This window comes from Ostrinia furnacalis, unplaced genomic scaffold (assembly GCF_004193835.3).
Source record: "Ostrinia furnacalis isolate ACB-3 unplaced genomic scaffold, ASM419383v2 OfSCF5472, whole genome shotgun sequence".
In the NCBI taxonomy this organism is placed as follows: Eukaryota; Metazoa; Arthropoda; class Insecta; order Lepidoptera; family Crambidae; genus Ostrinia; species Ostrinia furnacalis.
In genome coordinates, this window is record NW_021135711.1 from 183,022 (window position 1) to 305,886 (window position 122,865).

General features: G+C 40.6%; 5 protein-coding genes across 13 annotated transcripts in view; 3 read left to right on the forward strand and 2 right to left on the reverse strand.

The window, feature by feature from the left end:
• Nucleotides 1-302, forward strand: part of LOC114361233 (myophilin) — a 696-nt gene extending 394 nt beyond the window's left edge. Inside the window, exon 1 of the mRNA XM_028316218.1 lies at nt 1-302. This exon is cut by the window's left edge and continues 394 nt beyond it. Coding sequence (XP_028172019.1) covers nt 1-227 — 227 coding nt within the window. The 3' untranslated portion in view covers nt 228-302.
• An 11,881-nt stretch (nt 303-12,183) lies between these two features.
• On the reverse strand, nt 12,184-16,804 carry LOC114361232 (piggyBac transposable element-derived protein 4-like). The gene is made up of 6 exons (XM_028316217.1): nt 16,733-16,804; nt 16,542-16,655; nt 15,550-15,624; nt 15,359-15,472; nt 14,951-15,054; nt 12,184-14,781 (listed from the first exon to the last, which is right to left on the reverse strand). Exons 2-6 carry the CDS (start codon nt 16,649-16,651, stop codon nt 12,950-12,952), a joined length of 2,235 nt encoding a protein of 744 aa, XP_028172018.1. The 5' UTR covers nt 16,652-16,655; nt 16,733-16,804; the 3' UTR covers nt 12,184-12,949.
• Nucleotides 16,805-19,284: 2,480 nt separating this feature from the next.
• Nucleotides 19,285-76,341, forward strand: Kdm5 (Lysine demethylase 5). Of its 3 annotated transcripts, none has more exons than XM_028316231.1 (34): nt 19,285-19,701; nt 23,054-23,131; nt 31,315-31,453; nt 31,795-31,964; nt 32,463-32,670; nt 34,404-34,561; nt 35,503-35,664; nt 36,738-36,854; nt 37,403-37,514; nt 38,297-38,433; nt 40,238-40,344; nt 41,376-41,528; nt 41,967-42,078; nt 46,421-46,561; nt 47,033-47,086; nt 48,252-48,430; nt 49,991-50,162; nt 50,635-50,833; nt 51,242-51,357; nt 52,085-52,227; nt 52,814-52,890; nt 54,152-54,387; nt 55,990-56,160; nt 56,884-57,101; nt 57,849-57,970; nt 59,045-59,190; nt 62,975-63,124; nt 63,971-64,053; nt 64,697-64,814; nt 65,867-66,053; nt 70,902-70,972; nt 71,320-71,437; nt 73,658-73,777; nt 74,933-76,341. In XM_028316231.1, exons 1-34 carry the CDS (start codon nt 19,495-19,497, stop codon nt 75,070-75,072), a joined length of 4,821 nt encoding a protein of 1,606 aa, XP_028172032.1. In that variant the 5' UTR covers nt 19,285-19,494; the 3' UTR covers nt 75,073-76,341. The 3 variants fall into 3 exon arrangements, with proteins under 3 accessions (XP_028172032.1, XP_028172033.1, XP_028172031.1); XM_028316232.1 differs by lacking the exon at nt 47,033-47,086 and adding an exon at nt 34,717-34,776 and having other exon boundaries at nt 34,404-34,501; nt 46,421-46,615; XM_028316230.1 differs by lacking the exon at nt 47,033-47,086 and having other exon boundaries at nt 46,421-46,615.
• Nucleotides 76,342-80,101: 3,760 nt separating this feature from the next.
• LOC114361225 (facilitated trehalose transporter Tret1-like) lies at nt 80,102-88,037 on the reverse strand. Its single transcript, XM_028316210.1, has 5 exons — nt 88,022-88,037; nt 87,725-87,753; nt 86,817-86,976; nt 85,920-86,062; nt 80,102-83,702 (listed from the first exon to the last, which is right to left on the reverse strand). Exons 1-5 carry the CDS (start codon nt 88,035-88,037, stop codon nt 82,518-82,520), a joined length of 1,533 nt encoding a protein of 510 aa, XP_028172011.1. The 3' UTR covers nt 80,102-82,517.
• Nucleotides 88,038-88,351: 314 nt separating this feature from the next.
• Nucleotides 88,352-112,828, forward strand: Cep89 (Centrosomal protein 89kDa). Of its 7 annotated transcripts, none has more exons than XM_028316236.1 (14): nt 88,352-88,772; nt 88,877-89,123; nt 89,553-89,728; nt 90,606-90,843; nt 91,898-91,977; nt 92,247-92,308; nt 96,604-96,749; nt 97,310-97,408; nt 99,519-99,812; nt 104,974-105,133; nt 107,454-107,621; nt 108,291-108,447; nt 110,787-110,974; nt 112,626-112,828. In XM_028316236.1, exons 1-14 carry the CDS (start codon nt 88,737-88,739, stop codon nt 112,780-112,782), a joined length of 2,208 nt encoding a protein of 735 aa, XP_028172037.1. In that variant the 5' UTR covers nt 88,352-88,736; the 3' UTR covers nt 112,783-112,828. The 7 variants fall into 7 exon arrangements, 5 of the variants coding, with proteins under 5 accessions (XP_028172037.1, XP_028172038.1, XP_028172036.1 ...); XM_028316237.1 differs by lacking the exon at nt 92,247-92,308 and adding an exon at nt 109,152-109,265 and having other exon boundaries at nt 91,898-92,039; nt 108,291-108,333; nt 112,626-112,804; XR_003656579.1 differs by lacking the exons at nt 92,247-92,308; nt 112,626-112,828 and adding an exon at nt 109,152-109,265 and having other exon boundaries at nt 91,898-92,039; nt 107,454-107,616; nt 108,291-108,333; nt 110,787-110,872.
• The last annotated feature ends 10,037 nt before the right edge of the window (nt 112,829-122,865 follow it).

A 122,865-nucleotide genomic window follows, 5' to 3' on the forward strand; every position in this document is an offset into this window, starting at 1 on the left:
TGTGGGAGAAGCAGAACCTTTATTCTGTGCTCATCTGTCTGCAGTCGCTCGGTAGAAAGGCTGGTAACTACGGCAAGCCCTCCATCGGGCCCAAGGAAGCCGAAAAGAACGTGCGCAACTTCTCCGAGGAACAGTTGAAGTCGGGCCAAAACGTAATTTCCCTGCAGTACGGCACCAACAAAGGTCAACAAAGTGGCATTTCGTTTGGGAACAGGCGTCAAATGTGATAATTTGGGGAATATTTTTTATTTTGTATTATTTATAATTATTTTATTACGTAATAAATGTTTTTCAGTTTTGTATAATTATATTTTATTTTTCATTCCTTGGTATTAGTGTTCAGATTGGCAACACCTTGGGCAGCGAGTAATGATGATGATGATGATAAGATAAGACTGTCGCATTTTTATCGGGCTGGAATGTTACCTATTGCAATTTATATCTTTTATTTTAATCTAGCTTAGTAACATGTTCAATTAATGTGTGTCAGTGGGTCTTCATAATATTGAGACTCTATGGGAATTTCAAGTCAAAATTTTGCACTTATTAAAGCTTCCAAGCTTTTCTTAACTAGGTATATTAATCCGAGATGTGATAATTTTAAACAATATTAACCTAGGTTCTTAAATGTCCTAGAATGCTCATGAAATACATGAAAGAAACGGAACAGTTGGGCTTAAAAGAAATTTTGTAATTAAAGTGTTATCGATAGTCCCCAAAGTATAGAACGTAAGCAAAGTTTTCTTGCGTCATGGTTCGAGTATCGATCTAACTCGAAAATACCATCCGTTACCTAGCAAAGGAAACCTCCTCTGATTTTGGTTTGTCACAAATTATGTACGGGACTTATTACTCTGCGATCCTCGTCACGCAACCTATGTAAGGAGGTACCTACTTCAAATTGCATTATCCGATGCTTTACGTAAGATAACATTTAACTGCCGATCAACATGCAGTACAAAGTAAGTACCTACCATATCTTGTTGATACAATCGGTACGAAAAATTACTCTTTTAGTTCTGTTTGTGGTTCTGGTGTCGATTGCAAAATTAATTACCTATAGCTTGGTACCGGTTGGAACTAAGCGTCGCAATGATTACTCGACCAGACGGTTTTTGTTGGCCGATGACGTCATCGCAGTTAAAACAACGCTGGTAAATGTCAGCACCCCAACAACGGAAGGCACGGTCACGCGCCGGTAGTCAACGGAAACACGGACATCCGAACCCTAGCATAACCATAACATAGTCTCACTCACTCACTCTTATTGGTCAAAAAGAAAAGAGATAGAAGTAACACGTGCAAGATCGATATTCAAATCCATAATGCTCCGAGCGTTGACAGTGACCCCCGCTAACTTTGTTTATTCCAACAACGAAATGTTCTTAAACATTTGTACAAACAAACTGTTGCCATATTACATGCTCACTCATAATGGAGGCACCATTTCTTAGAACAGACTAATATAGAATGTGTGGTGTAATTTATTTAAATAATATAATTTAATATGCGCACGATTACACTGAATGATTCAGCAGAGCAGATGCAGAAAGCATTTTATTTTACTTCAGGTACTTAGTTCATGAGAACCAAGTCTAACTATGGAAATAATCATGTTTTTGTTTAAAGTTTTTGTTTACAGAATATTCTCGATTAGTTGAACGAATTATATCGAAAGCTTGAGTCTCGAATCTAGATGCTAGTCTAGAGCTTAAGATATTTTAGAAACGTTGTTATCCTCGCCGAACTGATACTGAGCTTTCCCTCCAATTACTTACATGTAAGCTGCATTAAAGTGCTTCAGCAAACAGTGAAAGTGCATCTTAAAACATGACTCAGTATTCCCACTGGTAATGATTGACATAGTATTGATGATTTGGCAACTTTAACCAGAGACGTGAGGATTTAGAAAGTGCGCGTCCGCTGTTAACGTCAGTTACCATCAAAATAATTGTTGTCGTAAAAGGCAATCCTGTTCGTAATGTCTTTATTTCGACATAGTTTCATTAATAGATTGTAAAAATAGTTTGGTAAATACGGAAAGTGTTCATAATAAGCAGTACTCTAGCTGTATTCCCACGTAACGCGATATCGATCGCTCTTGCAAGGCTTCTGTTGACGGACGCCACGGTACAGCGCCTTCGCCTTGCTTGCCTGCCCGTCTTGACCGGAGCCCGGCCCGTGGGCTCGGTACCGTTACTCAATCGGCTCGGAGATTATCTGCCACTAACGGGATACTATCCGCTTTGAACGCACTCACTCAATCTTTACCACTACCATTTATCCCAGATTACGCACGTACGAGAAAGCTTCACTTAATTCATCATTAGAATATAACGCCTGGAAGCTGCAGCGAGATTAACCGGAGAAAGTGGCCCGCAAATGCACTCTAGATAATAAATCAACTCTGACGTGACCCATTTTACAACATTGCAAAATAAATGAATAGGAACAGCAAAAACGATCTCATGAATTTTAATGGCAGCAAATTAAACAGTAAATTAAATGTTATGTTTCCGCCGAGTCTCCGTTGTGTTGCGTATAAAACAGCTGAGATATTACTACTTCAGTCTGTTCGTAAGACAAAGTTTAACACAGTCTACTTACCGTGGTTGGGTAACTTTGTTCGGCGTTATTTTTAAAACGGCGATTAAAATTTCGAATTATTGTTTATTGTTTTTGTTTGAGCGATTGTTGCTTGACTGGCTATTATTTTCGTCGCCGGTTATAGTCAGTTTCAGACCGATCCTGCGCAGTTCCCTACAGCTGCGAGGTTTCCCGCGCGTCATCAGCAGCGAGGGGCATCAATTGATATGGCCCTGTGCGCCCCGGCGATGATTTATTCGTTAACCTGCACATATTGATACGGCTTGACCTCATTGCTTGACATCAGCTACTGCCAATTGTCTCTGATGCGCCATCGTCATGGTGTAATTAGCCTGAAGTATATTTCAGCTGAATGCGATGGTCAAAGTCCTGATTACGATTTCAGAAGGTTTCTGGTACCTTTGCGTTCACCATCATCATCATTTCAGCCATAGGACGTCCTCTGCTAAACATAGGCATCCCCCAAAGATTTCCCACAAAGGCCGGTTGGTAGCGACGTTTTGGCGGTTTGTGGAAACTTTGCATTGCGATCGCATTTAATTCCTTTTCGGATAGAATAAATCGGAGAAAAGTCGCAATGCCCCTTTTATTTCCCATGAAATCGCAATCTTTTAATCTTCTGTAACTAATATCTTTCAATTGAAACTACTTTTGCTACAAAATACTGATTCAATTGTCGAATCTGATGATAATTTCGTGGTCACGTTTATAATGTTACATTAATAGTACGTTAATTAAAACGACCATAAAGTTTTTGCGGAAATACCAAAACCGTTCCATGTCGTCGATCGTCAGGCTTGTTGTTCACATATCGCGGCGCGGCATCTTGTATCGCTTACGTTAACAATGTAATTATGCAGTTTTTCCCTATGCCATAATTTGTTACAGTCTTACTTTCTCTAGCGAAGGCGATGAGTGACGACTGACGATGCACCAGATCGTATCAGTATTTTACGCCACTTTAAATGACCATACAGACTGTAGAGCATTTATCTTTTTATTATTGTCGAGATCCGTGTGATTTCAACAACTTGTACTATCGCGATCGCTGCAATCATAAATACTTTACTCGTAGATAAAAATAACTATCGGCGTCTCTACTGGTTATCAGAATTCTAAGGACGATAATCATGGGTATTTAAAACGCACGTCCACATAAATATTAAATAATTCTGATTGAAACTGGCTTCTTATAAAGCTACCTATTGAATAAGTGATGTGAAAAGATCATTCAAGCAGAAAATATCTATAAATAACACGGCGATTTGCATTTGAATGGAGCGTAGTCAAAAGAAATCCGCAGGAATTTGCATCGCATGATTACAAGATCCGTTGGAACTGGTAGTGCATTTTGATATTAACTGTATAATGCAATCGCTCGTCGACAGAAAAGAGTCACTTCGGATTAGCGGAGCGAATTTACCGGTCGCGGACCGTTGCGTTGGCCAGAGGAGGCCGAGCCAGCGGTGACCGACTTACAACCAGTTTTGAGTACCGCCGAATGCGATGCCCCAACCTTGGCATTGAGGGAACACGGTGACTAACATCGTACCTTTCTTTATACTCGAACTAAACACGTTACGTCAAACGCACGGTCAAGCCGAACCGTTGCGTGATGGGAATATTTAATCGACCATAATTTCATAATGCGAGACGAACTTGTAGTTACGGCTTTTCAATTATGAATACCGCAACTATTGTACCGCAGAATACTTCAGAATTCCGGTAAATTAGCCAAATGTTATCATACTTGACTTTTGGTAGAGTCCAGAATTGGTAGAGAGAGTTGGTATGGTAGACCTCTATTTTGCGCTTAGGTACCTTTTACCTTTTGTTACATCTTTTTGTAATTTAACGTGCACATGAGATACGTTAGAAGTTGCACAACTTGTCTTTCTTCGAGAAACGCGTGGTTCGTTGGAATGATCGTGCTTCAAACTATTTCTTTCAATTCCGCTTTTCGCATTCAGTGTTGCACTCTACTTGCTGTTTGAGCTAGTTACTTTGAGCGTGACACAGTTATTCTTCTTCTATGTAGATTTAAATTAAAATCCATTTGCTACTTATCATGAGCTTGAAACAATCGAGGAAGAACTCGCAGAGAGTTTGAATTTGTCAGCTAAAATATTAAGTTAGTAAGATTAGAAATTTTAATTCTAAAGTTAAACTTGTTATGTTTGGCTATGCTGCTTGTATTTTTCCATAAGAAAATATACATATTAAAATCCAGGGACGCAAAGCACTCAACTGCTGTTTATAAACTAGTATTGCTGAGTCGTTATATCAGAACCTGTGGAAGGACCGGATCTATTTGAAGCAACTTAATGGCAGGTGTTCATTATGCCTCCCACACCGACGGGTCGTTCAAGTTATGCGTAATCAGTGCGTTCATCGCTCCTAGTCGCAGGCGCAGGTTTGCTCGATGTTATCGCCTTCAGCAAACATCATATTTTAATGATCTACCGCATTCCCCTGAGGCGTGAAAGTGCTGTGAAAATGTCGTTAGAAAATAATTACATCTCTAGCTCTAGTTACTACAGTTGTTGTTACTCATGTCAAAGTTTAGTCGATGTGACCAGTATTCATCATAGCAAGTTATTATTAAGAGCCATTTCACAAAAATATTCCGCGCGAATTTAGGTGAAAGCTGTCAACGCAACGTCAAAAGAGTAAAAAGAACGCTGAAATGGACAAAAAAATCTTGAGCCGTGACCGTATTAAGACTTGATTTAAGTTATTAATTTTAAGGTAGAATGAGGTATTCAAACTTGATAAATTAAATTAAATTTTTAATAGAGTTTAATAAGTCTTTTATATTTCGATTCAATAGGTAGAATATGTAAAATATATATTAAGTACAAAATAAAGACAGTCACATAGTGAAAAAAAAATCTGCCCCCTTACAGCTCCATCATCGGACCCTGGATACAAATAATGAAACACGAATAGGTATAATATGTAAAATATATTAAGTACAAAATAAAGACAGTCACATAGTGAAAAAAAAAATCTGCCCCCTTACAGTTCCATCATCGGACCCTGGATACGAAATATTCGTCAAGACGAATCACACAAGCCTTAACTCCATAGGGTTCTATTGTTTTGTTACGGAGGTGGCAAAAACCACGATCAAAATGTGACGTTAATCTTCAAATTTGCCAAATTATTTTTAGATTTTACTCAATAATGGTAATGAAATTCAAGAATCTATTTCATTAATGAACTACAAGAATATATGTCCGATGATTACTTTATATTTTTAAGCTTATTATATGAGCATAAATAATAGATACAGGACTTTGAAAATGAGTCTGCGGCAATTTTTTCGTAAAATGGTTGTGGGAGATGGGGCACTGTGAATTAAGCAAAAGAGTTTTAGTAAATCCGTTTCATTAATGGTCAACAACAAGGATCGACCTATCTTTCGCAGTTATTAAATAGTCTCTGGGTGTTGCTTAAGATAGTAATTCATGCTTCCAAAATCTTAGAAATTCGCACGAAAATGTAAAATGGCTCTTAATGTCTTCCTGTTATGAACTTGTGTTTTTATTCGACAAACATTTCGATTCTGTGATTGATTTCTTCGACAGGTGGACGTCGATTTCTGATTTAAAAAATGCAATTTAGTCGTACACTTTCATTAGGTAACGTCTGAATCACAACACAAATGTTTCAGCTCTAAAAACAAGTCCTGAATATGACGCCATATTCTTCAACAAATTATCCACATTCTTTCCATTTAATTAGAGGTTTAAATAAAAATAAATGCAGCACGAAACCTGTTTATGTGAGAAAAGTAATTCTTGACCTTGGTTGGTTCACATTATTCACTTGCTCGCTGCATGCGGTACGCAGACAAAATGCTAATTAGACGAGACGATTATAATTACGTTTTGTCTCCTTTTCGTGGAAAAGCGAGCAATGTCATGGAAATTAATATCTGTAAGATTTTTAGGGTTCCGTACCTCAAAAGGAAAAAACGGAACCCTTATAGGATCACTTTGTTGTCCGTCCGTCCGTCTGTCAAGACCCTTTTTCTCAGGAACGCGTGGAGGTATGAAGCTGAAATTTATATCAATTACTCAGGTCTACTGTCGCTTGAAGCTGTAAAAAAATCAAACTTCTAAGCCAACGCAATCAAAAGATACAGCTGTTTATGCCGCAAATTTTCGACACTTGCAAGGGAATCAAAACCTACAGGGTGCTTCCCGTGAACTCAGAATCTTGAAATTTGGTACGAAGCAACGTCTTATANACTTTATTCTGATGAATAAATGTCATTACAAGTTTTTCTCTAAAACTGATAGTTTGGCTAGAAAAAAATATTTTCTATCCACGCAGTACGCCGGCAGCGTTCGGATCGGATATAATGACGTCATCGTCCCCGCGCCGGGCGGTCAGTGAACTTTTTTAGTAATCTGGCCATAACTTCGTCAATTTTTGTCGTAGAACAAAAATTTTTGGACTGTGTATTAAGGATTTCTTAGCCCTATAAATCTGCATTCACAGCTAAAAATCGAAATGATCCTCATTCCGAGGTGAACTTACTATAATGACTGGACTACTAGTCGAGCGCGTAAATAATAATACGACAGGTTGCGACCTGTCTCCATCGCGCGCGGGCGGTGTGAGGCTATTTGACTGTTTCATCCAATGAGGGTTTTCGCGATTGAAAAATCCGCCAGATGGCAATACGTAGACGGGAGGTCCAAATGCTGCATGATTGGTGGATTTTGACATATCTGTCAATGTCATGTCAAAAATAACCAATCATGCAGCATTTGGACCTCGCGTCTACGTATTGCCATCTGGCGGATTTTTCCATCGCGAAAACCCTCATTGCGAGTAAATCACGTCACGGCACGCATTGTCAGATTAATATAAATTAAAATTTATTAAAACGTTACGATTTTGCTGAAAAGTTTGTTCGTTAGTTCTTTTTCAATTGTTTGTTCATTAAAAAATGTCACCAATTAATAAAAAATCGGCCATATGGGAATATTATGAGATTTGTAGTGAAAATAATAAACTGGCCAATTGTTTGCTGTGTAGTAGCTCTGAAACTAAGTTGTAATGATGATGAGTCTAGTAGTACCGATGACGATTCTTCTCCACGTCGTAAGAGAAGAAACTTGAACGAAAATGATAAGTCATTTGAAATACATACACCGACAGTTTCTGGAACTGCTTTGAGGAAGTCGCTAAAGATAATATGCAAAATAGTAATGATGAGGAGAACGTGGAGAAGAATACTGTGGCAAATGAGATGGATTTTTATTTGAAATCATATCGACTAGATCGGAAAGCTGATCCTTACAAGTGGTGGTCAGCTAAAGGTTCGGACAAACCAACGCGTGCAGCGATGGCGATGGCGATGGCGACCACTGCGCGTGCAAAAGTTGTTTCACACTGCCGCGACCGCGATGGCGATCACTGCGCGTGCAGGTTGTCACTGTCACCACAACTGTCACGCATATTGTCAATCACGCTTAGTCGGCAAAATGGAAACTGAATTTGAACTGAATTAAATGATTTGTTTGGAGCTTTTGATGTAATTGAGACAGTGGAAACACTTTTTCACTCAAGTTTATTCAGGCGGCCATATTATAGAATGAGACAGGATTACATGCGGTATAGGTAGTAGGTATTGGTTACTCATAACCAAGCTATATGTCTGGCTTCGTTTGTAGTCCCTAGAGCCCTAACAACACCTTTTAATTAGATTTAAAGAAAGGTTTGATAGGAAGGAAGACTGCACTAAGGCTTTCTTGGCCTCAGTGGGGGAAATGAAACACAACGCGGACGGTTGATTATCTGTGGGTCTAGACAAAGTGCAAATTATAATCGCAAACCAGTGGAAAAGTGGTCGAAAAGCCCCTTTTTTGTATGGAGATTTGACGGATTCGATTTTCGATTCGATCAAAAAGTGCGTTTTGTCTAAGGGGGCTGGTTTATTACTGTTATGCTATTGCTATATACAAGATTTACATAATGTACACAATTCAATGTGTCCAGTCCAATGTGCCGTCGGTGTAGAGTGCCTACAGTGCACGTTCGTTCAGGGTTCATGCATTGAGTTATAATGTACTACGTACTAGAGAAGACATGTCAACTAGAAACTACTATGTCAACGCAATCAAAAGAAACAGCAATTTAAGCTGCATATTTTGAAACTCGCAAGTACTCGCAAGGGAATCAAAACCTAAAGGGTACTTCCAGTCGACCTAGAATCTCGAAATTTGGCATGAAGCAACGTTTTATAGCACACATAAAGGAAAAATTCCGAAAACCTTAAATTTTAACCAACTAATATTATAAATGCGAAAGTAACTCTGTCTGTCTGTCTGTCTGTCTGTCTGTCTGTCTGTTACGCTTTCCCGCTTAAACCTCGCAACCGATTTTGATGAAATTTGGCATAGAGATAGTTTGAGTCCCGGGAAAGAACATAGGATAGTTTTTATCCCGGTTTTTGAAACAGGGACGCGCGCGATAATAAAGTTTTTCTGTGACAGACAAAATTCCACGCGGGCGAAGCCGCGGGCGGAAAGCTAGTTTTTTAATAAATATAAACTTATTAATTTTTTCCTCATGAACGCGTAGAGCTATCAAGTTGAAATTCATATCAAATACTATAAAATAAAGGATTACTTAAACGATAAAGAGATCTTTGTCTTAAATTTATGGTCCTCCATCTTTCCCCATTGTAATGTTATGAATTTCATTTTGCAGTAAAAATACCATAGTTTTATGACTCGATTGTCGTAATGAACGAACTTTGTAAACCTTGCAGGTTTGTACGGAACCCTCGGTGCGCGAGTCCGACTCGCACTTGGCCGGTTTTTCATTGTTTCTGAACCTTGAGATAAGATAGTGTGTGGCTAATAGCAGACGCATTTGTTATCATTGGAGATATTGCTTTGCAGTCATTTAATTGTTTAAGATTGCTAAAATTACTCCCTTTGTGAAAACACAGGTACCTAGTTGCCCTTGACTTAAAATGACCTAAAACTCTGGCTAAATGAAATCTAAACTAAATAGTGTAAGTTTGAAAAGTAGAGTCAAGCGCTTTTCGGCGCGAGGGCGTTTGGTCGACAAGTGCTCGGGCACTTCCCGCTCGCGCGGCATAAAAATACCTAAGCGCAGTCTTTCCCTAAAATAGCTTATCATTATTACCATTACATACTAAACCTTTATCAAGTCTCATTTTTGGAATCTGGATAATATTTTTCCCATCTAGTGGTGTAACTTTTAAGGCTCTCAAATACATATACAGGGTGTCCTGTAATGCAACGTCAAGCCGGAACTGGGTGTTGAGGCAAGTTATGCTGGTTATCAGAAAAATATAAAAAGAAATCTATGTGGTATTTTGTCAAAATAACAGGCATTTAAAAAAAATTCTACTCCCGGTGACGGTCTTTTTACTCGTGTTGCCACAAATCTTCACCTTTTCCAAATTTTTTTTTTTGTTATGTAACCCTGAATAATGTTTCTCTAAATTGTTATCAAAATTACAAAACCAGCTGCTCCAGCTTGGATGAAAAAAATACATTATTCCCAAAAAAAATTTTCAACATAAAAATTTAAACTTGCCTCAACACCCAGTTCCGGCTTGACGTTGCATTACGGGACACCCTGTATATTTTTGGTACTAAGCTTACTTGAAAGAATTTTTTTTTTTCATTTTTGTTACTTTTTGTGATTGAACTTGAATTAAAATTAAAAGAGTAATGTGACATAGTAACATTTATTTACAAAGTTAATTACATTATACACGTTTATTATAAACAAAAATACATTTCCAAAGCATTTAAACAACAAAATACATCCATCTTTATCATTACCCAAAAAGACTACTAACTTAAACCAAAAACACTCTTCACTTAACGTTCCATACCTCGCTTCTACTGCGTCATTTGTTTAAAAACTGATCATAATTTATTAGTTATATGTACGAACTAACTATAAACCACAGTTCAAGTATTAATGAGCAACATTGTGCAAGTTGGTATAAACCCACACATAAATCTGAAACTCGAAATGAGTGCCCTACAAAATCGTCTAAAGGGGTTACATATTTGTTTAAAAATATGATTATTGTAGCAAACACAAGATTAAATGTCCTTTCCGTAAACAGTGATAGTTTTTGACAGTGATAAATAAAATGAAAAATATCACGAGTTAAAAAGTACACAATCTGCCATACACAAAGCCAAATCACGAAAGCTAGGTAAGTATGGATACGCCTCCGCGGAATACCTATTTTATATTATTTGGCAGGAATGTGAATTTCAGAGTATTTTCATTATAGCCTGACCAGGAACATAAAAACCCTCGCCATGTTGCGGAAAACTAATGGTACTAATTTCTTTTAATGGCAACAGTAACTGAAAACTTCATTGACATGTCACCTTGCATGTCAGTCTATTGTTGTCAAAGTGTAAACAAACTTTATTTTAAATGTGTGCAATTGATTTTGTGAATTAAATTGCTAAAATATTTTTATAGTCGTGAAAGAAAAGTGGTTCACAATGTGTTAATGTATTTGTCGAAGAGAAATACTAACGGTTCGGACAATATTTTCATTGAATAATGTTTCCGACAAAGGTTGTCAAATTGACTGACATGTTTATCGTATAGTACAGTCCACTATGAAAATTAGCTGTAGTCTGTTTCAACTACCTATTTTAAAGTTTTTTGTCACTTTCTAAGTTTTGAATTTTATGGAATTGGGAAAGAAGTAGGTACCGAGTTTGAAGCGTTCATGAGCAGACATTGCAGTTGAATATTCAAGTTCTGAATTTGATTATTGATGAATAACAAAATAAATCCTACTAGCTCGATTGATGGTTTCATTTAATTTATTTAAACCAGGTTACCTTTAATAATATTTTTTCGGTAATTTATGAAAATATCAAATTAGCCCGTAATCCTGAATCCTGATACATAAAGTTAGCCTATTAATTTAACACATGTACGACTGTACTCAGTGTTGCACTATCAAATGCAATTGAGGCGCCTCTATGCCAGGGTTTTTATGTTCCTGGTCAGGCTATAATAAACATTTTAAATAAAAAGTGGTATTCCGTGTCATGCTCTGGGGCGGGACCACCTTATCGTAGGTACAGTCGCGGAATGAAAAGGTTCGTCAGTTTTCAAATTGATTCCTTCAACGAATCGCGAGCACATATTACCTTTTGAAACTATGTTATAGAATAATCTCGAGTTAGACAAAATAATCTTTAACTGTTAGTCAGTAAAGTTCAAAATTATTCCGATTAAAGTTGTTTGACATTTATCTTGTCAAGAAGATTTTTATGATTGATAAACTAAAACCTTCTTGTTGGTTCAACCTGCCATTATTATTTCTATTAAATAAAAAAAATACATTTTGTAATATTGCACTGATGGGACAGAAAAATAAGCAAAACCTTCTTCGTTAGCAAACGTCACATTTATTTAAATGTTAGCAGCACTGTTTCTTGCACTGGTATGTTGGCAGGTTTGACTCTTACAGTACCTAGTGCAAGCGAAAACCGACACTAAGGTGACGAACCTTTTCATTCCGCGACTGTACATAGAATAGGTACGAAAGAAATGTATAAAAAATGTATATAATTATAGCCTTAACTTAAAAAAATGTACAATATCTATAGTTTTGTTGTAAACATTAATTCAAAGTGGGCCCGCCGGAGAGCATATTCCCTAGGGCCCACCTAGAAGACACAGGACTACACAGAGCCATCTAGTCCCAAACTAAGCAAAGGTAGTGGTTGCTTAATAGAATGTGTATTTAGAGGTTGAGATGTAGTTTTTTTTATGCATAACAAGGCAGTTATTTGACCACAATCGCACCTGATGTTAAGTGGGATGCAGTCTAGGATGAAATTAAGCAGCCCTACGAGATAATCTCTTGGGATCAGACGGCAGCATTTAGCGCGAGCAGCTACTGCTGCCGTCTACTACTTTATTACTTACCTACGACTTTTACCTACATGCTTTTAATAATTTTGCAATGTTTGCATGTTTGGGTCAAATGTTGCTAAGAATCAGTTTTCTTCAACCGATTTATTTAAGAAGGAAGATAGATAAAATGCATGTATTATTCACATTCACGACGAACGAACGAATTATTCGTTATGCGACAAAAAGTACTTAATAAATTTGGCCAAGTGCGTGTCAAAACACACGTAGTATAGGGCAGAGTAATTTTCCAAAGTAGTTAATCAACGAGAATGAGAAAACCCCAAATACACGTGTTTAAAAAACTGTATATTCGCGGTCGCTTGCCATACAATGTATAATATGAAAATAAACCTAAACTAAACCGAAATTTTTGCATGCCTTATTTCCTAGGCCTACTGTGATATAATTTGGTGCATGTGATGCAGAGGGGCTTGTCGCAGGCCGGACAGTAATATGATTGACGCTTATGGCAAACCACACAAGTCCGTCGGATACGGTTGTTTTTGGCGCAACCAGGAACTATCCCGTACTCCATCGGGAAGTGGTTTAACACCTCCTGGGAAAGCACAGGTGTTCCGAGGTCGGATGAAACAACAGCCGTTTTGATTTCAGGTCCCTTGAAGTGGTTTTCCAGAAGTTGTTTAATCAATTTCTGACGAAAAGACCTGTGCGAGACATTAGCACCCTCTTGTGTATTATTTTTGTGCAGAACATATGCATTTAGTACACTTACATTTAGGAGGCGCCGAAAAAACTTTTTGTACCAAATGCTAGTACGCTTCCTTTCCAAAGGATAGGTACTCAGCATCTGGTCCTTCTTGTCGACGCCTCCCATAAATAAGTTGTAGTCGCAGACTACAGTGGGCTTAGTCTTTTCTTCCACAGTGTGAACGCCGACACCATGGTACGTAGATATCATCGCTACGCGATTGGTATCCCGCCATACCAAGATGTCGATGTCCCCACTCGTGAAAGCAGAGATTTGACCCCTCGCCATGTCCGTTTTTTGCAGGTTTGCCAATTCTTGAGGCACACATTTGCGGTTTGTCCGCAATGTGCCAACACAATCGATCCCTAAAGATTTAAGGACACGGGCAAGTGGTGGACTGTTGTAATAGTTGTCCATCCACAAGGTGTGTCCTTTATTCTCGAGCCCTTTTATTAGCTCAAGAACAAGGGATGGAATTATACCTGATACAGGGTTATCATCATGTCGTTTTTGTTCACCGTGACCCGCGTGCACTTTAAATCTATACAGGTACCCAGTTTGGCTTTCACAAACTTCATAACTTTTAATTCCAGTGGAAGCCACTTTATTTTTAATAAATTGCTTAATGCTTAGCCGTCCCTTCCACTGTGTCAAAGATTCGTCTAAAGCAATGTTTTGCCCTAGACGATAGAGCTCCTGGAATTTATTATTTAAGTGGGTAATTATTGGCTCTATCTTAAATAGTTTTGCCTGGGGACGCGTTAGGCCTGTCAGGTTCTCAGTGTTATTAGCAAAATGTATAAATTTATTTAACAGTAATAGTCTATGGTACTTCATATAATTGGAAAAATATGGTGTTGTTGTGATGCCCTGTTTATTGCTTGACTCAAAATACTCTTTTTGGTCAGTTTTGATGCAAAGACCAGTGGCCAAAATAATCGCAAAGTAGGTGTACAATTCATCAGCTGAAGTGTCCACCCACTTTGCGATTCTGCTGTTCAGCATTAGGTCGTCACGGGCCATGCGACTTTCAGCAACCTGCTGAGCATAAAAATTCGTCTGGACTGCTATCTCCTCCATGAATTCCCGAGTCCATATGGCGGTAAATGCGTCATATGGAGTCGGAAATTCTCGGACGGGCCCAGGTGACTCGCCAGTAAATTTCTCCCTCCGCTCCTTGGGAGGTATGTGTTCTCCTTGAGAGAAGGGCTTCCACTTAAAATCAAATAAACCACGGGGCTCGAGATCGATTTCATTTTCTGTGATCGGGGAGGCGGGTCGAATGACATTTGGTTTGGCTTCTTCCTCTTCGTCTTCGTCTTCACAGGGTTCGTACTTTAACTGATCTACAGCGTACGGGGTGACAGGTCGAATCACATTTGGCACTTCCTCTTCCTCCTCGTCTTCGATGTCAAGCATCTCCCTTTCCAATTTCACCCTAGAACAGACGCCTAATAGGGGCTGATTGTCTTCCACACTGTCGTCACTATCGTCCTCGCTCCCTAAGACAAAAATCTTGGGTTATCTAAACTTTCCATACTTAAACCAAAAACGGAAAATCTGTAAATGTGAAAGTTGTAGTAACATCACGAACGAAAGTTAAACCTAGCCAACACATGCAGAGAGAAATATTTACGGGCACGTATAAATATTGATATTAAAAAATCTTACCATAGTGAAGCCAATCACTTAGATCCTGGTCCGTAAGCGGCTTTGTGGACTCGATCCTCGAACGTTTTTGCTTCGGTGTATTATTCGAAGTCATACTGGTACCACTACAAGACATAAAATAAATCTAAAAGAACATTCTGCTTTTGGTAAAATGATCACGTCATGAAGGTACTTATCTATCTTCTTTATAAATAAAAATGAATTGATGTTCGTTAGTCTGATTAAAACTCGAGAACGGCTGGGCCGATTGAGCTGATTTTGGTTTTAAAATGTTTGTCGTAGTCCAGGGTAGGTCTAAACGGTGAGCAAATACGCGCGCGATATTGTTTTTCTGTGACAGACAAAATTCCACGCGGGCGAAGCCGCGGGCGGAAAGCTAGTTATTTAAATAAAAAAATAGTTACTTACATGGCAGGTGATGGGACCTGAATTATCTCCTTTGTGGACTCAATCCTCGAACGTTTGTGCTTCGGTGTATTATTCGAAGGCGTGCTGGTACCACTACCACCACAAGACATAAATCTAAAAGAACATTCTGCTTTTGGTAAAATAATCACATGAAGGTACTTTTTATTTAAATTAAAAAAATATATACTTACGCGGCAGGTGATGGATCCTGAATTATCTCCTCAGTTTCACCTTCACTGGTGTGATGTGACTCACCACGTTTAAACCTGAAAAAAAAAAATAGTTTTAGAGAAAAACTGAAGGTTATGAAAGGAGGATCGTTAAAACTATATGTTTATTTTTACGCAATGGCTGATGTCGACATCTCTGCTCTACTTTCTTCGTGACTTGAATCAAACCTAAAACCATATTATTATTATACAGGGTGTTTGGCGGAAGGTTAGACAAACTTCGTGGGTGTATGTATAGGTAAGGTCATTTTAAAAATACAAGTTCGCCCATTTAACCCTAAGTGAGCTACCTTTTTTAAATTGATATTTTTGTTTTTATTTATTTTTATTCCCAAAGAAGAACGGTCATCTGTGACCCAGGCCCGACAGAAACGAGACATACCTCAGTTTTTTTGTCATGTCTTAATTAGTTAAATTATATATTTTTTATATTCGAAAAATAACACCAAAAAAGTTTTTGTTCAGGCGTTATACAAAAACTAATATCTATCTATAAATATATAGGTAAGGTCATTTTAAAAATACAAGTTCACCCATTTAACCCTAAGTGAGCTACCTTTTTTTAAATTGATATTTTTGTTTTTATTTATTTTTATTCCCAAAGAAGAACGGTCATCTGTGACCCAGGCCCGACAGAAACGAGACATACCTCAGTTTTTTTGTCATGTCTTAATTAGTTAAATTATATATTTTTTTAAATTTATGTATAACACCAAAAAAGTTTTTGTTCAGGCGTTATACAAAAACTAATATCTATCTATAAATATATATTATAAATGAATTAATGTTCGTTAGTCTGATTAAAACTCGAGAACGGCTGGGCCGATTGAGCTGATTTTGGAAACGGTGAGCAAATACGCGCGCGATATTGTTTTTCTGTGACAGACAAAATTCCACGCGGGCGAAGCCGCGGGCGGAAAGCTAGTTATTTAAATAAAAAAATAGTTACTTACATGGCAGGTGATGGGACCTGAATTATCTCCTTTGTGGACTCAATCCTCGAACGTTTGTGCTTCGGTGTATTATTCGAAGGCGTGCTGGTACCACTACCACCACAAGACATAAATCTAAAAGAACATTCTGCTTTTGGTAAAATAATCACATGAAGGTACTTTTTATTTAAATTAAAAAAATATATACTTACGCGGCAGGTGATGGGTCCTGAATTATCTCCTCAGTTTCACCTTCACTGGTGTGATGTGACTCACCACGTTTAAACCTGAAAAAAAAAGTTTTAGAGAAAAAGTGAAGGTTATGAAAGGAGGATCGTTAAAACTTTGTTTATTTTTACGCAATGGCTGATGTCGACATCTCTGCTCTACTTTCTTTGTGACTTGAATCAAACCTAAAACCATATTATTATTATACAGGGTGTTTGGCGGAAGGTTAGACAAACTTCGTGGGTGTATGTATAGGTAAGGTCATTTTAAGAATACAAGTTCGCCCATTTAACCCTAAGTGAGCTACCTTTTTTTAAATTGATATTTTTGTTTTTATTTATTTTTATTCCCAAAGAAGAACGGTCATCTGTGACCCAGGCCCGACAGAAACGAGACATACCTCAGTTTTTTTGTCATGTCTTAATTAGTTAAATTATATATTTTTTATATTCGAAATTTATGTATAACACCAAAATATTACCCTTTGTTTTTGTTCAGGCGTTATACAAAAACTAATACAAAATGCCTATTTATCACCAAAATTGCTAAATGTATGTACCTAAATGTCTATTACAGCTGCTATGTGACCTGGAGATACAGCCGGATTATACAGTCCGTAACTTCCGTAATTATGATTAATTTTATCTTTACTTAGTGAAATTATATTACAAAGCCCATTTATTTTTAAAATTTAATAATAATGTAAAATAAAATACTGTGTATTAATTTTCACAAAACATTAAGTTTTAAAGGTTAAATTTTAAATATTTCATTACGTGTACTGAATGTTTCGGAACACGTTAAAATGGTTATGTCATTAATGCCAATGTCATCGTTGAAAAAAATATAACAAATAATTTCTTTTTCTTCATACGAGCTTTATTAGAGGCTATTTTATATTCTACAATCTATTTTATAACAAATTATCCTTGCAAAGTACAAAATTTCTTGGTTTTACATTTACATTTAGTAGCATAATATAAAACACTTTCAACGTAAGAAGTTCGTGAACGCATTGGGATCATTATGCTAGCCTGTAGTGTTCAATTTGGATGCGTAATAACGTCACGGGCGTCACGGCGCTGCTGTCAAATGCCACTCGTGCAAATTTTATTCTCTGTGTTGAATAAAGATGGTGTTAATGTTATGTTTGTTTGTTGTGAATTGGGATGATGACTTGGTAATGAAATCGAAATTCTATTTAGTCCGTCAGACAGATAATAAAAAATGGACACGTATTTTTTCATTTGAATAATTACAGTAGGTATTATTGATTATATTGAGATGAAATGACACGTGACGTCACTTTGAGTAAAAAAATATATAGGCGTGACGTAACGCGCCATTTCAACTCAATGTAACACTGCTGTGAATAATTAANCTATGTTAAAGCTTAACTGTAATGTAACAAAGGTTCCAAATGATTTTGCATACAATAACATAACGTACATTCTCAATAAAATTGTCATTGTTTAGCCGGGTCTCCAGTGTGTGTTTGCCCTATACAATCAACATTTAACTCAACATTCAACAAAATTGCCCATAAAAAATGTTGAATGTTGAGATGTTTTTATTGATTTTTTAAAGCCCGGTCTGTGAGCACGTAGAATTTTGTCCAATGACCCCAAGCTACCCATCCTCATCGCTCGCGCGTAATTATGTTGCTGTCGCGCTCTCACACTCACTGCGGGCGCACGTCGCACAGTCGTCGCACAGGACAAAACACGCACTAGAGACCCAGATATTCACTACACATGTTTATTTGCATCAACAATGTTTTTACTTTTCACGCCCGGTGGAAAACACGTTTTGTGTAGACAATTTTCCCGTGCCAGAGAGGACATTCAGGATAATTTCTCAAAACAACGCAATAGACTTTATATGTGGCTTCGATCAAGCACCTTCTAGCAGCGAGAAGGCCGATCTTCATCAAAATCAATCAGCTAACGACGTGTAGGTAAACAAAATCTTCCACCACCATCACCACCATGGGCTTATTTTGGAGGATGACTGCTGCACAGGTAGTATGACCTGCCTCATACAAACCATAGTTAGCTACAATGTCGATCGAAGTCTTTTTAAAATTTACAGCAGAGGAGAAGAGGGGAGAGTAGCACTCCTCCCTCTTCTTCTTTAGTCGGAACAGGGACATAAGGAGGAAAATGAGAAATGTAGTGTCAATATTAATCAGCATTTTTATCTTGGTCGGACTTCTATTTTAACCTGCAGTCCCAAGTTCCCAACAGTAAAACTAAATACAAAGAATGCCTAGTGCTTTATTTCCATAAAATTAGAATAATCTTCAGCTATCAGTCATTAGTGAGCGTATTTTTTTTTTGAGAATTTTGGTATTAGTTGGTAAACATTATTTGATTAATTACAAAAATTTTGTATTATAAATCTACATTGTTGTACATATTTCGTTACCAGTGCATGCATGTCCTTACAAAATATTATATTTACTTACACTATCTTCGTAAATGACAAAATGAGAACCTGAATTATTTTTTTAGTCAGGCAACACTGGTTTCGAAAGTTCAATTTCGCATGGCGGACGTGCAAGTGGGTGCTGTTATTTGTTAGTGATAATTTTCAATAATTTAACTCATTGTGGTTCCTTATGGAAAGAGTAATTCTAATGCTTGTATTTCTTTGTGGTCGTGCATTATTTATTCCTTAACGGTTGATGATGTTATATAGTTGTTTATAGTTTTATTGTGTGAACTGCATACCATTTTTCATAAAAATGGGAAAATGTGACGAAGCTAATGTCGAAGTTAGTATGGGGGACTCAGCGTCCCCCATGAAACCGGATAATTTCACCTTTACGGTGCCCCCTGAGGCTCCTGTCTTCGAGCCTACCCCAGAGGAGTTCCTGGATCCTCTGGCATACATCAGTAAAATAAGGCCAATCGCCGAGAAGTCAGGGATCTGCAAGATAAAACCACCAGCGGTGAGTGACTTTCTTTGTCTTCAAAGCGTGCATCTTACCGTTTTTGCCCCAATTAGCCTATTTCAGTGTAAATTATCGCTTTGCAATGTAATTTTCTAACCTTAGAACGATACGCAGATTTCGTGTGATGCAACCATATTACACCGTGTAGAGCATTTGCGTGTTATCTAAATTTCGGTTTTATGATTTAATCTTAAATAATACGTGTCAAAGCACCATTTGAAGTAAATTGTGTACTGCAATTGCATTTAAATTTTGTTGTATGAGGATGCAATATTGTATTGAAAATCTGGTTGCCATTTTGTGTAGTGTCCTCCTGCCTACGATAGTTTAGATAAAAAAAGAATTGTCGCGACTTTTTTGTCGTAAATAACTGTAATCCCCACAGTGGCAGTAGATTGCTTAGGATTTTTTGTTAAAATTCAAATATTTAACATCAGTGCTGCCTTTGTGTTAAAATCTACTGGGGTTCACAGTGTGCATGCACATATACATACCCATCTGATTTTAGTATGCAAGTCCTACAAAGGTTTTGTTCTGAGAAATGTCTGAACCATTCATTTGAATGTTAAAACCACTATTGCACAGTTCAACAAGGACAATATTGTGCATGATTTCAATTCTTTCAACACTGATGTGCTGTCACTTCTACTTACAAAAATATATTTCAACCATCATAGGTTTTGATTGCCCCATATTTTAATTGAATTAGTCATTAAATCGAACACATTTGCTTAATATTTATTACTAAACTAAAATATTATGAAAATTTAGTAAAACTAGGAGTGGTGCATGAGACAAACACTTACCTCCCTACAAAATTTGTGAAAGGATAGTATAGAATTAACCAAAAAATGGTCCATTTGCTGTGTAAAAGTTGGCATCTACATAAAATGCTTGTTCCCTCATGGGAATTTTAGGTTTTAAATGTTAATTTTGAGGATAAAATGACATGTGATTGTGTCCTTGTTTTATTCTAACCTTTTTTGAAACTCACATTATGTCCCTAATTCAGAATGGTTTTATACCTGTTGCTTTGCAGAAAAGTATTTGTGACTCATTATTTAGGGTTCCACTTTTGAAATCATAATTTTGTAGGTTAGTTATAGTCTACCTGCAGTTTGTACTTTTAATTGATGAATCAATTTTCCTCCTCATCATTAGACCAAATTGTCTTCAAGTTGACTAACTTATAATATGTTTAAATTAATGTTGTTAAATGTTATGAAATAATTTACCAAAATGTAAAATTATTTAACTTCTGCAAGAAACTAATCAGTTCCATTATTTTTAAATTCATTTGTTCGATTTAGTCTTTAAATGATAATTAAGAAATATTATTTAATAAAATGAACAAGGCCTTCTATCTACTTTGTTTACTTTTAAATTCTACCATTGTTGTCAAACAAATGTAGTGTTATTTTGAATCTCACATGTTCTTGATAAGTTATTTTCATTGTATTTCATCATCTCATCATCATCATCTCAGCCATAGGATGTCCACTGCTGAACATAGGCCTCCCCCAATGCTTCATTGTGTTTAATCAACTCAATTACAAATAAACATTCCTCAATAATATATTTTTAGTGATTAAACAAGTTATGTCAATATCAAGGTGTTATTGAACTCTTTATCATCTAAGCGCCTATTATAATTTTCAAGATATTGAATATTGATGTTCATGATTATGAAAAAATATTGGACAAACCACCATTCATCAACATTTGTTGCTTTTTGAAAAGATGATAAAATCAATTTATAACTAATGATTCTATAACAGTCCCTTCTTATCTAGATAATAATTATCTAATTTTATGTTATGCCCTAGAGCTATAAAATGAGAATTCATGATAGTCTTTATTCCAAAACTAGCGACCCCTGCTTTGCACAGTCACAATGTATTATAACTCAAAAACCTTCCTCTTGAATCACTCTGTATTTAAAAAAAATGCACTTAAATCCGTTGCTTAAATGTGTGGTTTTAAAGATTTAAACATACACAGGGAGGGAGGGAGGACAGACAGTGAAGCGACTTTATTATAATAATATGTATGTGATAAATACTGTATGAAATAGTTAACTAACAGAAGTACATAATTTATTACTCATACTAACAAATAAGGTATTTCTGCCCTCTGAATAAAATCACTTGATTCCTACAATACCAATTAAAAGCGAATTATTAAAAAGATATTGAAAAGTATGTAGTTAATTTATGTAAATGTTTTGAAAGAGGATAACCTAATGTAAACAAAGTTGCAATTGCTATCGGATATTTTATTTTCATGAATGAGACAAAAGTAATCTTAAAAGTTTTGTTATTCATTTACTACATAATAGAGTAATATCTCATTAGCAATATTATTCCAAATTAGAGATGCACCGAATGTTCGGTTGAATATTCGTATTCGGTACATTCGGCATATTTTTTTCATGTTCGTATTCGGCCGAATGTTCGGTTCGGTACATTTTGAACCGAATATTCGGCCGAACATTCGTATTCGGTTTAATCTACATTCGGTGCATCTCTATTCCAAATGATTAACATAGTAGCTGCAAATATTTCTTTTTTGTTTCATGCAAAGTTTTTTTATAAGGATACAAGAAACATCTATTAAAATGATAGTTGTGCTATAATAAAAGGCTAACAACAAGTTCACTCGTAATAGACATCAAAATAAGTGTATTTATTATCCTTACTATTATTTTTATAGAGCAATCACACTGTTCGGTCACCAGTGCCATCGTATACATCTGCTTATAAATTCAGCATTCATTAATAATCCTCTCCGTTTATGTGTTGAGGCACACTGGCTATTTCCTCTCGTATCGCATTCAGATTTAAATACATAATAATATTATAAATGCGAAAGTAACTCTGTCTGTCTGTCCGTCTGTCTGTCTTGCTTTCACGCCTAAACCACTGAACCGATTTTGATGAAATTTGGCATAGAGATAGTTTGAGTCCCGGGAAAGGACATAGGATAGTTTTTATCCCGGTTTTTGAAACGGACGCGGGTAAGCGAGACAGACAGACAGAGTTACTTTCGCATTTATAATATTAGTATAGATATTAGGTATTTATACCATTTACCTGTAGTGCTTAAAATATTGGTTTTTCTGAATATTGGTTGTTAATTTGATCTATTATTTTCCTTTACGACTTTTATTCTGTGCAAGTTTAAAGAAAATTGACTTATGGTGCTCTAAAGGACGTATTGCGAAATCTCGAGGGTTAGAAGTAGAAGTAAACACCGTGTATGTAAAGTTTATTGCGAAATCACACACCTATCGCACAAAACGCTGTTGTTATTTAATATTGTCGTTTATATTCATATTTATTTATTGCAGCACTGGCAGCCGCCATTCGCGGTGGACGTAGACCGACTCCGGTTCACGCCTCGTATCCAGCGCCTCAACGAGTTGGAGGTGAGTCCTTTATCTTCATCGTATCAGCCACAGGACGTCCACTGCTGAACATAGGCCTCCCCCAATGACTTCCACATCGCACGGTTGGTAGCGGCCTGCATCCAGCGCCTTCCTGCTACCTTTATCAGGTCGTCGGTTCACCTTGTGGGTGGACGTCCCACGCTGCGTTTTCCGGTACGCGGCCTCCATTCCAGAAACTTGCTGCCCCATCGGCCGCCAGTTCTGCATACTATGTGCCCTGCCCACTGCCACTTTAGCTTGCTAATCCGTCGGGCTATGTCAGCGACTTTAGTTCGTTTACCTTTGGCGAGTCCTTTATCTTCTTATCGTGTCCACAATAAACCTACACAGTGTCAGCCCAAAACTCCGCTACAAGAGTGGCGTTGTCAGCAGCATTAATTAAATCCTGCGTGCAGTTGCTCGGGCACTCAGGGTATGATATCATGTGCTTCATCGTCTAGGAAACAAAACCGCACCTGCACTCCAAGTTAGAGCCATCCAAAAATCCCCACCTGAACAGATTGTCCTTACTACGGCCGAGCTGCGTCCGAAGTCGATTTAACCTTCAAGCGGGCGCGCGGCGTCGAATCGACCGCGCCTAACACATTTTCGTTCATAACTTTTTTTTGAGTTGTTACACATATTTCTCATTTTTAGTAGCCTGTCGCTTGCTCATTGTGAGTGAAATAAAGAGCTTACCTCAGCTCTCCGCGCTTTTCCCACCCCATGGCTTGCTATTGTTTTAGTCGCGGCGCCGGCGTCGAAAGCACGCCACGCGCCTGTCGTCGAAAAGGTTACGCGCGACTCTCTATGCGATATAACATTTCTTCGGCTATCACCCAATATTATTGAATTAAGCTTGCAATACTGTTTTTTCTTATTAAATAAGTCGTAGACTGCTAGTACAAAGTGAAATAACAGAGGCATTACTACGAAAAGATGAAAAAGAGAGTGAATCGGAGCTCAGAGACCAAGCAAACTGAACCAAAATTATAAAATTATGTTTTACCATTATTTTGCCATTTTTATCGTTTGTACCAGGTATATGAATTATTCTGAGGTATTTTAAAAGATTTTTTGTTCCAGAATTGGTTTTTGATCCAAATAATATTTGCGTTATTTTATTGATTAAATAATTGTTTCTTTAACTTAATTCAAATTCCTTATGACTTTAATACAATCATAATATATCTGCGTACAAAATAATAAATGATTATTGGAAAATAAGTGCTTTGTTTCTCTACTAGACCCTATAGGTATTTTCGTTTACGCGCGACCGCTGCCGTTACAAAAGACCGCGCGCCCGCTTGAAGGTTAAGGACTTCCAGGTAAGCCAGGGGAGCTCATGTCCAGGTGAAGGACTCTCAGGCATTCCCTGAGTCTCGTACAAACGTCTCACGTGGCTATGCAAATAAAAATTAAGGCTACTATTGTAGGTACTTTCGTAAATTCTAACTACACACTGGCAATCTTAGATTAATAAAACCTAGATGGATAGTCTTCATACAAACGCTTCGTCAAGAGTGAGGCAAAAATCTTATGTCATTAGTGTCAATTTTGTTGGGGAGTGTAGACAGTGAAGGCGATTTTCCCGAAAGTAGGGAAAATTTTAATACGTTTTTAATTATTTTATAACTAACAAAAACAAAACGCATCATGTACTTACTTATTTATTGAATTCAAAGTACCTACCTAATTACAATAAGATAAATCGACTGAAAAGTCTCGATTTCATAAAAAAGGAAGTGTATTTGTACGGCGAACAATTGGGAAATAAATTTTCTTGTTACTGGTATCATTCCCGTATTTAATTTTTGAAAGCCAAATTCAAGCAAAATACGCGTCGAATCGTAGTACTTACTTATGAAATGTAACACTGGTCACTTTCTTTAGTTTTTCTGATGTATTTTGACACCCTTTCACAGCACAAACCGTCTTAATTAATTAAAAGTCGTCGGACGTGTTTACCAATTTTTCACTTTGACAGTTCATGTGACGTTTACGAGTAAGCCATTCTGGCTTACTAAAATCTGCCTCACCTTTCGTGCACTGACTATCTATCTAGGTTTTATTAATCTAAGCTGGCAATGTTAAAAACTCGTGAATACATTACACACAATGTCACTAGCATACAACTAAGTAAAAAACAATTGGTTGTTTTTATTTTATCGATAAAAAGAAACGTGATAGTGTTGTAGTGGCTTCACATTGTGGCAGAAATCGTCTTTGCCATAAGCCAGTGACTGGCATGCCAGTGGCACAGTAGCTGCTCAGCATAACAGTTTTTAGCAGTGGACTGGCACATTACTAACCTAACCAATGATAAATATACACTAACTTTTGTTGGTGTTAATTGGTGATTAATATCGACAAGTGCACATAACTAGTTATTATGGCGTTAATTTTACGAAATAGGGAAAGAAGATTCATGATCGCCATTTTTACATGCAGTCGGTCGGTACTAAAATGTGAAAAAGATTACGGAAAAATTATAAAGCACAACATTGAAAATTTCTTTCGGTTATTTCCTCCTAAATATGAAAATATATAGCTCAACTCTTAGGTTAAAGTAGAACTCTATAATTTAGCATTCCCAGCAGGACGTTCCTTTTGATCTCATAATCTCATAAGATTTTGATCGCTTCATAGCGATAAGACCGCCTAATTGTACCTTATGTGTTCCTTTTCTTTCTGTTTCTTTTATGTGGTGTACAATAAAGAGTATTTATTATTATTATTATTATAATCATAATCATCATTTCAGCCACAGGTCGTCCATTGCTAAACAATGATTTCCACATCACCCGGTTGGTAGCGGCCTGCATCCAGCTCCTTCCTGCTACCTTTCGATCTCACATGGCAGCAAAAATCCTAGTCCTTTATTCTAAAGAGTGACATTTGTCCTCAAGTTTATTTGGAGATCATTTGTACGTCACAAAATTAGATAAAAACGCAGATGTAAGTGATTTTGTCGAATCGAAATCGATAAAAAATAACTCCTCGTGATCGCTTGACCTCATAATTTGTGCACTACCACTTTTTTCTATTTGTTTTATTTATTACTAGCTTTCCGCCCGCGGCTTCGCGCGCGTGGACTACATTATTTACATATTTTACGGAACCCTATGTTTTTTTCAAAATAAAATTTAGCCTATGTTACTCGTAGATAATGTAGCTTTCGAATGGTGAAAGAATTTTTAAAAACTGTCCAGTAGTTTTTGAGCCTATTCATTACAACCAAACAAACAAACAAAGTTTTCCTCTTTATAATATTAGTGTAGATACAGTCTTGTGTGATGTGAAATAACTAGCATCTTTTACATATTTAGTATTTACATTTGTCTACACATACTTGACCTTTAGTGTACAGACGACAGCAGATCAAACACTGCACCACAGAATAAGTAATAGTACAGGTACAGAAGGATTACTCCGCAAGACGATTTAAATAAATGCGAGTCTTGCTACGACGCGATACAGTGGAATTCAGCTCGCACAGCACTACGTACCTACAATTTTATTCACCTACAAGTTTTGTCTCTTTCTATCGTGTGCCTCTGAACTCTTCTTACGCTGTTAGGGTTGCCGTCTAGTAAAAAAATAATAAATCTACTTATTTGTAATGAGGTACGTATGTAGGTAAGTATGCATTCATTATGGAAAACCTTCATAGTAGGTTAGGTTCCTATACTATCCTAAGAATTATTGATTACCTACATGGCCAACATACCTTTCAGCATCTTTGGGAAGCGAAAAAAAAAGATAAATCCGGTAGATTACTTTTCGAATTTAAACACCCGAACGCCGCACAATATTTCTTTCTCTTTATGTCCACTTTTAAATAATACTTCGATCATAGAATTATAATCATACTACAACGCATGCCAGCGTCCTGACGAGCGCGCGCGTGACACTCGACTGATATAATACCCGCCGGCGGGGCGCTTCGCTGTAGGTAATTATCGGATGTACCGCGCGGAGTGAGCCAGGCCTGACTGCACGTCGCTGTGCTGTGACATCTTATGTATGAAAATTATAAATAACTTGAAAAAATCGATCTGCCTAAGGCGGGAATTAAACCCACGACCTTCCGGGCGATTGCTCTTCCAACTGAGCTACTTAGACACTGGATGAACCCGTCGAAATTTTAAAGTGTTCGTGGGTTGAATTTCCGCCTTAGGCAGTTCGATGTTTTCAAGTTATTTATAATTTTCATATAAGTTTGAGATGCGACTCTTAACGCTAAAAATTAATTAACTGTCTTATGTATGAGGCTGTATAGGCGCTCTTTCTGTAATACATCACTACAAAGGTAAAATATTGAAGTGCTTGTAAAAAAAAATACTTACATGCTATCCTCCAGAACTCAATTCTGCCATCCCTATTTAACCCGGGTCACTATTCGCGTCATGGTGCGTCCACACTGGGCACACGGGCTCGCGCGGCACGCTGGTCATCCTGCTAACCCTGGGCGCTGGTCATCCTGCTCACCCTGCTCTTGAGTGAGTAAGATGTCGAGAGTGCCGCACGAGGCATGCCCCCAATGTGGACGCAAATTACATGTTACGCGCGGCGGGACGCGTTTAGGCGCGAAAGCCCAAACAATAAACAAACTGGCCAGCCGAATCGGACAACACGACAATGCGAAACCAGTCCCATCGAGATCAATGTCATGCAAATGTAACGACCTCGCTCGCTTTGCGACTGCATAGAAACTGCGTCTGCGATCGTTATCACGGCGAAGACGACTAGCAACGGTCGTGTTGAGGATCATTTTAGAGAAGTTAAAAAAAGTATAGTGCGAAACTGAGTCAGTTCTTGAGATGGTGGAGCGGTGCGCGAGGGGTGTATTTTTTTTAGGTCAGATATAAGAGACTTCAGAAGTTCATACCGTGGCGGCTCTGTTACATTACTTGTCCCATTTATTGTCCAGAAGCAGTGGTAGGGTTAAGATTAGGGACGTGTAAAAGTGCTTTTTAAAAGCATACTTGCATAAATAAATGAGCTCTATGAGTTTTATAAACTCTACGACACCGCAGGAACCTACTTTGTTGTAATGCTCTTCATCATCATCATTTCAGTCACAGGACGTCCACTGCTGAACATTAGCCTCCCCCAATGATTTCCATATTGAGTGGCCAAGGACAAGGTTGATCGACGATCTCATAAAGGTAGCAGGAAGGCGCTGGATACGGGCCGCTACCAACTGGTCAATATGGATATGATCTATGCATGTAATACATTTTATTTTGCGAAATTTAGATCCAAAATAAGCAGAATATTACTATAATAATGGATTAGCTAATTTAAATAATAAAAACATGAATATGTCATAAACGTCCTTGACTATGAATATAAATGCTAGGGCCCATAGCATTATAATTTATCCCCTGTGGGATTCGAACCACAGCTGGCGATGTAGCCGATACGCGAACCACCTTGACTTGTAGACGTTATAGAATTCACACTTTTAAAAAGTGTTATATTTGCGAGTTTCTTTTTACAAAAAAGGTAAAATAAAACGCATTTTGTGAAGCTTTTGATGTAAGTACAAACCTAACTGGAAGTCAGATATCGATTGATCTATAAATAAGTTCGCTGCATTCTGCATTATTAATAATATGGTATCGTATCGTAACATACATAACATACATACAATAAAGTTCAAATATATGACCAGCATATCTGTTGAGTAAATCTTTAATGAAGATCACCTTCATTAAAGTAATTAGAAATGTTTTATGATAGCGACTAGCGACTCGCCCCGGTTTCTCATACGTGAATTGATGTCATAAACCTTGAAATGAAACGATTTGCATTTGTTTTTTTTTTCAATTTCTGACCTATTTGTTTTTATTTTGATGTACGTTTTTCTCACTAAGTAGGACATATAAACAAATACAGTTGTGTGTGTTTCTGTCATATTATTACCTAATAATTATTATATTCCAAATCTTTTGTTCATTTTTTTTACAATAGAAAAATAAATTAATTCTCAATGGCACACTCAACTATTTAAATGTTAATNATTCCACTTCTCCTGTCCGCTCATCACTCATCGCAGCTCCGCAAAGCGCGGCGCCGCCGCCGCTGTCAAATTCTATAGAAAAATTTGACTACCCGACACTTAATAATAAGTTCTTAATGCTTACGTAGGTATAGCCTGACCAGGAACATAAAAACCCTCGCCATGTTGCGGAAAACTAATGGTACTAATTTCTTTTAATGGCAACAGTAACTGAAAACTTCATTGACATGTCACCTTGCATGTCAGTCTATTGTTGTCANTTTGTTGACATCTGTCACTTTTGACATTAAGTCGTATCTTGGTGGAGAGTGACAGATGAAATCTGACAGCGACTGACGTTTAGTTAGTCTATGGTTCATCTTTTTTTTTTATCTGACGCCATACGCCATCTTGTGTATGCATTTGAGAATGATAATTCATGAATAGTTTTTGATTTTGAGCGGCTAAATTATATGCTAGATTATAGTTATTTATATTTTTCCCTTAATCAGTAGATTTTTCTTGATTTTTGATATGGCGTACAACCTCTGGGCCGAAATTGGGACAACTCCTTTTTCATTTGCACATTATTCCAACAACTTCAAAATGTTTTATTGGGACTTTAGAATTTGATGAAGTTTTATTAGGTCTAGTTATTTGAATTGTGTTTCAAAACCATGTTTTTGTGATACCATTTTGATGTCTATTAAATTGTAATTAACCTGGTATGAGCTATCTATAAACTATTAAATTGCAAGATGAATAGAAAAATATGTAATATGTAACTAGAATACTGGAAGGAAAAATTGTTATTGAATCTCGTGGTCGTGAATCTATTACGATATTCGCTTTATGTTTGTTACACCCACATGTAGTAAGTCAGGTAAAGTACCCAAGATTAGTGACTAAGAAAAAGAATAGACTCGTCATTTTGTTAACCGCCTCTCTGGTCTAGTGGTAAGACCACCTGCTTCAGACTCAGAGGTCTCGGGTTCGCTTCCCAGTGGGGGCAGATTTTACTGTTCGGTTTGGTTGGTGGTAGGGCTTGTCTAAGTCCGCCTGGCTAGCTACCTCCATCTTATCTAAGTCTGTCGCCATAACAACAATGATAACAGCATTGTTGTGTTCCGGCAGTTAGAGGTAAGATAGTCAGTTCCTCCGTGGTTGAGGATTCCGGGTGAAGCTCGCTTCCACCTTCGGCCTGATCTTCACTTACCATCATGTGAGATACAGGCCAAGAGCTTCCTCGTTGAGGATAAAAAAAGTATCTTTTTCCTTTATCCATGCGGTTTCGCCACGCGTGCGGATCTGGTCCGCATCGGGCATTTCATTATTTTCATTTCAAGTTTTTCCTATTACTCAGGCTATATGCACACATCACAGGAAAAAGGCACTAAATGATGTAGCCATATTGCATCAGGTCATTGTCCTTAGTCATTTATGTGACTCTCCTGAACGCTCGTCTTCGTAAACCTTATCAGTTTTATCTGAGCCTCTTAAATCTACACTAAAACGCGATCAAACTTCGCGTTTTAAAACTAAAACAAATCTGAAATTTTACAGCTTTCAATCTAGTTTGGAGTTTGGATAGAGTTTTAAGAGTAGTTTAGTGAACCTCCATTGTTTTACCACTAGGTTCAGGGTTGTAAAACGATGCTGAAACTAGATTTAAACTGCATAGATTAAATCGACCGCCTCTGGCTTCACTAAATTTTTAGTACATAATAATATTCTAGAAAGTTTTAGCACTTTAAATGCAAAACCCAATAACTGGGGAAAATTGTCGTATTGGAACAATAAAGTGGTAATAGTTAGGTCAAATCGCGCAATAGTGTCATCTGAAAGGTTCTCGTAGAGAACTATTCGATTGCCGACCGGTAGCAGGCCTTTCACTCGGTGGGCCGAAAACCATTTTAAGACTACGCGAAGTCACTGCATGCAATTGGCTTGCTGTGGCCTTCCATAGATGAACTCCCCAGGGAGAGTCTTTGTCGAAAATTCCTGAAGTTTAAGCTTAGACACAGTTGGGTCGAGCTTTTAATCGGTATGGACATGTATGTCGATTCTTCATACAAATTAGAATCTGGCCCAACAGTTAACTAGACTGTAGTGTGTGGTGAGTCTAACGATGATTATGATGACGCTCCTTTACGTTAACCAACATTATTTTTCCCAGGCCATCACCCGGGTCAAGTTAAACTTCCTGGACCAAATCATCAAGTTCTGGGAGCTGCAGGGCTCCGTGCTGAAGATCCCCACTGTCGAGAGGAAGCCCCTCGACCTTTATGCATTGCACAAGATCGTTCGTGAAGCTGGTAAGTTACATTGAAAATAATAGTTTCATTTGACAAAAAACCATGACACATACAAAAAGAAATAGCAAAAAACATGCAAAAAATGCTTATGTGCCCTCTGACAAAATCGCACTCGGCATACACTGAGAGAATCGAGGCACCCAGAGCAGAGACATGTCTTGAAACTTATTTTCAGCTGGCTCCTTTGTTGCCACAGCTCATTCTTACTGCGAAAAGTACAACAAAATGCAAGATTATTCGCTGCTCCAATTGATGCATAGCATATGAAAGGCCCTTTTTACCCAACTGTGCAGAAGGATGGTTATGTTTTCTTTATCTTTATCACTATCATGTCTTCACAGGCGGCTTCGAAGTCTGCTCCGCGGAGCGCAAATGGTCGAAGATCGCGCGTCGCATGGGCCACCCCCAGGGCAAAGGAATCGGCTCCATCCTCAAGAGCCACTACGAACGCATCCTCTATCCTTACGACGTGTTCAAGAGCAGCGGCGTATCTGGCGACAATAAGGAGACTGTAAGTGCCTCTCGCTTCCACTCTAGTACTGACAGTCACCAGGCCAGGGCAAGGCATCGGCTGCATCCTCAAGAGCCACTACGTACGAACGCATCCTCTATCCTTACGACGTATTCAAGAGCAGCGGCGTATCTGGCGACAATAAGGAGACTGTAAGTGCCTCTCGCTTCCACTCTAGTACTGATTCAGTCACCAGGCCAGGGCAAGGCATCGGCTTCTTCTTTCTTTTCAGCACTAGTCAATTATCTTGCCCTGAAATTGATTTAGGGTACAGCGTCAAATACTTCGCGACACCCAAAGTAGCCAAAAAGTTTGCAACATGATTTTTTACATTTGGAATAAGGACGTCTTGTCTACTGTTTGGCCACTTTAAGTGGCTATATTTGAGACATGTATTATTGTTTTGCCACAAAGTTTTGTCCAAAAACAATGCTACCGCGATTCAAAAACCAAACAGCTCCATCTATCGATCACCTCCAACACTGAACCATCTTCCAGAAAATTGAAGTAAAAACGGAGCAGACGCCCGAGAAGGCCAACAGCACGGGCCGCAGCCGCTCCGCCAGCAAGGGCCCGCCGGCCGCCGCCACGCCGCCGCCGGCGCGCCGCTACGAGCCCGCCCAGCCTGAAGGCGCCACGCCGCCTGCGCCGCCTGCCCCCCGCACGCCCGTCAAGCAGGAGCCGCCCGCGCAGGATACTAGGAGGAGTGAGTGTTCTTGATACTTCTTTGACGTTCATTTGTGTAATTTTTGAAGTTGTGTTTGGAATTCTCGTTACTTTTTCTCGCTTTATTTGTGAAAGCTAAATACAAATACAAACACTTTTTTATCTGGAGAATGAAGCTTTCCTGAATATCTTTCTGCCAATACGTCAAAATAAACCTAGCAGTGTGTTTATCGTTACCTGACAATGCGCCTGAGTGACACACGGCTCCAAAATGTCTCTTTTATACCTCAGCTGCACTACTTGGGCGCTTCGAAGAAGCACCGAAATTAGCCGAATAGTGTAGTCAACCACTACGTGTTTAAACTTCAAAACACTTCGGACCCTTTGACTCGGGCGCAATACCGACAACAACGGTTGCTCGAAGCAAAGTGATAAGGGAGAGTCCGCTAATTTGGACCAGTTTTTTTCAATCCCATTTTACACTTAGTTTTCTTTTGTTTTTGCTAATGTCCATGGTATATAATAAAAGATACATTATTCAACTTACTATTTCATAAGTATTAATTAACATGATTGTTGTATATTTAGCACAAATCAACAAAGTACGAGTTCAGAGCTTCGGTCCAATTTAGCCAACCGGTTCGATAATTTGTACCACAGGGTTACTAAATTGGATTTCAATAAATTTCAAGCCTATAAAAAAACTATGGCAAAATATTATACGATACGTTCTTAACAAATTAGGAAACGAAGAGGAACAGTAGTTAATAACATAGACAATCGATATTGTTTTACACGTTATCACGATTTTGAGTACAAGTTTTGTAATTCCAATTATCGTAACGCACACTTGTACCTAATCTACTTTGCCAGTCTTTTGCTTTCATTTATTGTTAGTCAAACATAACTACGCTATTATAACTTCAAAATATGATTTACTAAAAAAAATTTCAAAATCCTTTGGTAAAGTTCCATACAACTTGATGTGGTACAATTTAGCCGACTAGGTGATAGTGCTTTTAAAAAATCGGTAAAAAATATAGCTTATAAATACCGAAAAATGTTTCAAATAATTGTAATCCACACTAATTTACGCTTCTAAATAATATATTAGAAACACCCTGTGATTAAATTTAACAAAATTACAAACTAAACATGTATTGTCAAAAGTTACTTGAAAACAATGAAAAAATACTTTTCAAAATAAAACACACGTGTTTGTTGTCACGGCAAAAACCACATGGCCGATATTAATTGATTTTAGTTGTGTATCGCTGAGTGTTGCAATTACAGACATTCAATAAATACTTTACGAAATATAAGGGTGGTACAATTTACCCGGCGGTACAATATACCGAACTCTCCCCTACTATCTTCTTCGGCTAACTTCGCGAGCTTCGCTGAGGTATTCTTCTTAGTCGGGCACTCTTGTCAGAGTGGTCGTGGTTACGCTGACGAGGTACACGGTGGACTGTTCATCTCCGAGGGTAGCTCTCCTGGCGATGTGCTTCCATTTCTGACGGTTAGAGGCGTCGCGAGTGTACTGGACCACGGTGAAAGAAAGAAAGAAAAACATTTATTTTGGTTCCAACTTATAGAAATAACACACAGTTTGATTATATTATGTAAATGGTAGTTAGGATCAAAAATGGCCTCCGCTCAGCATGTGTCATGCTCTGAGGTAGTAAAACACCGAATATGTCTCAGTAGCCTTTGTGATGGCGGCCATCCGCTGAGGTATAAGGCTCGTTTTAACCCCGATGTATCCCGCAGGTCCCCGCGAGAACAAATGGATGTCAGCGGCGGGGTCTTGCGGCGGGCGCGCGCGTGTGACCCGCTCCACGCGTCTGCGCGAACACCGCATGTCCAACATGACGGTGTCTGTTACGCCCGCGCCTAATGCGCCACATCTGCCTCATCCTGACGACCCGGTAAGTGTACCCCCTACAGGCTTACCCCCTTGCAGGTTACACTTGTGGACAGTCGCTACATCAGAATCCAGACGACCCGGTAAGACATTGGACACTCGTCAGCTCATCAGAGTATCTAGTAGATATCTGCGACGTGTGAGCACCGCATGTCCAACATGACGGTGTCTGTTACGCCCGCGCCTAATGCGCCACATCTGCCCCACCCAGACGACCCGGTAAGTGTAAATAACCACAACATCTTGCAGGTAATACTTCGGTGCACAATCGCCGGCACCTCAGGTTTTTTGCAGGGCAATCGAAAACCGCACTTAGCCTCTTGATTGGGCCATTGTGCGCGACACCTCAGGCTATACTTGTGGATATCTGAGTGCGGGTGCCCGGTAAGTGACAGTCAGTCGCTATATTAGGCTATACTAGTGGAAACTTGAGCACGCGAGCACCGCATGTCCAACATGACGGTGTCTGTCACGCCCGCGTCCAACGCGCCCGACCTGCCCCACCCAGATGACCCGGTAAGTACTCACAAAGTCACCACCACAATACCTTGTAGCCAAACACTTGAGGACATCCATCATCCAGACGACCCAGGAAATCCCCATAACTCCTTTCTGGAAACAATCACCTAACAGTGTCCGCGTGGGACTGGCCGTTTCGAGGTTCGAGCGAGAGCGTGCCACGCTGTGCTATGATTGGACAATAGCCGTACGCGTAAGCCGCGAGATAGCCAAAAGCCGCGCGGCAAAGTTTCCTGCGAATGCCGCGCGTTTGGACACATCTTTAGAGATTATTGCTTTGCTCAAGGCCGCCTGTTTAGTGCAGTCGACGGCATATTAGTTTATTATTTTCTGTTGCTTAATAACACCTATTAAAACTGACTTATGATGCTTGAAGTGTTGCTATCTGTTCGATAAATAACGTCACTCTTCACTTCTCTCCACCAGCTCGCCAAATACATGTGCCACGTTTGCGGGCGCGGCGACATCGAGGAGCAAATGCTGCTGTGCGACGGCTGCGACGACTCCTACCACACCTTCTGCCTCGTGCCGCCGCTGGCCGACGTGCCCAAGGGCGACTGGCGGTGCCCCGTGTGCCTGGCCGAGGAGGTGAGTGTTGCCAGCTCGCGAGCCATGTCCTGCCACGCCTCCACCACACCTTCTGCCTCGTGCCGCCGCTGGCCGACGTGCCCAAGGGCGACTGGCGGTGCCCCGTGTGCCTGGCCGAGGAGGTGAGTAAAAAACTCATTGACTTACTTGACTTAAGGTCCTATGTCCCCTAGATGGGACAGAGGGCGTCCACAACAGTCCTCCATCGCGTTCGGTCTTGAGCTTCGCGCTTGATCTCGCTCCAGGTCTAGCCGATTTTCTTCGCCTCGTCTGCTAAAAAAACTCATTCAATCTTATTTATTTATTTAAAACTCATTTATTTTTATAAATAGGCTTTTAAAAAGCACTCTTACACGTCCCAGTATTAACCCTACCACTGCTTCGGGACAATAAATGGGCCAGTGCTGAGAAGAAGCAGCGCAAGAAACGTAAGAAAGTGTTGTGTAACAATCTATCTGTTTGGGTTGACATAATTACATTTGTATACTCACCGGCCGCGGGGACAGCTAGTGGGTTATGTGGGGCTCCCCCTTCCAAAAAGGCAGGGCCTACCCACTATAAACCTGACGCCAATGAGCTGGGAACGCGCGCACTACGCGTTTGCTTCAAGCATTTGTCCGTGTTCCCTGCCCGGCATTCAGTTAGTACGCAGCTCCAACTAAGGAAGGCGCCGTTACGCCTTCAACCTCAATCGAGCGGCACACAAGATATTATGTGCTGCGCCGTCGCGGCCTCATTAGATGCCACCAAACACCCCCGTATCTATAGCTGAGGCCAACGCCTCGGTCACCAGATAAAGGAATACGAAATTGATTTTTTTATCCACAACGAGGAAGCTCTTGGCCACTCTTGGCCTGTATCTCACCTGATGGTAAGTGATGATCAGGCCGAAGATGGAAGCGAGCTTCACCCGGAATCCTCAACTACGGAGAACTGGCTATCTTACTTCTAATTGACGGAACACAACAATGCTGTTAACATTGTTGTTATGGCGACAGACTTAGGTAAGATGGTGGACTTAGGAAGATATAGATCAATTTGAACACCCTGTATAACCATGTTATCCTTGGCAGGTATCGAAGCCGGCGGAGGCGTTCGGCTTCGAACAAGCGTCGCGGGAATACACGCTGCAGCAGTTCGGAGAAATGGCTGACCAGTTCAAATCTGATTACTTCAACATGCCCGTACACGTGAGTTGAAATGCCACCTCTATTGACTACACTCTTTCCCCACTATTGCAATCTCGAGTCTCAAAAGTTGTTTAGTACATGAGGACTTACAGCTTGTCGTTTCGACTTTGTTGCTACAACCGTAGTCACTGATGATATGCATACTTGATGATCTACCACTACGCTAGCTCAAATACTTTCCCATTGCTGCGAATTCTGGATCTACTGATAGACGACTAATGTTACTATTTCCACTACTCGTTCCTATTGCTGGAAGTCCTGGGTCTACAGTTACACCGCTAGTGTTGACATCCTGCTCACTCAAGAGCAGGGTAAGCAGGATGACCAGCGTGCCGCGCGAGCCCGTGCGCCCAATGTGGACGCACCATAACTTAAACTCAACCAGTAGGCGTAGGATGCGCGCCGCGATAAACTTTTGTCGCGGCATTTTTTATCGTTTAAAGTCATCGATAAGATTTTATCACGGTCTGCATCGTAGCTCGGCAGTAAACGCAGTTTGTCCTAAATAAATAAAAGTAAATAGATGAATAAATGCAAACTTGTCTTAGATGGTGCCCACGTCGACGGTGGAGAAAGAGTTTTGGCGCGTGGTGTCGTCCATCGACGAGGACGTCACTGTCGAGTACGGCGCCGATCTGCACTCCATGGACCATGGATCTGGTAAGTCACATTTTAATGGTTTCTAGGTCTCTTCCAGGCTCTTACAATTTTCAATAATACTGTATTATCTGGAGTTCTCTATCTTCATTCTTGCCATGATTTTACAATGAGATTAATACCGGATTCCGGAAGACGACAAGATCTTCAAAAGTACTAGGAATTTTAAGTTACTAGATGTAGTTCATTCAGTAAAATTGGCCATTGATCTGATTTGCTAGCATTATCATAGAATGCATTAAACGACTTACGCCCGATTCCCATATTCAATCCTTGTCCAAATCCGGATTACAACTGTCAACTTGAATTCAGTTTTAGATTATATTTCCAAAATGTTCGATGCATTTACACTTTAATATTGTTTAAATAGTCTTATAAACAATATAAAAATGTAAAAACATCAAAAACCGCAGTTATTTTGGCCAAAAACATATTAAAATTTGACAGTTGACAATCCAAATCCGTATAATTTGGATTAGGATTGAATATAGAAATCCAGCATTAGTGAGCTGCCACACTGGTGGATTGCAAGCGGTTTCAAAGCGGAGCGGCAACACGATGCGAAAACGTTGCGTATTCGCGACGTGTCCGCCTCGTAATCGCGACGTCTTCGCCGCTGAGACGCGGCGTGTTCGCTGCGCGGATTATAGGCGGTTTCAAAGCGGACTTTGAAACCGCCTGTAATCCGCCAGTGCTTGTGGCAAGGTCTTTCTTGCTTTATAATGTCTAGCCACCTATTCTCACTCATATAAGTGTTATGTATTTAACTTGGTGCTCTCGAACAGGCTTCCCGACCAAGTCGAGCGCTCACCTGTACCCGGGCGAGCAACAGTACGCGGAGTGCAGCTGGAACCTCAACAACCTGCCCGTGCTCGAGGGCTCGGTACTCGGCCACATCAACGCCGACATCTCTGGGATGAAGGTATGTATAGGTCTTGCAACTCACTAAGGCAATTGAGCTTTACTTGTTTGTGTACGTGTACATATCGATAGTGTACTGTCTCTTAAAACTTGAAAAACAAACAGTAGCGAGCCACCACACATGTAAATACTCGCCTTCGTGAATTGCAACAACTATATGTATAGCCTGACCAGGAACATAAAAACCCTCGCCATGTTGCGGAAAACTAATGGTACTAATTTATTTTAATGGCAACAGTAACTGAAAACTTCATTGACATGTCACCTTGCATGTCAATCTATTGCTGTCAAAGTGTAAACAAACTTTATTTTAAATGTGCGCAATGGATTTTGTGAATGAAATTGCTAAAATCTTTTTATAGTCGTGAAAGAAAAGTGGTTCACAATGTGTTAAAGTATTTGTCGAAGAGAAATACCAAGGGTTCGGACAATATTTTCATTGAATAATGTTTCCAACAAAGGTTGTCAAATTGACTGACATGTTTACCGTATAGTACAGTCCACTATGAAAATTAGCTGTGGTTTGTTTCAACTACCTATTTTAAAGTTTTTTGTCACTTTCTAAGTGTTGAATTTTATGGAATTGGGAAAGAAGTACCGAGTTTGAAGCGTTCATGAGCAGACATTGCAGTTGAATATTCAAGTTCTGAATTTGATTATTGATGAATAATAAAATAAATCCTACTAGCTCGATTGATGGTTTCATTTAATTTATTTAAACCAGGTTACCTATAATAATATTTCTTCGTTAATTTATGAAAATATCAAATTAGCCCGTAATCCTGAATCCTGATACATAAAGTTAGCCTATTAATTTAACACAGGTACGACTGTACTCAGTGTTGCACTATCAAATGCAATTGACGCGCCTCTATGCCAGGGTTTTTATGTTCCTGGTCAGGCTATAATTGATATTATCATCATCAGCATCATCATTATTTCAGCCATAGGACATATACTGCTGAATATAGGTCTCCCTCAAGGATTTAAATACCGACCGGTTCTGCGCTACCTGCATCCAGGTTCTTTCAGCGACCTTCACCATACCAACTATCATCCATTATCTTAATACTATCAGCAAGGCACTATCAGTGCACTTGGAGGACTTGATTGGAGGAGCAGGCTCCTCTTATTTACCACAGGTCTACACTCCATAATGCTGGCAAGACCGGATTGGAGTTTTCTTGCTCTATATTTTTTGTTTCGTAGGTAAATGAAATTGTCTATTTGTATGTTTAATATAATATTGCCTGGGTCTATTTTATTACTTGCTAGTTTTGTCAGCAATCGTACAACTGCTGGTTTCACAGGTGTCTTATTGAAATGCCTGGAAATAAAAGCTACCAACAACCACCTTTTCTTGATTATTTGTGTATTATTGTCGGCCGTTTGGTGTAGTGGTTCATAACGGACTACTATGCCGAGAGGTCCCGGGTTCGATTCCCGGCCGGGCAGAAATTGAAATGATGAATTTTAATTTCTGTGACGGGTCTGGGTGTTTTCTATGTATAATATGTATGTATTTACAAAAAAAAAAAAAGTATTTAAGTACCTGTTTATATCCGTTGTCTAGTACCCATAGTACAAGCCTTGCTTAGTTTGGGGCTAGCGACGCAGTGTAAAAATGTCTAAGGATATTTATTTATTTATTTATTTATTTATTATAGCGTGATAACTATCTTAAATATAAAAAATTCAGCAGTGGACGTCCTATGACTGAAATCAGTAAAACTGGCCCCAAATGGCAGTTCACGTTTACTCTCTTTCTCTCTCTATATCGCTTCTACAAACTGTTGTGTTCGTAGGTCCCCTGGTTATACGTGGGCATGTGCTTCGCGACGTTCTGCTGGCACAACGAGGACCACTGGAGCTACTCCATCAACTACTTGCACTGGGGAGAACCGAAGACCTGGTAAGTACTTAGCATTAGTTTATTTTCTCTTGAGTTATTTTTATGCAATAATGTTTTAAAGATACTAGCTGAATATGCTCGTGTCAAGAGTGGGCTCACCACAATAGTCGAGCGACACCGGTTTTCGAACCCGCGTTCCTAAATGCAGTGTGTTTGTTATCGATCGAAGAGGATAGTGGATCGTTTCACCGGCAATCCACTGCCTCCAAGGAACGCTACAGAGTCCGATCAGATGTTGGGAACATAGGAGGGTTCTTTTACAGGGGGAGTCTGGCTTCTGACATGCAATGTCAAAGGGGGAGGAGGGATTAGTGTCAAAGCTCATGAGTCAGTACTAGCAGGCCTGTTCATCTCCGCGAGTTTACATCGAAAACAAAACACGCACGATGGCCCACCTACAGGATACTATTCGACAAAGACTCACATTAACTCACATACGAGCGAACATTGACTCACGCACGCGTATACTTGTGTATGATGGAAGAAAATAAAGAAAATTGTGTACTAAATACTGTGCAGTATTTAACTGCCTAAATAATAATAAAAACACAGAATGTACTTTTTTAAGTTGCCTCAAGACACTGAGAGGTAAATAAGTAGTTAATATTATTCATGACTAGCTTTCCGCCCGCGGCTTCGCCCGCGTGGAATTTTGTCTGTCACAGAAAAACTTTATCGCGCGCGTCCCTGTTTCAAAAACCGGGATAAAAACTATCCTATGTTCTTTCCCGGGACTCAAACTATCTCTATGCCAAATTTCATCAAAATCGGTTGCGAGGTTTAAGCGGGAAAGCGTAACAGACAGACAGACAGACAGACAGAGTTACTTTCGCATTTATAATATTAGTTGGGATAATTCATGCTAAATCATGTATTTCCTCCGCCATTTTCCGCAGTTTGGCACCTCACGTCACATCATTTTACGGAAGTCAGCTTCGGCGCAGTGCCGATCGGATCACACACCCGGATCGCCCCGGGTGCTAATCCATGCTACGCCGTCACTGCTCCTACATTTTCTATTTTTTTCCCAGGTACGGAGTTCCAAGCTCGAAGGCGGAGCAGTTCGAGGCCGCTATGAAGTCGGAGGCGCCCGAGCTGTTCCAGCTGCAGCCGGACCTGCTGCACCAGCTCGTCACCATCATGAACCCCAACGTGCTCATGAAGGCGGGCGTGCCCGTGTTCAGGTATGACGTCACAGCAGCCATGACGTCAGGCCCCGAGCTGTCCCAGCTGCAGCCCGGCATGAAGAAGCTCTTGACCTGCGTCTATCTGATATAAAGTGTTCAGGCCGAAGGTCTTCTTGTCGTGTCGACAACAAACCTACACAGTGTCAACCCAAAACTCTGCTACAAGAGTGGCGTTGTCAGTAGCATTCATTAAATCTTCCTGCGTGCAGTTGTTTGGGCGCCGGGCACGACATCATGTGCTTCATGCATTTGCACTCCCAATTTGAACCATCTGAGAATACCCACCTGAACAGAATTCTATTTTAAAACTTCCAGGTTAGCCAGGGGAACTTATGTCCAGGTTGTAGAAGAGAGCTTTAAATACCCGGAATCCTTAATCAGAACAGGCTATCCTACCTCGTAACTGGTTATTACTTAAACTTTTCTTTTTTTCAGAACGGACCAACACGCGGGCGAATTCGTGATCACGTTCCCGCGCGCGTATCACGCGGGCTTCAATCAAGGATATAACTTCGCGGAGGCCGTCAACTTCACGCCGGCTGACTGGGTAAGTGTAAAGCGCTGGATGCAGGCTGCTACCAACTGGGAGATATGGAAATCATTGGAGGAGGCTTATGTTCAGCAGTGGGCGTCCTGTGGCTGAAATAATGATTAATTGAAATTTTGAAATTGAAAAAATTTATTGTNCAGCAAGTTTTTAGCAGTTACGATATCACTTTCCGAGAAAGCACTCACACATATACGACTGATGCTTTCCTCGTCCATTACATCTATCTTGTTACAAATAAATGCAAGAACCTCGTTGATCACGATATTGCATGTTGAACACTTCACGAGCTTAGACATTATTGACAAGCGAACAGGACACGAACACGATCGCACGCGAGCATTCGGTGCGAACGGCGAACGACGACTGNGAGCATTCGGCGCGAACGGCGAACGACGACTCCGAACATTACCCTTCTTTGCACAGTTGGGTAACATCATCATCGGCATCATCATTTCAGCCACAGGACGTCCACTGCTGAACATAGGCCTCCTGCAATTATTTTCAGATTGGCCGGTTGGTAGCGGCCTGCATCCATCGGCTTCCTGAAAACAATACCCTGAAAACAGTTTATTCTATGTTTGGTAGTTTTCCTTTCAATAAATAGATATTTGTCAAAGCTAATAAACATTAATTTGTATGACCTATAAAAACGTGGTTCTCCCATAGATTTTGTATGGCAATTCTGGGTGTCCACGGAAGACCAGCGTCTTGGCATTATCTATCTACTGAGATGCTACGACACCATGCTGAGTGGTACATACCTTTACCTACGTTTACAGACAGACATCATTTGTCTACATTATGTTATGCGTTGCATAGAAAAACTGTAACTTTTAGGCAACTTGATTAACTTAGTTATAAAATGGTAATTTATTGTTTTTCGAAAAGTAATTGACTTTTGCGCGGCAAGGCGGCTAAATCTAACACTAGAAGTATAAACCTTTTTAAATCTATTACGGAAAAACTCTTGGCTTGCATCTCACCTGATGGAATGTGATGATCAGGCCGGAGGTGGAAGCGAGCTTCACCCGGAATCCTCAAACACAGAAGAACCGGTTATCTTAATCTCCTACTCGGAACACACTAAACTATTGTTGTTATTGCGACATACTTAGGTAAGGTGGTGGTAGCTAACCAGGCGGACTTAGAACAAGAACCCCAACCAAACCGAGCAGAAAAATTGCCCCCACTGGGAATCGAATACGAAACCTCTGGATCTGAGACAGATGATCTTCATTAGACCACAGAGGCGGTTATGTTAAACACTTTGTTCTGATTGAAAAGCTAACATAATTTGGTCCAATGACAGTTTAACTCCCCCCGGGACAAACTTGACCTTCACTGGTTGGGTTATTGCCGGTCAAGCTGTAGATCCTGGCTACACAGGAGTTGCAGCGGTGGGAACGAGAGGTGGGAATAATCACGAACCACCATCACTCTTGAAGCCGGAGGGGCTCGCCCAAGAGCGAGCCGTAGCCTGAGAAGGAGCCACGGACGAATGTCCAATATTAGGACAATAACTCGCGGCTTTTTTTCGGGACTATTCCCACCTCTCGTTCACACCGCTGCAACTCCTGTGTAGCCAGGATCTAACAGCTTGACCGCCATAAAAAACCCAACCAATGAAGGTCAAGTTTGTCCCGGGGAAAAGTTAAACTGTCATTGGACCCGCAACGAAATTAATCAGAAGAACATAGGAGAAGTAACACGCGGCTTCGTTTCAATGGCCCCGGAGGACACCGTCGGGTTTAGTGGGTACCTTCTGGTGGGGAGAGTCCCACATAACCCACTGACTGTCCCCACCGGACAGTGGGTATGCGCAAAGCATTTCCCGACGAAAAAAAAAAGAAGAACCGGTCGTCGTGAAAATCTTTGGCGAAGGATTTTGTCCAGCGGTGGACGTCATTGGGCTGAAACGAATGAACGAACGAATTTGTGTAGTACAAGTAGGTATTTACCTATAGCCCCGATAGCCCAAAGGTGAAGTGGTCGGACTGGCCGACTCGAGATTCGAGGATCGCGGGTTCGAATCCCATCGCCGACTTTTGTGGTGAGCCCACTCGTAACACAAGCTTATTTAGCTTAACACAAGAGGCTAACGGGACTATTAGTAATTTGTGCAATACAAATTGCTAATAACTAATCTTTAAATTAATTTAATGCTGTTGAAACATTGTTAAACAAATAAAATAAAATAAAATAAAATAAAATAAATAAACAAATTATAGTCCCATTAACCCCGTCGGGGGCTAAACTAAATTACCTAGGTACCTATGTGTCCTATCCCAAAATTACCAATTGTAGTTTGGTATTTTTTGTATAGATCTAGTAATTTTTTTCTCAGGCCGGCAATACACGGACCGCTTGAAGCAGTCAAGGTCGACAGCTTCAAGCTGCGACTGCACAGTGAACTGCAGAGTTCTATGGACGCACATACACGAACCGCTCGAGCAATTGCAACTGATTCAGGCGGTCGACAGCACGGTGAATTTTCATCGTGCGGTCAAGCAGTCGCCAGCCATACACTGAGTGCTCGAGCTGTCGTCAGTGCTTCCTCTTCAAAACCCATGGTACTACTGATTTTAAATTGCCCACCGCACGAACTGTTGAACCAACTGCTCGAGCAGTTATCACTGGCAGCTTCAAGCTGTTGACTATTGACTACAAGAGTGGTCCGTGTATGTTGATCACTGACTAACTGCTCGAGCTGTCCGTGTATGGTGGGCCTAACAGTGTTGCCTACTCGTTTGTGTGTGACTCATTGGAAACAAGCCCAGTTAGTTACAAACAATTATTCAATGTCAAAAATAGATTAGCTAATCGTTCTCTATCACTTACAAACTGGATATAGTTAACTAAATATCGATAATAACACAGCTGTTGGAGATAATGTAAGCCTTCCTTCCATTGTTACACGCACGTAAACGACACCTGCATAGCTTGAATCATTGTATGATTCATTTGTTGTCAACAGGATTAATTTTAACAAAAAAATTAAAACCTACTCCAAAAATCCTGCACTAAAAGTAGAAAATAATTACATTATTTATTTATTAGGACAAATGTATACCATGATTGATATTTTCGGAGTCGGTGGCAGCCTGCTCAGTGCCAAGCTCAAGAAATGTTCTAAATTTACCGGCTCATCAATATGAGATGATGATTTCCAGGAGCAAATACTTGAATAACCTAAGAAAAAGTTTGAAAAACGATATACGTGCCTATAAAATTTGAGGGTTGCCCTCGATTTCCTTAGGATCCCATCATCAGATCCTAACTTGGTGACAATGGGACCACCTCAGGAGTGTACCCTATCGAACAAAAAAAGAATTTTGAAAATCGGTCCACAATTGACGGAGTAATCGGTGAACATACATAGAAAAAAAAATACATACAGTCGAACATATTATAACCTCTTGTAGAAAAGTTTTTCACATAATTTCCACCATAATAAAGGTAGCAGGAAAGCGCTGGATGCAAGCCGCTACCAACCGGGCGATGTGGAATTGTGGAAGTCATTTGGGAAGGCCTATGTTCAGCAGTGGACGTCTGGCTGAAATTAATAAATACCAGGATAGTTCGAAAAATTTTGAAGATGCATTTGGCTTCGGCCCATGCTCCTATTTGCCTCTTAGGAGAGAAAAGAATTAAGTAAAAAACAATGGGGAATTATAAAACGAGCNGCAGACGACGCATTAAGAGTTGTTTATTTTAGGACACAAAACTTCTCGAGTGGCAACCATGGTTCAGAAAATGTAGTGTGCACTATTGGACTTCTCCCATGGATTTCGGCAACAACCGATCCTGCGCGGCTCGCATCTAGATGCTTCCCGCGATTTTCACTTGATCGTCGGCCTACCTACACTGCGTTTTCCGGTCCGTGGTCGCGCCACTGGAAAACTTTTTGCCCCAATGGCTATGTGTCCCGCCCGCTATCATTTGAGTTTGACAATAGGGATGTTTCCTGGGTAAAAAGGAAGTTTAAATTAGTCCGTCGGTTGACTTATCAAAAAATATTCGACACTTATTTTTCACTTTTTCAAAATTGAAAGAGAAAACGTGCCAAAGTTCAAAAGAAGAGGCCCGTGATGTCAAGGTGTGCTTAAAAGTATGCCACTTTGTGACGTCACGCGGAACTTCAACGCATCATAACTTCGTAATTACTTGTTTGATTGACATATAAAAATATACGTGAGTCCAATATTTTTCGATAATGTAATTGACGGACTAAAAGTTTTTAGGAAACTATAGCCTATTCCGCGGGCTGTGTCGGTTACTTTGTTTTCCCTACGGATCTTCTATTAATGTGTTTTTATTTATGAAATATATTATCCCCCAGCTAAAAATGGGTCGCGAGTGCATCGCGCACTACTCCACGCTCCGTCGCTACTGCGTGTTCTCCCACGACGAGTTAGTGTGCAAGATGGCGCTGGAAGCCAACGCCCTCAGCGTCACCGTGGCTCTGGCCGCCTACAGGGACATGCGGACCATGCTGCACGACGAGCGGAAGCTGCGGAAGGGACTGCTCGACTGGGTGAGTGTAGGACTTGACTTACTTGAGGGCCTATTGCCCGTTATCACCATCAATCTCTAATTTTTAAGTGACCACAAAATTCCTGTTATTTGTTACCATAGGGGTCACTTAAAAATTAGGGATTGATGGTGAAAACGGGCATATGTCCCCTAGATGGGGCAGAGGGCGTCCACAACAGTCCTCTATTGCGTTCGGCCTTGAGCTTCGCGTTCGATCTTGCCGATTTTCTTCGCCTCGTCTGTGTGCGCTCCAAGTGTGTAGGACGACACACTATAGGGACATACGCACCATGCTGCACGACGAGAGGAAGCTGCGGAAGGGACTACTAGACTGGGTGAGTGTAGGACGAGCGAGTGCTGTGCACTACTCCATGCTCCATCGCTATGCGTCACCGTGGCGCTGGCTGCCTACAGAGACATGCGGACCATGCTGCACGACGAGCGGAAGCTGCGGAAGGGACTGCTCGACTGGGTGAGTGTAGGACTTGACTTACTTAAGGGCCTATTGCCCGTTATCACCATCAATCTAATTTTTAAGTGACCACAAAATTCCTGTTATTTGTTACCATAGGGGAAACTTAAAAATTAGGGATTGATGGTGAAAACGAGCATTAAGGTCCTATGTCCCCTAGATGGGGCAGAGGGCGTCCACAACAGTCCTCCATCGCGTTCGGTCTTGAGCTTCGCGTTTGACCTTGCTCCAAGTCTTGCTGATTTTCTTCGCCTCGTCTGCTACAGTGCGCTCCAAGTGTGTAGGACGAGCGAGTGCTGTGCACTACTCCACACTCCGTCGCTATGCGTCGCCGGGGCGTTGGCTGCCTATGTGAATGCGTAGCAGACTTGATTTGGAAAAAACATGACGTCAGAGCTTATCTCTGCCATACAAATTTGGAGAATCATGTTTGACAGTTTATTTCTGGGCGGGGCTAAGTTTGCACTAAGTGCGCATTGCAAGCACGCAACGATAGCAATGCACGCTGCATAATCGCAGCTTGTGCGATATCGCTGCGAAGCAAGCCGCTGTGCAAATTCGCAAAGCGCACATTGTGATCTCGCCCTGTCGAGAAATTGCTCATGTGAAAGAGCTCTAAACGTCATTGACTGACGATATCAAAGGAGGTCGCTACTATCAATACATTTATTAGTTAAGATTTTTGCCACGTTGGACAACCATAAAATTATGCAATTGACAGGAGGGCGCTACTATCAATACTGGATTATTAGCAGAGTTAATACAAATGAGTAGGTTATCTTCATAGAAACGCACCGAGCGCGGTTTGTAAGTGAGCGCGCCAATACGTATGCGGCGCGCACGCACACACTGACAAAATTCGGCGCAACACCCCGCTAATCCACGTTTCTATGAAGATGACCTACTCATTTGTATTTACTCAGTTATTAGTTCTGATTTTTGCCATTTGACTTTTCAAAATCTTTAAAGCCTGGTCCGTGAGCACGTAGAATTTTGTCCAATGACTCCGAGCTACCCATCCTTATCGCTCGCGCGTAATTATGTTGCTGTCGCGCTCGCACACTCACTGCGGGCGCCCGTCGCACAGTCATTGGACAAAATTCTACGTGCTCACGGACCAGGCTTTAGACTAATCTGCTATTCTAACCATAAAATCCTCTCCCAGGGCGTAACGGAAGCGGAGCGCGAGGCCTTCGAGTTGTTACCAGACGACGAGCGGCAGTGCCACCTGTGCAAGACCACGTGCTTCCTGTCGTGCGTGACGTGCTCGTGCACGCCGCACGTGGCGTGCCTGCGCCACTATCAAGAGCTGTGTGACTGCGCGCCGCATCTGCACAGACTGAGGTAGGCAAAGAAGTGGCACTCAAAAGTGTTTATTTGGACGCGAGTCCTTTATTGGCTAAGAATGAAGAATGTACACTAATTTTGTTTTTTAGCTTTCTGTATTCTCTGTTAAAAATAAAAAATACACGTGAAAGAATTATTTAGATACGTCAATTAGTTTCCAAGATATTGAATTTTAAAAGTGCGGGCGGCGGCCAGCCCGCCATTTTATGCGCGTGACGTCATATTACAGTGACTGGCTCATATTTGTATGGGTGGAATCTTGCAAGCTGAATTAAGACCCACTTCCAGGAAACCGATTAAGCTGAAATTTCGCAAACACATGTGATTTGGATGACCATGCAATATTATGATGACATGGAGCTGATCTGATGATGGAGCTGGAAGGTGGCCATAGGAACTCTATAATAAAACGACTTAAATCCATCGAGTTTGGGCTCGTTCGTTTTGTATTGATGAGTACTTTAATTCTATATAGTAATCAGGGTCCAATGATGGAGCTGAAGGTAATTCGCAATAAAACGACACAATCGCATTAAGTTTGGGTTTGGTTCAATTTTAATTTCTGTGATGGGTCTGGGTGTTAATATGTATTATAAGTTTGTATTTACAAAAAAAAATGTATTTAAGTATGTTTAAATCCGTTTTCTAGTGAGTGGACACTGTGAATGTACGTCACGCGGGGTCACGTGACCGTCGGCGGGACTCAATATTTAAGCGAACTTTGAATGCCTATAAAATCATAACTACTGGGTATTTTTGAATGAAATAAAAACTAATGTATTTGTAAATGTAAAAGCTTAACTGTAACATAGGTTTCAAGTGATTTTGCATACCTAGTAACATTCTCAATTACTTTGTTGTCTAAGCTTCAACCACACCAACACGATCGAACGGCGCGATCAAAACGCGATCAAAGGCCAATGACAGGTCGCGTGAACTGTCATAGGTCGCGCGACCTGTCATTGGCCTGTGATCGCGCCGCTGCGGCAATGGCGATCTTCACGCGTTGGTGTGGTTGAAGCTTTACTTATTTTTATTTTATTGTTAGGAAAACAAACAGCATTCTATACCACATATAGAGTTACCAATTAAACTTCACATTTGCCAAAATAGTTTTCACAAATAGTTTATACATAGGTATCGTTTTCAAAAATTGAGTAAACAGAAACAGAAAAAGAAAATATTTTTTTTAGATTCTATGTTAAATACAGTACTATGACTTGTAAAATCTTTTGTTGCATTTTCGATTCAACATTTGTCAGACTGAAGACTATACAAGAGTGGTAACCCTTTGTTTCTTGGCTAGAGATTATATTTCAGTTACGCGTCTTCCTGTGAAACTGTCACCATTTACTCAATACAAACGTGAGGCGATGTACTAGCTGCAAAATTGGAAGTTGTTTGCGCAGACCATAGTTAGGCATAGATGACTGGTTGAATGAATAACTCTTATTCTGATAATTAAGTTTCAATTATCACTTTTTGTCCTCTTATTCATTTTTAAATGCTATGTACTGTCGTCTATACATCCGCGACCTCAACTTATTATCTCTATAGATACCGCTACACCCTGGACGAGCTGCCAGCCATGCTGGACAAGCTAAAGAAGAAGTCGGAACTGTTCCGGGAGTGGGCTGAAGCAGTTCAAAATGCCCTGGACCCTGACACGCCCAAGACTTGCGACCTGGATGGTCTAAGGGCGCACTTGAAGAAGGCTCACGATCTGAAGGTAGGGATAGTGTAAGGGTACAGTGGATAGCACAACGGATTGTAAATCCGTAAAACGTAAATCGCGTCGAATGAAGCTGCTCACATAATAATGATCGAACTTCACTTGTTAAGTTCGTTTGATCTTCAATGGTGGCAAAATTAACTCGTGTCAAATAAGTTGCCAGCTTAATGCGTTTTTATACGTTGCCACGTGGCGTACACATGTTTTGCGCGTGCGTATCAGGCTACAATAAACCCGAGTACGTCCCAGCCGCCATCTACAAATGTCATACAATGTGTACTTAGTTCTAAGATTATTTCTGAGATTGTCGTTGCATCTTTTTGATCATAGTAAATCTTTATATTAAAATAAATTGCATAGACTTGGTTTGTTCATTCAATTTTGGCATCAAGCTCATTGCCAAATGGAAATCAAACTCAGAATTTGAGTTTCTTGTGAAAGCTAATCTAATAGTTCCACATACTTCCAGATGCACAAAACGGATCTCGTCCGCGCGTTAGAAACGGCGATCGAAGACGCTGAGAAGTGCGCCAGCGTCATACAGCAGCTTGACCTCAACAAGATGCGAACCCGCACCCGCCACCACGACCCGAAGTACCGCCTCACTATTCACGAGCTGACGCTGTTCGCAGCCGAAATTGACGGGCTGGCGTGTGTGTTGCCAGAAGGTAAGTTATTCAATAAAACTGAGTATATTAGTCACTGAAAGCCCTACGAATTAGCAAGCTAAAGTGGCAATGGACAGGGCACATAGTGACGGCCGATAGAGCAGCAAGGTTCAGGAGTGGTCACGTACCGGAAAACGCAGCGTGAGACACCCACAAGGTGGACCTCATAAAGGTAGCAGGAAGGCGCTGGATACAGGTCGCTACCAACCGGGCGATGTGGAAATCATTGGGGGAGGCGGGATAGTTAGCAGATAATCGACGTTTTTAGGTATTCCATTTTCTTTTGTGTTGAGCTTGTATCATTAATTTGTAGGACGTTTAAATTGTTTTGTCAAATGATCTATGTAAATAAAAGGTATACTACTCCTTTAGCTTGTTATAAGTAATTTATGAATCTCTTTTTTATAGGGTCGGCAGTGAAAGAGGTGCTCCGTCAGACGGCGGAGTTTGAAACGCGCGCCGCGGAGCTATTGAATCAGGACTTGGACAAGGTTGATGCTTCCAGCGTTAGGGAGCTGGAAGAGGTTAGTTGTTTACTACATTCTCATGTATTTGTGTCAATTTTTACAAAATTATTCAAGTACTTCAATAACGATGATTTCTTTTCGTGATTATGCTAATGAGTTGACTTTTTTGTTGGCGTCATCACATCTCATTCAAATAGGAAAAATTTGTCAGCGGCACGAATTCAGCAGATTTTATGAGTGTCGGCGCGCAAATCAGTGCGTACACAAGTCACAGACATGCCGCGTGGGTACTAGGTGTCGACATAATCTTTTGAAATAAAGCCAGCAACACCAAGCCTCCAACGGGGTTATTACGAATCTTAGCTAGTTGCGCGTCTGCCAAAAATGTATGGAAATTAGCGCCACCTGTATTTAAACGCGGCGCTGTTATAAGTCGGTGCAGCAATCGCGTTGCTAATGTACAACTAGCAACCGATTGCTAAGATCTATAGTATGCACGTGGGTTGTGTCGGCGGGTTGATGAGTTTGGTGTGTATAGTCTGGTCTGCGAGCATGTAGAATTTTGTCCAATGACGCCAAGCTACCCATCCTTATCGCTCGCGCGTAATTATGTTGCTGTCGCGCTCGCACACTCACTGCGGGCGCGCGTCGCACAGTCGCGACAGCAATATAATTACGCGCGAGCGATAGGGATGGGTAGCTTGGGGTCATTGGACGGGATTCTACGTGCTCACGGACCAGGCTTTAGACTGCATCAAGGTTGCTAATCCTATCTCCTTTTCAGGTGGTAGAACTAGGCTCGCGGCTGTGCATCGTACTGCCGCAACTAGCTCCGCTGCAGGCTCGCTTGCAGCAAGCTCGCTTCCTGCAGGACGTCCAGACACACCGGGAGGACAGCTCGGGACTCACGCCCGAGGTCATCGACAGGTCAGTAACTCGATTTTAGGGCTAAATTGAAGCGCTTTGTAAAAGTGGTAGCGTGGGCAGGCCTCCTACTAGGTTAACCGACGATCTGGTAAAGGTTGCAGGAAGAACCTGGATGCGGGCAGCGCAGGACCGTTCATTGTGGAAAACCTTGGCCTTTGTCCAGCAGTGGACGTCACTTTGCTGAAATGAACGAAAGTGGTACGACTTCGCCGACGCGATAATAGGTTAATTTTAAGCTAATGACAGGACAGGCGCTATCAATGGCAGTCGCCTAATTCACGTATTTTGACAGTCAAGATCTCGCTGACATTCAGAAGTCATCCCATTGAAAAACAGTTCTAAATCCATATTCTCAAAGGTCATTTTCGATAGAACGATTACTCGATAGGATCGCATCTCAGTGTTTTGTTGTCGTTGGAAGTTTTGTTACGTGAATAAGGCTACAGGTCGCGCATCCTATCATTCGCCTGTGATCGCGTCGGCGATGGCGATTTGCACGCGTTGGTTTGGTTGAAGCTTAAATAGTATCATCTATAGCAATTCTTTCGTAATAATTATTCTTTTAACGTGATTGTTTGGTTGACAGGTTGTTAGAGGATGCCTCCCGCGTGTTGCCTCATCACCAAATAGAGACTGAACGCGCTGCGCTATGCAAACTCAAAGGTAAGCCTAGTTATAAATAAAAATAGTTTGTAAATGAGATTTATTGTCTGTTTCTATCTTTTTTTATGGAATGCTGCTTTTGTTGTAACAAGTTGAAACAAGAAAGATGTTCAAACTTACGCAAATATGCCTCAAAATAGATCGCGCGTCTTTCTATAGTCTATCCAATATAGCTTGATTAGAATGACAGCTGCCATCAAAAGTAACGACATAACTTTGTAGTAGCGTTCAATGAGAGCTAAATATTAGCGGACAAGAAATAATTCACGTCTGACCTACAAACAATATTTTCGACGACAGTGCTTCCAATAAAAATGATAATTTCGTGTAAATGCAGCGTTAAATTACACCAATAAGTAGTAATTCGAAATTATAAAAATCAAGCTAGAGTATTAACGACGTCTCTACAAGGTTATCTCGAGTTACAAAAATGTTAGTGTTGGGACATATCGACAAATGTCATATTAAATTAAAACTATTTTTTTAACATATTTAACAAAAAAAATTTCTAACTAATTTTTTAACATATTTAAGTCAAGTTATACGTTTTTCTAAATGTTCACTATTAAAAACCAAAAAACATTTCATTCTTAAACAATCAAACATCGGAAATCAATCACCGGTAATTTTTTGGGTATTCATAGCACCGTTGCTCTAGAAGAGATGCCCACCGCCCTCTAGCGAGAGGAAAAAACCACTGAAGAACACTGATGATAATGACTACGACTTAGGTTGTACACCCTTGACATGAATTTTAAATTTTACTGTCTTTAAATTTAAATCATAATTGTCATTTTTATGAATAAAGATATGAAGAAAAATTAGGTGCATTTTTTTATATCATTTTTTCGAAAACTTATCGATACATCTATGTGAACCGTACGAAACATACCCATCACTAGTCACATTCGTTTGACAGCCGTCATTCTAATCAAGCTATATTGGATAGACTATAGCAACATTTTTTGTGTATTTCAAAACAGGGTGCGTTGTGTGACAATTTAAATACAGGCCAAAAGCTTCCTCGTTGTGTATAAAAAAAAAAATGAAGCGGCATGTTGATGGACTAGTGTCCGTTTTCACCATCAATCCCTAATTTTAAGTGACCCCTATGAAAACAAAATTCCTGTTACGTGTTACCATAGGGGTCACTTAAAAATTAGGGATTGATGGTGACAACAGGCATTAGACACTAAAATGGACAAAAATGTAATCGAAAATCTACGTGAAATATTTGTCTAAATATTTGTCTTTCCTTCAGCCCAAGTAGAAGAGTGGGAGGAGCGCGCGCGTGCCCTCCTAATCGACACGTCAAAAGCTCGCGACAGCTCGGGCTCCGCCCCTGGCGAGGGCGCGGGCTCCGACGGGAATCCGCCCTACACCACGCTTGGGCAGTTGGCAGCATTACTGGCAGCCGCAGAGCGTATTGATGCGGCGCTGCCTTCGCATCACGCGTTGCACTCGGCTGCACAGCATGCAAGGGATTGGCTGGCAAAGGTACCAGATTATACCATCTTTTTTTCAATAATATACTGGTCATCACAAAAATCGGCCCACCTACGTTTTACAGGAAAACTCGTTTCTACTGACACAATCATGGTGCCCCAACAATATTGGTGTTATTTGAAAGCCCAATAAATATCCTTAAAGAAAAACACATTTAATTTCTTAATAAACGATTAACATAAACGCGATGTATAATAAATGTGACTTGAAAAAAGACCTCACTTTGGGCTCACCTCTGGGATCAATTAGACCAATTTTTATGGTTATAAAACCAAATAATGATCTCACGTGTCCTCTTTAACAGATGGATAGGGATTAATCCCAATTTAACAGTTTTATAGCCATAAAAGTTGGCTCAAGAGTAACTACCTGTTTTTTGAAGAAGTGACTCTGGATTCAGGATTCTACAAACACATTTTTGGGCTAAAAACCTTTCCTTTAATGAAATGAAGTTTAGAACTAGGTAAATGGTGCCAATATTGGTGGGAAGTGGGGATGTATACGTTTGAAAGTGCTTGTCGCGGGAGGGTCGATTTTTGTGATGACCAGTGTAGTATTGTTCAGGCCCACATTCGTGTTGTGGGACATTTTTGTGACGGGTCCCGCATTCAGGAAACCACTTTCACAAGTCAATTGAGAACGACCGCGGTATGCGGGAGAACATTTTGCGAACGCTTCCTTTTGTAATAGCTGTAAAGTACGGCCAACGAGAAGCGATACCAAATGTAAACAAACCCAATGTCATGGTCATTTGGAATAGTAAGGGTGGGTTGCACCACCTATCTTTAACGGTAACTATGACGATAACCGGTGTTTTTTGTATGGAATTTGACAGATTTTTGACGTTTGTCAAAGTTAAAGTAAGATGGTGCAACCCAGCCTGAGGGTTTGACTTTGACATATTTTGGCGGGAGAACGAGACATAACGACAAATACACAAGATGGGAAGAGACAGAATAGATTGTCAGTTCGACAGTCGAATCGACCTTTTGTATCGCTGCTAGTTGGCCGTACTTTAGGAGACTGTCTTAATTTTTTTTATGAGTAGAACGGTAGTACCAATCATGATCATGTCTTTTAGCAAGCTTTACATTGGTCGGTATGTTCATGCACGCTGTTATCGATTTCCCCATTATAAATTAATCATAACCAGGCCTGTTCATCTCCGCGAGTTTACATCGAAAACAAAACACGCACGATGGCCCACCTACAGGATACTATTTGACAAGGCCTCACATACGAGCGAACATTAACTCACGCACGCGTATTCTTGTGTATGATGGAAGTAAATAAAGAAAATGTTGTACTAAATACTGTGCAGTATTTTACTGCCTAAATAATTCATGCTAAATCATGTATTTCCTCCGCCATTTTCCCACATCATTTTACCGAAGTCAGCCCTATAGCTTCGGCGCAGTGCCGATCACTGACGTTACTTTGTCAACAAAATGGTGCTTGACTCTTGAGACAGGCTAAATTACACCATATTGTTAATAACATTGAGCATACTGCATTTTTTTAAATACCTTCGCGAAGTAAAACTTCTGTACGTAGTACTTATTATTATTCTGTGTCATTACTTCATAATTCCAGGTGGAAGAGATGCAGTCCAAAGACCTGTACCCATACATGCACAGCGTGGAGGCGCTAGTTCGTCGCGGGCAGCAGATACCACTCGCTTTATTCGAGAAGGACCAGCTGGCTTCCGCGTTGCAGTCTGCGCGGGAGTGGAAGCGAGGCGCGGCAGAGATGTTTCTCAAGAAGGTAACGTATAAAGTCCGGTCGCAGAGCACAGAATTTCGTCCAATGACCCTAAGCTACCCATCCTTATCGCTCGCGCGTAATTATATTGCTGTTGCGACTGTGCGACGGGCGCCCGCAGTGAGTGTGCGAGCGTGACAGCAACATAATTATGCGCGAGCGATAAGGATTGCTAAAAGCTTGGGGTCATTGGACGAAATTTTATCTGCTCGGCGGTATTGGACGAAATTCTACCGGACTTTAGGGTCACTGATAACACTTTTTTTTGGCTTGAGAATCATTCAAAGATTGATCAATGTACGACCTGGATTTTATAGCTAACAAATTATTGAAAAAACAAAAACCCAACTGCGTAAAAATGATCTTAAAAGATAAAAACGAGACAACTTGTGTTTAATTTGATACGCTCGTATTCCTGCAGTGAAAACTAAGTAACCTGATGATGATGATAAATGATTTTATAAGCTTACTAGCTTTCCGCCCGCGGCTTCGCCCGCGTGGAATTTTGTCTGTCACAGAAAAACTTTATCGCGCGCGTCCCTGTTTCAAAAACCGGGATAAAAACTATCCTATGTTCTTTCCCGGGACTCAAACTATCTCTATGCCAAATTTCATCAAAATCGGTTGCGAGGTTTAAGCGGGAAAGCGTAACAGACAGACAGACAGAGTTACTTTCGCATTTATAATATTAGTTGGGATTGGGATAATGTATTTTTATCCCCACAGAACTGGCCGTACTCTCTCCTCGAAGCGTTATCACCGCGCACGGAATCCGCCAGCGGAGCCCGACGCCGGTCCCGCCCGCCAGCCGCCGAGCCTCCGCCCTCCTCGCTCGAGGCCGGGCTGTTCCTGCGCCACTTCAGCGAGGACTCCACGCCCAGCGAGATCGTGGGCGCCTTCAAGCAGGCCGAGAGCAGGGAGCTGGCCGCCATCAAGCTGCTGCGGTGAGTGTCAAGCGCTGGTCTCTTTTGACTCCCCGCAGACTAAAGACTTTTTGTGGACTGATTAACAGTCCGACCAAATGCGCGCACAAATTGGAAGTTGACCCAACTATCGGCCGATTAAATGTCTGTAATTTCTGGGGTGTCCTAAACGCTATACGAAGCGTACGACCTATTGATGCTATACGCCGACTACGTCAATATCTGAAAGAAACAACACATTTCTATAGAAAGCATTGTGACGCGGCCTACGGCGTGACATACACGAGTGTTGACTGTGGGTTTCGTTGACGCTGCGACGACTGAGCGGTGATGCTCCGTGATTCTACATTGAAACACGAAAAACTACATGCCACACGACCGTGTGATACGATGGCATTACGAGCACGTTCTGTCATTTCAACAAATCCGTTGAAATTACAGAACGTGCTCGTAAAGATGAACTACACTGAAATGTCCCACCGACGACATTGACAGAAGGGCGCCACCATCTTCGTTCAACTACATGGTTTCCACCGTGGCAAAAGTCGGATCTAGCGATCCGCTATTGACGGTGGCCCTCCTGCCAGTGTCAAATAAATAACAGTTCAGTGTAGTTCTTACGCTCACGGCCCAAAGAGACGGTAGAGAAACGTGTTGCGATGTTATGGCAACAAAGACAATGCAGCGCAGATTTTTTTGACAGCTATCAATTCAAAGACTGACACCATTCACCAACGTCACAATAACCAAACACCCCTCTGCCCACAGAGCCAAGAACATGCGCAAAGAAGTGCGCGCGGCGCCGACGCTCGGCGTGACGTACTGCGTGTGCCAGAAGCGCCAGTACGGCGTCATGAGCCAGTGCGAGCTGTGCAAGGACTGGTTCCACGGTCAGTGATGATATTTAACATCTTTAGATATGCCTTTCTTCCTCCCCTTCCCTCAACTAAAGCCTGGTCCGTGAGCACGTAGAATTTTGTCCAATGACCCCAAGCTATCCTTATCGCTCGCGCGTAATTATGTTGCTATCGCGCTCGCACACTCACTGCGGGCGCGCGTCGCACAGTCGCGACAGCAATATAATTACGCGCGAGCGATAAGGATGGGTAGCTTGGGGTCATTGGACAAAATTCTACGTGCTCACAGACCAGGCTTTACCCCTCGTAATTCGGATCTTGTTTTTAACGTCAGATGTCAATTTTTAAATTGTTTTTTTATCCGCAACCGTAAGTGATGATCAAGGTGAAGGTGGAAGTGAGCTTCAGCCGGAATCCTCAACCGGAGGAAATGACTTTCTTACCTTTACTATCGGAATTGTTGTTAAATTTCTAACATTGTTGTAATATCCTCGATTATATCCCCCCCCTTGTCTTGTGATATGTCTTACTGATTTATATCAGTCAAACCATGAATTGTATGTATATTTTTGCGTGTATATTTGGAAATAGTTGTTAAGTAACAATGTTGGTAGACCTAATAAATAAATAAATAAAATATAAATAAAATAGACGATAAAATTTAACTTAAAACGTGCTTGCTCAGAATCTTACAGCAGCACACAATAAAGCAGTGAGACTGGCTGTAGTCTCCCTTTCTTTATCATCATCACCATTATCATCACTTCAGCCACAGGACGTCCACTGCTGAACATAGGCCTCCTTCAATGATTTCCATATTGCCCGGTTGGTATAGTCTGTTCGCTGAGCACGTAGAATTTTGTCCAATGACCCCAAGCTACCCATCCTTATCGCTCTCGCGTAATTATATTGCTGTCGCGACTGTGCGACGCGCGCCCGCAGTGAGGTTGATGATGAAGGATGGGTAGCTTGGGGTCATTGGACAAAATTCTACGTGCTCAGAGACCGGACTTTAGCGGCCTGCCTTCGGCCATCCTTTCTTTATAAACCTGTTGAAAAAAAAAAGGATTTCGACGTGTTTCTCATAATCAATATATCTTCCTACAGCGGCCTGCATAGCGGCCAACAAAGAAGAGAGGGCGGAGTCCCCTGACCGAGTAGAGCTGCCCTTCCCGCGGCCCGAGCCCAAGTTCCTGTGCCCTGATTGTACACGCACCAAGCGCCCGCGCCTTGATAGAATATTGGCGTTGTTGGTGAGTACTTTAACTTGCTACTCACTTACTACAATTTGTATTTGGAGCTTTGTTTGGTGTTTGGAGTGGATCAATCTGGAGTGATCACTTTATCACTCCATTTGACACTTCATTCCTTTTGACACTTCAATATTTACTTCCCCCATATTACCGTGATATTTTTTTTATCAATATTGTGTGTGCAATGTACCGATACATGTTTCTAGAACTTACTTTTGCGGGCATTACGAATAAGAAAGAGACCCAAAGTACTAAATAATGATACTACTATTTTCTAATTATTTAACAGTTCGCATCTACTCAGATTCAGGAATTCGCAAATTTTTTTTTTACTGTGACCGTCATAGTTTCTTCTTGCGACGCCCTTTTAATGTATTTATCGTGAAACGTCCCTTCCTACCTCTGCTCTGTCAAGGCACAACAGTGACAAAATCGATACTCTAGCTATAAAAGTTAGGCTTACGTTATACCATAAAAGCTGATTTTTATATAAAATATTAGGGAAATAATTAGAAGTACTTTCCACATCATCCAACAGTTTTGACAGTTCCAACTCGTGGCCAGACAGTTTCTTTAGGATAGCTGCCAAAGCCACGATGACCCAAACTTCATAATCCACCAACATTCTAACCTATATTAGGAACATACGCTGACAAACTTTCAGCTTTTATAGAATGACGTAGGTCTGGCGTTCACCAGATCTTAGTTTATAATGTTTGAGTAATACCAGGCCTGTTCATCTCCGTGAGTTTACATCGAAAACAAAACACGCACCTACAGGATACTATTCGACAAGGCCTCACATACGAGCGAACATTGATTCACGCACGCGCGTATTCTTGTGTATGATGGAAGAAAATAAAGAAAATGGTGTACTAAATACTGTGCAGTATTTAACTGCCTAAATAATAATAAAAACACAGAATGTACTTTTTTAAGTTGCTTCTGAGAGGTAAATAAGTAGTTAATATTATTCATGATAATTCATGCTAAATCATGTATAGCCTGACCAGGAACATAAAAACCCTGGCATAGAGGCGCGTCAATCGCATTTGATAGTGCAACACTGAGTACAGTCGTACCTGTGTTAAATTAATAGGCTAACTTTATGTATCAGGATTCAGGATTACGGGCTAATTTGATATTTTCATAAATTAACCAAAAAATATTATTATAGGTAACCTGGTTTAAATAAATTAAATGAAACCATCAATCGAGCTAGTAGGATTTATTTTATTATTCATCAATAATCAAATTCAGAACTTGAATATTCAACTGCAATGTCTTTAAAATAGGTAGTTGAAACAAACCACAGCTAATTTTCATAGTGGACTGTACTATACGATAAACATGTCAGTCAATTTGACAACCTTTGTCGGAAACATTATTCAATGAAAATATTGTCCGAACCCTTAGTATTTCTCTTCGACAAATACTTTAACACACCGTGAACCACTTTTCTTTCACGACTATAAAAACATTTTAGCAATTTAATTCACAAAATCAATTGCAAACATTTAAAATAAAGTTTGTTTACACTTTGACAACAATAGACTGACATGCAAGGTGACATGTCAATGAAGTTTTCAGTTATAGTTCCAAAATACTGGACTGTCCTGTCGATGACATTGACAGTGGGGCGCCACCGCCAATACCGGATCGCTGGTTCAGATTTTTGCCATGTTGGAAACCATATAGTTGAACGATGGTAGCGCCCCCCTGTCATTGAGTTTGGCGGGACAGTTCAGCCTGGGTCATCTATACTGTTGCCATTAAAATAAATTAGTACCATTAGTTTTCCGCAACATGGCGAGGGTTTTTATTAGTGATGGGCCGACTATGGTCTTTGCCGACTAACCGACTAGCCGACTAATCGGTTTTCAAATTGCCGATTAGTCGGCCGACTAATCGGCAATGCCGATCATTCTAATACCTACTTGTCCGAAGAATAATATCTAGATTTTCTCAAAAATATGAATATCTAGATTTCTAAAGAGATAAATATACACCACTAAATTTTTATCACCGAAAAAAATTTTAACAGGTTATGTAGAAACGTGTGGAATATTGAAAGCAAAAGAAAAAGAAATGGTTTTCATGAAGTTAATTTTTTAATTAAATTTTCGTTAGTCCGTATTTTACGCGTCACAGCTGGGTCACTCCGCTGCTCGCTAGAGTAGTCGTACGCTCTCGCACGTTGCATCGATCTGTCTGTCTCGCTCACGCCTCGACCACGCTTCCAGTGTTATTATTACATACTTAACTAACTTAGACCATTTTTAATTCTAATAAGTGTTACATTATCGTACTTAAATAGTGCTAGCGACGCGTGTGTCAATAAATTACCAATTTTAAGAGGATATTTTGAGTCACTTTATTTTACTCTTTTTTTTGCACAAATGGGATCAGTATCAATAACTCATTACCCAGAATTTTTTTTTCGGTGATTAAAATTTAGTGGTGTATAACTTCTTGAGAAATGAGATTTCTTTAAATTATGAGAAAAAATAAAAAGCAACATTACAATCACCTAACAGTACCTAAGGTAGATGCCATAATTTTCGACGGCGAAGGGGTCAGAGGAGGTGACAATATGATCGCCTCCTGCTGGGCTAGGATGCGCGCCGTGACATTATTCTTACTTATCGACGTCAAAATGTATGGGAAAAATTGTGCTTATCGCGGCACGCATCCTAGGCCCACTGATTCCTCTCCACCCTCCACGGTGATGGTCAGCGAACTGGGGGCGTGGGGGTACCCCCGCCTGCATAGCACGGACTACCACCACCGTCGGATAGGCAGGGCTCGCCATACAGGTGGGCAATTGCCGGGACGGATTGTGATAGTTGATGGCTTTGTCTGGATTCCCATAGTTCTTCACACTAAGGCGATCGACGGAGCTCAGGGGTTATTTATGTGGGTATTCCTCATCCTTCCGATGAGAGGAGCCCCACATAATCTACCACTTCCCCGCAGGATACGTTGCAATTCCATGCATTTTTTCCCCGAAAAACAAAGTGTCATAATTATTATATGGACCAATTGTAACGCTGGTAGGGCCCAAAAGATAAGGAGACATGTAAAGTGCCCCATAAGGGCTACCTTTTCTTTTTTTATTATTTTCTATTGACGTACATAAGTGCCACTTGTGGTCTATTTTGATTTTTGATTTTCAATTGCATAAAATTTACACATTTTTGATGATTTCCTGGTAATTTTATCTAATCTTAACTTTGTATGAATTTAGACTGTCAAAATTTTAAATCAGGTGAAACTACTTTTTACTGATTTTTCGCAGTCAAGTGGTTTAGTTAAACGCCCTTGGTCTACCTCACAATCATCTTGGCGATTATGAGTTTTATTTCATTCACATATTTAATTTTGTAATGCGCCGATCATAATCGGCATATTTTGCCGAATAGTCGTCACTAGTCGGCCGACTACAAATTATGCCGAATAGTCGGCTTTCCCGACTAGTCGGCGACTAGTCGGCCCATCTCTAGTTTTTATGTTCCTGGTCAGGCTATATTTCCCCCGCCATTTTCCGCAGTTTGGCACCTCACATCACATCATTTTACCGAAGTCAGCCCTATAGCTTCGGCGCAGTGCCGATCACTGACGTTTGTCAACAAAATGGTGCTTGACTCTTGAGACAGGCTAAATTACACCATATTGTTAATGACATTGAGCATACATTTTTTTAAATACCTTCGCGAAGTAAAACTTCTGTACGTAGTACTTATTATTATTCTGTGGTAATACTAACGTAATATTCCTTCCTCAGGTGTGGCTACAAAAGCTGCCAGTGCGACTAGCAGAAGGCGAGGCGTTACAGTGCGTGACGGAGCGCGCCATGGCGTGGCAGGATGCTGCGCGTGCGCTTCTCGCTAGCCCAGCGCTTGCTGCCTTGCCCGCTCACGCTGAACGCCCGCAGGTAATTATGGGCTTTGTGTATGGTTTTAGGGTCTGTTTTTGGGTAATGAAAGACAGCTGATGCCATAAAAACTTCATTTGTTGGGTTCTGATTGCTCGCAGGTAATTATGAGCCTTGTGTATATGGTGTTAGGGTCTATTTTGGGTGATAGATGTGAGGTTGGCAGAGTGAGAACTTCATTTGTCTATTTCAAGCACAAGCTCTGGCTTCAGGTAATTGTGTGCCTTGTGTATATGGCTTTAGGGTCTATTTTGGGTGATAGATGTGAGGTTTGCAGAGTGAGAACTTCATTTGTCTGTTTCTAACATAAGTTCTGGCCCCCAGGTAATTGTGAGCCTTGTGTAGGTGTTAGGGTCTGTTTTTGGTTGATGATAGATAGCTGATGCCATAAAAACTTCGTTTGATGGATTCTGATTGCTCGCAGGTAATTATGTGCCTTGTGTGTATGGCTTTAGGGTCTGTTTTTGGGTGATAGATGTGAGGCTGGCTGAGTGAAAACTTCATTTGTCTATTTCAAGCACAAGCTCTGGCTTCAGGTAATTGTGTGCCTTGTGTATATGGTGTTAGGGTCTGTTTTTGGTTGATGATAGATAGCTAACGCTATTAAAACTTCGTTTGTTGGGTTCTGGCACACGCTGAGCGACCGCAGGTAATTTTGGGCCTTGTGTATATGGTGTTAGGGTCTGTTTTTGGTTGATGAAGATGGCTGACGACGTGAGGCCTTCAATTGTTTAATGTTAACGCCGGGAGGACGCAGGGAACTGTACCTTGTGTACACATCATTAGAACCTTGATGGCTTGAAGACTTTGAGGATATCGTCCCTAATTTGATTTGTTTCTTTACAGACCAACAGAGAAAAATCGGACAAACTAAATGCAGAACTAAAGAAAGCTACAGGAAGAGCGCATGATGTATCACAAAATTCAAGGTAAATAAACAAACGTTACTTTACTAATATAAATCGTTCATTCGTTCGTTTCAGCCAAATGACGTCCACTGCTGGACAAAGGCCTTCCCCAAGGTTTTCCACAATGAACGGTCCTGCGCCGCTTGCATTCAGGGGACCTTTACCAGATCGTCGGTCCACCTAGCAGAGGCCTGGCCACGCTACGTCTTCCAGCCCGTGGTCGCCACTCGAGAACTTTTCTGCCCCAACGACCATCGTCTCTACGAGCTATGTGCCCCGCCTACTACTAAGTGCTTTTACGTAAATACTATCTATCTATGTCAGCCTTTGGGTTCGCCTTCGAACATAGGCCTCCTCTTCAACCCTCCATCGTTTTCTGTCCCTGGCCACACGCATCCAGTTCACTCCAGCCTGCTGCCGGATATCGTCTGTCCATCGTTTAGGCGGACGAACGAGTGGATCAGAGAAAAGACAAGGATCGGCGACGTGGTGGAAGAGATAGAGAGCCGTAAATGGAGATGGGCAGGACACATTGCACGGATGAACCAGGATCGCTGGGCCGGAAAGACCCTGGAGTGGAGACCCCGCAACAACACCCGCGGCAGGGGAAGACGTAAATACTACTGAAGGGATTTTAATAAAACTATTGCCTGTTTGTGTATAGATCGTCGGCATCAGTAGAGCACGCGTATAGCGCAACACCGCGCTCGCCCGGCGCCCGCGTCGCTCCCGGCTTGCTCCACAAGCTCGAAGAACTTATGCTGGAGGGAGACTTGCTGGAGGTGAGAACTAGTTTCTAAGCGAAGTTGTACGGTGTTCTTTGTTTATAAGAGATTGCAGTCTAATTTTTCGTTTTAAATTGATGTTAGGGGTTGTTAAGATGGGTTTTTATTATGTAACATTTGCTCGATGCGATCATATTATTATTATCCCCGACGTATTTTTATGTGCTACTCTGATTAGGTTCCGTGATCAGCATGCGTATTACAGATCTCAGCAACCAGTTGCCAGTGTCCAATAGCAACGTGACCGGTAGCAGTCGTGGTGTAGTCCAACCAATGATAGCACCACGTTCAATGAGGGCTATCGTTTTTATACTTAACAGTTGGCACCCCTGGCGATTGACAGGACCTTACTCTACAGTGGCGCCATCTTGATGAGTGCAAATGCGATAGTCCTCCTACCACTTTGGCGCTCACAAGTTGGCGCCACTGTCTTCGCTACTAGCAAGTGACAGGACCTTACTCTACAGTGGCGCTAACTGGTGAGCGCTAAAACGATAGCCCTCATTACAGGTGGCGCTACTGATGAACAAATAGTTTTCGCAGTCGTGTTGCAATTACAATTAACCAGTCGCTAAGATTCGTAATAACCTCGCTGATCACCTAATTTAAATCCCTGACTAGTATCATCAACGCCTAGTTTTGATGTGCTGCTCTGATACGGTATGGTGATCGGATTGGGCAAACCAATCAGGATCTGGCTTTATGTGTTGCTTTTCGCACGTCGGCCGTTTGGTGTAGTGGTTCAGAACGGACTACTATGCCGAGAGGTCCCGGGTTCGATTCCCGGCCGGGCAGAAATTGAAATGATGAATTTTAATTTCTGTGACGGGTCTGGGTGTTACTATGTATAATATGTATGTATTTAAAAAAAAACGTATATAAGTAGTATATCCGTTAAGCTAGCACCCATAACACAAGCATATTAATTGCTTACTTTGGGGCTAGATGGCGCTGTGTGAGATTGTCCGAAGATTTAAGCTATTAAGCTATTTCGGTTAGGTAAAATAAATAGGTCGTTGTCGAGTGGTAAAAATATTAAATTCTTCCAGGTTCGGTTAGAAGAGCAGGCGCAAGTATGGGCTTGCGTTTGCGCCGCCCGCGGAGCGGAGACACGGCGCGCGCGCGTGGACGCCGGCCGCCGCAAGAGGGCGCAGCGCCCGCCCCGCCCCCACCACCAGCTCAAGAGGGGGAGAGCTGCGCACGCGCTCTCTCCGGCTGCCTCGCACGTGCCTCATCGTGAGTGACGTCATAAACCGACTCTAGCGATACAGGACTTGACAAAATAAACGATCTCGTGACGTGTGGCGCGGCGTCCATCAGCTTAAGAGGGGGAGAGCTGCGCACGCGCTCTCGCCAGCCGCCTCGCACGCGTTGCACCATAAGTACTCACACTACATAGGCTGTGTGACGTCACACACCCACCCCATCCCCACCACCAGCTCAAACCGCACCCTTAATAATGAATGGGCACAACTCCAAAATTCAGTTTTTTGGGAAAAGCCAAAAAACCAATCGGCGGATCGCGGTTTTTTACATAATTGGCTCTAAATTCTTTATTTTATCAGCTACAACTTTCAAATTAAGCATACTTCATCACTGGTATCTGTTATATAATTTGACATGAGACATTTTTGAAAATATTGATTATGAGTATGTAAAAAAATTGTTTAAAAAAATATTTCAAAGTTAGGCCTTTATTTTACTATTTCTGTTGTTGTGATTTTGGGTATTACTTGTACTTGTGCCCATCTAATCCTTAGGCTGAATTGTTTTATATGGCATATTCCCTAATATTGCTCTCTAATATTTAAAAATAAGTGTATTATTCGATTTTTATATTGATTTACGCCCAATAACATTGGGGACAGTTATTGTGCGGTATAGTAGCTTATAGCCAATTCAGTATAAGAGTAGGGTGCTGAATACTAGAAAATTATTAGATATGTCGAATTAGATTAAAATAAAGACTATTAGCTATTTCTCTGAGAAAACCGACATGAAAATACTAATTTTATGCATTCAAAATATTTTTACTTAGATAGATAGGGACTCTTACCCTATAAAAAATATGCTTTTTATCAAATAAAGAAAAAACCTACAAAAACTTTTTCTGTAAGGTTTTCTGTTATGGATTTGTTCAGGATAATCACTTATTAAAGTCCAACAGCCAGTACCTTGGTATCTTTTTTCCACTATCCTGCTGTCCTGGTGGAAGGAACCGTTCTCCTTGTCCCTTACTATAATCACCCACATTATGTGGGAATCAGTTCAAATGGCTATTGTAAAAAATACAATTTAATACTCAAATTGGCGTGTGTAATTTTTGAAGGATTTTAGCAACCAATTTTGAACACAAGAATATCTATTCTGGTGTTCTAACATTCCCCAAAAAATATTTTACTACTAAAGCACCTTAGCCATGCTTCAGATTCAATTTGTGTTATATGGTTTACAAATACAGTCTTTTATAAGAGCACGGATTTGCAGTCCATCGAAGATAGCTGCTTTTAATTTTTCCGTACTCATCATCATTTTGCTTTTGATCATTTTAGTGATTAGAAAGCTCAATACATATCTTTGGCCCTCCAAATAGAAGCCCTTTACGTCCTGCTTGACTTCAGTATTGCAAAGAGTCTAGGTACACAAGGTTTACGACGATATTGGACACCCAATATTTATTATTTTGTACAATTTTTATCCCAGAGTATGCTTGGTTTGTTATCACAAACTCCGTGATCTTTTTTCTTTGCTTTTGTGTACAATATTTGCCACATATTAATAAAAACTGGTGTTAACACAAGATTACATTACGAACTCACATTTTTAAGACAAAAAGCACTTTAGAACTTAAATTTAGACAAACTGAAAATTTCAAGGTCTAATAGCTGATCAGTAAAATTGTAGTAACTTAATACGTGAAAAGATAATTTTAAAATAAATTCGATGTATCCTCAGTCCTCAGAATCTGAGTGATTAATTAGCATCAATTTATGTGACCGTAATAAATTAAAGAATATAATTATAAATTATAACACTAACATATTAAAGTAATTCACCTTTTGGCTGACTAGTGCGTTTATTCATGAAATAAACAAAGAAAAAAGCCAACCCGAGCCCCGAGCGAACGTTAATAGCCTTAACACGTAGGTATGTCTCTTATTTTATAAATCATTAGTTTATTTGTCGGGAAGTATTTCATAACCACCGCTTTATTTCTTAGCATCGCGATAAAACATTCTATAGGCTCCTAATCAACCAATAGGTATGAAAATTAATACCAAGAAGCAAATTACTTTTATAGGAGGGTTATAAATTTAACTACAAACACCCATCCATGGTCCGCCTAACTAAAGTTAAAGTTATATTTTATAATTTTCTATGATTAACGGGACTTTATCAATGTAATAAAAATGAAAATGTAACATATTATTAGAAATATATGGAATTAATTAGACTTAGCTCACTAACACTTACTTAAAAGTTTGTCACACAAAGGCACAACTCCAAATTGGACCACAGTCGCGGGGGCCGGATTCGACAAATATCGGCATGTCTCTGATTCAGCCCTTCTAGCGGGAAGATAGATGAAAGTATGGAAGGGGCACAAAATGTAGAACTCTTTAATCTGATCATTGTTTTCGATTTCTGTGAAAGCCATCTTGTAGAACTGACGAAAATATGCCTCTCTAGTACAAAAAGTAAAAAACCAAAAATTTTGAGTTGAGCCCCTATATTATTAAGGGTGCGAAACGAAGAACTACGCACGCGCTCTCGCCCGCCGCCTCGCACGCGCCGCACCGTAAGTACTCATACTACATGAGCTGTGTGACGTCACGCGCTCTCGAACGAACAAGGCTAGTGACCTGAGGATACAGCGCCGCGTGCGCACTCTCGTGACGTATGAGACACGCCGCGCGCGCGTGGACGCCGGCCGCCGCAAGAGGGCGCAGCGCCCGCCCCGCCCCCACCACCAGCTCAAGCGGGGCAGGGCTGCGCACGCGCTCTCACCCGCTGCCTCGCACGTGCTGCACCGTGAGTACTTATACTAAAGCCTGGTCCTTGAGCACGTAGAATCCCGTCCAATGACCCCAAGCTACCCATCCTTATGGCTCGCGCGTAATTATATTGCTGTCGCGACTGTGCGACGCGCGCCCGCAGTGAGTGTGCGAGCGCGATAGCAACATAATTACGCGCGAGCGATACGGATGGGTAGCTTGGGAGCTTTGTGACGTCACGCGCTCTCCTCAAACGAACAAGGCTAGTTCTCTCTCGTAACGTTAATGAGACACGCCGCGCGCGCGTGGACGCCGGCCGCCGCAAGAGGCCGCAGCGCCCGCCCCGCCCCCACCACCAGCTCAAGAGGGGCAGGGCTGCGCACGCGCTCTCACCGGCTGCCTCGCATGTGCCGCACCGTGAGTACTTATACTAAAGCCTGGTCCGTGAGCACGTAGAATTTTGTCCAATGACCCCAAGCTACCCATCCTTATGGCTCGCGCGTAATTATATTGCTGTCGCGACTGTGCGACGCGCGCCCGCAGTGAGTGTGCGAGCGGGACAGCAACATAATTACGCGCGAGCGATACGGATGGGTTAGCTTGGAGTCACTGGACAAAATTCTACGTGCTTACGGACCAGACCTTACATGAGCTGTATGACGTCACGCACTCTCCTCAAACGATCAAGACTTTAGTGCAAGAGGGCCCAGCGCCCGCCCCGCCCCCACCACCAGCTCAAGCGGGGCAGGGCTGCGCACGCGCTCTCACCGGCTGCCTCCCACGTACCTCATCGTAAGTACTTAATTACTTATACATTAAACACAGTTTTTGACCAGTAGCGAGTAGTTTAAAGTTACTAAAGTTCCCGCATCGTGTAAATGCGCTACCTCAGTATCTGAGCATCGTTACGTCCCGTGTCCGCAAAGCTGCGCACGCGCCGCACAGTGAGTACTCACACTACATGAGCTGTGTGACGTCACACACCCTCTTCGATTAATGGAAACAACGCTTTAGTGACCTCATGATACCGGCTCGAGCGATATAGCGCTGCGCACACACTCGTGATGTAAATGTGACGTAACCTGCGCTGCAGTACTTACGCTACATAAGCTGTGTGACGTCACGCGCTCTCCTCGAACGAACAAGGCTAGTGACCTGAGGATGCAGCGCCGCGTGCGCACTCTCGTGACGTATGAGACACGCCTCGCACGCGCCACACCGTGAGTACCTACTTATACTACATGAGCTGTGTGACGTCACGGGAACAAGACTTTAGTACAAGAGGCCGCAGCGCCCGCCCCGCCCCCACCACCAGCTCAAGAGGGGGAGAGCTGCGCACGCGCTCTCACCGGCTGCCTCGCACGCGCCTCATCGTAAGTACTCACAGTTACACTACCCGTGCCGGAAGACCCTTCTACAAGCAAAGCAAAGCTTGCCCACGCGCTCTCACCTGCCGCCTCGTACGTGATGCATCGAGGGTACCTACACTGTCTGAGTTGCGTGACGTCACGCGCCCGTACCGCCCCCACCACCAGCTGAATAGGCAGGGCCGGCAGCCGCCTCGCACGCGCCTCACCGTAAGTGACGTCATAAACCGACTCTAGCGATACAGGACTTGACAAGACCAGCGATCTCGTGACGTGTGGCGTGGCGTCCATCAGCTGAAGCGGGGGAGAGCTGTGTATGCACCGCACTGTAAGTACTCATGTTCTATGAATCGTGTGACGTCACACACCCTCTTCGATTAATGGAAACAACGCTTTAGTGACCTCATGATACCGACTCGAGCGATATAGCGCTGCGCACACATTCGTGATGTAAATGTAACGTAACCTGCGCTGCAGTACTTACGCTACATGAGCTGTGTGACGTCACGCGCTCTCCTCGAACGAACAAGGCTAGTGACCTGAGGATACAGCGCCGCGTGCGCACTCTCGTGACGTATGAGACACGCGTCGTCGCCGGCCGCCGCAAGAGGGCGCAGCTCTAAATGAAAAATCAGCACATAATTTTTCTTTAAAATAAAACGTCCATGGATAAGGACGTCTGCGATCCCTTAATCATAATTAAAATGCAAATATTGTTTCAGCTACGACGGCACCAAAAACGACGTTAAAACGAGGCTCTGCCACGACAACGAATTATCTCAACAGAAAACAAGTAAGTAATCGTTTACAATTACGTAATAATACAAGTACTTTACTAAAATTATAATACTTTAAATAGACAAAAGTTATTAAATGACAAAGATGACAAAATGTTTCTTGCCACTTTTTGAAAGAAAGAAAAAGTATTTATTCGATGCAAGTACACAACAAAACAACAACTAACACTTTTTCTCTCAGTGCCATTCACGGTCAATTTATATTCTCCCAAAATGATGGTAGTACAAGCTGGATTTAGAATGTATCCTCAACGTTTGTGATATCAAATATTCCCCATTGAATGTCCACCCATTGAAGTGTCTTTTTTACATGCCTTTTATTTGACATAATGTTTTTCCTCAGGGCATGTCGTCGGGCTCGGGCCTGATGATGCGCAAGCACTACATGGCACGCCAAGAGCGCCGCAAGCGTGGCTTGGCGGCTTCTACACGCGGCAAGCACCCTCGTCAAGCCAGACTTGGTAAGTGCTCGCTATAACGATGGTCCCAATTCTTCATCATTTCAGCTATAGGACGTCCACTGCAGAACATAGGCCTTTCCCAATGATTTCCAGATTAGCCAGTTGGCCTGCATCCAGCGTCTTTATAACCTGTGTCTGTGTACCCGAAACTATACAAGCCATAATGTTCTCTCGCTCCATCATAAATAACATTTGCATTTGCGTGAGATTTTATTTTTACCAAGAACCAGCCCATACCACATAAAGAAGTAGCTGCCCGTATAGTCCCATAGAGTACGATTTCCCATTTTTCATCAAAAACCTAGAAGATTTCTTTGGTTACATTCAATCGTGTATTGTCTTTGGGAGCACCTCGATTTCTATAGGTTCATAACATGTTCAGTGGGATGCAATGGATTGCAACAAGGTAGCAAAGCATACTCCGTCTCAAAACGTCAGTAAAAACTCGTATCTTTGTTTGTCGGCCGTTTGGTGTAGTGGTTCAGAACGGACTACTATGCCGAGAGGTCCCGGGTTCAATTCCCGGCCGGGCAGAAATTGAAATGATGGTCTGGGTGTTACTATGTATAATATGTATGTATTTAAAAAAAAAGTATATAAGTAGTATATCCGTTAAGCTACGAGGGCTGCACTAAAAGTATCGGGAATGGAATATTTCCACTGTTCCAGTCATATTAAAATCTATTTAATTGCAAAGTCCAGGGTTTTAAAAATCGTATACCATTTATTTATTTAAAAAAAGATTCTCGGTCGTATCACAAGGTCTTGTCAAACTTGTTTAGTCGTTGAGAAAATGGAATTGACTCGAGAAAATTCAAGAGCGATGATTTATTATGACTTTTGAAGTGGTTTAACACAAAAACAGTGTGTTGACCGGATGATTTCTGCATTTGGTAATGAAGCCCCATCCAAAACCACAATTTATCGCTAGTTTCCTGAATTTCAACGTGGACGTGTCAAGCTCAGTGATGATCCCCGTCAAGGTCGTCCAAAAACTGCAGTCACCTAAGAAAACGTTGATGCTGTGCGTAAGCTGATTGAAGAAGATCGACATGTGATATACCGCGAAATTCAGGCAACTTTAGACATTGGCATGAGTCAAATACAAATAATCTTGCATGAACAATTAGGTGTAAAAAAGTTGTTTTCCCGATGGATACCGCATTCGCTCTGTGAAGAGCAAAAAGCGGCTCGCGTTACTTGGTGCGTCAGAACTCTCGGGAGATTACATGCAGGATCCTCAAATGCTGTATACAACATCGTATCAGGTGACGAATCATGGATATACGCGTACGAACCCGAAACAAAAAACCAGTCACGAGTTTGGGTGTTCGAAAATGAATTAAAGCCAACAAAAATTGTTCGTTCACGGAGTGTTGCAAAAAAAATGGTGGCCACGTTTGTCTCCAAAACCGGCCATGTTGCGACTATTCCTCTTGGGGGACAAAGAACGGTTAATGCAGATTAGTATGCTAGCATTTGTTTGCCACAGGTCGTTTCTGAACTCCGTAAAGAGAACTGCAACCGCCGCATCATCCTCCATCACGACAATGCGAGTTCTCACACCGCGCACTGAACAAAGGAGTTTTTAGAGCAAGAAAACATAGAATTATTAGTCCATCCGCCGTACAGCCTCGACCTAAGCCCTAATGATTTCTATACTTTCCCTTAAATAAAGAATAAATTGCGTGGTCAGAGATTTTCATCACCTGAAGAAGCTGTGGAAGCCTACAAAACGGCCATTTTGGAGACCCAAACTTCCGAATGCAATGGTTGCTTCAATGATTGGTTTCGTGTATGGAAAAATGTGTCAAATTTCGCGGAGAATACTTTAAAAAGCAATAAATACATTTTTAAATAGTAATGTTGTTTCACTTCCTTGATTCCCGAAATTTTCAGTGCCGCCCTCGTAGCACCCATAACACAAGCATTAAGTTGCTTACTTTGGGGCTAGCTGGCGCTGTGTGAAATTGTCCAAAGATTTATTTATTTATTATTTTATTGTTTTCTTTCTTAACACTATAAGTCTGTCTTGAGGGACAAGCTAACAATATTGTTGTAATGCCTCAGGTCAGCCTCTTTTTGAAGGTGTTCTTACAAACAAGTGTGTGTTCGTTTGTTCCCTTTCTTAACCTCTTAACACCATGAGGTTTGTTGTCGTCACGAAAAGAATACCATGAGAAGAAGCTGGTTATGTTCTAATGTTTCTTCTACCCTCAGGCCAGCCACGCGGCGGTTCTCGCGCGGGCGCGGCGGCGCCTCGACGACGTAGCAGCAGCTCGTCGTCCTCCGCCGACGACGACGAAGACTGCGCCGCCGCCGACTGCTTGCGTCCTACCGGTAAGTCCCATTCCATTTATGTCCACTTGATCGCAGTATGACAACGTTCGTTCGTTCGTTCGTTTCAGCCAAATGACGTCCACTGCTGGACAAAGGCCTCCTCCAAGGTTTTCCACAATGAACGGTCCTGCGCTGCCCGCATCCAGGCTCTTCCTGCGACCTTTACCAGATCGTCGGTCCACCTAGTAGGAGGCCTGCCCACGCTACGTCTTCCAGCCCGTGGTCGCCACTCGAGAACTTTCCTGCCCCAACGGCCATCGTCTCTACGAGCTATGTGCCCCGCCCACTGCCACTTAATTTTAGCAATTCTGTGAGCTATGTCGGTTACTTTGGTTCTCCTGCGGATCCCCTCATTTCTGATTCGATCACGCAGGGAAACTCCGAGCATAGCCCGCTCCATCGCCCTTTGGGTGACCTTGAGCCTTCTAATGAGGCCCATAGTAAGCGACCACGTCTCAGATCCGTATACCATCACTGGCAACACGCATTGGTCAAATACTATGTAGTATGACAACATTTTTGTATATTATTTTCTTAACAAAAAGCCATGCTTTTCAGCATAAGCTGCCACGAGAGTAAGGCTCGGTTTCCACTGAAGTGGAGAGAATCTGATACGAGAAGTTGAATAAACAATCCGATTTAGATATATCACCTTTCTGCTCATCTTCGGTTCGGAAATCTATCGGCATGAAAATGCTATATTTGGGATGTGTATAAGTGCCCTGGAAAGGGCCTATGTACTGATTAAACTATTTCATTTCAATGAGGGTTTTTGCGATTGAAAAATCCGCCAGATGGCAATACGTAGACGCGAGTTCCAAATGCTGCGTGATTGGTGGATTCTGACATATCTGTCAATGTCATGTCAAAAATAACCAATCATGCAGCATTTGGACCTCGCGTCTACGTATTGCCATCTGGCGGATTTTTCAATCGCGAAAACCCTCATTTAATACTAATAAAGGTTACTTCCGCTATAAAAATTACATAAATCTTGCTTTGTTTAGAACAAGATGGTGTCTTATTAAGTGCCCCTTAAAGTAACGGTTCTGAAACGTCATGTAAGAAAAAACAGTATTGATAGTTGCACCCTCCTGTCACTGTAGTGTTATCCAGCATATTTATATCGCCACTAATAAATGATCCGCATTCCAGGCAAAGAAGTAGACTGGGTGCAGTGCGACGGCGGCTGCGACCAGTGGTTCCACATGCACTGCGTTGGGCTGAGTCGCGGCGCGCTGCGGGAAGACGACGACTACGTCTGCGGCTCCTGCGCGGCCCGCCCGCGACACTGAGTTGCGATGCGGTGCGACCCGGCGCGTACGCAAGTGGGTTAGACTGGACTGTTGCGGATGCTGTGGCGATGGTTGATTGTTGGTTGGGATGTCGCAACTATTGATAGTGTAAAAAGTGGTAATTTTATTGATAACTTGCGATGATATTTTGAAAATTATAAATAACTTGAAAAAATCGAACTGCCTAAGGCGGGAATTGAACCCACGACCTTCCAATAGTTTGAGATGCGACTCTTAACGCTAAAAATTAAATAACTATTGCGATAATATTGATAGGAAACGCCGTCTACGTAGTTTCGGGTCTATCTGTCACTGTCGCTCATGCTGGCATCTCGCTTTGCGCAAGAAGGATGACAACATTCGAAACTTCGGATAACGTTTTCGGAGTATCCCCGCAGCTCCCCTCTACAACAACTAAGTAATATTTATAACAGATTCAATTCTGCGATGGTTCTGCCGGTATTCCCTCGAGTAAGACGGAGTTAAAGAGCCTCTGAAGGACCTTCAGTTGTTTGAAAGCCATCCTAATCTCGTATAGGCTGATGTCCGGGATATCTTCGGTATAATGTCAAATTTTCTATCACTTCTGGGTGTATCTTATGTGGGAGGGAATAAGTTACGTTTAGAAAAAGGATATGATGTGATTTTGGAATTATGCACAAATCATTGAGTTACTCTATCTAGTGAGGCACTAAGGGAAATAATATCGATAACTTAACGATTTTCATACTTAAATGCTATCAATACTGCTAGTTATTATGTGTATTACCACATTTTGCACTATCGATACTTCATTCGATATTCTGACAATAGTTAATCGATTGTAATCTATCGAGCAGCATCTTTACCCGTTGTCTTTATTACACGCAGCGATACCGTTGTGAAATCTCACGGCTACTGACAATTTAATGAATTGTATTATCGACGGTGAAGTGCCAATACCTTCTAACCGATAATATATTTAAAATATTTTTAAGTATATTATTTTGGTATGGACTCTGCGTGATACTAAATTATCGATTTAAAAGAGTATTTACTTAACACATTGTGTACTAGCTTTGTAAAGAAAAAATGGGAGTATAACATTTTTGCTTAGTACAGAAAAAAGTTCATTAATTTAGATTAAGAATCAAGAAGATCAAGAAGGTCTCTTCTACACCCAAGTTAATGGGCCAAATGTTATTCTACCATTTTTTCAATAAACCAAATCAAAGTCGAAACTTTATAAGTTCTTGTTGCGCATATCACATGACAACATCACCACAGGATATATCGTAAGAACGATGATAAAATAACAGAGTATTTCAAATCAAAACCGACTGAAGTGTGAAGTGAATCGTGATAATCACTGTTCATCGTTAAGAGTACCTTGGCTAAGGATGCGCGCCGCGATAAGCTTTTATCGCGCCATTTTATCGATTTTTACAGTCTAATCGATAAGATTTTGTCACGGCGCGCATCCTAGCCTGGCTGCAATGTATAATCGTCTCATTTATAAATAATATTTTGATCAATATTGTTGAGTTATTCGTTCGTCCATTTTCTTTCTATAGGGAACCACTGATGGAAATGATTCAAGTATGTAACAATGTATGTACAATTGTATACTTAGATAAATAATTTTGTATCGGACTTAATGAGTTTGTCTTCTAAGACGTGGCGTGGGTGTGATTTTGATATTGTAAAGTACTGTAAGAATGCAAATAAAATTTCTGATATAGTGAAAATGTTTTAATCAAGTTTTAGATAAATGAAATCTAATCTTTTCGTCACAAATACGGTCTTTCTAAATTAACAAATTAATATATTTGCGATTTGTGTGTTGAATTTGTTGTTTGTTTGAAAGTTATTCAGAAATGTTATTTAATTAAACATTAAATAAAATAGATAAATCACAACGGGGATAACGTAAGGTCTAAAAAGCTTGATTTAGCTTTTTTCAGGCTATGAATTTACAGGCAAGTAGACACAGTAAAATCAATGTGGTACGCCTACACTAATAACTTGATGTTAGGTCTTTGTCCTTAATCGAATATCAGCCAACAAACACTATTAACACAGTAGATAAATCAAACAGTACGGAAGCTTCATACAAACGCTCGAAATCAGACTCACGCACACAGACGCACGCTTTACACGAACTCTAAGCGAACCTCGCAGTCCATCCGTCGCGAGTGCCGCGCGCGTAGTGTTTTTAGTAATAATTTTATTGCATGCACTGTCCGCTGTATTTTTAAAAAACATGCCACGAGTGTATTGCGTAGTATACGGCTGCTTGAACTCAGCATCTTCAAAACCAGAACTTTCATTTTTTAAACTTCGTAATAATTCTGAATTGTAAAAATGATTAAATATTACTTTTTAAATAAACTGCTTACATCTGATTTTGTAATAGTTCTTTTTAAATTACGTAATTACGCTTTTTAACAATTTATGTGTTCTATTTGATAAAGTAATTTGCTCCGCGCGCTTTTGTACTAAGTGATGAACTGTATTTAAAATGAGGCAATAGCTATGTGAAAGTAAGTATCCGGTATTTTATTTATGAGAATAGAATATCTTCTACCGGCCTCTAATAGTACTTAATCAATTTATTCCATTATGTATTCGATCATTATAGAACCTAATTAACGTTTTATTTTTTTGTTAACTACTTAGTCAATTAATTTATTCCATTAGGTATTTGATAATTAAAAAACCTAAATAAACGTTTTAATAAATAAGTGAGTCAGAACCTTATTAATTTTATAAAGATTAAGAGTGCCAACCCTAATACTCAGTTGAAGTGTAGGTATTTAACTCGCCGAAACGGCTAAGTTTCCGTACTGCTTTAGCTCATATATCTACTGTGCTATTAATATGGCTAGCTTAATTTCATAGACAATGCTGATACGGTTGAGGTTTCCGTGCCAATGAAATAAATTATAGATAATTTGAATTTGGATGGTGACAAACTACAGGAGACCTAACATTTAGTTTTTGTTGAAATACAAGAACATGCCACAAAATATTGCTGTGAAGCTTACAAGGAATTTCGATTAACCTTTAAAACGTTTGGCAATGACAAGTTTGGCATTCTCAAAATTTTGACAGCTCGAAATATTGTTGTTCCTTTCACGCGTAAAGTACAAAAAGGATAGCATTATGAAATAGAATACTCGGAATTATAATAAGAAAATATGGCAACTCAGGCGCGACTTTTCGGATACATCGAGCGAACTACGATTTCTTGATCAGCTGATGCGGTATTTCGTTGCTAATTAAGTAGTTAATTGGTTTCAATCGGGTATCGTTTATTGCAGTTGTTATAGAATTTTATCACGTTATAAGTGTTGTTTGATCAGTGTTTACATTTAGGGGAACGAGTCATCATTTTGTACAAAACAGTAGTAGAAAATGCAATATTTTATTTACATTTTGTTATGTGCAAAGTGACAGACTTACCTGCGCGTGCGTAGTTCATAAATGGGATTAAAGTGACGTCATGTATAATTACATCTCGCTTGCACACTATAACGAGTGAGCGAGAGAAAACATCCCTTTTTGATCTGCGTAGATTGCAAATATTTTTTCAATAGTTAATATCATTGTCGTTCAAAACGCCAATCGGCGTTGTAATTACATGTTACATTGATGTAGTAGTGCCCCTATCCATCAGTTTTGACGCTAACCTAGATCTGAATCGATATTACAGATCTGTCAGTCATTTGCTTGTGGCATATATCGCGTGCTCTTTTATATTGTATTCTTAATAATTTAAATCCTGCTTGAAGAACTGAGCGCATACTCATCTCACGTGTTTTGAGATAAAAATGAAGCTGGCGACTGATTTGAGCATTTCATTTTAATGTAAAGCCGGGTTCAGACGGGTGTAATGTGTAATGTAATCCACCGTGTAATGTTACACGAATTCTACGTGTGGACGGCACTACGAGCATTACATGTAAAGTGCTGCCCATACTATTACATTACATTACACGATACATTCCATTACGCGTTACACTTGTCTGTACCCGGCCTAACGTTAACCAAGTGCATGAGTTAGTTATTTTTTAAATCTCTTTGTCTAATATCTATTTGAACGCAATCTGTAATTTTCCTTTTTTATATTTAGCTCTTTAGCCCATAAAAGTGGCCTCCAGAGGAGTTAACGCCGTTTTGTGTCACAAATGAATGACTGTTAGTGTCAAGTCTTAGCATTTCAGTGTTATAAATGTTGTTACATTCAACTATAGTGATTAATAGAAGGTCATTGCAAGTTAACAGTCGGCGCTTGAAAAATAAAGTTAAAATATCATTTCATGCCTACATCGCTGCTGCGTTCAATTTTTATGTTGCCAGCCAAATATATTTTTGATATACCAATCGAGGTATTTAGGCTGGCATTACCATGTTTTTACCTTTACATAGCTAATTCAAATTTTCCATTGTTTTTGGATCTTAATAAGGTTTAAATTCGAATGGGAAAATAGCCATTGTCTTGTAAAAGCGATTAGCATCTCTATCCTACAACAGAGCTTACTTGGTATAGCAATAACTTTCGCGATTTTTATGTAAAACTTAGCGTTTACCCGTCAGGTAAGTAATACACATTGGTTTTGAGAAAGAGAGCTATATTTTAGACTTAATCGAGGCCAGATTTATGTATTGTGATATGGAGGCATCGAATTAGCTGTCTCTCTCTTTCTTAAGATCATTTTGTATCATTTTCCGACGGGTTCTGTAGTTCTTTTGCAACTTACGAGTGACGTGAAACGGTATTCGACAGATTTTTGTAAATATTTTTTTAAAATGTGAAAGTTTTATTAAAATACTTAGACGAAATTCGAAAAAAAAAGTATTTGGACAATTCGAAGAAACTGATAGATTAAGGAGTGACGTGCGGATGAGCGTTCGCGGAGCTCGCGAACATTTGCATTGTTTAAGTTCCAAGTCGGCGCAGCTAATTTTAGTTACTACAGTTTAACACTGGCCCTTCTTAATGAAGTATTAGCCGCTGCTTCGACTTGGACACGCTTTTTAAGACTCATTGTTTATATTAAGTTATAATATCTAGTGTGGAAATGTGTTTTTATTGACGCATTAGTTTTAGTTGCACTTTGGATACAAGTTATCTGTCAGATAAGTCTTAAGGCTCTTACACAAAGTTTCGCTTCTTAGCCTTCTATTAAAAATATACATCATGAAACAGAATCGCAGCTGTGTGTAGGAGCCTTAACCGTTAAGGCATCCTCTCACGCACCAACACTCATAAATTCGACTTGAAGTATTGTTGGTGCGTTTTCAGTTATGATTTAAGAATGAAAGATATTTTGTATTGAATTTGTAAATATGTAGCAGTGTTGTATATTTGCGCGTGTGCGCATCATTGTTAGTGTAATAAAATAAGAGCTTTGGCGGTTCGTCGTAACGTAGGGTGTGGCAAACGAGAGTATCAGAATCAGAACAGTGGAAGTTGGTATTAAAGTCTTGTGTCACGAAGAAAACACTTTATACGGTGTAATACTTATATTTCTGGTACTTGGTAATAATTTATTGTACGGATAGATTATTTTTTACATTTTGTATGGCCTTTTCAGCTTAAATCGACTATACTATACATAGATCTAATTTTGATTGCTTAACTTAAATAAGTTACATTAATCTTTCTAAGTAAATGTAATACACGTTTATATCGTTTAATATGTTTTAGTTTCTCGTAATATCAATTCTTAATCAATCAGCATTGATATTTAGACATCTGTAATGTATTAAATGTGATGTTAAAAACTATATTTTAATGTTGACTCGTGATTAGGAGGCTTTATATAGATTTCCACTAATATATTCGATCGCTGTTTATTCCGAGCCCAATGACAATTCTTTTGTAAGCGAAAATGAACTTAAACGCTTAAAAAAGAAAGCTTTTATTTATGTACAGGTAACCACGGCGGATGCCGCGAGCCATTTCTTAATTTAGTCCAAGTTTTTTTTATTAAATTTAAAAGTTTTGGATTGTTATAGATTTAGGTTTTGTGCTGGCGCGGTTTCTTACACATCATTAAAATAAAGAGTTTTCTAATTTGTACGAGTACGAATGTTGCATCGTGTTATATCGAATACAAGGAGCAAGTATGTTTGATCCTTAACGACAAATCTTGTTTGCTAATCTGTTCTAGTTCTTATTGGTGTGAGAATAGTCAATATTGTTACGTTTTTGCGTTGTTGACAGACAGTTGTTTTTAGACAACTATTTTTTTTATTTTGTGTAAGAAACCATGCCATTTAAGAAATTGGCTGTTAAATTGTAAGTAGCGAGTCACCTGGCCTTTTATTACCCGTTCGTTTGATCTCTGCCCCCGGGCGCGCTGTCCGATCGAATTGTCATGCGGTCGGATCGACTCGAGATCGTTTCTGTTTCGTTCAAGTATCAAGATTAGTTCGTCACCCTCCAATTATAGGGTGTCATAGTTTTTTCTATAAAATTTTTGAGTGAATAATTTTTCTTATCAATGGCCTCGGTAGTAAATTTATAGCGATAGGAAGTTCTAATTTGATAAATTGTTCACATGAGATCTGATATTTTGTAGTCAGATAAATCACATTCGGCCAAATCAATATGATGATAGGGTTTTTACAACTCTTATCTACATTTTATCTGACAATAAAAAATCGGATTTGTTAATTACAATCGATGCGATCTCGATTCGATTACGATCACAACCCGGTCTGATCTGAAGCTGAACCCATGTATGAAACGTGTACAGAGTGTAGCGAACATCGCCTGTGCAACTATACTGGAGACACCGCGACCATTTGTATAGCAAATTTTGTATTAAATTGTACATTTTCCAAATTTTGTCGCCATTGCGACCGTTACTGGCTAGCTCACCACGTATGGTTGGACAGGGCGACTGTTGTGTACCAAATAATATAGAATATTATAGAAAAATACTTTGTGGTTTTATTTAACAGGTCCCTATTCGGATATTGGAAATGGTAAAATTGATGTAAGTTAATGGTTTGAAATTAGTAACAATCAAAAGCAAATGATATGTATGGTGTTACGGAAAATATACCCATGTTTCCCTTGAGACTATAAAAAGATTAGAGAAAAGGTGTTTACAAACAATAGAAAAAAGAGAACTCGGATTCGTAACTCATCTATCGTCTAACTCATTTGGTCACGATGCCCTGAAAAAGTGGCAGTGTATATGTCAACAGCCTTCTTTTGTCTATCGTCATACTCCATCCGAGCTAAGAAAGATGATATCAACTCGTAGCATACAAAAAACAAAGATAAATCATCTTTAAACTAAATACGTAACGCAAGTAACAGATAAGGTCATCTTATCGTGTCATCTTGGCTTAACATATTTTGAGTATTTTGGTATCAACTTGTGACGCGTGTTATAAGAGTAGGTACGTGATCCGGCACAGCTGAGATTAGCCGAATATTCTGTACCTCACTCGTTCAAAAACCCTGCGCTGCCAGTCCATTCTGACTCCTTCCTCTTGAAAATCATCACAGGATCTGCTTGCATAGATTTCCTCACTTCAATCTCTTCGGGAGCCAACGGTTTCCCTCTGAACTCGTCTTCAATCTCCTGCAAAGTTCTTCCTTTCGTCTCGGGCAGCGTGAACCAAACGACAACAAGGTTGTAAAACAGAACTGCGGCAAAGATCAAGTACGTTCCATTCAGTCCCACACTATCCACCAATCCAGGGAACGTTTTGAGGACAAGGAACATGCACCCAGATAAAGAGACCATGCTTATCATTCCACCTATGCCTTTGTACTCCAGCGGGAATACCTCGCCTGCAATGACGTTCGGGAGAGGAACCGTTCCGGTTGAAACAGCAAAATATAGAAGATTGATGAGAATTGCTGGCAACACAACGCTTTCTCCTGATATCCAATTCTTGTTTCTGGAATACACATAAACAGCAATCGCCAGATGGCTGCAAACGCTTATACCGCCTGTAGCAAACATCATGGTGCGTCTTTTAGCTCTATTGATGACATAAACTGCTGCAGAATTTGACACGATTCTTTGAATATCTAGCACAACCATCCAGAGGTGAATGTTCGCTCCGGGTCCCATGAGATGAGTTAAAATCTTCGTGCAGTAAGCTGCCATCGTCGTTCCACCAGAAAACTGGAGCATGGCATTCGCGTGGATCATTACAATGATCGGCAAATAAAATTCCCTCTTCTTTATGGTGTCTCTGATACTTTTCAAGCGATTCTGTCTAACGCTTTCACCGATGGTTTTCTTTTCCATCAGAATTCTGGCATGGATCATGGCTTCTAGCTCTTCATCTTCGTCATCACCTCTCATCCACTTAAAGACTTTTCTGCAATCGTCATACCGTCCTTTGGAGGCCAGCCAGCTGGGAGATTCGGGGCAATATATTGTCATAGCGAAGCTGATAATTGAGAAGAACATGCAGATGATAGCGGTGGTCTTCCAGCTGAGTAGAGAGCCGAGCAGATGGACGAAGAAGATGCCAAACGCTTGCGCGAGGGACACCGTTGTCAGGAAAGCCCCTCGGTTCTTGGGGCTGGTGTATTCTCCGATCAGGACGGAGCGGAGAGGGTAGAGCATTCCGAAAGATAATCCGCAGAGCATCCTTCCGATGAATATTGCCTGGAAAGATAAAGAGACATTTTTAAACAATAAAAAACTAAGTAAAGTATTGAATCTCTCAATGTGATTAAAGTTTTCCTCCTTTCTTGGCTAATCAGGCACATAATGCCTATTGCCGACTATTAATCGAATAATTAGTATGTTAATTGACGTCAACCGTCGATGGTTTTTGCAGAAAGTTGAGTGAGCAGACTCAGAAGCAATAAAATTCAAATGAAGTTATTTAATACAGTTTTGACATAGGTAAGTGCGATGATATTTCTCCCTCACTCCTACGCATTGAAGTAGGTAAATAATACTTGCAAACCATAAGAGAGTAATGGAAAAATGCAAACGGTAAAGCTACAAGAAATGGTTTATGGAAATTCTTGGGGGGGAGGCCTTGGTCCAGCAGTGGAAGGCACTACATTGAAACAAAGATATTAAAATTACCAAAAGTAAAACGGTACGGCACCTGAAAGCTAGTGGCAGCGATGGTGATGGCCCAGCCGATGGCGACGGGCGCGATGATGGCGTAGTGCGCGGTCTTGCGGCTGCAGCTCATTAATACACTCAACATCAAGTAAACCGCACCTTCCGCGACGCGAACTTTAAAGATTTTCTTCTGACACAATCATGGTGCCCCAACAATATTGGTGTTATTTGAAAGCCCAATAAACAAACTTAAAGAAAAACACATTTAATTTTTTTATAAACAATTAACAGGTACCATAAATGTGACTTGAAAAAAGCCTCAGTTGGGGCTCATCTATGGGCCCAAGTAGACCAATTTTTGTGGTTATAAAACCAAATAATGATCTTACGTGTCCTTTTTAACAGATAGATAGCAATTAATCCCAATTTAACAGTTTTATAGTCATAAAGGTTGGCGTAACTACCTATTTTTTGAAAAAGTGACTCTGGATCCTTCTAAAGACACATTTTTGGGGTAAAAACCTTTCCTTTAATGAAATGAAGTTATGAACTAGATTTTCAAATGGTATCAATTAGAGATGAAACGGATAGTTGTTTGGCCGGATACCGGATACCGGATATCCGGCCTGCTGCTAGGCCGGATAGCCGGATATCCGGCGGCCGGATAGTTGGCCCATTGTCTCGTTGCATGTCGTGACGAGTTTAGTGCCGCACAGGTGCTTTGAACGCGATAGTAGACTAGACTAGTCACACTTTTCGAAAATCGAATCCGTCCGAATAGAATGTCAGATTTTGTCACTTTTCTAGGGGGCAGGCAGATCAATTCGGGCGATTTCGGTTGCTATCGTAAGTGTGTGATTGAATAGCGAAAATTAAATTAGTTTACTAGTTGCGTAATCTGACTGAACTGCATCAGTGAAAAAAAGATCGCCTCATCGTCATCAGACCATCAGTGAAAAAAAGATCGCCTTTTTTATTTGGCAATATTTCGACATTTACAGATATTTATTATTTATGTATTCGTCATTAGAGTTATTCACTCACGCCCAGAAAGAGAAATTAGTTTTTTGAACGGCCTTAATATGGCTTTTGTAACTTTTTGGACTTTAAATAAAAGCAGTCATTATGATAAGCCATTTTATTGATATTTACCTCAAAGATTAATGTAATTTAATTTTATGAATAGGAAAATGTCATAGTTTTTTAATATCCGGTATCCGGCCGGATAGTAAATTTAGGCCGGATATCCGGCCTACCGGATAGTTACCGGATATCCGTTTCATCTCTAGTATCAATGTTGGTGGAAGGAAAGTGGGGATGCATACGTTTGATAAGTGCTTGTCGCGGGAGGTGCGATTTATTTGATGCCGAGTGTAGTTAAGTTTAATAAATGAAAGGGAATGTCACCTGAAAGCTAGTGGCAGCGATGGTGATAGTCCATCCAATCGTGACGGGCGCGATGACGGCGTAGTGCGCGGTCTTGCGGCTGCAGACCAATAATAATAGGTACCTAATTTAATAAATGAAAGGGTACGTCACCTGAAAGCTAGTGGCAGCGATGGTGATGGCCCAGCCAATAGCGACGGGCCCGATGACGGCGTAGTGCGCGGTCTTGCAGCTGCAGCTCATTAAGTAATATAGTTAAGTTTAATAAATGAAAGGGAATGTCACCTGAAAGCTAGTGGCAGCGATGGTGATAGTCCATCCAATCGTGACGGGCGCGATGACGGCGTAGTGCACGGTCTTGCGGCTGCAGACCAATAATAATAGGTACCTAATTTGATAAATGAAGGGGTACGTCACCTGAAAGCTAGTGGCAGCGATGGTGATGGCCCAGCCAATAGCGACGGGCGCGATGACAGCGTAGTGCGCGGTCTTGCGGCTGCAGCTCATGAGGTGAAGCATGATGAAGGCACCCGCCATCATTACGATGCCGGTGATTGATGCTGGAAAGATATTCGAAACATTGGAGTTACTTAAGTTTGAGCAGTCCAGCTGAAACTTAAGAGCGCTTTCACATTTAGGCGATTTAACAGCGCGACTAACGCGAAAATTTTATATGTGACAGCGGATGCATGCCTTCACATTATAAAAACGCTGCTGCCGCGCTGTTGTCGCGCTTCTGACGCCCTAATGTGAAAGCGCTCAAGTAGCTCCAACATGTGGTATAAAAATAAAGGTTCGTGTTTAACGGTTTCATACATATTTAGACGGTTCATCATCATCATCATCATTTTAGGCACAGGACGTGCACTGCTGAACATAGGCCTCCCCCAATGATTTCCATATCGCGCGGTTGGTAGCGGCCTGCATCCAGCGCCTTCCTGCACTGCTTTATGAGGTCGGTCCACATTTTGGTGTTTTCCCTGCCCCATCTGCCATCATTTCTGCGTACTGACTCACCTTCACTGAAGTTTCAAATTCATCATAAGACGAAGTAAGTTAGCACGACAAGTCAATCAGCCAGTTAAGTAGGTATTCAAGTTCTGTCTTTCTTATCTTACAGGCTAAAACTGTTCATGGCTTAAGGTTAAAGAAAGATTGCAGTGCGGGAGGAATGGCGACGGATTGTGAGGCTTGCCACCGGACCTGGTGTGACGACCACGACCACTTTGGAAAGAGTGTAGCGACGAAGAAGATATTCTCAGACTTTGAATAAGAAGAAAACTGTTCAAGTATGAAATGTATCAACCAGCCTACCTATCCAAGACTCCTGCTCCTTGGTGAGCTGGATGGGCGAGGAAGGCTCACGCAGCTGCGGCAGCAGGATCGCTGGGAAGCCCAGCACGCAGCCATGCCCGATGATGTTGATGCCCACCGCAGCAGTCACGAAGCACTGTACATAAGGTATGTAACTGAACTATGATCCATAGACAACTGCGAGCAAGTTTGCACTTTAGGGGAGACAGAGTTGTAAAAGTAAATTTCTCTAAAACCTATGACAAAATTTTAAAGAATTATCCTTAGCATAAATAAACTTCCCTTCAGTACCTAAGTAATAAAGTGCAAACTTACTCGTAGCTATGAATTCTGGATAAAACTCAGTAAAACTCATTTATTTCTGTAAGTAGGCTTTAAAAAAGCACTTTTACACACGTCCCAGTATTAACTCTGTTGAGCGAACTATTGAGCTGTCATGTGCAGAACTGGACGACTATGTTATTGTATGTGTATATAGACCCCCATCTAGTAACTATGAATTATTTGAAACCACAATGGAAGAGGTACTTAGAAGAGTGTGTAATAGTTCAAAGAAAGTAGTTGTATGTGGAGACTTTAATATCAATATAATAGAAGATTCCTCTCTTTCAATACGGTTTTTAAATTTATTCAAATCTTTTAACTTGTTAAATCTTTTCTCTGAACCAACTAGGGTGACTCCAACATCAGCTACTTGCTTAGACAATATATTCTGTAACTGCTTAGTGCTAGAGAAATCAATAATAAATTTTGTTAATTCTGATCATTGCGGTCAAATAGCGTCATTTCAACACCATTTTGTGCCATCGAGTTCACATATACGCACAAATCAAGAGCTACTCGTGTGTGTTTATTCTATAGGCGCACATATAACGGTTATTGAGATAGAGCATTCTGCAAAACGTTACCCTGGCAGGAAATGCAATATCTCGAAAACCTGAAGACGCACAAATCACATTTTCAGCTCACATAATAGAACAAATATAAGCTATCTGCTCGTACACAGTTTTTCTCTTTCCGATCATTCGTTTATAATTTTCCTGCTAGAACAACGTTACTCCAGCAGGAATCGTTTTTTTCGTTTTGTACCAAAACGACAGCACGCACTAATCTCTAATTCGGCGCACATTTACACCATGTTGGGAACTAATTATACGTTCTACTCATATCACTCTAGGAGCTACTTTCCAGCTGGGGTAACGTACACGCAGTGGACGGCATTTTGAAGTTCTCAGTCAAACGCATCAACATGAAATACACACTTGTAAGTATTTTTTATATTAAAATTTCTTTTTAAATCAATATACTTATAAGACTATTAGTCTATTCATTCATTATCTAGGATCGGCAAAATGAAACAATGTGTTGCTCTTGTAAAGTAGTGATATTTTCAACAATACTCTATCATCTATTCACACATAAAACTTGTACTATTTTTATTATAGTAATGATATTAATTAGTATGGCAGCATTTTGTAAAACTCGACATAAAGTGGTATCCCAGTTTCCATGGCAACCAAGTGTCAAACCGGCAATGTTTATATTTTTTGACTGAACCTTCGTGTGTCGTTCTCTTCGTGATTCGTGTTGAATTTGGTGTAATAATCAATAATTTTACTGATGGTAGTGCTACCGGTTTGATACTTTACAGGCTAAAAGAGATAATTACTTTTTAAATGTGAAATAAATGCAGTTGTTAATAACCTTACCAAGATCGCAAAGTTTTGTCAATAGGATTCCAAAGTGATTAAAGTTTGTTTTATTGGGCTGTTCACAATATTGACCTACTTAATTCGTACGTTTTGTGACCCAGAACACGCTATCTATCCGTGACAGGCCGAACATATTTGGTTGCATTTCTTGTAAGTAAAAGTACAGCGCGAGCCACAAAATGTTACGTTCTACGTCTGGTAGCTGACAATGGATAGTGGAAATCTTACAAAACACAACATAAAGGTAATAGTATCATTTGATGTTAGATATTAATCTATTTATAACAAAGGATCTGAGCTGATTTCCTTAAAAGCAATGACCTATTGTCTATAATATGTATATTTCAGCATGTTGACTATGGAAAAGTGTTCAAAAAATGCTCAAATATTCAAAGTCCTGAGAAGTTAACATTCTCCGGAAACTTCTCTAAAGACCACAAAATATTCGACATAAATTCTCCAGAGAGACGTGTGAGCATGCGCAAAGACATCATGAACACAGTTTTGAAGAGGACCGAGTCGGTGATGGAGCACCTCGATGACCAACCGGAGTTTGACGATAACCCTATGTATGAGGACCCGAGAGATGTCATTGGTGAGTACCCACACATCATTCTTGATTATTAATAACAATTATAAATTATTAAAACTATCCTAGCTTAGCTAGCTCCCATTATATTTACATAAGATTCAAAATTTTGGTTATTACACTTATTATAAAAACTTGCAGCTGCCCGTGACTTCGTACGCGTGGATCCCGTTTTACCCTCTTAAAACTGACATAATAATGAAATTCAAAAGTCAACAAATTACAAGACAACCCTGAGAGAGGGAGAGAGAAACTCATCATCATCATTTCAGCCTGACGTCCACTGCTGAAAAGGCTTCCCCCAAAAATTTCCATGTTGATCGATTGGTAGCGGCCTGCGTCCAGCGCCTTTCTGCTACCTTTATGATGTCGTCGGTCCACCTCCGCCGGACCGTCGGAGAGAGAAATTACATTTTGTTAATTAATAATTTTCAGGTCAGAAACCAGCCAAGCCGCCTCGAAAGCGTAATCTGCAAGGTATCGCTGTTACCTCCCCCAGATTGAGCAAAGAAGGGAAGTCTCTTCTGCGAGAACAGAAGAAGAAACTCACTAAGAAGTATGAGAGCCTCATCATAACGCTAATGGACAGGTGTGAGGAGAATGTTGTTATGGTAATTTATTTTCTATGTTATTAATAATACCGATGATGACACATCAACCACAGAATACATAATATCAACACTGTGGCATCTTATTTAGTTGTGATAGGGGCGATTTTACAATGAACATGTAAAAGTACTAGTCTGTACCTACTGTTGACTATATTCTCTAGGAGCTTCTTGAAAGTAATTAGAAACTGTTAAGAGTTTTGCCTTGGTTAAAAAGAAGCTTATGTTAAGTTGTAGATGTATGTATATTGATACTACATAACATAATATTATGGTGGTTTTATTTCTTATTCGTTCATTCGTTTCAGCCATATGACGTCCATTGGCTCCACTGCTGGACTAAGGCCTCCCCCAAGGATTTCCACAACGACCAGTCCTGCGCTGCCCGCATCCAGGCACCTCCCGCGACCTTCACCTTTTTTCTTATAATAACTTTTTAAAAAAATAAAACCGACTTCAAATGCGTGAACACAAAAAAAAAACTAAAAATTATAAACATTGCGTATAAAAAAGTTCATCCCCAATTTTCCACCCTTGGGGGTGAAATATTTTCTTCAAATTCGCATGAAACCACCCTTTTGATAATACCTATTCAACAAAACAATAATCGTTCAAATTGATTTATAATCGGCGGAGATATTGCGTATAAAAAAGTTCATCCCCAATTTTCCACCCTTGGGGGTTGTTTTTTCTATTATTAAATTTAAATGGGACCACCCTTGAGGTATTACCTATACGCCGAAAAAAGATTTGTTCAAATCGGTTCATAATTGGCGGAGTTATCGCGTAACAAACATAGAAAAAAAAAAAAAACATACGGGTCGAATTGAGAACCTCCTCCTTTTTTGAAGTCGGTTGAAAACGTATTTCTTGCCTTCAGATATCAGAAAAGGACTCCGCTATATCAAAACTGAAAGAGAAGCTGAAAACTGTACTCGAATACAACAAACTCTTTGCGGAAGAGAACGATCAACTAAAGACCCAGTACACCACATTGGTCAACTACGTTGACGAGTGCAAGCAGGCTCTCAAAGATGAAAGGGAGAAGAATAAGGAGTTAGAAAGCAATTGTAAAGAGTTGGAAGAGAAGGTGAAGCGGTTTGAAGTTCCTGATAGAGGTAAGAATTTATTTCGGTACTTAATTGAATAATTGTGGTACAGCAGCGTCAAATATAATGACACTCAAAGTGACCAAAAAGTTGATAACACAACCTTATTCCTATGAGGGCTATCGTTTTAGCGCTCACCAGTTAGCGCTACTGTAGAGTAAGGTCCTGTCACTTGCTAGTAGCGAAGACAGTGGCACCAACTGGTGAGCGCTAAAGTGGTACGAGGACTATCGCATTTGCACTCATCAAGATGGCGCCACTGTAGAGTAAGGTCCTGTCAATCGCCAGGGGTGCCAACTGTTAAGTATAAAAACGATCATTGTTACAAAGACGTGTTGCAAACTTTTTGACTACTTTGAGCGTCACAGACTATTTGACGCTGACTGTATTGTTACTTGCAGCCTGATGTTTAAAATTACACTACTAGTAACAATAAAGTATAATTGCTTTTACAGTTTGTGCAGGAGTTACTACTTTTTTCGTTTTAAACTTTTTAAGAAACTTAGTACTTATAAAATTATCACTTCACGGGATTTATTGCAACAATATAATTTTATAGTAAAAAATGCAACATAATAGTTTAAAACTTAGCACTTAGTCCGTAATGTTCTTTACATGTGAATGCTTTCAAAAACACGTTTGTTTCAACCACATGTTTGGACAAAAGTATAAATAAATCACATGTTTGGATAAATGATTTGATTTGATTTGAAGTATCTTCCAAGGATTTTCACAAAGACCGGCGCGCATCCTAGGCATACAGTTATAGACTGACTGGTCGTTGTGGAAAAACTAATTATCTTTTGGGCCCTACCAGCGCTTCGAGACAAACACATGGCAAGTGCTGAGAAGAAACGCCGGAACAAACTCAGTCACCACTATTTGCCAGTAATTATTGTCAAGCCAAATGCAAGTAGGAACGTCAAATACGAGTATGTGCAGACTAAACTGATCACGCATCCTTGTTATTAATAATACAGTCTTGAACCTTGTAGTACCTTTGGACATAAGGGTATTTTATTATATGTATTTCGTGATGATGATGATTACGATATATTCCCAGACTTCCCTCAGCAGTCCGCGGCCATCCCACTTGTGGAAGTTTGTATGAGCTGCAGCAGCCGGCAGATAGTGCTGCAACAGGCGCGCGAGCAGAACCACAGGCTACAAGCAGATATGCGCGCTATGAAGGACGTGCTCTACAGGTCGGTTGTGAACTCTATTGTCATAGGAATAAGGCACAGAATGCAGCAGTCTGTATGAAATAAGACACATATTGCCACAGGAATAAAGCATGAAGAGCAGATCCTCAGGCTACAATGAAGGACGTGCTCTACAGGTCAATGTGAACTCTATTGTCATAGGAATAAGGCACACAATACAGCAGCAGCCGGCAGATAGTGCTACAACAGGCGCGCGAGCAGAACCACAGGCTGCAAGCGGACATGCGCGCTATGAAGGACGTGCTCTACAGGTCATTGTGAACTCTATAGCTATAGGAATAAGACACATATTGCCACAGCACGAAATGCAGCTGGCGCGCCAGAAGACCCTCAGGCTGCAATGAAGGACGTGCTCTACAGGTCAATGTGAACTCTATTGCCATAGGAATAAGGCACACAATACAGCAGTCTGCATGAAATAAGACACATAATACAGCAGCAGCCGCCAGATAGTGCTGCAACAGGCGCGAGAGCAGAACCACAGGCTACAAGCGGACATGCGCGCCATGAAGGATGTCTTGTACAGGTCGGTTGTAGACTCTATTGTCATAGGAATAAGACACATATTGCCACAGGAATAAAGCACGAAGAGCAGACCCTCAGGCTGCAATGAAGGACGTGCTCTACAGGTCAATGTGAACTCTATTTCCGTGGGAATAAGGCACTTAATACAGCAGGAGCGAGAGCAGAACCACAGGCTGCAAGCGGATATGCGCGCCATGAAGGATGTCTTATACAGGTCGGTTGTAGACTCTATTGCCATAGGAATAAGACACATACTGCCACAGGAATAAAGCAAATGCAGCTAGCGCGCGAGCAAATCCTCAGGACGTGCTCTACAGGTCATTGTGAACTCTATTGCCGTAGGAATAAGGCCCACAATACAGCAGCAGCCGGCAGATAGTACTACAACAGGCGCGAGAGCATAACAACAGGCTGCAAGCGGATATGCGCGCCATGAAGGATGTCTTGTACAGGTCGGTTGTAGACTCTATTGTCATAGGAATAAAGCACACAATGCAGCAGTCTGCATGAAATAAGACACATATTGCCACAGGAATATAGCACGAAGAGCAGATCTTCAGGCTATAATGAAGGACGTGCTCTACAGGTCAATGTGAACTCTATTGCCGTAGGAATAAGGCACACAATACAGCAGGCGCGAGAGCAGAACCACATTCTGCAAGCGGATATGCGTGCCATGAAGGACGTGCTCTACAGGTCATTGTGAACTCTATTGCCGTAAAAATAAGACACATATTGCCACAGCACGAAATGCAGCTGGCGCGCCAGAAGATCCTCATAAAGCACGAAGAGCAGATCCTCAGGCTGCAATGAAGGACGTGCTCTACAGGTCAATGTGAACTCTATTGCAGTAGGAATAGGGCACAGAATGCAGCAGGCGCGAGAGCATAACAACAGGCTGCAAGCGGACATGCGCGCCATGAAGGATGTCTTGTACAGGTCATTGTGAACTCTATTGTCCTAGAAATAAGACACATATTACAATAGGAATAAAGCAAATGCAGCTGGCGCGCGAGCAAATCCTCAGGACATGCTCTACAGGTCGGTTGTGAACTCTATTGCCATAGGAATAAGGCACACAATACAGCAGCAGCCGGCAGATAGTGCTACAACAGACGCGAGAGTAGAACCACAGGCTACAAGCGGATATGCGCGCCATGAAGGATGTCTTGTACAGGTCGGTTGTAGACTCTATTGCCATCGGAATAAGACACATATTGCCACAGGAATAAAGCACGTGTGAACTCTATAGCTATAGGAATAAGACACATATTGCCACAGGAATAAAGCACGAAATGCAGCTGGCACGCGAGCAGATCCTCAGGCTACAATGAAGGACGTGCTCTACAGGTCAATGTGAACTCTATTGCCATAGGAATAAGGCACACAATACAGCAGCAGCCGGCAGATAGTGCTACAACAGACGCGAGAGTAGAACCACAGGCTACAAGCGGATATGCGCGCCATGAAGGATGTCTTGTACAGGTCGGTTGTAGACTCTATTGCCATAGAAATAAGACACATATTGCCACAGGAAAAGCAAATGCAGCTGGCGCGCCAGAAGACCTTCAGGCTGCAATGAAGGACGTGCTCTACAGGTCAATGTGAACTCTATTGCCATAGGAATAAGGCACAGAATGCAGCAGGCGCGAGAGAAGAACACAGGCTGCAAGCGGACATGCGCGCCATGAAGGATGTCTTGTACAGGTCGGTTGTAGACTCTATTGTCATAGGAATAAGACACATATTGCCACAGGAATAAAGCACGTGTGAACTCTATAGCTATAGGAATAAGACACATATTGCCACAGGAATAAAGCACGAAATGCAGCTGCTGGCGCGCGAGCAGATCCTCAGGACGTGCTCTACAGGTTGGTTGTGAACTCTATTGCCATAGGAACAAGGCACACAATACAGCAGCAGCCGGCAGATAGTACTACAACAGGTGCGAGAGCAGAACCACAGGCTGCAAGCGGATATGCGTGCCATGAAGGATGTTTTGTACAGGTCGGTTGTAGACTCTATTGCCATAGGAATAAGGCACACAATACAGCAGCAGCCGGCAGATAGTACTGCAACAGGCGCGTGAGCATAACATCAGGCTACAAGCAAACATGCACACTATGAAGGACGTCTTGTACAGGTCATTGTGAACTCTATAGCTGTAGGAATAAGACACATATTGCCACAGCACGAAATACAGCTGGCACGCGAGAAGATCCTCAGGCTGCAATGAAGGACGTGCTCTACAGGTCAATGTGAACTCTATTGTCTTAAAAATAAGGTACAGAATACAGCAGCAGCCGGCAGATAGTGCTACAACAGGCGCGGGAGCAGAACCACAGGCTACAAGCGGATATGCGCGCTATGAAGGACGTCTTGTACAGGTCATTGTGAACTCTATAGCTGTAGGAATAAGACACATACTGTCACAGGAATAAAGCACGAAATGCAGCTGGCGCGCGAGCAGATCCTCAGGACGTGCTCTACAGGTCATTGTGAACTCTATTGCTATAGAAATAAGGCATACAATACAGCAGCAGCCGGCAGATAGTACTACAACAGGCGCGAGAGTAGAACCACAGGCTACAAGCGGATATGCGCGCCATGAAGGATGTCTTGTACAGGTCATTGTGAACTCTATAGCTGTAAGAATAAGACACATACTGCCACAGGAATAAAGCACGAAGAGCAGATCCTCAGGCTACAATGAAGGACGTGCTCTACAGGTCAATGTGAACTCTATTGTCATAGGAATAAGGCACACAATATAGCAGGCGCGAGAGCAGAACCACAGGCTACAAGCGGACATGCGCGCTATGAAGGACGTGCTCTACAGGTCGGTTGTGAACTCTATTGTCATAGGAATAAGACACATATTGCCACAGGAATAAAGCAAATGCAGCTGGCGCGCGAGCAAATCCTCAGGACGTGCTCTACAGGTTGGTTGTGGACTCTATTGCTATAGGAATAAGGCACACAATACAGCAGCAGCCGGCAGATAGTGCTACAACAGGCGCGAGAGCAGAACCACAGGCTGCAAGCGGACATGCACGCCATGAAGGATGTCTTGTACAGGTCGGTTGTAGACTCTATTGCCATAAGAATAAGGCACACAATACAGCAGCAGCCGGCAGATAGTACTACAACAGGCGCGCGAGCATAACAACAGGCTGCAAGCGGACATGCGCGCCATGAAGGATGTCTTGTACAGGTCGGTTGTAGACTCTATTGCCATAGGAATAAGACACATATTGCCACAGGAATAAAGCACGAAGAGCAGATCCTCAGGCTGCAATGAAGGACGTGCTCTACAGGTCAATGTGAACTCTATTGGCATAAGAATAAGGCACACAATACAGCAGCAGCCGCCAGATAGTAGTGTAGTTTACCTACTTACATCTTAAAGGCCGGCAACTCGTCTGTAACGCCCCCGGGCCTGCGGGTGTCTATGGGCGACGATAATCATTTACCATCAGGTGATCCGTCTGCTCATTTGCCTCCTGTCCGTCTAGTCGAGTTAACTGTCGAGTCACGTCGACACTGATATGGACGGGGCGGACGCAGGGAGGTGTGCCGGTGAATTTGTGTATAGTTACGTGAATATAGTTTAAATTCAAATTATTTTATTGTATGTCACATGGGTAAGGGTTGACAGAACATAATAGGTTAAACCGACAGTCATTGGACGCTGCCAGTCATTGGACAAAACAACCCTTGAATTTTCCTAAAATGAATATTCCTTCAAATACAATGAATATTCTCAGTTGCTGAAATAGAAATGCTATTTTTAATTCAGTAAATAACTGTCCAATAACTTTCTTAAGTGTCCAATGACTGGCAGTTTACCCTATTTGTACACGTGACGCCCCGTGAAGGCGTTGCAAATGCTTAAAAATAACATCAACATAAAATATAATATTAAATAATTAAAAAAAAGTAATGCAAAAAGTGGATGAGTGCAAGTAATTCGTCAAAATTTAAGTCTTCTCATTGTAATTGGAATATTAAATTGTTCTAGATTGAACGTGCAACTGTCGAGGTATCAAGAGAAGATTCGTAGCAACGTACAAAACATGGCGGAAGGCAAAGGAGACTTTATTCATAAGCCTGGGGACAAATATGATAACCTGGACTCACTGATCAACGCCAGTCTTGGCTTCAAAGGTAATTAAGGTGGATTCACATTAGCAAAATGGTTTTGTGTTGCGTATTACTTTCGTAAAAAGGTATCCCTCACAAAAAACATGTAAAATGTTGCTAGGACGAAACCATAATCTGTCAAAAAGTTAGCACAACTCATGTAGACCCATTAAGCTTAACTCTACGAGCCCTAAGTTCACAAACCTTACACTTTAATCAAAATATGTAGTTTGACTGTCTCGCTTATGCTTAGCTCTTCATGGCGATAGTAGCGATTCTAGGTATAGTCTGGTCTCTGAGCACGTAGAATTTTGTCCAATGACCCCAAGATACACATCCTTATCGCTCGCGTGTAATTATGTCGCTGTCGCGCTCGCACACTCACTGCGGGCGCCCGTCGCACAGTCGCGACAGCAATATAATTACGCGCAAGCGATAAGGATGGGTAGCTTGGGGTCATTGGACAAAATTCTACGTGCTCAGAGACCGGGCTTTAGTAACTTGTAGCGCAAAAGTTAATAAATAAAAGATTTCAAAGTGAGTTCAATTTTTTGTAATTTGAAGTTACGAATTAATTTTCACAGAACCACAGGCAGACGAAACATACACCAAAAGCGCTGCCGAAGACCAAACCCACACTCGATTGGTGGACCTCTCTGGACTGTTGAGTGCTCAAGCACTAGGTAAGAGGCTTTTTATCTTGAAAATCATCACCATCATTTCAGGCACCGGACGTCGACTGCTGAAGATAGCCCTCCCCTAATGATTTTTAGATTAGCCGGTTGGTAGTGGCCTGCATCCAGCACTATTCTGCTACCTTTATGAGGTCGTCTGAAAATCCTACTAATATAGATGACCCACGCTGAACTGTCCCACCAAACTCAATGACAGGGGGGCGCTACCATCGGTAAACTATATGTCTTTGTGACGCGCCCCGCGACGCATCGACAGCCCTAGCACCGAGCACGGAGATTTTGACAACCCTACGGCTGCGCGGCCGCACGCCGCACGGACCGAGCTAATATATGAGACGGCGGCGACCGCGGGCGCCTAGCATTCGCTCGGGAGCCATTGCAACAGTCAGACGTTCGCGCGCGCGTCTATCGTTCCCTCGGCTGCATTGCACAGAGTCCCTAGCGAATAGCTACCCACACTGTTCCCACTAACCCTAACTGTTCGACTCTGGCTTGATTTGATACCTCGTTAACTCGGTCAGGTGATCTAATTGTCGATTCGAGACGTTCTATCGTTGATAGCCTATCGGTTCTCGTCCTTACCGAGTAGTGCATGTGATACTCATTCCCGACCTGCGGTAGCAATCCCGCTGCCACCCTTCCTGAACTTCATACCCCCTCGCCACGTAGGTCCGACGCCCTTTCCCAGTGGTATCATACTCATCAGAGGACTTTGGTCTCTGGCTCGAGCTATTGAACCACGTCCTACCCCCCTAGTTATAAGTATCCAAACTAACACTCGCTAAACCTCGCACAGGGCGCCGCCCCTCTCGCGGATACGTAAACTAGTCTCGGGACGCGAACCGGGCGCGTCGTGTTCCCACTAACCCTAACTGTTCGGCTCTGGCTTGATTTGATACCTCGTTAACTCGGTCAGGTGATCTAATTGTCGATTCGAGACGTTCTATCGTTGATAGCCTATCGGTTCTCGTCCTTACCGAGTAGTGCATGTGATACTCATTCCCGACCTGCGGTAGCAATCCCGCTGCCACCCTTCCTGAACTTCATACCCCCTCGCCACGTAGGTCCGACGCCCTTTCCCAGTGGTATCATACTCATCAGAGGACTTTGGTCTCTGGCTCGAGCTATTGAACCACGTCCTACCCCCCTAGTTATAAGTATCCAAACTAACACTCGCTAAACCTCGCACAGGGCGCCGCCCCTCTCGCGGATACGTAAACTAGTCTCGGGACGCGAACCGGGCGCGTCGCTATCCCTCTTGTCGTAATAGATTTGCGATTGTGGAATAACTTGTTCATTATTCAGATAGTAGTAATTTAGAGTCAGTGAAACTAGAATAAGTAAACTATTGTGGAACCTGAATTATAAAGTGCCATTGTGTTATTGATTGTGCGTGTCCTTGGTCGAATATCCCTGTAGGCATCCTAGATAGGTACACATCCCTCATCGCAGAAAGCGAACTGGGACTTAGTACTAAACAGCGGGGTGTCAGACTGAGCTAGCTAAGACGCCCCGTTGCATCTTTAAGGTTTCCAACATGGCAAAAATCGGAACCAGCGATCCGGTATTGACGGTGGCGCTACGCTGTCAATGTCATGGATAGGACAGTTCAGTATTTTGGAACTATATTTAAAAATGCGAAAGTTTGGATGATGTCTGGATGTTTGTTAATCTTTCACGCAAAACCTACTGAACGGATTATGATAAAACTTTATAGTATTATTGTTTATAACGGAGAATAACATATAGGCTATAATTTAAGACGATCTGTGAGAAACGAAATTTCACGCGGATGAAGCCGCGGGTTAAAGCTACTATCAGATATTTTTTAGTATAGTTACCACATTTTTCCAAAACCTGTCGTGCCAGTTTAGGCATTAAAAAATTATCACTCAGGACCACAGATAAAGATTTTGTAGACAGTGTGGCAATGAATAAAAAAAAATACAATGTTGCTCATTTACAAAAAAGAAATGTTGCCTGTTATTTAAATATTTCGAAGTTAGTAACTTCTAAAATTGTCAAATAATATTACTTATTTTAACTCGTATAATAAAACAAGAAAGAGAAAAAGTTGCATTCATATTTTTATTCACAGCTCCATTATTCGACGCCTACCAAGAAAACCTGCAGGAAAAGGACAGCCTGATAATAGACTACGAGAAACAATTCGAGGCCATAAACAAGAAGTCCAAACAGATCGTAGAAGAAAACAAGAGTTTGGCGGAAAAAGTGGGGGTATTGGAAGAAGAGTTGGCGCAAGCGAGACAGGGATACAAGAAGATGGCGGTGGAGAGAGAGACGGCTGACATTGAGAGAGCTACGCTGGTGGAAAGGGCGGTGAAGGCTGAGAATAAGTTGAAAGAGGTGTATGAAATGTATGAAGATAAGAGTGAGTATAAATATGTTCAGAATAGGATTTTGAATAAACCAAGATGTCATCTATGAAATTGACAGTAAAATCTGTCAATTTATACTTCCTTAGTATATTACTTAATACCCTTTGAAATATCGCCGAAGATGTCTTCAAACCAAAAGGTAAGCATGTCCACTGGTAATGACCTTCTTGTGTCACAAACGCAGTCTTTTTTCTATCTTCGATTCGCAGGGGAATAGACCAGAATGCAGAATTTATATCTAATGATGAAAAATACTTGCAGTTTCTTGTCTTTGTTACTAGGTCTTCAATTAGCGGAAATGGCTGAGCCTGAGGAACTACTATTTTGTTTAAATCTCTGAAATCAATACACAATCTGGTCTTCCTATTGTCTTCTTTTTTGAAAGCTAAAGTCACTGGTGCTGCAAATGGACTGTACGATTCCTCTATAAGGTTCCTTTGGAGTAATTTTCCTACTTGCTCCTCTATTTCTTTTTTATCCTCTATTGAACATCTATAAGGTCTCTTACAGCAATATTTATCAACAAGTAGGTCAATACGTGCTTCATAGTCTGTTACTGTTCCAATGTCGTATTTATCCTTTGCAAAGCACGATCTATATTTATTAACCAGCTCATTTATTTCAATTTTTTGCTGACTATTTAAGTGACTCAGATCCATAGTAAAATCCTCTTCCTTTACATGTTCATTAAAATTTATTAGATTGTAGTTTGTATCGTTCTGTTTCATTTCATTAGAATCGTTTTCTTGGTGTAATTCCTCCTTTGCAAAGTCTTCTGCCTTTTGGAAGATTTTCAAATTTTCATCTTGGATCAAATTAAATTCTTTTATCATATCTAGTCCAATTAAGAAATCATATTTGAAGTCTTTACCATCCACAATATAAACATCCATTGTTTTCTCTATATCCAATATCTTTATTTTTATTGTTGTCAAACCTTTTGTGTCTTTAACACCATTAATTGTTAATAGCTTGGCACTCTTTCTACTACTCTTTCTACCATTTCCTCCTTCTTTTATCTTTAAAANTTGCCTGACATTTTTCTGAGTCTTCGGAGTTGGGAAATCCCTTAATGATGCTAGATTGTCTCTTACTGGTCGAACTGTGTTATTTTGTATTATATGCCCCAGATACTTTACGGAATTTGTAGCAAACTTACATTTCGTAAATTTAAGTCTGAAACCTTCTTTTTTAATCGCATCTAACAACTGTGATAAATGTTTTATATGTTCAGAATAGGATTTTGAATAAACCAAGATGTCATCTATGAAATTGACAGTAAAATCTGTCAATTTATACTTCCTTAGTATATTACTTAATACCCTTTGAAATATCGCTGAAGATGTCTTCAAACCAAAAGGTAAGCATGTCCACTGGTAATGACCTTCTTGTGTCACAAACGCAGTCTTTTTTCTATCTTCGATTCGCAGGGGAATAGACCAGAATGCAGAATTTATATCTAATGATGAAAAATACTTGCAGTTTCTTGTCTTTGTTACTAGGTCTTCAATTAGCGGAAATGGCTGAGCCTGAGGAACTACTATTTTGTTTAAATCTCTGAAATCAATACACAATCTGGTCTTCCTATTGTCTTCTTTTTTGAAAGCTAAAGTCACTGGTGCTGCAAATGGACTGTACGATTCCTCTATAAGGTTCCTTTGGAGTAATTTTCCTACTTGCTCCTCTATTTCTTTTTTATCCTCTATTGAACATCTATAAGGTCTCTTACAGCAATATTTATCAACAAGTAGGTCAATACGTGCTTCATAGTCTGTTACTGTTCCAATGTCGTATTTATCCTTTGCAAAGCACGATCTATATTTATTAACCAGCTCATTTATTTCAATTTTTTGCTGACTATTTAAGTGACTCAGATCCATAGTAAAATCCTCTTCCTTTACATGTTCATTAAAATTTATTAGATTGTAGTTTGTATCGTTCTGTTTCATTTCATTAGAATCGTTTTCTTGGTGTAATTCCTCCTTTGCAAAGTCTTCTGCCTTTTGGAAGATTTTCAAATTTTCATCTTGGATCAAATTAAATTCTTTTATCATATCTAGTCCAATTAAGAAATCATATTTGAAGTCTTTACCATCCACAATATAAACATCCATTGTTTTCTCTATATCCAATATCTTTATTTTTATTGTTGTCAAACCTTTTGTGTCTTTAACACCATTAATTGTTAATAGCTTGGCACTCTTTCTACTACTCTTTCTACCATTTCCTCCTTCTTTTATCTTTAAAAATTTTGAATTAATCAAAGAAATGTTAGAGCCCGAATCGTATATGCCAAATATATCAATTTTTCCTTCTACTGTCAGTTTGACTTTAATTAATGGTGTTATTATTCGTTTTTTTGTTCGTCACTTAACTCCACATCTAATACGGTATTATTGACATTCTTATTAGGGTTTCTTTTGTTCTCATAATCACCAGTCTGTCTAAACCAGCATCTCTCTTCCGAGTGGAAACGGCTACCTTTATTCAGTTTTTCACAAATTTTGCAAGGTTTTTTATCATCTTTTCCTTTACTAACGATCGTGTTTTTCTTGGGTTTATTGTAGTCATTTTTACTTGTATACTCATGTTTCCCAATCTCATTGTAAAGGCTTGAAGTTGATGTTATTGATCCCTTATCCATCTTGTTTATTACATAATCTGGTAAACCCATAACAATAAGGTTTATCATAGTTTGTGTGTCAATATCTTTGTTCACTTCCAGTAACAACCTCTCTTTTTTTGTAGCATATTCGAGAAATGAACCTCCTTGGAACTTGAATGTAAATGCATATTTTACTTGTGACCAACCTTTATTTCCGTATGTCTCACATAAATTATTCTTCCATATTTCCCATTCTGAGTTTATCGTAAATTTGATTAACATACTAGTATACCAATCTAAACATTGTTTTTCAAGTAGATGTTTTAAAATCTCAATTTTCTCCGCATCCTGCAGTATGTCAAAACGTGAGCACTCATTCTCAAATTCACTAATCCATTGGTCAACATTTGAGGTTTTTCCCGAAAATTTCTCAAGTAAAAATCTTTCGGCTGTTTTTCCTAGATTTTTATTTCCAGTTTCCGTGTTATCATTATCCAAAATTTTGGTCACATTCGTGATTTCATCTAGGTATTGATCACTGAATTGTACGTTTTCACCTTCATCTAGATATATTTTCCTTAATTCCATTGTTAACGGGATCCATATTTTCCGCATTTGATGTCTTTTCTTTAGCGAATTTTTGACTTTTGTATAGACGTCAGTACTCGTTATGCCTGTATGTTTACTCGCAGGTTTCAGGTCGTCGGGTATATCAAATCTGCGTCCATCGGGTGTCTCGATAGAAGTCACACATATCACATTCGTTTTACCATCAGATGCCGCCAATACCGTGAACGTGAATCGTAATTTTTCCATTTTTCTTGACTAAAAATGTCGTTTTATAAGACTATTAGTCTATTCATTCATTATCTAGGATCGGCAAAATGAAACAATGTGTTGCTCTTGTAAAGTAGTGATATTTTCAACAATATTCTATCATCTATTCACACAGAAATTGTTTACGAATCACAACAGAGAAACGACATTTAAAGTTAATTCATCAGCTTGTCGATTCCTTTAAAATTATTATACATTTTCATCTTCTAAAATAATAAAATTTTCACTTTATTAACACCATGTCAGATGTCACATGTCACATGTCAACATGAAAAAGAAAAGTAGCTCTGCTCTCTGCCTAATTAAAAAAACAACTAAAGAGGATTTATTCTCTTATATATTATATACGAACGAACGAATAAATATTAAAATAACTACCTAATCTACAATACCCGGCGATAAATATTGCACATCGACTTTTAGAAAGAGACAATCGGCTAATTTCGGTTTCGTAGAGCGTTATCTCTGTCGCACGAAATACAAACAGTCCGGTATCTATTAGGAACGACTGACAGTGACGTTTTGTCAACCGTATAGGTACCTAGTGTGCGACAGAGATAACGTTCTACGTGCCAAAATTAACCGATAGTCTCTTTCCAAAGGTCGATGTGCAATATTTATCGCCGGGTATTGTATATCCATAAAAGCGAAAGATCACTGATTGACTAACTCACTCATCACGAAATTTCAGAAACTACAAGTGCTAGGAGTCTCAAATTTTGTATGGGGAACCAACATTTTAGGACGTAGCTGCGTAGGTGCTCAATAAAAATGGATTTTACGAAACTCCACCCATAAGGTGGTAAAACGGTATCCACGCGTATGAAGTCGCGGGCGGCCGCTAGTATTGTAATATAATTTTAACTGTCATGTAAACTTTGAGAATGTTTATTAAAATCTGTTATTAACTATAGATCGAGCGCATAACTAAGTCAGTGCCTGAGGTATGGGAGCGGCAAGAGAAGGGTGTCATATGACGTGACAAACATACAAGTCTGAAGGACATCTGAAGTCTCGCTGACGTTTGACGTCACAAAAACACCCTCCCGAGCCGCTCCCATACCTCAGGCACTCAGTTAACCGCTATACCTATTATTATGGTGTGTTAATGTTATCTAAAGCCCAGTCGCGACAGCAATATAATTACGCGCGAGCGATAAGGATGGGTAGCTTGGGGTCATTGGACAAAATTCTACGTGCTCACAGCTGGACTTTAGAAAATAATAAAACAGTAATTTATAACAATCGTCGACATGTCGTCGTACGTCACACTCACGTCACACTCTTCCTTCTCTTTCACACCTCTTTTTTCGTTTCTCACTCATATCCTACATAAATGACGTGACAAACATACAAGTCTGAAGCACATCTGAAGTCTCGCTGACGTTTGACGTCACAAAAACACCCTCCCGAGCCGCTCCCATACCTCAGGCACTCAGTTAACCGCTATACCTATTATTATGGTGTGTTAATGTTATCTAAAGCCCGGTCTCTGAGCACGTAGAATTTTGTCCAATGACCCTAAGCTACCCATCCTTATCGCTCGAGCGTAATTATGTTGCTGTTGCGCTCGCACACTCACTGCTCACTGCCGCCCGTCCCACAGTCGCGACAGCAATATAATTACGCGCGAGCGATAAGGATGGGTAGCTTGGGGTCATTGGACAAAATTCTACGTGTTCAGAGATCAGACTATACCTAATTTTTTCCAGTGTCAGCAATGATGCGCGACTACGAAACAGTCCATCGCGAGTATTTCACAGTTCGGAGCACGTTAGAAGCGACAGAAGGGAAGTTGCAGCAACTTGACGTATTAAGGGCGAGGACTGTACCCGCTGACTTGCATGAGAGAAGATTGGACCACTGCAAACGGTAAGTTATTTGGCTTATTGGACTTATAAATTAGATAGAACACTTCATAGTTTAAAACACGTTAGAAGCGACAGAAGGGAAGTTGCAGCAATTTGACGTATTAAGGGCGAGGATCGTACCCGCTGACTTGCATGAGTGAAGTTTGGACCACTGCAAAAGGTAAGTTATTTGGCTTATTGGACTTATAAATTAGATAGACCACTTCATAGTTTAAAACACGTTAGAAGCGACAGAAGGGAAGTTGCAGCAACTTGACGTATTAAGGGCGAGGACTGTACCCGCTGACTTGCATGAGAGAAGATTGGAACACTGCAAACGGTAAGTTATTTGGCCTATTGGCCTATAAATTAGACAGAATTAGACCACTTCACAGTTCGAAACACGTTAGAAGCCACAGAAGCGAAGCTGCAGCAACTAGATGTACTGAGGGCAAGGACTGTACCCGCTGACTTACATGACAGAAGATGGGACCACGGCAAACGGTAAGTTGAAACCATTTAGACTTAGCAAATAGAAAAGACAGTCCACCGCGAGTATTTCACAGTCCGGAATACGTTAGAAGCGACAGAAGGGAAGCTACAGCAACTAGACGTACTGATGGCAAGGACTGTACCCGCTGACTTGCATGAGAGAAGATTGGACCACTGCAAACGGTAAGTTATTTGGCCTATTGGCCTATAAATTAGACAGAATTAGACCACTTCACAGTTCGAAACACGTTAGAAGCCACAGAAGCGAAGCTGCAGCAACTAGATGTATTGAGGGCAAGGACTGTACCCGCTGACTTACATGACAGAAGATGGGACCACGGCAAACGGTAAGTTGAAACCATTTAGACTTAGCAAATAGAAAAGACAGTCCACCGCGAGTATTTCACAGTTCGGAACACGTTAGAAGCGACAGAAGGGAAGCTACAGCAACTAGACGTACTGATGGCAAGGACTGTACCCGCTGACTTGCATGAGAGAAGATTGGACCACTGCAAACGGTAAGCTTATTGGGTTTTAGACCTAACAATTGTAAAAGGTAGAGTGAGAGTAACTTCACAGTTAGGAACACCTTAGAAGCGACAGAAGGGAAGTTGAGGGCAAAAGCCGTACCCTCTGACTTGCATGAGAGAAGATTGGACCACTGCAAAAGGTAGTTCTACTGTCTTATAGAACCGATAGATCAGAAAATAATACCGCGTGTGCTAACTTCGCAGTTCGAAATATGTTAGAAGTGGCAGAAGAAAAGTTGTAGCAACTTCACTACTGTAAAAAGTGCGTTATTTCCTTTTATACTTAGCAAATAAAAAGATAAACCGCGAGAAAAAGGTAAGTTATTTAGCCCATTAGACGTATCAAATAGAAAATATAGATCAAATTCAAATTCAAATATTTTATTCAGTACATAGGCCATTTCCAGGGCACTTATACACGTCCCAAATATACATAGTTTGCTCTACCACCACTTAGGGACAACGTATGGACTGGTGCTGAGAAGAAGTGGCGGAAGAAACTCAGTCACCTTTGTCACTGGAAGTACCACTGTTTAGGACACGTTAGAAGCGACAGAAGTGAAGCTGCAGCAAGTAGATGTTTTGAAATAGAATCTATCACGTATTTTATACTTCTAAAGCCCCACAAGGGAGTAGAGTTTTCTAGAAGTGAAGAGTACATTATGTAGTTGAATCATTTATCTAAAGCAATTATTTAAATGAATCTACTTATAGGTTAACATACATTAAGAGCATCAAAACAAATGCAATGTAACCTTCAATGTTGCTTTTACTTAACTACCTTTACAGTTAAATTACAATAATTAAACAATTTATTCATTATTTACTTACATTTTATGTGAAATTAGTATGTAAAATAAGAGAGTGAAAATAATTGGATGTAACTTTCCGTTAATAGTGTTAACAAGGGAAATAACATTATGGTGTTGTTTATGATACGAATTTGTGTCAAGCGTGAAACGCATTGATTCCGGGGTTCGATTCTCGACAGGGATAGTTGGTTGTGGTAAACACAGTCATAGTCATAAGTCTTAAATTCTATTGCGTCGCTTTATGAGGCCATAGTAGAGCCTGAATTCAAGCCGGCTGTGTGCCAAAGACTTTATAAGACAGCAGCACTGTATATTGGTTTTATTGCCTTGCCTCATGGTCGAAAAGCAATGAAAAATTGTCCCTAAAAAGTTAAAAAGCGATTACTTCGATTACTTTTTCTTGATCGAAAGTGTGACTGGGAGTGAATGCCATATAGTATTAAGTTCGTCTTTTGTACCCTATCACCCTATGTTATGTGCAATAAAGTTTAAAATAATTAAATTCCAGATTGCTAGAAGAACTCAAGCACCAATACTCGATGGAAGCTGAACGCAAGACCGAACAAGTTACAAAACTACAAGAACAGTTGAAGATAACTGATGAGAAGTACAATAAAATCTGCCAAGAACACGAGGCTGTGAAGGAGGAACTCAAAACTGCACTCAAAAATGTTAAGTAAGAGTTTTTGGTTTAATACTTTTAATAAATTATCATTTTAGTCTATGGTAGTCCACTGCGGGATGTAAGATTAACTTCCGTATTCACAAACGATGCTTGCTTAAGTGGAGCAGCAACGCTATGCGGAGTTGAACGCACAACCACAACGTTGAAGAGCTCTGTGATTGGCTCGTCTGTGCCAATCCGCCACTCAAGTATTGTCTATGAATAGGTTTTTGGGACCCTGTGCGTCCACGCGTGACTGTGAGACGTCATAGTAATGTTGGTAAATACGGGTGTATAAGTCAAAGTCATAAAAGTCATTTATTTTCAGTAAATATCCTTTTAAAAAGCTCTTGCTTGGCTTATACAAGGTGTCTCAGAATGGGTGAATCAAACTGCTATGGGAGGTAGCTTAAACTCTGACCTGATCCTTTATAGAGGTTCTCAAGATTTGACTTGGCTAGTTTTACACATGATACAGTGCTTCTTTTACATAATCGAACCTAAAGACCCGAGTTGAAAGAGTCTCACTCACTAAGTACTACATATTACAGAAGGATTGTGTCGAGAGAGTTCGACTTGGTCTATTCGAAATATCTCACCATCTTATCCCACAGCCATGGTCTATTCCAAATTGGCTCTTCAGACAAGTTTCCTAAGGTTCATTTTCCATCACCTTGCCAGACTGTACCGCAAAGCAGCCGTGATATTCCGGCAGCGCGTCAAGATGGCGGCCGCGCGTGCGACCAAAGTGCGCAGGAGTGCACGTAACGCGCGCAGCGCTAACGAACCGCTGCGACAAGCTTTGGAAGCGCTGGAAAGGATTAAAAGGGAGATCAAGGTGAGAATAACAATATACCTTAAGGTAGCCTTTCGAACTAAACGTCACAGACGCAGCGTCTTTAGCTTTGGTCTTGTGCCACCATCGCCGCGTCACTAACTCGCTTCGAAAGGCTACCTTTAAGACCAAAGCTAAAGACGCTGCGTCTGTGACGCTTAGTTCGAAAGGCTACCTTTAGCTACACTACTTCGACGAAGTACTGAAGTTGCCCGAGTAGTGTAGTTAGACACATCCGTGGACATACTTTGGAACCCTAGGGCGCTTTGATTCGGGCGTAAAATCGACAAATTACAGAAATCGGGCGATGATAGGCGAGGTTGCTCGAAGCGAAGCAAAGTGCGTGTCTACACTATCCTACTGCGAACAATTATAATATCCTACGCGACTAGTGTAGCTTTGGTACTGTACCTTCTTAGCACCTTCAATCTAGTAAGTGGTTGACACTAGCGCGTCAAGATGGCGGCTGCTCATGCGACCAAAGTGCGCAGGAGTGCCCGCAACGCGCGCAGCGCTAACGAACGCTGGATCTAGTCATATTGGCACCAACGTTGGGTCTACGTCACATTGTCTCTAACGAGACAAGACTGGAATAATAGCCAACATGTGAACGCCTAACGAAATTAGGAGATTAACATTGGTGGCGCCGATGATATACCTTCGTTGACACCACCATTCTAGTGGGTGGTTCACACTAGCGCGTCAAAATGGCGGCCGCGCGCGCGACCAAAGTGCGCAGGAGTGCACGCAACGCGCGCAGCGCTAACGAACCGCTGCGACAAGCGTTGGAAGCGCTGGAGAGGATTAAAAGGGAGATCAAGGTGAGATTAACAATATACCTTAGCTAAAGCCTGGTCCGTGAGCACGTAGAATTTTGTCCAATGACCCCAAGCTACCCATCGCGACTGTGTGACGGGCGCCCGCAGTGAGTGTGCGAGCGGGACAGCAACATAATTACGCGCGAGCGATAAGGATGGGTAGCTTGGGGTCATTGGACAAAATTCTACGTGCTCACGGACCAGGCTTTACACTACTTCGACGAAGTACTGAAGTTGCCCAAGTAGTGTAGTTAGACACTTCCGTGGACATACTTTGGAACCCTTGGGCGCTTTGATTCGGGCGTAAAATCGACAACTTTCAGAAATCGGGCGATGATAGGCGAGGTTTCTCGAAGCGAAGCAAATTACGTGTCTACACTATCCTACTGCGAACAATTTCGCGACTAGTGTAGCTTTGGTATTGTACCTTTTTAGCACCTTCAATCTAGTAAGTGGTTGACACTAGCGCGTCAAGATGGCGGCCGCGCGCGCGACCAAAGTGCGCAGGAGTGCCCGTAACGCTAACGAGCCGCTGCGGCAGGTACCTATTGGAAGCGCAGGAGAGGATTAAAAGGGAAATTAAGGTGAGAATAAATGTAAAGTAAATACTTTTTACTTTAGGGTCTATGGTTTGTCTATGACTTTGACGTCTATCAAATGAATGTCACAGTGAAAAGTCTATGTGTAAAATATAAAGATATTTTAAGAGATAATAATAAACTTTAAATGTCGTTTCTTTTATTTTACAGGTTTGTGTCATAGCCAATGAATAGGAAATTTAGTTTATTTCTATGAGAAATGTATTAATATTGAATAAAACTTTTATGTTACAGAGCAATACATGCGTTTATTTTATCTCTGAGAAAGAGTGCATTATAAAACGACATTTAAAGTTTATTATTATAATAAAGATAATTATTATTATAAAGATAATTATACCTCTCTTTCTTTACTGTCTGTTGTGGGATTTAATGATCAACCACAAAGAGGATGCTTCCTTCCGAGCGGGTGCTGTGCTCGTGGACCAAGGTCCAATGGTAAAACGCTATCTGTTAGGTGATGACTGTAGTGGCGTGTCGATAGATGTCGCCACACAGTCACAGTTCTCGAGTGGCCACCACCGACCGAAGACAAAACATGGGCAGGCCTCGCACTAGGTGGACCAATGATGCGGGCAATGCAAGACCGGTCGTTGCGAAAATCCTTGGAGGAGGCCTTTGTCCAGCACTGGACGTCTTTTGGCTGAAACGAATAAACGAATTAACATATTCGTCGGGTTGTCAGTGTCAATTTTTTTATTGCGACAAAAATCTTATTATACTTTGGGTATTCTTATGCCCGTTTTCACCATCAATCCCTAATTTTTAAGTGACCCCTATGAAAACAAAATTCCTCTTTGTGTTACCATAGGGGTCACTTAAAAATTAAGGATTGATGGTGAAAACGGGCGTTAATCAACCTTAAGATACCTTTCGTCTCGCTCACAGAATTACTTAATAAGTATTACATTTTTTCTACCCTTAGGTAGTGAAATCCCGCGCATACACATCGCTAGAGGAGCTAGAGCGGCGTATAGTCGAACAGGAGAGGCGCGCGGCCGACGCACAAGCGGAGTACAGGAGAGAGCTCGAGAGGGCTTCGCTTGCTTTGGAGCATAAGGAGGGAATCATCAGGAGCTTGATCGATAAAGTCGCTGACGTGGAAGAAGTCAGGTGAGAGTGTTTCTTAGTAATCGTCATCATCAGGTCATCATCTCCAATGCATGAGCACGATTCTCTCTAATGTATCAGAGGCAAATAAAGGATTTGGCCTTTACTCTCCTCACCCACGGTGGCATGACGGGTTGGAAAGGCTAAGCATAGAGCAGAACATAGGAGAGAACTAGAAAGAGCTTCGCTTGCCTTAAAACATAAAGAAGGAATCATTAAGAGTTTGACTGATAAAGTCGCTGACGTGGAAAAAGTAAGGTAAGAACTGTTCTTCTAAACATAATCTCCTTTATTAATAAAAGTTACACCTTAGTTGAACCCTGTTTTATAGTGATGTTTAGTATGGAAATGTCACTTTAAAACAGTGTTCAACTAGGGTATACTTTTTTATTAATAAGGGGAAATTGTAAGAGAATTACGGCGGTGTAACCGAAGGTGAGTACAGGAGAGAGCTAGAGAGGGCTTCGCTTGCTTTGGAGCATAAGGAGGGAATCATCAGGAGCTTGATCGATAAAGTGGCTGACGTGGAAGAAGTCAGGTAAAAATGATTTTTTAAACGTATAAGTAGGATAGCGACGCTTTAACCGAAGGGGAATACAAGAGAGCTAGAGAGAGCTTCGCTTGCTTTGGAGCATAAGGAGGGAATCATCAGGAGCTTGATCGATAAGGTCGCGGATGTGGAAGAAGTCAGGTGAGAATGTTAGGTATAGTAATAGAATTAAGATGCTTTAGCCGAAGGGGAATACAGGAGAGAATAAGAGATAATTTAGCTTGCTTTAAAACATAAGGAGGGAATCATTAGGAGCTTGATCGATAAGGTCGCGGATGTGGAAGAAGTCAGGTGAGGACTATTCTTCTAAACATATGGGTATATTCGTAGTAGGAGAGTTTTAACCAAAGGGGAATACAGGAGAGAATATAGCTTGCTTTGGAGCATAAGGAGGGAATCATCAGGAGCTTGATTGATAAGGTCGCGGATGTGGAAGAAGTTAGGTAAGAATTTTAGGAATGTTAATAGAATTATGACGCTTTAGCCAAAGGGGAATACAGGAGAGAATAAGAGAGAATTTAGCTTGCTTTAGAACATAAGGAGGGAATCATCAGGAGCTTGATCGATAAAGTGGCTGATGTGGAAGAAGTCAGGTGAGAATGTTAGGTATAGTAATAGAATTATGATGCTTTAGCCGAAGGGGATTACAGGAGAGAATAAGAGAGGGCTTCGCTTGCTTTGGAGCATAAGGAGGTAATCATCAGGAGTGTCGCGGATGTGGAAAAAGTCAGGTAAAAATTGATCTTCTAAATATTAAGTCTATGTAATAAATGATGTTAAGTATAGGTAGGGTTTGAGAAATGCAGTGCTTTCACTAAAGGAGAAAATAGGAGAGAACTGGAGAGGACTTCGTTTGCTGTAGAGCATAATGAGGGAATCATCAGAAGCTTGATGAAAAAAGTCGTTGGTATGGAAGAAGTCATGTGTAGAAGAAAAAAAAATTGACGCGCTGGAGGGGAATATAGGAGAGAACTAGATAGGACTTTGCTTGCTTTTAGAGCATAAAGATATTAAGGAAAAGTTAGGAACATTGGAAAAAAAAAAGATTTTATAAGTTCCAATTAGGTACAACTATGTTAATAACACTGTATGTTTTTGTTGCAGACTCAGTCAAATCAACACTCAAAGGCTGCAAGGCATAGTGACCGACTCGGAGAAGTCTGCCTCTCCTAAAGAGAGGAGAGAAAGACCACCAGTCAAACTCGTCCCGGGACCCGGCGGCTACTTCCAGGAGAGAGACGGCAAGAAAAGGAACAAGTAGGCTTCGTTGCACAATATATCCTGAAATACATAGTATCAGTTAAAGTAAAAAAATAAGTATAATTGTTGCAATGAGGGTTTTCGCGAATGAAAGATCCGCTAGATGGCGGGACGTGGATGTGGGTCTGACTGCTGCGTGATTGGTGGATTTTGACATATCTGTCAATGTCATGTCAAAAATAACCAATCATGCAGCATTTGGACCTCGCGTCTGCGTATTGCCATCTGGCGGATTTTTCATTCGCGAAAACCCTCATTCACGAAGACGACTGAGCTTTACATGTGTGGAGGCTCGCTGTTGTTCGTTTTTAAAACTTTTGATAGACATTAATTACACTATCGTTATGTGCATTTACACGTACACACACAAGTAAAGCTCACTCGCCTTCGGGAGTTGCAAGAACTATAACATTACATAAGTCATATGGTAAGGTAACGTTAATAGTAATGGTAACGTTACTCGTTACTATCATGGCTTTATACCGGTACCTTTATGATTTGATACTGTTACCAAATACTATAAAGTGATCGCCATCGCCGACGCAATCTGCACGCGTTGGTTTGGCTGAAGCTGTAGATTGGTATCGGAGTACCAAAAGTAACTAAAAATTCATAAATAAATCAATTTGAGGGATTGCAAATTTTTATGCATTTTAGCGTTTTAATGTTTGACATTGTTTTTCTTCAAGTCTTTTGCTTACTTCTATAGTTGGCTTGTAGATATAGTATGTTATACGTCTCGAGAATTGCAATGGAAAATGTGTTCAGTACATGAGGCCAAAAACAAATAACCAAAATAGAATATCCGTACTATACAGGGTGTTAGGTAAATGGGTATATGAGCCGACACTAGCCCATGTTAACATGGGTATATAAATGGTATGGCGAAGTCAGGATATCATCATTTTATTTTTTTTAATTTTCATACAAAATAAAGAAGAACGGTCATCTGTGACCCAGGCCCGACAGAAACGAGACATATCTCAGTTTTTTTGTCATGTCTTAATTAGTTAAATTATATATTTTTTATATTCGAAATCTATGTATAACACCAAAATATTACCCTTTGTTTTTGTTTAGGCGTTATACAAAAACTACTACAAAATGCCTATTTGTCACCAAAATTGGTAAATGTATGCACCTAAATGTCTATTACAGCTACTATGGAATGTATCTAGGTGACCTGGAGATACAGCCGGATTATACAGGGTGGAAAAAATAATAAGTTACAAAATCCAAAAATTCAATGTTACCAGCTTCCATAATCTGTACCCTATTATTGGTACCATTTGAAAGAGCTCGTGAAGCACTTTCAGAATCAGTAACTAGTTTTTCNCAGCTTGTCGATTCCTTTAAAATTATAATACATTTTCATCTTCTAAAATAATAAAATTTTCACTTTATTAACACCATGTCAAATGTCACATGTCACATGTCACATGTCAACATGAAAAAGAAAAGTAGCTCTGCTCTCTGCCTAATTAAAAAAACAACTAAAGAGGATTTATTCTCTTATATATATATCACTTTTAACGATATTTTCAATTTTATAAGTCCTTAGCCATCTTGCTATCTTGCGACTACATTTGTTAAGAAGAAATAATCTCAAGGTACAATGCAGTTACTACTTCACTCCATTATTGCTGCAACGCGTACGTTTTGACGTCTGAAAAGCAGCTGCAGAAAATCAATCGTAGAGTTTTTGACCGCTTCAACTACTAGCGCCGAAAAGTACCAAACTAACGCCCGTATTCACAAACGATGCTGGCTTAAATGATGAAATGATCAGTGGTGAGGCTAACTATCGGTCCAGCAGAGCATGCAACGGAGGCGTCCAAAAAGGGTTCAAGCATTATGCAATTTGGCAGTCCTTATCTGGCGAGAGGTGTTGTTTAAAATGTGATTGTAATTTGTAAGTAAGCCTCGTGAGGGTTTCACGAAGGTTTTGGGAAAATATATTTTTACCTGCGCAGTGTCAATTTTGAGTTAACACGCCAGAGTTGATGCTACAGTAGTAGGGTTAATACTGGGACGTGTAAAAAAGCTTTTTAAAAGCCTATTTGCAAAAATAAATGAGTTTTAAAAGTTTTTTGAGTTTTTGACATGTTGACAATACGGGTTGGGATGCGCGCCGTGGTAAAATCTTATCAATAAGGGCTTGTTGTGTAAATCTATAAAATAATCGTGGCTCTCATCCTAGGCCTACTCGTCTACTTTGGAGCTAAGTCAATATGTTACATCCGTAGAAGTTTTAAACCGTGGTTTTGAATTAAAATATCTGATCTTCATTTGTTACTGTAGAGATGTAACATTAACCCAAAATGAATACATATCGAGAGGTGTTGGAAGCTCCACTACCTACGCGTTGGCACCCACGCCCACGCTAATTATCTGTTTATTAGATGCACCGCCAGCCCGAGGGTACTGCGGTCGTTCAACTCTGCAGCTGCATTGATAATAAGATGGGAAGCGATTTTATATACAGGCTGTTGGCGAAAGTTGGCGAGAGCGTGTGATTTTGGGACGTATTGGCCAACTCTTTTAGTGTTAGAGACCTGTTAAAGGTTGGTAAATGCATGATCTTATAAAGAGACCCAGAAGCCTGTGTCATGAACACAACTACATCAAATAAAAGATAAATCATAAAGCATCTTAAACAATAAGTCTTTAAAGAAACTTTGTAAGGGTGGCAATCAGTTGCCGGTACCAACATGTAAATAGCACTACATAAATATTATGGCGTTTACTTCACCAGGACACCTTGACAACTCAGCTAGTTGCTTACATTTTTTTCCTGCCACCGACTGATTATGCTGCCATGGTGTGTATGTGAATCCTAATGGAGATCTATCCTAATGGAGATCCTAATAGAGCAGACGGCTCTACAAAAACGAAATTGAGGTCTTTGGCCAAATGATTCGCACTACTTAATGTCTCGAACACCTAAAAAGAACAAACAGAACTTTTCCTGTGTGTCCCTCGTTACAAAGAGACAACAACGAGTACCTACTGCAAGCGCTCTTATAATAACTAAAAAGGAATTAAATGCATTTACTTGACGAGAGCTCGTTAAAACTGTCATAGACAAATTCAGTCTGGCCACCACAGACAACAAAGGAGCTATACGATGGTAGACTCGCAGACGGGGGCGGAACTAACGTTTTAGTGGTAATAAACTATGAAGGGGTGGCAATACTTCGATGATGCAGTTGTACTAGACTTATTCCGGGGGGTGGGGTTGGCCAGTCTAGACGTTAAAGAAATTTAAGTACCTTCCTAGTTTCTACTTTTTATGGCCGATAAAGATAAGTCGTCTGGAAATTAATGGAACTTAATGACACATTTTACCCGATAGAGAATTGGTGTTGAAACTTATTTTTACTTTAGTTATAAATGATCCATGATTCANCTTTTATAAAATCAGATTTGTATGAAAATTTAAATTATTAAAATGAAGATATCAATTTTCTGACTTCACCATACCATTTATATGCCCATGTTAACATGGGCTAGTGTCGGGTCATATACCCATTTACCTAACACCCTGTATTGTTTATGGTATGTAGAAACGAAACATAAAATATTGAAAATGTTGCTTCCATAAATTAATCTGCCGAATTTTGTTACATTTATGACTGTATTCGAACATTAAAATTCCAATAGAGAAATTATATTGTAGAAATGTAGATATTTATATTTAATTATTTATAAGGTTTTAAGAACGCCGCGTTATATTCCGTCCATTTAATAAAATGTAGGTTAAAAATAAAAATAAGACACCTCTTATTTTTGTTCATGACAACAATAATTCTGTTTTAGTCAAACTCCATATATATATCTGTCTCTTACACTTCGCTAGAAAAGAGATAAGACAGAGCCGTATACAGTACGGTGAGCACGAAAAACTTTCGAGTTCAATCGTTTGCGTACTCGAATCCCCATCAAAAGATTTAGTAAGAAAACTACAGCAGAACGTGTCGCATGTCGTAAAGTGAATTTAGTATGAGATGTGGTTGCTCGAAACTTATTTTGAGAATCAAAATTGTCACGTTATCGTTTAATTCGAAGATTATCGAATTTTATCGAATACGCAAACGATTCGAAGACGAAAGTTGTTCATGCTAGAGGTACAGGTGAAGTTTTATCGGTCGAATGTTCGTGGCATCTCCCCCCTCTAGTTGAATTGTAAGAGATATTATCTCCGATAGCTAGTCACATAACTAGTCCTTAGGTAAAATTTACCATAAAATGTTTATAAATTAGTTAATTCAATAAATGTTGTTTAAATGAAATATTTTTATTGTTTAACCTTATTTAGCACTTAATAAATCAGCTTACCTTAATTACCCAAAAACAAGTTACAGCGCCCCTGGCGGTTACTTCGAGAATTATAATCGTCGTATACTACTAAAAAAATCTACTATATAAAAGCTACTGAACCTGTCTTCGAAAGAGCGGAGTCTTTTTTAAGTCGATCTGTCTATCGCAGTCGCTCTAACCAGCATCTTCCTATGAAAGAAAGGGACAGACGATGACACCAGCCACCGGACCACGTTATTATCGTTATCTCTTATCACAAAACCTTCAGACCTTATTACATTTCCCTAACCAGTTGATTTGAAAGAAAAACTTAAAATAAGAGGAAGGTCGCCATATCAATTCTGAAAACAGTGCGCATAGTGTTGCTAAACTATCGGTAGTTTGACTGTCGATAGTATCGATTACTATAATTGAATTTAGATAATATCAATAAAATCTGTAGTTTTAATAGTACAGCCGAATTATAGATGGCATTGTGATATTTTAACATCTAGTGATTCTTTGTCTCACTGAATCCCAACTAATATTATAAATGCGAAAGTAACTCTGTCTGTCTGTCTGTCTGTCTGTCTGTCTGTCTGTCTGTCTGTCTGTCTGTTACGCTTTCCCGCTTAAACCTCGCAACCGATTTTGATGAAATTTGGCATATAGATAGTTTGAGTCCCGGGAAAGAACATAGGATAGTTTTTATCCCGGTTTTTGAAACAGGGACGCGCGCGATAAAGTTTTTCTGTGACAGACAAAATTCCACGCGGGCGAAGCCGCGGGCGGAAAGCTAGTAAATAATATTTGCATCGGCATTCGGCTAAGAAGCATTTTAGCTATCTAACAATAGCTTTGATTCGTAAGCAGAAACTGTCGTGTCGTTTTTACAAATACAGTAGAATCTCAATTATCCGGACTTCGATTATCCGGATATCCGATTATCTGGACTCATTCTTCACGGTTTCTAATTACCGATTCAGGATCTGGACCCATAAAAACCGAAAGATAAGGGCTACCTTTTCTTTTTTTTATTATTTTCTATTGACGTTCATAAGTGCCACTTGTGGTCTAAACTGAATAAATATTTTTGATTTTTGTTTTTTTTGATTTTGAAGGCGCCGCCACCGTAACATGGTACGGACAAATGGATGACCAATGGTCTAAAATTTAGATTTTTAGACTCTAAAAATAATGATGTATTGAAAACCCTTTCTATTGTAAAAAGTTATTGTTTGATTTTACTTTGAAATCGATTATCCGGAACACCCCTGGTTTTAATTGATCCGGATAATCGGGATTCTACTAATAATATAGTATTCACCTTTCATTACCGGGCCGGTCGTTGTGGGACAAAGGCTTCCCCGATATCCATGGGGAAGCCATTGTTCAGCTCTTCTTCGTTGCCACACTCTACTCTTGGTAGAGAGGTCGTGGTCACACCTGCCGGCCTAGAATGCGCGCGTGTTAAAATATTATCGATGATTTTAGTCGACAAATATATGGGCTTATCGTCTAAAATCGATAAGATGGCGCGATAAACGCTTATCGCGGCGCGCATCCTAGGCCTAGTGGTTGGCAAGCTTATAATTCGTCGCCATTTACTTCTGTGATTTACTTATTTTGTCCAGAGGGCGGAGTGTGAGTTTTTTTTCAAACATGACATTAAATATATGACGGATTGTACAGCGGCCCCTAGCGGGAAACTTTCAAAAACTAAAATTTTCATACATTTTTTAAACGCGCTGACTAGTGAGCGCGTTTGATGTAAACTCACACTGAGACTCAGCCCACAGTAGTGGACGTCATTTGGCTGAAACGAACGAAGGATCCTTTCATCAATAGCATTGCAAACTATTGACTAACTATCCTATTGATATTGCAACTAATGTTCAAGACCATGATACTATCGATAATTTATTCTTTATTCTTGCTTGCAACGTTTCATGCGGCCCACATATTCAAATTCTACGTTTTATCTCTGACGCTCGCATGGATGGAGGTGAGGCAAATGCAGTATTCTCTTGGTAATATTTGTAGAACATAGAACAATAATTGGGGAAATTACCGTGACATTTTGTTTCTTAGTTTTTACTCGCAGATTTTTTTTCGCGAGATTCGCGGAGAATAAAGGTTTGAACCCCTGTCGCGCGCCGCTATTGTGGTGAACCACTTGAAGCATATTTATCTTACCACGAGGGGTTAACTTGATTTCTGGGGATTAAAATACTTGTTGAATTGACTAGTAGGTTTTATTATTGTTTTATCACGGATTAAGTTGCAATTTACTCAATTTTTAAACGAATATTGCTGGTAACAAGATTGCGCTTAATTATCCATCCGATTAAGGCCACAAGGGCAATGGATTAGGATGTCATTTATATCTACTATAGTCTGTTAATCTTTCGTTCTAATGTATGAGTATAATACTATTAATTTTATAACGATTCTCATTCTTATGCATGTCAATGAACGCCAGCTCATCGTCCCTGGTCTCAGGAATTTTTCTTCTGTTTCCGTCGTCTTTCTATGAATAGGTAAGTTCTTAGGACCGCACCATACCAGAAAAGTTCTCAGTGCGCAGGCCTTTCACTAGGTGGACCGACGATTTTGTGTCGCAAGAAGCACCTGTATGCGAGCCGCGCAGGACTGGTCGTTGTGGAAATCCTTGGGGGAGGTCTTTGTCTAAAACCTGGTTTCCACTAAGGCGGAGCGGAGCGGAGCGGAGAAGTTTCGTTCCGTCAAATCTTTGTATCGTCGGTTAAGTTTTATGGCGGCATCACGTTTTTGGCGGTTTTGACATTTTGATGCCATTCGTTAGAAAATCAAAAGACGCGTCGTGTTTCGTCCAATCTTCTATTACCTATATAAAAGAAAGTCGTGTTAGTTACTCCACTTATAACTCAAGAACGGCTGAACCGATTTAGCTGAAAATTGTCAGGGAGGTAGTTTAGAGCCAGGAGAAGGACATAGGATACTTTTTATCCCGTTTGAAAAAAAAAGTCTGCTTATTTATTGCCATTAAGGCGGAACAAAGTTCGTCGGGTCAGCTAGTTTCCTATAAAATTGTTAAAAATGACTTACGTAGTGATAGAACTTAAACGACACTATAAATATAGAATTTGACAGGGGCAGCGAGGCGCGGAGCAGTGCAAAGCGGAGAGAAGTGGAAATAAGTAATGAAATCTGATTGGTTATTCAAAACTCTGCTCCGCTTTGGTGGAAACCGGGCCTAAAAGCAAAGTTCGTCTTTAGCAATGGACGTAATTATTGGCTGAAATGAACGAACTTTTCATGTTGTAAGGTGTCAAAATACCTGTATTATTCACAATGAGATTAATATCAACTGAACAAACTAACTACCTAATTATTATTTGTTATAACAGATGCTTTAAATTAAATTTTTGTTACTATAAAATAGTTACATTGTAAAATAAACATGTTTTCGTCGAAATCTTAGGTATTTTCTTTAGGGTTGCCACTAGGCATAAATAGGTATAAACTAGGTACCTATTGATCATCTGCCTGATCATCACTTTCCAACAGGTGAGATGCAAGCCAAGAGCTTCCTCGTTGTAAATAAAAACAATCGCTAAGTAGAAGTCTAACTAGTCCCCAAGAGGGACGGAAGGCAGCCTTTTCTAAGCTCTACTTTGTCGACATTCCACCAGCTCGCACTAAACGTTTCGGTAACTCTTTTATAATGCGAACAGCTAGGGACTGGAATTCGCTGCCTGCTGCTGTCTCTCCCGAAGACTATAATCCGGGCCTTTTTAAGTCGAGAGTGAATAGGCACTTACAGGGCAGATATGTACCAACCTAGACTGCATCTCACTTAACACAAGATGCGATTGCGGTCAAATACCTGCCTTGTTATCAATAAAAAAAGCTAATGTTTTTTATGATACATGGACGAACGATTTACAAAGAAAACTAAGTTCCACGACCTTTTAATTTTTCAGTCAATGCAAATTTTGTCATGTCGACTTAATGTTTAGGTGTGTTTACCTACTTTCTGTTTTAGTTTCTCCCAGTATATAAACAAGTACTACGATTTTTGAAATATCAACTTTAAAAGGAAGAAAGAAGCAATGAACTCATACCTATGAAACATTTCACTCTACGAACGAAGTCTCACTATCTGGTAAGTACCAGTGTATTAATTTATTTGTTTTTCGTGATATGTTGGCCCTTTATGTAGTAATAAGTAACAATCCACTTCAGCTTGCTAATCCGTCGGGCTATGTGAGCGACTTTAGTTCGTTTACGGATCTCCTCATTTCTGATTCGATCTCTGGTGGGCAGGGCACATAGTACACAGAACTGACGGCCGGGCAGCAAGGTTCTGGAGTGGAGGCCACGTACCGGAAAATGCAGCGTAGGACGTCCACCCACAAGGTGGACTGACGACCTCATAAAGGTAGCAGGAAGGCGCTGGATGCAGGCCGCTACCAACCGGCCATTGTGGAAATCATTGGGGGAGGCCTATGATCAGCAGTGGAACGTCCTATGGCTGAAATTATGATGATGATGAAGTAACAGTTTGACTCTACCCTGCAATGTTCTACGAAACTGGGAACAACGCGGTGTGTCTGATGTCTCACCTGGGAATCAAAAGTAGAATCTCAGAATCGAGTTAGTCCAGCAACCACTGCAACTGGGCCACAGAGGCTTGTAATAAGTTATAGAAGATGCAAAGTTTATTTAGCAGAGTTCATTTAATTACGTGTGTCCTTTACGTCCAAATGTCTTTAAATTTTCACTCTCTTTAATGTAAAACGAACTGTTGTTAATTTACTATATCTTAACTAAGTAGGTATCGATTCAAATGTGTTGTAGCACTTTTTCTTTTAAAATGGGATTGGCATATAAGATGATGTTAAAATGGTAATTGAAACTTGATGAGAGATTACTGTGAAGAATATGCAAAGAAAATGTATTTAAACTATCACCATTGAAAAGAAGTCAAGGAATTTCGTAGATAGTGTTTGTTTTAACCATAGATAAATTTATCTATAAAGTAGTTAAACGAACATTGAAGGTAACTGGGACATGATAAGTACATAAAATAACATAAAGAGTCCCCTATTTCAAATGTGTACCTACCATAATTCAAATGTGGCACTCCACTCTGACTTTTTAAAATAACTTCTCATCTTAGAACAGTCAAGCAATGTTTAGTTTATTCAGAAACTAGTATAGCTTTCCGCCCGCGGCTTCGCCCGCGTGGAATTTTTTCTGTCACAGAAAATCTTTATCGCGCGCGTCCCTGTTTCAAAAACCGGGATAAAAAATCTCTATGCCAAATTTCATCAAAATCATCAGTGGTTTAGGCGTGAATGCAAGACAGACAGACAGAGTTACTTTCGCGTTTATAATATTAGTATAGATATAGATTAGTATAGATAAAGAATCTAAAAACTTTGGTTTGTCAAAGTATCATGCAATAAAATTACTTGGACTTGCCAAAAGAATTTTGTGTACCCTCAGATCATAGAATTTCTATGATCTGAGTGTGTACCTAACTCATACTTGAACTTGACAGACGTCCATCTGCAATCGATAGTCGAACAGTCAAGGTGTCGGACTGGCCGAGTCATGATCTGAGGAACGCGGGTTTGATCCCCGCCGCCGCTGGCCTATTGTGGTGACTGGTGAGCCCACTCGTAACACAAGCATAATAATATTTAGCACGAGGGGTTAACGGGATTCATCATCATCATTTAAGCCACATGACGTCCACTGCTGAACATAGGCCTCCCGCAATTATTTCCATATCGCC

Excerpts from the sequence above, each read along its gene's own strand:
- LOC114361232 (XM_028316217.1), bottom strand. The coding sequence starts at position 16,651 with ATGTCTTGTGGTGGTAGTGGTACCAGCACGCCTTCGAATAATACACCG. Across the intron at positions 15,473-15,549 it reads CAGGATCCATCACCTGCCGC|ATTTATGTCTTGTGGTGGTA; the intron begins GTAAGTATATAT and ends ATGTTCTTTTAG. Across the intron at positions 14,782-14,950 it reads AAGTGATTGGCTTCACTATG|GGAGCGAGGACGATAGTGAC; the intron begins GTAAGATTTTTT and ends TTTTTGTCTTAG.
- Kdm5 (XM_028316230.1), top strand. The coding sequence starts at position 19,495 with ATGGGAAAATGTGACGAAGCTAATGTCGAAGTTAGTATGGGGGACTCA. Across the intron at positions 57,971-59,044 it reads GTGCAAGGACTGGTTCCACG|CGGCCTGCATAGCGGCCAAC; the intron begins GTCAGTGATGAT and ends ATCTTCCTACAG. Across the intron at positions 63,125-63,970 it reads CTCACGCTGAACGCCCGCAG|ACCAACAGAGAAAAATCGGA; the intron begins GTAATTATGGGC and ends GTTTCTTTACAG.
- LOC114361225 (XM_028316210.1), bottom strand. Across the intron at positions 86,063-86,816 it reads GGAGCAGGAGTCTTGGATAG|CATCAATCACCGGCATCGTA; the intron begins GTAGGCTGGTTG and ends ATATCTTTCCAG. Across the intron at positions 83,703-85,919 it reads TCGCTGCCACTAGCTTTCAG|GCAATATTCATCGGAAGGAT; the intron begins GTGACGTACCCC and ends TTATCTTTCCAG.
- Cep89 (XM_028316235.1), top strand. The coding sequence starts at position 88,737 with ATGGATAGTGGAAATCTTACAAAACACAACATAAAG. Across the intron at positions 89,124-89,552 it reads GGACCCGAGAGATGTCATTG|GTCAGAAACCAGCCAAGCCG; the intron begins GTGAGTACCCAC and ends AATAATTTTCAG. Across the intron at positions 105,134-107,453 it reads AGATTGGACCACTGCAAACG|ATTGCTAGAAGAACTCAAGC; the intron begins GTAAGTTATTTG and ends ATTAAATTCCAG.